Source organism: Quercus robur, chromosome 1 (genome assembly GCF_932294415.1).
Source record: "Quercus robur chromosome 1, dhQueRobu3.1, whole genome shotgun sequence".
Classification (NCBI taxonomy): domain Eukaryota; kingdom Viridiplantae; phylum Streptophyta; class Magnoliopsida; order Fagales; family Fagaceae; genus Quercus; species Quercus robur.
The window spans coordinates 42,604,279-42,748,457 of NC_065534.1; the positions used below are offsets into that span (position 1 = coordinate 42,604,279).

The window sequence follows — 144,179 nt, forward strand, 5'->3', positions numbered from 1 at the left end:
TGGTCATCTCTACACGGAGTAAGCTTGCTTCGAAGCCATAAATCACAGTCTCGTTCATCATAAGTTACTCGACCGCACCAATAACAGAAGTTTGGTAGTCTTTCATATTTCAAGGCAACCCATCCTATCACTCTACCATCTGACCAAATTTTCCTCACTCGACTGAGTGGTTTTGAGATATCCATACGTATATGCACACGTAGGTAGTTGCCTTTTCCACCCTCCTCTTCGATATCTGTCATATGAAGAATCGTACCCATAGAGTTTTCAATGGAATCACGGGTTGCCTGAGTCGTGCAGTGCACTGGTAGATCGTGAATTTGAACCTAAAATGCAGTGAACTTGAAAGATATGGCAGTGATTGGAACATTCTCTAATACTCTCTCAAAGATCACTAGGTGTTTATCGTATGTCCATGGTTCATGTTCAAGCACTCGCTCAAGATCGTACTCATCCTCAAATTCGAAAAATATCGTATTTTCCCCCATGTATTTTATCTTGAAATCGCTGTGTTTGCCATAGAGGTTTGAATGTGTGAGCCACAGATTCGATGTTCATCAGCCTCATTGTTAGGAACTTTGTAGCAAGCAAGAAAGGGGGAGTTAGAGAGTCTTTTGGACATTGAACACAATCTTACTCTGAATCCAGAGTGTAAGTTTTTTCCACCAACTCTCAAGAGTATCCATTGTATTCATGTATAGTGCTATGGATTAAGATTCAACCAAGGGAGACAAAAACTTGCACAGATACAAGGATAGAAAAACTCCATTGATTTAGGAAATAGCATAGCTACACCTAGAGCAGAGAGCAACCCACGGTTCTTGACTTGACTTGTGTTGTTGCTGTAGACTGTACTAGTCCACTACTTTTTTTTTCTATATCATGGAAATGGGAAAAATACAATTGTCTTGTTGGTACGAATATATGGAAGAGAGCTTATTGTCATTATTGTCAAACCTATAAAATATGCAGTATCATCAATAGGAATTCTTTCCTTAGAGCATCCACAGCAGTGGAGCTAAAAATTTAACTTTTTAGCTCCACCAAAAGTTACTTTATCTATTATACCTATACATATGCTATAGCAGTGGATCTATTTTAGCTTTCAACACAATAAAATAATATAAATATCACAATAAAATAATATATCTTCTACAATAAAATAACATATCCTCTACAATAAAATAATATATTACACTACCCAAAAAACACCCACAACCATTAGCCACAGCCACCGCCACCGCCACCGGCCACAACCATCACTCTATTTTGGCAACCACAACACAACATAGAAGAAAAAACCAAAAACAAAAACAAAAACAAAACCACAACCACAATCACAACCCCATTACCATCGGTCACCACAAACCACCAGCCATGACAACCACAACCCACTGCCACTGCCACAACCACCACCACCACTATCATAGCCAAAATCAACCACCACCACCACAGCTACCAAACCCATATGAAAATACATTAAAAAAAAAAAAAAAGCCTCAATCATAGCAAAGAGAATAGAGAGATGGGCGGCAGCGGTGGATCGGAGGCTTGGGAGGCGTGGGCCGATGGATCGGAGACGTGGATCGTGGTGACCTTGAGGCCGGCGGAGGCGTGGGTTGGAGGCAGGGGGCTTGGGTCGGCTTGGGCCGGTGACAGGGTGATTGAGGCCGGTGACGTTGGGCCTGTGACGGAGTGACTAAGGCAGTGACGTTGGGCCTGTGACGGAGTGACTGAGGCCGGTGACGGAATGACTGAGTCCGGTGACGGAGTGACAGAGAGAGAGAGTGACTGAGAGAGAGAGAGAGGCGAGAGTTGCTGAGAAAAAAGAGAGAGCTTTTTATTATTTTAAGTCCAGCCGAATAAAATAATAGTTTTTTTTTTTAGCTCTCATGAACAGTACACATCTATTTATAGATGTGTACTGTAGCAGTGGAGCTAAAAAAAATAGATTTAGCTCCACTGCTGGAGCATCATTTTAAAGTTTGTGGAGCTAAAATTTAGTATTATAGCTTTATACCACCTCTGCTGCAAATGCTCTTAATAATTATATATTCCTGTTGTTCTTAATTATAATTGTCTTGTTGGAATGAAAATAAAAGGCAGGGGATGTGTTAATGTAGCTTATGTAATGAATTATATGAATGAAATGGTGATAATTTATTATTCATTTGAGCATTGTTTTTTGTTTTTTTTTTTTTTGTTACTAGGAATGGATTCGAGTATTCTAGGAGGCACATCTTTCACTAATCTTATAGAAGATAGTTATAATGAATATATGCTAGGATCTTCATAAATAAGTGGTGAAGATAGTATTTCACAAGCTCAAGCATTTAGGCAAATGTCTCCACCCCAAATTGAATCCATAGCTAAGAAATTACAACGTTGCAGCAACTTCTCCATACAAGAAGACATGCTTCTTATGTTTGCAACATATTGGTCAAGAATTTGGGAGTACTACCACAAGTGGAAGACCTTCACTTTGGAGCGTATGGTGGGTTCTCTAATGAACCGATAGTCAACGATTCAACTTTGCACCAATAAGTTTTATGGGTTTTTGTCACAAATTGAATCAAAGAATGAAAGTGGTAAGACTGACAAAGACAAGGTACAACTTATAAAGAAATTTGTGTTAATTTGCTAATTTGTTCCAACTATTTCAAGATAGCAACTATAAACCATGTGTTAATTTTTAAGCTTGATGCGGCAAAACAGCTCTATCAAGTATTCCAGGGTTCCAAATTTCAATATGAACATTGCTGGAATTTATTAATGCACACACCAAAATGGTTGGTTATTGTTAACAATCAACAACCCAAAAAAAAGATAGAGATTTAAGGCATCTTCACCTTCTAATCTATAGTCAATAAGTTTAGAGGATGATTATATTCCACAAGTTCCAATTGTAAACTTAGAGAGACCACCAAGGGTGAAGGCCGAAAAAAAAAAAAAAAAAAGATTGAAGAAACAAAAGTTCAAAGAAGGTATAACTTCACATATGGAAGACATATCGAATGTCAAGATGAAAGAAATAATAAAAATGAGTGAGATGAAAATAACTTGTATTGAGAAAGGACGTCTTGCAGACCATGAACATGAAATGGTGCGAATTCAACTTAAGGATAAAAAACTTGAAATGACAAAAATGAAAATGTAACTGGATATGAAAAAATTGAAAGAGGAATATGAAATGGAAAAATTGAGAATGGAAAAGCTGAAGGAGGACAATGAAATGGAGAAATTGAGAATGAATCAGATGAAGGAAGAAAAAGAGATTATGATGATGGATGCAAGTACTTTGTCTTCAGTGCAGCAAGAATATATTCGTCAATGCCAAATGGAAATCCTTGAAAAATGAAGGTCTCATTCTCAGACTATTATAATCATTGAAAGCTCGAAAATGTGTTGAAAACACAAGAGCTTATTTAGACCCCCAATTCAAATTACGGCTTGATTAATTTTACACTAACCTAATACTAAGTGCGGAATAGTGTAAATGCAAGTAAACAAACAAGTGAGTTACTCTAATTCATATTTAAAGCAACACAACAGTAAAATGAAATGAACAAGAGTAGGGAAGAGAGATGCAAACACAAATAACACCAAGACATGTTATCGAAGAGGAAACCAAAAAACTCGGCGAAAAACCTCTCCGCCGCCCTTCAAGCAGTAATCGATTCACTAGTCAATCAGTTGGGATACATGGATGAGCAAGAGACCTTCCAAGCCTAATCTACCTTTTCTACCTAAGCCCTCCAAGCTCCTACTCCAACAAGGCTTCTCGGAACCGTGTCTTGTCTAGCTCTCCGGATCTCGCAACAAGCTCTATGTTGCATCTGTCATCCTTGGCTTCTTCCAATACTTCCCAGCAACTCCAAAAACACTCACTACACTTTGAAAATGTGTGGATTGTGTTTTGGTACAAATATCCTCTCAATGTATGATAATGGGAGAGGGAAGGAGAAGAGGCTACAATGAATTCTCACTAAGGATGAGTTGCTCTCTCTCTAAAAGATGGGTGTGTGTTGTAGAAAACCTATCTAGGGTTTTTCTCTTTGAATAGCCTTTCTTACATTTGTGGGTAATGAGGGTATATATAGTATGGGTGAAGGGTAAGGAATTCACACATAAAAATCCTCCAGGCAGAATGTTTCGCGACTGTCTCGCGGGAAGGCCTTACCCGCGAGACACTCGTGAAAACGACAGCCTGGCACGACTCTTTAACTTCCAGTCATGTGCTCCTCACATGCTCTTTCGCGACTTAGCTTCTCGCAAGCTTCTCGCGAAATCCACTGATTCTTCATTTAAGCTTGAGTCTTCACCAACTTAATACTAAACCCAATACAATAAAATCTCACAAAATACAAGGAACAAAATTAGAGCAATTACAACATTTTTTGTCATGGAATAAAGCTAACATAAAACATAGTTGTAAATCACAACTTTACAATCTCCCCCTTTGGCTATTCCGTGACAAAACACCCTATAACAGACTCTAGACTTAAACGTGAGTTTGGGAACAATGACAAAACTCACTCACACCTAAATCTAGAAGCTGTGTTGCACTTGGAACACATATACTTGTAACCTGAAACACTTGCACAAAACACATTAGACCCTTAAGGTAAATCAAGTGATAAAAGGGCAAGTATAATGTAACAAGTAAAATGCGATCAAGTAAATATGTTGTGAAACATATGAATAACTTGATCAAACACATGATAGTCATATGGAAATGACCACAATGATCATATAGCAAAGCAAATGATCATCTGAACATGCAATCAATAAAGCACAATAGCATAAGGATAAATGCATGTCCAACACTCGACCAATGCAAAATACATGAAGTATATGCATCTAGGAACAAGATCCTACTAGGCCACAAGAGCATGATGCGATGAGAGCAGCAAAACATAGATGATACTAAACAAACCTCAAAGCACCATAAAGCAACGAAAAAACAAGTATAAAGTAAAACAAGGTTTTCTCATAAAAGAATGTCTTCTCCCCCTTGGTATATGCATCTCCCCTATGATTTTCTCCCCCTACGAATGTGCACGAGGTAGAATTACTCCCCCTAAGAGTGTGCACATGAGTCATATAGAAATAACGAAAGTATACTTTCCCCCTTTTTGTCACGAATAGACAAATGAATCAAAAGGAAGGTGGGAAAGAAAAGAAGATATGACAAAAATGATGCATGAAGGGTGCAAGATGAATGAGAAAATGAAGCTAAAAAAAAAAAAAAAAAAACAAAGACAACTTTAAACATGCTACAAAGCATAAAAAACATGACATGCTAAGGACGATGGAACATGATGTAAACCTAGGCATGACATAGACACAAGAACATGTTATGTGTGCTAAAAGGTCTAAAAAGACTTAACTAGCATGAGTGAAGTGTAAAATATGTCAAGTGTTATAGTGTGTGCAGCAAGGTGCATCTAGTGTGCATGTGAGATGCATGACCGATGCATGAATAAGCACTCACGGGGCAAAGTGCATAAAACACACCACCAATGATCAAAACATGAATAATTATGGTGATTTCCAAAGTTTGGTACTCATTGGAGTCCAAAACAACGAGAAAATGCCATTTGCGTATTTTATCAAACACTTAGAGTGCACACATTACACATGTATGATAAATAATGCAAGAACATATGAAAATCTTGCCTTAATACATGTTATTTTTGCCACAATGGGCCAACATCCAAAGCAAATTATCATTTAAAACAAAACCCAATCAAAAAGATTGACAAAAAATAAGTTTTCCAACTCCCATTTGAGAAAATCCCAACTATGAACATAAAACCCCAAAAAACATAATCTAAGGATCAAAATCAATGAAAAGTGTTAAAGATTACCTTAGAGATGTTAATGGAATGAAAAACACTTGAATTTAGTTGGGTTTTGCTGTAAAAACATTAAAACAGAGGTTTGGGAGAAGATGAGAGACGTTTAAAACAAATGACCTACGAAATGACCTTTAAAAAGCTGATCTGGAAATTTTCGCTGGTAGCTCGCTGGTATTTTGCTGGTAAGCCTTACTCTCGAAACAGCCGCAAAACAGTCACGAAACTCTCTGTGTAAAGCTGAAAAACTTGAGAATTGGACCATTTAACTTCCAGCTGAGCTTAAACGTGAAATGGGTCACGAAAACACCTAGAAAACATGTTTTTCACACAAAAACATTTTTAAAAACTTTAAAAAACATGGGTGATACAAATCACTTCCAAAAGCAAACAAAAAGAACAAAAATCTTTTTCGTTTGATCCACATATGGTTGAGCACACACACATCACATTTGAACATGTACAATCACACAAATAAAATAAACATTCATAGAACATTAGACTTGTGTGTTGTGTGTGTGGATCAAGTGTGGAATAGTCCTTAGACTAGAGTGAAGTTTCAATGATCAATTCAATCAAGTCATACACAACTAGTACTAAATCAAATAGTCTATCTCGATTATAGAAATGAATATATATGCCCTCCCACAAAAATGATTACAAAATCTTTGAAGCTTTTCATTTGACTTCTTTACAAATTATAACATTTGATCATTTTTGAACAATACATCTCATTTTGAGATTGGTGCTTGAAATTTTTTGATATTTTAATATTGAGAATAAGCGTTTTGCTTTTTGAACACCATACATTTCAATACAAGAGTCGCTTTCCCTTTTTCCTAGTCAAATACTAGTATGTGCGACAGGCTTTTGCAGCTCATTATCTCTTTTCATTTTGAGATTTACATTTGATGAGCTCTTTTGTAAAAACATAAAAATAAAGTGGGAAGAGATATAGGTACAAGTCTATGCAAGTATCAAGACCATCAAGACTATTGACCAATCATTCATGACAAGCTTGAAGATCTATTTACAACAATCACACATAGTTTTCAAGATTTCTTCCACAAAGATATATGTGCATATATAACAAGCTAAGCTCATAAATGCACTATGCCATTAGTACGAAGGTACTAGGCCAAACTCACCCCTTATTTTGTATGATTAAGAGAGCGCTTTAAACTTGTTTTGTTGCAATGTGATCCTACTAACTAAGAATATATTTTGGGTCACTCCTTTTTTCTTTTTCTTTTTTTGCTGCAATATGATCCTTGTACAAACACCAGCCAAGGCATGTGTAAATGCTGACATGGTTGAATCGAAACCCTACACGTGGGCTAGTTGTGAGGAAAGAAAGGGGAAAGTTGGCTGAAAAAAAGGATCTTTGGCCCGTGCCAATGGTGTAACCATCTTAGGGAAGAGTGAGATTTGCACCTAGCATGGACATCCAACACTAGCGTAAAAGGGAGATAGCGATCCCCTATAGTCAGATGCTAAAAAACACCCTTTATTAGTTGAGCTTGTGTTGGACCACTGCTAAGGACATATGCATCACTCCTAGTATCCCTAATGTCCCTTTCCTTGTCTATGGCTTTCTTTCCACGTTGTAGTAGAGCCGCCTTTCATCCATTACCCTGACATTAGCGTGTTTTCTCTCTCCTCCAGCCTTAACATAGTACAATAGCTGTATTTGGATTTAAATAGAGGAATCATGGTTTGACACCTATCCTTATGTACCTAACAACATTCCTCGTACTATAAGAAAAACATGTTGCTGAACAATTAGGGCAAGAACCTAGAAAGATAGAGAGAAAGAGGTAGAAGCTTGGGTAGGAAAAGTAAGGTAGAAATAAAGGCTTTCTTTGGGAAGAACATCACCGTTGTATGAAAACCTTGACTTTCTCGTAATAGAGAGATCTAAGAGTGAGGGACATTCTCCCCTTTGCTCACCCATGGTTTTTCATCCCTTTCAAAGGGTTTTCCATGTATTTTCCCGCGCCTTCATTACTTTCTTTGTTTAGCATATGCATTTCTCTAGACATTAAAGTTTTAAAGTTTCCATTTTTATTGTTCGCAAGCTTTTTCACTTAAATGAACTATTAGATTCATTATTCATTCTCTTACATTGTTTTGATAATCTAACTTGCATGTACATTTTTGGCGACTTCACTAGGGAGAATCTCTAGTTATTTTCGCTTTAGTTATAGGCGGAAATGCATTTTTCGTCCCTACATTTTGGCCTCATTCTCATTTTGGTCCCTACTTTTTAACTTTACTACTTTTAGTTCCTCAAATGAAAAACGCATTCTATTTTGGTCCCTACCATCATCTCACTAACAAAAATTATTTACGTGGCAGACGGAGTGTACTGTTGGCACACTAAATGCTGACGTGATCATTAAAACAATAATAGAAAATTTTATTTAGCATTAAAAAAATGTCATGCCAGCATCTAAATTAAAAAAATTAATTTATCAATTTAAACTAAATAAAAAAAAAAAACCAAAAATCACATGAGTTGAGATATAAGTTTATCTTGAACAAGAACTACAAGAACACAAACACAGATTTAAGAATAGAAAATTAAAAACCAAAAATCACAAATCTAGAAAATAAGAACACAAAATTAAACACAAAAATAATTCTCCAACTCCAATCTCTGCGCAAGCTATCTTTGGCCAAAAACAATCTCACCAGAACCATAACTCCCAACATTGCACGGCTGGATAGTCTTCGAGTGCTTGATTTGAGTGAGAATGGCCTATTTGGAGCAATACCAGGGGATTTCTTTAGGCAATGTGGATCTCTACGAGTCATTTCATTGGCCAAGAACATGCTTTATGGGAAAATACCAGACAGTTTGAGCTCGTGTTCAACTCTTGCGTCTATTAACTTTTGTCGAATAAGTTTTTAGGGTCTTTACCACTAGGGATTTGGTCTTTGAAAGGGCTTAGATCCCTAGATTTATTGGATAACACCTTGGAGGGTGAGATTCCAAAGGGGATTGAAGGTTCGAATAATTTGAGAGCCATTAACTTGGGTAAGAACTAATTCTCTAGGAAGGTTTGATGACATTGGAAGTTGTTTGCTTTTGAGGTTCATTGATCTTAGTGAGAATTCATTTTCCGAGACCCTTCCAAAGACATTGCAGAAGCTTTCTTTGTGTAATTTTGTGTTTTTATTTTCAGGGTTTGTGATTTTTGGTTTTTAATTTTGTATTCTTAAATCTGGGTTTGTGTTTTTGTTGTTCTTATTTAAAATAAACTTAGATCTCAATTCATGTGATTTTTGGTTTTTAATGCTGTTTTTAATTTATTTATTTTAGTTAAAATTGATAATTTTTTTAAAAAAAAAATTTAGATGCTGACATGGTATTTTTTTAATGCCACATAAAAAATTTTATTATTATTTTAATGGCCACGTCAACATTTAGTGTGCCAACAGTCCACTCCATCTACCACGTAGACAATTTCCTTTAGTAAGATGATGGTAGGGACCAAAATAGAACGAGTTTTTCATTTTAGGGACTAAAAGCGGCAAATTAAAAAGTAGAGACCTAAATGAGAATGAGGCCAAAATATAGGGACGAAAAATGCATTTCTACCGTAGTTATATTTCTAGTTGTTCTCTCTTTTGTCATATATTTGGTTGTCTTTCTCTTTGGCTATTCAATGCCTCCGAGAAAGAAGAATGCAGTGGCCCAAGCAGGTTCAGATGGGGAACAGCAGGTTGAAGCAAGCATTAACCATGTTTCCATGCACATTGAGGGTAGAGAGTCCTCCAAAGAGGTTAGACAACCCAGCAACAGGGACGTCGTGGCAACCATTAAGGACCTTCAACGTTCTCAGGCCATTATGTGGGTAAAGTTCCAGTCCTTGCGCCAAAAGATATCCACCCCTCAGACCCCAGAAGAAGGCTAAGCACCTTAGGGAGAGACCAAATGGTCGAACCTTGTTCCACCTCAGAACCAAGATCCGCTTCTCAATTAGGAGCACAAGGCACCCCCACAACCCAAGGGATCTCAAGCATCTCCCTACCTAACTAAGGAGGATGTTGCAGCCATTCTACTTGAGGCTAGAAAGGTGGAGAGTTCTGCTTCCATTGAAACGAGACCTCCTTACCCTGAGGAGGTGGCTAGGAAACCCTATCCTCGCTAACTACACATCTCCTATATTTACTAAGTTTGATGGTATGACTGGGAATGCTAGAGAGCATATTAGGAGGTATATGGATGCTTTGATAGCGCACTCTTATGACCATGAGTTGAGTCTTAGGGAGTTTTCCAAGTCCCTGAAAGGTCGAGCCTTTACTTGGTATACCATCCTTTTACTAGGGTCGGTCTTAAGCTGGAATGATATGGCTACCCAACTCATGAAAAATTTCTTTGCTTTGGATGAAAAGCTTACTTTATCAAATCTGTAATAGGAGAGGCAGAGGATCTCTGAGGTGTTACTGGACTACATTCGTAGGTTCAGGGACCTCTCTTTGATATGTTATGATCCTGTGGAGGAATAAAGATTGGTGGACATTTGTATTGCTAGTATGTTATATGAATACCACCCTTAGTTGGAGAACTTACAGATCCTAAGTTTCACAAGGCTGGTTGAAGCATCCTGGAGAATAAGCATGTTGGCGAGAAAACCTTCCAAGAGCTCAACTTTACAAGCCACAAGCGCTCTTAAGAAATCTTGGAAATGGGAGAGCAAAAAGACAGAAGTAGCTATGGTAGAGGAGACAAAGAAGGTTACTAAAGGCAGGAAGAGGGAGAGAAATGGTATTCCTCCCCCTTTTACTGTCTCAGTAGAAAAGCTATATAGCACCGTAGAGGCTTGGGTGAAGGATGACATAGTGGTCTTACTTAAATGCAAACATGAGCCAATAGAGGAGTAAAAGTGAGTTGTGCTTTACTGTAGATATCACAAAAGGAGTGACCATCACACCATGGATTGCTACGCTCTGAGAAACATCTTCCATGAAAAGATGGCAAAGGGTGATTTGGTTATCAAGAATGGGAAGTGCACAAACCAAAGGATACACAAACATGAGGTAGCGATGGCATTTTTCATAAGTTGTGAGGACCCTATGGAAGAAGAGGCTAGAAGCATGGCCAGCAATAATGCTACACCCCCATCATTGCAAGATGAAGAAATGGCGTTGACAATCTAGCAGGATAATAAAGTTTGTTCCTTTCTTGAAGGAATAGGTCTCAGACCATTGGTTTGAAGAAAGGCAGCACAAGCCTTAACCTGAGTGGTGGAAAGAAGCTAGGGAGTGGTTGCTTCTGAGGGAAGCTTATTGCAGGTATAATGTCAAGAAACCAGGGAATTGATGACTTTCTCTGTCAGGAACTTAGCCAACCAAGCAGTTGATAGTGAAAGGCCCTTGTATGTCACCAGCTTTCTTGGGAGCCTCTCAAATCAAGAGGGCCTTGGTGGATACTGGTGCTTCCACCAATATCTTCCCCTCTTGACATTGGATGTCTTAGGTATCCCGCGAGAAAGGATCATTCGAAAACCACTTCAAGTGGCAGGGATATGGGCATTACAGCAATGTACTTTGGGGTATGTGTCCTTAGATTTAAGGGTAGGGCCTATTAGGGAACGTACTCTTATGCATGTAATGGGTGGTGATACTTCATACCACATTATTTTAGGCTGCCCTTGGTGCAAAGCGGACAAAGTTGTGGCTTCTGTGTATCACTAATGTGTAAACACCGTTTGGAAAGGCAGACCTGTGACCATTGAAGCCACCAGAATGCCTTATGACAGAGCAGAACTCCACTACGTAGTGGCAACTTTGTATCAGGAGTTTGAACCTAAGGGAGAAAATAAGATCCTTCCTTTCAATGCCACTGTCTTAGAAAGGGGAGAGGAAGATGATGGAGAAGTTGTAGAGCCTGAGAGGCATCCTAAGATAAGGAGAATCACCAAGCTTGAGTTCTCATGGTCAAAGGAAGATAGTCGAAAGAATGGCGAGCCTAACCCCTTTAGCCTTACTTAACAATCAAAAGGGGTGCACGTAGTTGAAGAACCCTTGAGAGAAGCCCCTGATTGTATGAACGACATTGTCAAGAACGTCCAAGAAGAACTTGTTGAGGTTAATCTCAGCGATAGGATGAGAAGAAAGAATGGTCAAGATAAGTAAATGTTTATCGGAAGAAGAAAAAAGAAGGTTGATATCTTTGTTGAGGAAATACAAAGTTGTTTTTGCCTAGAAATATGAAGAAATGCTAGGCTTGGATCCTAAGTTAGTGACACAAGAGCTAAATGTCGATCCTAAGGCCAAGCTTGTGAAGCAACTAGCCAGGAAGTACTGCTTGGATGTTGAAGAAAAGATTAAGGTTGAAGTGGATAAGCTTTTGAAAGCAGGGTTCATAGAGGAGATCAAGTGTCCAGAATGGTTAGCCAACATAGTTCCCATGAAGAAGAAAGGCAGGTTTATAAGGATATGTGTGGACTTTAGAGATCTTAATAAGTTCTGTCCTAAAGATGAGTTCCCATTGCCCAATGTTGACATTCTGGTGGATGCAAGTACTAGTCACAAATGCTTTTCCCTTATGGATGGCTACAGTGGTTACAACTAGATCTTCATGGAGCCAGCAGATGCTCAAAAAACCGCCTTCAGGACACCCTTTGGGAATTACTCCTACAAGATGATGTCTTTTGGATTGAAGAATGCTGATGCTCCCTATCAGAAAACCATGACCTTGATTTTTGGTGACATGTTACATAAGCAAGTGAAGGATTATGTTGATGATCTAGTGCTAAAAGCATAGAACCAGGTTGAGCATTTATTGCACCTGAGACAAGTTTTTGAAAGATGCAAGTATAACATGAGGATGGACCCTTTGAAGTGTGCCTTTAGGGTATCCTCAGGGAAGTTCCTAGGGTTCCTTGTCCACCAAAGAGGAATTGATTTAGATCCAACAAATGCTAAGGCAATAGCTGCATTCACCCCGTCAATAACCTTGAAAGAGTTAAGGAGCTTTGTGGGAAAAGTGTCCTACCTGAGAAGGTTTATTTTAGGGTTGACTGAGATCTTAAAGCCTTTGGTTGAATAAACCAAGAAAGGGACCTCTTTTATGCGGTGTGATCAATATGAGGGGGCGTTTAAAAAGATACAATCTATTCTGGGGGATCCTTATACCATGGTTGCTCCATCACCCGGTAATCCTTTTTTGTTATACATAGCCAACATAGAGAAATCGTTGGGGGCATTGTTGGCCCAGGATCATGGAGGTGTGGAAAAGCCAGTGTGTTATATTAACAAGCTCGTGAAGGGACTAGAGCTGAGGTACTCCATGGCTGAAAATGTATGTTTATCCTTGGCTTTTACTATGTCAAAATTCAATCTAGGGCATCGTATATGGTCGGTAACCAAGATTAATCCTGTGAAATACCTCATACCCCGCCCTCAATTGTCGGGGAGAATGGCTCAACAGGTCATCCATGCATCGTGCCGTGATATTAAGTACATAAGACCATCCGCCATTAAGGGGCAGACAATGGCTAATTTACTAGCCAACTTCGTTGGGACAAGTGATTTCTCACTCTCTAACAGGAAGTTCTAGTGACAGAGGAGCAAGAATGGTTTATGCACTTTGATGGCTTATCTACATTCTAGGGATGAGGAATAGGAGTGGTGTTGAAGTCAATAGGGGAGGAACACACGTTTGCTTACAAATTGCGTTTCCCCTGTTCAAACAATGAAGTAGAGTATGAAGCCCTAGTAGTGGGATTGAAGGCTACCAAGAGACTTGACATAAAGAAGTTGAAAATATTTGGGGATTCTGAGTTAGTCATTAAGCAGATTTAGGGAACCTATGGAGTAAAGAATCCTAGCTTAGCCGCCTATAGGGCCACAACATAGGAACTCATAAAACACTTCACCTCCATACAAGTTGGCTGATTCACTGGCCACCCTAGCCACCAAGTCTATGCTGAAGAAAGAGAAGATGACACTTCGAGTAGAGAAATAACCTGGCCTGACCAAAAGCAAGTTGTGCCTCCCAGAAGATTAAAGAGAGCCCTTATTAAAGGCAATGATCCAAGCTAGGGACATTGGGTCAAGTTTGCCATCAAATATGAAAGACTTCCTTAAGATCAATGGAGACTTGTTTTCAGAGGAGCAGAAGGTTTGCTAATGAAGTGTGTCTCAAGGCAAGAAAGGCTAACACAGTTGTATAGGTTACACCACAATATATGTGGGGTGAACCTTGATGTCGGAATATACAAAAGATTGCAGAGGTTGGGGGTCTTTTGGCCGGAGATGGCCAATGACGCCAGGGAAGAGTATAGAGACTGTAAAACTTGTTCTATGATACCCCCAGATCAAGCTAAAGTGTTAAATGGTGAAGATCAAGAAGAAGATTGGCAGGATTCATACTTAAGGTACCTTTAAAAGGTGTACTACCTGCTGATCGGTTGAAAAAGGAAAAACTTAAGAGATTTGCAACAAGATTCAAGGTGGTGGATGGGAAGTTATTTAAGAGAAGCTTCCAAGGGAAATGGTTGGTGTGCATTTCCAACAAGGAGATAAAGGGTATTCTTTCGGACTTGCACAAGGGGGAGCCAGCAGGACACCTTGTTGGAAGAAAGCTATGGCAGATGGCTTTGCACTAGGGATACTACTAGCCTACCATGCAAAGAGATTCCTAGAATTTTGCTGAGAAGTGTCAAGAATGTCAAAGGCAAGGAGATGAGATACATACCAGCCACCAAAGCCTCCACCCAACTATAGCTCCATATCCTTTCCATAGTTGGGGGCTAGATTTCATAGATCCTATAAATCCCCCTTTTAAAGGATGCATTTGGATTTTGGTAGCCACTGAATTATTTACCAAGTGGGTAGAAGCTCTGGTCATGAAGAAAGCAACGAGTAGCTTAGTGGCTAATTTTCTAAGGGAAAATATAATATGTCGTTTTGGGGTACTAAGCAGATTTATTTCTGATAATGGCAAGCCATTCCTGAATAAGGATGTGCGTCGTTTAACAGAGTGGTACTCCATTGCTCACACGACATCAACGCCTTATTAACCCAAAGGAAATGGCCAAGCTAAGGCCTCCAACAAAAGGTTGCTAAAGATATTGGGAAAAATGACTAAGGAGAATGAAAAAGGATGGAGAGAGGAACTTCCTACAACTTTGTGGACTCATAGAGCAGTCAAATCATAAGCTATAAGAGCCTCACCTTTTTCCCTAGTCTGAGGCTGTCATCCCAATAGATTTAGTGAGGCTAGTAATGAAGCTAGCAAAGATAGCAAGGACACCCAGAGAAGACCTCTTAGAGATTGATGAAGAAAAGCAAGACAACGCTGGCTCTCATAATCGTCTTTACCAGGCAAGTATGAAGGTGAGGCATGAAGGCTAAGTTAAAGAAAGAAAGTTTCAAGTGGGAGAACTTGTTTGGAAAATAGCCCCTCATGTACTAGGTGTGGCTGGAGCCATTAGACACAAGTTTTCACCAAAATGGGAAGGACCTTACATTGTGGAAAAAGCACACCAAACCAAACATTATTGGCTGAAAGATCAAGCAAGTACAAAGGCGTATAGCCCAGTTAGCAGAGCTCACCTTAAGAAGTATTACGCTTAATTTTGTCACCTGATACTTTCTGTTCTACAAATTTATACTACTATTAAAACCTTTTCCATTTAGTTACTTCATATTTTACCGTTCGTGATAAGCATGTAAAGTTTAATATCCTAACTAAATAAAAACATAATAGAGTTCACAATAATTGGGTTTCCTATGACCATAAAATATTACAACTTGAAAATTAAATAATGTTTCTAAGAACACTAATGTTTTTAAGAGAAAAATCCGAATGGCTCAGAGCTCTTAGCTCACCTTCCAAATTTTCAATTTCTTTGTACAAAGAACCTTGTTCTTCTGCAACACCTTCTAGCTGAGTTTAAAGGGCGAAATTGGCTTCCTGCTTGGATGACAAATCCTCTTGAAGCAAGGACAACAAAAAACCCATGCTCTCAACATCACCTTTGTGGAAAGGAATTCATCAAAGGAAAGAATCAAACTATCCATTTTACCTTTAGACTGCAATTAAGTCATGACAAACCCAATTCGCTCTAAAATAAAGCTCCTAAATGGCAGTGTCCACTTGTCAGTATCTCCCATCATCTCAGGATACTTTGAAAGTAGTTTAGAACACAATACTTTCAAAAAGGGAGAAAGCAAATAGAATAGTGGATTGGGGTCTACCTTGGTGCTTTCACTTTCTCGATCTTTGGAAGTGACTTCTATGAAATCCTCTTTCTCTTGGGGATTGTCAGTGTACATCCAATTAGAATCCCCCCTTTCAGCATCAGATTATGTATCCTCCTCAGAAACCACTTCCTGTACAAAGGCAGCTTGTGCCAAAGGAGTGGCTTTCTCTTTTGTCTAAGTCTAAGGTGCAGCTTCTCCAACCTGCCAAAGGTAAGAAGGAAAGGAAGTCACGAACGCCATTGATCAAGAAGTCATTATAGAAGAATAAAATAGGAAAGGAAGGTACATACTCTTGGTTTATTCACAGCAGGAAACTTGATGTTTTTCCCTTTCCTTTTACTAGTTGAAGGTTTGGCTTTGACAGAGAGTTTCAAAGTCAGATCACCCTAGAAGATAGGTGGAATGTACACATGTTGGGATCCACTTTCTCTAAAGTTTCAAAATCATCTTGGAAACGTGCCTAAAGATGGGAAGTAAAGGCATAAGCAACAAAAGAAAGCTTTTCCTCAGTCCAAGAAGCATCTCTATAACGAGAAACATTTTCATTTTTCAAAGAATGGAATAAGGATGGAAGTCCACCCTCAATAGGGGAATAAAGTCTTGCTGTCCAATCAGTAGGATCATCCAACAACTTGAAAAAGAAGCTATCAAAAGATACCACAATCTTATTCCAACACCATGATTGTGGTAACCCTTGGGGAGATGGCAGACTGGTCTTAAAGGAACTTAAAGCTTTAGGAGTAGGAGCATAATTCCTAAAGTACTCCCACAACCAGATCTATAAGAATGCTATGGGTACAAAAGTTTCTACTTGAAATCAACCCTAAGAGTGTTGCAGGTCGAGGGGAAACAATCTAGATGGGAATACAAAGTCCCTAAGAAGTAAGGGGCAAGGGGGAAAAAGTGTCATTTGGCCAATTTAACAGCTAAGGGGAAATGTCTACCCAGGATCTTCTCATGAGGATGTCCTTCAAATAAATGGCGGGATAGTAAGAAAGCAATAAAAGCCTCAAGTTCATAAGGGCTAGAATTCCCTTCTGTTGCTCGAAAATGTGTTGAAAAAACAAGAGCTTGTTTAGACCCCCAATTTCAAAGTTACGGCTTGGTTGATTTTACACTAACTTAATACTAAGTGCGGAATAGTGTAAACACAAGCATACAAGCAAGAGAGCTACTCTAATCAATATTTAAAGCAACACAGCAGTAAAATGAAATGAACAAGAGTAGGGAAGAGAGATGCAAACACAGATAACACCGAGACGTGTTATCGAAGAGGAAACCGAAGAATTTGGCGAAAAACCTCTCCGCCGCCCTCCAAACGGTAATCGATCCACTAGACAATCAGTTGGGATACATGGGTTAGTAAGAGACCCTCCAAGCCTAATCTACCCGATATACCTAAGCCCTCCAAGCTCCTACTCCAACAAGGCTTCTCGGAATCGTGTCTTGTCTAGCTCTCCGAATCCCGCAACAAGCTCCATGTTGCATCCGCCAACCTTGGCATCTTCCAATGCTTCCCAGCAACACCAAAAACACTCACTACACTCTGAAAATGTGTGGATTATGTTTGGGTACAAATCTCCTCTCAAGGTATGATAATGGGAGAGGGAAGGAGAAGATGCTACAATTAATTCTCACTAAGGATGAGTAGCTCTCTCTAAAAAAGATGGGTGTGTGTGTTGTAGAAAACCTATTTAGGGTTTTTCTCTCTGAATGGCCTCTCTTATATTTGTGGGTAATGAGGGTATATATAGTATGGGTGAAGGGTAAGGAATTCACACATAAAAATCCTCCAAGCAGAATGTTTCGCGACTGTCTCGCGGGAAGGCCTTACCTGCGAGACACTCGCAAAAATGATTCCAATCATGTGCTCCTCACATGCTCTTTTGCGGCTTAGCTTCTCACGAGCTTCTCGCAAAATCCACTGATTCTTCATTTAAGCTTGAGTCTTCACTAACTTAATACTAAACCCAATACAATAAAATCTCACAAAATACAAGGAACAAAATTAGAACAATTACAACACTTTTTGTCATGGAATAAAGCCAACATAAAACATAGTTGTAAATCACAACTTTACACCTTCTCCCACAACGAAATCTATGCCCTATTTTAAAGAATCTGAGCTTCTTTCTTAATCCACGCCATCAGCATACTCCCCCAAAAGTATCTAATTCATCCCCAAAAGTTGGCCCTAAAACCTTTATCACCACCAACACTAGTGTCTTCCAGCACTTCCTCACTAGGGGCTTTTCCTTTCCTTGCCACCTTTAGAATAGGTTTCTTTAAGGTCTTCTTTACTGTATCTTCAAGGAATTTCACAGCTTTGGCCTCATTAGAGGACAGAGATATATTAGCTACATCTCCATCACCAAATAGGGGAAGTCTCAATATCTCATAAACATCTTCAAGGGAAGGAAAGACTTCTTAACATCCTCGAAAGAAAGTATGGGTAGTATAATTCCACCGGTACAAAAGAGAAAGGAGGTTTTCACTATCCTTGTTGATGTTTAGGCCAAAAAACACCAACACAATCTGCATAAGATGCACTATCTACAAGATATCCATAAAAGGGGGATGTGTTAGCGCCCTTCGGCACTAACTTCTCCAACCTTTGGAAACTGAGGTGTGGGATTTGAAGACCACATCAATGGTAGGAGCAAAATCCCCTTTGTAAGAACCGAGCTGAGGAACATGCTTTACTTCCAAATCCATGATCAGGAGATCATCAGGTTCCCCGCATGTTGTGTAGGGAGGATCTACAGAGAAGGGAAAAGGTCCCCAATCAAGACTTTTGTTGAACATATAATCTTCAAATAAAGATGGGATGATCCACTGCTCCATTGTGGAAAGTTTCTCTTCTCCTCCTAACAATGGCCTATTGGTTTTGGGGGTTGAAGGTTTTATGACCTTTGAAGAACTAGATCTCAGATTGTATTTGACACCCATGAGTTTTGTTCTTGTGAAAATTCTAAGATTTGGGTTTGGAAAAGAAGAGGAGAAGAAGAAGATGAGAAAAATGGGGAGAGAGAAGTAGTTTCTCCCTTTTATACCTTGGGCAGTTATTCTTTTCCCTCTAAAAAGAATCATTCAAAGTGAGGCATCTTTTCAAAAAATTGTTGACACATGTCTACGTGGGGAATTGCTAGAATCTCTGACAAGTCAATTTGCAAAAGAAAACTGTTGTTATAGAAATTGTGAAAAGGCGTGACCCATCACCAACAGGTTCCTTTTTACACCTTCACTCTATACTTTGATTAACTGATGTGTCCATGTGTTGTTCCTTTGTACAGGAGCCTCTTTTTCCCAAATTTAGTTTTTTTTTTTCAAGTGTTAAAAAGGAAACATAAAAATAAACATATAATTCGTACTCAAAATTTTGAAACAAAAACTATATTGTATTAATATATTCAAAAGGAAAAGGGGGATTTACATTTGGTTTGGCTCTTATGGCCTATCACCCCTCTTCTATACATTAACAAAATAAACAACGATCTAAGTCCTATAGTATGGCTTGCTTTACATGGACATAAAAACTAAACAAAAAAAGAAACAACAAGACACAAAAGATCGTAGGATTAGAGGCAAGCAACTTAGGGAGAACAGCGCCCGTAAGCATCTGAATCTCCCTCAAAGTCTTCTTGAAGGTAGTCAGGGCTGAGGTCCTCCTTTTCCTTATCACTGGAGTCTGAGTTTGCCAAGGAGTTTGACCCCCTTGAATCAGAATCCAAGCCACTGAAAGAGTCAAAGGTTATCACACTCGAGTCGAAAATGGTTTGAGAGCCCCTATGACTTCTCCTTCGCTTAGGGATGTCCCTTATAAGGGCGTGATATGTCTCATCTTCAGCATCTTCTTTGGCCTTTAACCAAAGTTCATTAGAATCTACTTCTTCTTCCTCTTCTTCATTGACCTCCCAAGATTGGACTTACCTGACTTCGAGAAGAAAAACTTGAGGAGGGAAGGGAAAAATAGGAAGAGGGACAAGAGGAGGAGGAGGAGGAGGAGGAATGCAGTTCAAAATGGTAGAGGATGCATTGTTGACTCTAGGAGAGTCCAAGTCACTATTGAGAGAATCTGGACCACTATGGGGAAAGTTAGAGGTTGCAAATGAAGGGCTGTCCATTTCATTGACAATGTAGGATTTTATGTGTTGAAGAAGGAAAGAGTATGGAAGCAAAATGAATGAAGAATAAAAGGAGATTTCTTTCCTTTTAAATCAACAACCGGGGTCAAGTGAAAAGATACGACATTTATGAAGATTAATGCCTGTCTGCCAGGCATTGGGAACAAAGCGATGCCAAAACGGCTAGGAGCACCTGCGAATGCCACATGTCTCAAACTTTGAATGTCACAAAGCATGATTACAAAGAGCATTGAAGTCTGATATGATGTGACTATCAATGACCTTGGTCATTAACACCATTGATAGTCAAGGGGCTAATGTACATAACACCATCCAAGGCATGTGCGAATGCTTATGTGGCTAGATCCGAACCCTACATGTGGGCTAGTTGTAAGGAAAGGAAGGGGAACATTGGTTGAAAAAGAGGATCTTTGGCCCGTGCTAATAGCATGACTATCTTGGGGAAGAGTGAGATTTGCATCTAGCATGGACACTTGTGAACACAATGGAAAGTGTCAAAGTCGCCTCCTAGTTATATGGTCTAGGAACCAAGAATATAGCGTCCTTTCGAGCAAGGACCATTGATCTTACTATTAGAGTATTGGTTTGGAGTTTAGGTACAGTTTTGGGAAGGTGTTAGGCACAAAGTCGCCCAACTCTAGGGTTGGCCTCCTCTCATTGTGTCTTATATCTTAACCTTATTAAAAGCATGTTTAATACTTGAATTCTAACTCACACACATACTAACATACATCTAAGCATACAATATGGCATCATTCACCCTAAACCCTAACCGTACATCTAATCATGCTTATCAAGCAAACCTAACATACATCTATCATGGCAATAACCTCATCACAAACCCTAGCATACATCTATCATGGAATCTCATCAACCTAGCATTCATCATGTCATGTCAAGGTAGCAACATAAACACAGCAACATTAAAAGATTATATTAGAGCATCAAGAACATCAAGAATATATTATCCAACTAAGCATATTTATACTCATCATCAAACCATGTTATCAAACAATGTGCATGTACATATGAATGTATGACTTACCTTTACTTACCTTACTGCATCAGTGCATGAACATATGAATGCGTGCTCATGGTACTTAGATAAGAAAGAAAGAGAAAACCCTAATCCAATATGTTAGAAGCATACAACATCCACCTAGCATTCATCTAGCAATATATCACATATCTCATCCAAGACAGCAACATGTAAACATCAAAGGACCACATTGGGAACATGAAGATCACCAAACACATTCATGCTCATCATCAAAACATGTTATCAAACAAACATGCATGCACATATGAATGCATGACTTACCTTTACTTACCTCCTTGCATCACAGCACCTATGGCATCAATGAATAGGCATGTGAATGAATGTACATGGCATTAAGACAAAAAAGGAAAAGAAAACCCTAATTTAAACATGTAAACAAATAACCAACATGTGAAAGGTGAAGAAACAACAAACATGTGAAACAGAGACTCAAGATCATAAAAATGTGAAAAAGAATCTAAAACAAAAGCACATTATACGAGATAAAGAACAAAACAGAAGAGCTAGGGTTTTTGGGCAGGATCATGTGTACGCATGAACAAGCTTGCGTACGCATAACTAAGCCTGCATACGTAGAAAGGATTATGCGTACATGGAAACTAGCCCAAAAACTTTAACAGCATAGCAAAACACAAAACGATAAATCTAACATCCTAACATGCTCAAAAACATAAAGAAAGTCTAAAACTAACCTAAACAAACATAAATAAGCATGAACTAAACAAAGAAACATATTAAAGAAAAGATTAAAGGTAGAAATTGAAAAATAAGAGTTTAAAAGAATACCTCAAAAAAAAAAAAAAAAAAAAAAGCTTTCAAGCTTGATTTTGACTATTCTCCTCTGTTAATCTATTCACAAATCAATAGAAACATGATTAGTAATCTTAACTCAAAGGATCAAGGCCAAAAAGGGCCCAATCAAATAAAATTAACTTGATGACGTTTTATGAAAAACTCCCTCTTTGATTGACTATTTCTAGTGAATCTTAGGTTTTCTTTTAGGATTTTCTGTGTGTGTCTTGAAAAGGTATCATGTAAGGCTTTATATAGTTAAAAAAATAGGAGTTTGGAATGGGTCCTAGACGATGTGGGATTCATTCCAAACCTCATTCTTTAATACAGAAAACTTGCCTTTTTTGTCTCTAAAACCCTAGCTGCATACGCAACGTGTGGCCTATGTACGCAGGTTTGTGCTTGCGTACGCAAACTATGGGTTTTCTTTTGCCTTTATTTTCCAAAAATATATTTTTTCTCATTAAAAGTTATATTTTCCATTTTAACACCTCTCAAGTCAATTTAACATCTTATTAGGCTCTAAACCAACCTTGGGCCTTGGAATTCGGGCATCATTGGGGAACAAGGGCCCAAGTCGTAAGAGGTACAAAATGCGGTGTTTACAACACCCAGCACTAGCATAAATGGGAGAAAGCGACCCTCTATAGTTAGATGCTTTAAAACACCCCTTATTGGCTAATCTTGTGTTGGACCACTACTGAGGACACGTGCATCACTCCTAGTATCCCTAATGTCCCTTTCCTTGTTTATGGCTTGCTCCCCACGTTGTAGTAGAGCCGCCTTTCATCCCATTACCCTAAAATCAATGTGTTTTCTCTCTCCTCCAGCCTTAACATAATACAATAGCTGTATCTGGATACAAATGGAGGAATCATGGTTTGAAACCTGCCCTTATGTACCTAACAACATTCCTCGTACTATAAGAGGAACATGTTGCTGAACAATTAGGGAAAGAACCTAGAAAGATAGAGAGAAAGAGGTAGAAGCTTAGGTAGGAAAAGTATGGTAGAAACGAAGGCTTTCTTTGGGAAGAAGAAAACCTTGACTTTCACATAATAGAGAGCTCTAAGAGTGAAAGACATTCTCCCCTTCACTCACTCGTTGTTTTTCATCCCTTTCAAAGGGCTTTTAACGTATTTTCCCATGCCTTCCTTACTTTCTTTGTTTAGCATTTGCATTTCTCTAAACATTAAAGTGTTAAAGTTTCCATTTTAATTGTTTGCAAGTTTTTTCATTTAAATGTATCGTTAGATTTGTTATTCATTTTCTTACATTGTTTTGATAATCTAACTTGCATGTACAATACTATTGCCCTATTCATTTTGTTTTGCTACAATGTGATCCTATTGCACTATATATGTATATCCAAGGTGATGTTCAACCTTACTGTTAATTCCCATTAGCTTTGTACTAGTTTTTAAGCTTTTAAAATGTCATTATTGCTATTTTGCTAATTCCTATTAGTTTTTAAAATGTCAAATTTCTTTTGTATTAGTACAGTGAAATAGGTAGGTGTCCTTGCTAAGAAGGTTGAACTAATTGCATTAAAGCTTTTATTCAGATTCCATGCTTCCCATATATAGGGAACTATAGCAATAAAGATGGTTTCTTAATGTGTGTGTGTGTGTGTGTGACTATTAAAAAAATTGCCCATTGGAAAATATTGTTAGGGTCATATTTTTGTAATTGGTTAATCCTTTGACAAATGCACTTTACTTGTAATTGGGTAGATCTAAGATGAGTTCAGTACTTTAAGAAACATGTTGTTCAAGTCAAGTATTAAAGACATGAAGATTGGTCCAAAAAACAAGTGAAGCAAAGCTATTCATTAAGTCTTGACAGATAGCTCTACAAATGTCTACCATCGTGACTTAATGTGAAGCTCGATAGATAGCTCAACAGAAGCTCGATCTATCGAGAACTATGATTTAAGAATTTCCAGATCTGAAATTCGGCCTTGCCTTATGTATTTGTGTAGAGTTTTTTTCTCACAACCTTAGACATATATAAGACTTATTTTAAAGGTCATCACACACGGATACTAAGACCAAGAGACTTATTTTCTCTGTGTGAATCTACTGCGTTTATACGCCATAGGGTTTTGTAACCGAATACTTCCAGATCTTCATTGTTAATAAGGTGAAGAACTTTGCAGCCAACAATATCTGTTCAAGTTGCTCGAGTTAGTCATGTACTTGTGATTCGTGCAAAGGGTTAGTCATAAATTGAAGGTTTATAAATCAAAGGGAAAGAAAACTACTACAAGATCAAGTCCAATTGGGTATTGGAGCAAAGGTTCGACTGTAAGTTGGTATTTCAAGATAGATCAAGGTAGTTGGTAAGATTCTTTATACTTGTAACCACTTGATTGTTGATTAGTGGATTCTTGGGAGTAGTGACCTTCACCCAGTGGGGTTTTTGCCTTGCGAGGTTTTTCTCATTTGTCAACAAATCACCGTGTTCAATTTATTTTTCGCTGCACTTAGTATTTTTGGTGATTTGTTGGTGCTTTTACTTTTGTTTGCATGCAATTGAACATAATTAATCAACTTGGGTAATTGAATTAATTAATCAGGGTTAAGCTATTTTAACCCAACAAGTGGTATCAAATTAACCCCCGTTGTCATGAAATCAAATTGCATGAAAAAATCTTTTTCTTGTAATATCGCTTGTGTTTCTAACCTTTACGTGCTTAAGTTTCTTAGAACATTCAAGTCTAAAGGTTGTTTGAAAGCTTTTTTAATGATTCTTGAAAAAGGCCTCTTTGTGAGTAGAAGAAGACTAGACTATCTTAAATTGTTTAGCTACAAGGGTATACGCCTTAGAAAGATAAAGGCAAGGGTAAAATCACGTGGTTGTCAAATTAAGGAAAAGACCACACTTGATGACTTAACAAATAAGCACAAAGTATGCTTCATGTTGCACTCAGCCCTTCAAAGCCATGAACACCTGTTTATGGTATCTTGATAGTGGTTGCTTAAGACACATGACTGAAGACTGCACTCTATTCAAAGAATTTAAATGCAAGAAAGGTGGAAATGTCACCTTTGGAGATGGAATCAAATCCCAGATAAAGGGGAAGGGAATCATCTCTTTACCAGGGTTACCGGACATTGCAAATGTGCTATATGTGGAAGGGCTAAAAGTGAATCTATTAAGCATTAGTCAGATTTGTGATCAAGACTTCATGGTGCTGTTCTCAAAAGGGAAGTGTCTGGTGCTAAATGAGTTAGGCAAGCAACTCCTAAGTGGAATTTTCACACTAGACAACTGCTACGGTCTAGTTCCTAATGCTAAAATTGTATGTAATAGCATTCGAATGCCAAATGAGGACTTATGGCACCAAAGGATGGGGCATGCTAGCAAAGTGACTCATGCCACCTTAACCATAGCCATGGCTAGACCTTTTGAGCTTTTTTCATGTTGATCTGATGGATCTAACAAGAACAAAATCTCTTAGAGTAAAGAAATATATCGTGGTAGGAGTTAATGACTTTACCAGATTCATTTGGGTCATCTTGCTGCAATTTAAGTCTGAAGCTCCTCATCATATCAAGTTATTATGCAAAAGGGTGCAGAATGAGAAAGGATTGAAAGTTGATCGAATTAGAACTGATCATGGCAAAGAATTCAAAAATTCTTAATTAGAGTCTTTCTGTATAAGTGCTGGCATAGCTTAAGAATTTTCAGCTCCTATCACCCCTCAACAAAATGGTGTTGTAGAAAGAAAGAATAGAGTCATTCAAGAGATGGTCAGAGCTATGTTGCATAACAAGGATGTGGCAAAAGATTTGTGGGGAGAAGCGGTTAACACTGCATGTCATATTGTGAATCGAGTGTACTTCAGACCAGGTACAAAGAAGACCTCCTATGAACTATGGAAAGGAAGAAAACCAAATGTGAAATACTTCAGAATTTATGGTAGCACTTGTTTCATTCTAAAGGATAGAGAAAATGTGGGAAAGTTTGACACTCGAAGCATTGAAGGAATCTTTCTTCGATACTCCTTTACAAGCAAAGCCTATAGAGTGCTAAACAGAAGGAATAGAAAGGTCATGGAGACTGTCAATGTTGTGATTGATGAAGAGTCAACTTCAAAATCCTCAAAAGCAACAGAGCAAATGTCAAAATCAATTCTCCTTCTACCTTTAGAGAATGAACAAGAAGTAGGTGATCAAGATCCTCCCCCTCCTAACTTACCTAGTGCTATACAAGCCCCAGAAGACTCTTGTACATGTCCTTTGCCTAAAGATCAAGTAGAAAAAGAACCCTCATTGAGAATCAAATTGAATCACCCTTCAAATATGATCGTGGGAAACATGAATGAAGTAACTTTGAGAAAGCGAATAGTTGATAAATTTGTGGCTAACTTTGTTTCTTACTCATGTTATTTGTCACAGGTAGAACCTACCAAGGTTGAAGATGCTCTTCAAGGTGAAAACTAGGTTGAAGCCATGCACGATGAACTTCATTAATTTCAAAGGAATGATGTCTGGACATTGATACCTAGGCCAAAGGGAGTGAACATCATGAAGAAAGAAATGTGATTTGCAACAAAGCCAGACTTGTGGCCCACTTAAGTAGAAGGAGTGGACTTTGATGAAACATTTACTGTTGTTGCTTGCATTGAATCCATAAGAGTCCTACTTGCATTGGCATGTCACTTGAAGTTCAAGTTATACCAAATGGATGTGAAGAGTGCCTTCCTGAATGGTTTTCTCAAAGAGGAGGTTTATGTAGCTTAACCCAAAGGGTTCATTGACCCACACTTTCCAAATCATGTGCTTTATCTTAACAAGGCACTGTACCGATTGATATAGGCACCTAGAGCATGATATGATCATTTCATTGAATATTTGGTGTCAAATGGCTTCACAAGAGGACAAACAGATCAAACATTGTTCATCAAGAAAGTGGATGAAGAACTAGTTGTAGCTCAAATTTATGTAGATGACATTATCTTTGGATCTACAAAAGATGACTTGGCTCACTCATTCTCAAGCATGATGTAAACTGAATTCGAGATGAGCATGATTGGAAAACTGAACTACTTCCTTGGACCACAGATTCGTCAAAGTGACTAAGGTATTTTCATCTCTCAATCTAAATATGTTAAAATCCTTATGAAGAAATTTGGTTTAGAGTTTGCTAGCTCTGTCAAAACACCTATAAGTCCAAATGTTAAATTCATTGTTGACTTGTTAGGAAAGAGTGTTGATCCTTCTTTATATAGAAGCATGATAGGTAGTCTTATTTACCTTACTGCTAGTAGGCCTGACATTAGCTACAGTGTTGTAGTATGTGCTAGATATTAGGCTAATCCCAAAGAATCACACATCATTGCAGTAAAATGTATCATTAAATATGTTAAAACCACTAGTAACTTTAGGGTACGGTTTGACAAATACTAATGATGTTTTAGCTAGATATTATAATGCGGATTGGGCTGGGAATGTTGATGACCTAAAAAGTACTTCTGATGGGTGTTTTTACTTGGGTAATAACCTTGTCTCCTAGATAAGAAAGAAGCAGAACTCTATCTCTCTCTCCACTGCTAAGGCTGAATACATTGTTGTTGGTAACTGTTGCACCCAACTTCTTTGGATGCAAAAACTCCTTCTTAATTATGGTATTTGTAAAAAACATCTCACTATCTATTGTGACAATACTAGTACCATCAATATCTCTAAAAATCCTATTTAACACTCTCAGACCAAACACATTGAGATCCGACATCACTTCATTCGTGAGTTGGTTAAAGATGATACTCTCGCTTTTGAGTTCATTCACACTGATGATCAAAAGGCTGCTTTGTTCACCAAGCCTCTAGATGATCGACATTTTGAATTCTTGCGCCAGAATATTGGTGTTATATCCATGGACTGATCTTTCTCCTCTTCTTCATGCATATGCATTTAATTTTGATGCTTTGTTTGTTTGTTTGTTTTCACTTTGTTTTAAGTTTTTTTTAATAAAAAAATGAAAAAATCAGAAAAATACAAAAACAGTGTGTGTTTGTGTATGCTAGTACTTGTGTACCTTGGATGGCCATTGAAACAAGGTTTCTCAACTTTGTATCTCTTGTAGCTTAGATGAGCATCTTCATGCACAACTAGGCAATGTGAGCTTTGTGACTCTTTTATGTAATTTGAATGATTTGATTGATCTCTTATCTTTCATATCTTAAATCACTCTTTTTGACGGGAAAGACTAGAAAATCCTAAGAGAAAGGTATAAATAACCATCTCACCAATAAAACTCATCAATCATATAATATCTATGTGCAATTCATAAAAGTTGTGCTCGGTAAGGTGTAACACTTGCACAACAAAACTAGGATGTTCAAGCTTACATAATTGGGTACTTTCTTTTCTCTCTTATATTGCCTTGCATGATATGCTTTAAAGAAAAATATGCAAAGATCATGAAAAGCAAAAAAGAAACAAAATACTTTTAATATGATGGCAACCGTGTTTTTAGGAGAAGTGGGAGTTATATATGTACCTCGAAGGTGATAGTCCCCATCAAACAATTATGATTGTGTATGATTGTATTTAATCATCCTATATCATTACTTGTTATATAATGATATACTTGCTCTCTTGAAAAAGTTTCACAACACAACACGCATAATCTTTGCTACCTTTGATACTATTGTACAGGTACAATGTGTTTTGGTCATCACAAGGAGTACATGTGATAGTATATGCTCTCTAAAGTGTCCAAACTTGTTTTGAAATAAAATTTGGTTAGACATGTTCAGTGTATTTTGATTTAGGAATGTTTTGCATCTAGAGTTGAGGCTGTGTTTTTATGTTTAACATGCTCTTTGAATGCTTGCTTTAATGGTTTTCTTGACTGCATTCATCTCGTGCTGTTTCTCTTTCTTGAAATCTCTTCTTTAAGACTCTTGACAAATAACTCGATACCTTCTCGATACTTGCTCGACAAATCCTCGATACAAGCCTCTTCTACCAAGATTTTTGGGTTTCTCTCGATACCTCTCGATAGATAACCTGATCCATTGAGCCAAATTCTTTGTGGTCTCTGTCTGCTTGATAGCTTCTCGATACATTCCACAATCTATTGAGATTTTTTGTAGTCAATACCTCCTCAATACCTCTCAATCTATCCAGCTTTTGTTCTCGATAGAAGCTCGATTCCTCCTCAATCTATCGAGTTGCATTATCTATATATATATTCTCAGGTCCAACCCAGTTTTGAGCCTTTTCAAATATCTCGATCTCTCTCTCTTCTCTCTTGACCTAAAAACCTCATTTCACCAAAATCAATCTTCCCTCTTCAATTTCGGTCTTATCCAAACTTCATTGTGTTGGTAAGTATCTTAATCTCTTTTACTCTTCATTCTACTTGCATTCATGCATTTTCTATCCTAGGTTTTTAATTTTTGGGAAATTTTGTGGAGGGGTTGGTTTTTGTTAAAATGGACTCATATGATCATGCATTGCATTCTAAGTTCATTATAACTCTGTTTCATGCATTCTAGGATTGTGTGACTAATTATATCTTGTGAGTGCTGTTAGGTTGGATTGGGTTTTTGCCCATGATGCAATTTATTTTTGCACGTCACATGTTCATGCATTTTCATGCACTACACGTTCCTTTTTCCTTCTTTCCTATGCCTTATAGTTTCCATTGTGTTTCCATTCCTCTTTCTCTCTCATTTAGTCTTCTTATCATGGCACCCAAAAATATTGTTCATTCTAAAAACTCGATTCGTCTTGGTTCCTCTTCATCTTCTTTTCCCTCTAATTTTGTTTGGTTCCATGATGAGAAGACATGTAATGACTTCTTTGAGAACTTTTATGACCGGGCGATTCATTCGGAATGCCAGGTCATTCTGTCTGATTTCCCGGACACTCCTCTACCCGGTGCTATTAGCTCTTGGGGATGAGCTCCTCTTTGTGAGAAACCCTCGAGGTGTCCTAACGTGTTCATATAGGAGTTTTACTCCAATATGCACACCATCGATACCTTTGTACCTCAGTTTACTACGGTATTTCGTGGTACATGTATTGTAGTCACCCCAGACTTCATTTCCGAGGTGCTACAGGTTCTTAAGGTGGATTGTCTGGATTGTCCTAGTCATTGTCATCTCTCTTCCATCTCTAGAGACAAGTTGGCCTCACTTTTCTATGAAAGGCCATGTTGTGGGGAGGTACCCTTAATTTCTCCACAACCGAGTTCACTAAGGGTCTAGGGATCCTTAATATGGTGATGACCATTGTACTCACTCCACAATCTCAGTATAACACTATCACTGAGCCTCGTGCTCATTTCCTTCTTTCCCTCATGGAAGGTCTCTCTATAGACTTTTCCATCACACATGATAGAGTTTATTATAGATTGCTATTGCAACACGGCTACACGTGATAAACTCCTTTTTCCTTTGGCTATCACATATATCCTCACCTACATGTATGTCATTATCCTTCCCACTCCTCACTTCTATGTTATGGGTGCTATCAGTAAGGAGTCTATTTGGCAGAGTGTGGCGCAGCTTGCTGCAAAGTGACCATGTATGAAGCCTACAGATGCAACCCCAACAGATTCTGCAGCCTCAACAGACTTTGCAGCCTCTTCCTCTCGACCCTCTTCCTCCTCTATCCCTTCTTCCTCATCTTGGGCCGCTATCTCCCTTGTTAACATCATGGAGCAGCTTCAGCACATGTGTGTTGATTTTGGTAGTCATTTGGACCATCATCCGATGAGATGTGTTAGATGAACACCAGAATCGGTCGCATCGCTCACCGCCAGTTTCGACTTGGTGGTTTTGTGCCCTCACCTTCACTGAAGCATGTTGAGGAGTCTTCTTCTTCGGATGGTGGAGATGATGATGATGCTTCTGGCTTTGGCTTTGAGTATGATAATGAGATGACGACCTCTCAGTGATACACCACTCGTGACAAAAAGGGGGAGTAGTTTTTGTAGATGAGAGTAGTCTCAGTGTTAGAGGAAGAGCTAGCATAGGATTTACTAGATAGGGGGAGAGTGTTTTTAAGGGATGTAGTGAGGTTTTGATGTATTTTTTGTTACATGTACCATGGTCTTGTGACCACTTTTATTACATACATTGTACTTCTTTAATATATATATATATATATATGAGATGATGTATGTTTTTTTTCACATGTGTTATTTCTTTTCTATCTTTATACATATGTTTCTTCTTGTATACAACTTGTTTATATTTCACACTTGATGCCTTGATGAATCTTGTTTAAGTGTTTTAGTTAAGATAGGTTGCAAGTCTACCATGCCATGATCTCTCTTCTTGCAAAGTTTTTCAAGAGTTTGTGTTAGGGTTAGACTTATGTACTTTTGTATATTATGGGATAGTTGTGTTAGCCTTCTCTCAAAATTGCTTTTTGTGATTTTGTCGCGGATTGCCAAAGGGGGAGATTATTAGGGTCATATTTTTGTAATCGGTTAATCCTTTGACAAAATGCACTTTACTTATAATTGGGTAGATCTAAAATGGGTTTAGTACTTCAAGAAACATGTTGTTCAAGTCAAGTATTAAAGACATGAAGATTGGTCCAAAAAACAAGTGAATAAAAGTTGTTCATTAAGTCTCGATAGATGCCTGCTATTGAGACTTAATATGAAACTTGATAGATAACTCGACAAAAGCTCGATCTATTAAGAACTACGATTTCAGAACTTCCAGATCTGAAATTCGGCTTGTCTTATGTATTTATGTAGAGTTTCTTTTCTCACAACTCTAGACATATATAAAACTTATTTTAAAGGCCGTTATACATAGATACAAAGACCAAAAGACTTATTTTCTCTGTGTGAAGCTATTGCATTTGTACGCCATAGGGTTTTGTAATTAAGTGCTTCTAGATCTTCATTGTTGATGAAGTGAAGAACTTTGTAGCTAACAACATTTGTTCGAGTTGCTGGAGTTAGTCGCGTACTTGGGATCCATGCAAAGGGTTAATCATAAATTGGGGGTTTGTGCATCAAAGGGAAAGAAAGCTACTACAAGATCAAGTTCAATTGGGTATTGGAGCAAAGGTTTAACTGTAGGTTGATATTTCGAGATAGGCTAGGGAAGTTGGTAAAATTCCTTATACTTGTAACTGCTTGATTGTTGATTAGTGGATTCTTGGAAGTGGTGACCTTAAAATCACCTGGTAGAGATTTTTGCCTTGCAAGGTTTTCCCCATTTGTCAACAAATTATTGTGTTCAATTTATTTTCCGCTGAACTTAGTATTTTTGGTGATTTGTTGGTGCTTTCAATTTTGTTTGCATACAATTGAACCTAATTAATCAACTTGGGTAATTAAATTAATTAACCAGAGTCAAGCTATCTTAACACAACAAATATGACTATTAGAAATTTTGAAAATATTATTGTTGGGAGATTTAAAAATATAGCCGTTGGAAATTTGAAAAATATAGCCATTGGGAATGAATAGAGAAAGAATAAAGAAATATTAAGAAAAGAATAAAGAAATATTAAAGAAAGAATGAAGAAATAATATTTAAATGAGATAGAGAACCTATTGAAAAGTGTATTTAAAATAGTAGGTAGGTAAAAGGTAAAAACAATTGTTCACACTCCAAAATGTACAAAAATTTGAAAAAACTGCTGGAAATGCTCTAAGCCTTTTCTTCAATTGGATAAAAACCATGGTCATCAACAAAAACATGGAAATCCTTTTCTTACAAATCCAACCCCTTTTCTCACAAAGAATGCTTTTCAATCTTTTTTAATCAACTTTTTCTTCACATTTTTATCAAGGAAAACTTCCCTTTTTTTACAAAAACCAAGAAAACCCTTTTTAAGTCTTTTACTAAAAAAATGCGTAAACTTTGGTTTTTTAAACAATCTTGGTCTTTTCTTAAAATAAATGGTTCACTCTTTTTAAGTAAGTTTTCAAAGTTTCCTTACATATTTGTGCATCACTCATTTTAAGCTCTTTTAGAATTTCATCTTTTAGAGGTTTGTGCCTATGGTTCAATTTCATTGAACCAATAGGCACCAATCAAGCTAACACATTCCCCCCTCCCCTTTGGCACTAATGTTTTGGTCCATTGTATTTTGTATATGATAAATGAGAAAAATGGAAGATAAATTTGCTAAAAGGTGCTATCTTTATTACCCTCTCTTTTATTTTTATGTTGCAAATATTCACATGCTAAATATGTAATAAATAAATAATCACATGTTAAATTATATGTATTATTTTTTGGAACGCAGTAATCTTCACATGCTATGTACATATATTCAACATCCTTTGTTTGTAAATAATTCTTTGAAATAAATATTCCCATACTATGTTATAAATAAATAAATACTCACATGTGTGTGTGTGTGTGTATTGTTTGTACAAAACATTTTTAAAAACAAAATGCCAAGTATCTAATTTTTTCACCAAAAAGATAACCTTAGAATTAAAATTAAAATGGGATACTTTCCTTTGGATAGGTGGTGTGGGGTACCTAACACCTTTCCCACACGTAACCAAACTTCAAAGTCCAAAATCTTTGGTTGAGACTTTTGGTTTGCCTTAATTAATTAACAACCCTTAAAATTGGTTTTAGTTAATTAGGTAACTTTAAAAGAATTAGACAAATAGGTAACCAATCACACCTAACACAAAACCAATGATCGGTGGCGACTCCTAAAATAAAAATAGGAAAAAGACTCTCTCTCTCTCTCTCTCTCTCTCTCACACACACACACACACCCACCTCACTAAGACTCTCAGTTTTGCCAAATTCAAAATCGATATTGACCGATACAACAACAAAATCGCAAGTAACCGATTGTGAAAGCAACAATCAGTGTGGTCAACTTTTTCGGTTCCTTACATCATTTATTTTATAAGAATCAAGAAATAAACTAGGGCAAAGAAACAGAGAACAAACCTAAAATATAAACCCAACCAAACTAAATCCAAGCAAAAGGAGTGGGAAGCATTGATGAGTATTCTGAACTCCAATGGACTCTCATCTAAGAGATGAAGTTTGGCAAAAGAAATAGCTAAGAGATGAGTGGAGAGGGAGAGAGGGAGGGGAGGGGGCGACTGAATGAGAAAGAAATGTTAGTGTTTAGACGTTTAGTTTTAAATAAAACTCACAAGCCCAAAACGTCGTTTTGATAATAGAAACTTAAAAAAAATGAAAACTGCTCTTCAAAAGGTTAGAATATATGGAAGACACGCGCGATAACTGATAATTCCTTGGAAATCAGTAGGTTGAAAGTCTTGGGCATTGATGATCTTAGGGTTTGATCTTGAAAAAACAAATACTAAGTCAGAGGAGACCGGCCAAAAGTCCTCCGATGATAAAGTCAGTGAATTTGTGATTCCAAGTAAAAAGGAAGTGTTTTCTGAAAAAAAAAAAAAAGTATCTGAATGATCCTTACCTTCTCATCAATGAATGCTTATATAGCATATGTGAAACGGTTATCTATTTAATAACCGTTCCTATTGTCGAGGAGTCCGGAGGATTCGGAGATAACTTCCATAACTGCCATGGAAGTTACCTTATTTGGACTTGTGTTCCGTAATGGTTAATGGAGAACTTGGCACATAGTAGTTCAACTCGTCCCTTACGCTCGGTGGAGATCAAAGTCGTCCAGAGTCCAACATGTTCAACCTAATGAACTCGTCCATCCTTTATTAAGGACGGACGAGGCTATTAAGGATGACTTTTCCTCCTACATTCACTTTTTCCTAATTTCCTGTAGAGCTCGTCTGTCCAAACGTTTCTAAGGACGGACAAGCTTCTTATGGGACCTCGTCTGTCTTCAGACGGACGAGGTCATCAAGGATGCTTGAGACGATCACTTCATGTGCTTGGTTCGCCCTAGTTGGTCTTTCATTGGATGAGTCATATGGACGAGTTCAGGAGTTGGTGTTTTTTGTAACACCATTAATAACCACTAAGGCAATACACATTTATGTAATATAATTTCACTATAGTAATATATATTGGTCGGTTTTGGTTTGGTTTGGTACAATTTTCACTAAAATTACCAAACTTACCAATTTTAGTTTTAAAAAAATTTGAATCGAACTGATAAAAAACTGAAAATTTGGATTCGGTTTGGGTGATTTTGGTTGGTCCATTCGATTTGTTTGTTTTTTTTATTTATTTATTTTTTAGCCCTATTTTGACCTATGCCCTCTTGTGGCCATTCTATTCAATATTCTTATATTACATGTAATCCTAATTTGTAGTCCTAATTAAAATATCATTACAATGCACTATATGTACCCTTAATTTTTCTAGGTTTTGGCTTGGGTTGAGTGCATTGTGTTGTACATTGAACGGATGTTGTCATATGTCAGCATTCTATTATTTATTTATTTATTTTTAATCTCTCTCAACAAAATAAATTTTATCTCACACTTATTTAATAAAGATTTTTTCGTTCCAAAAAAAATAAAAACAAAATAAAATAACATAGGTACTTGGACTAGTCTACTATTAGATACAGATAAATCCTCTCAAAAGGTCATCAAAAAAGGAAAACCAACACGGTAGCCGACTCTCTCTACCGAGGCCCCGACATTATTGATAGTAATTGAAATTCACATCTCTCGTTGCTCTCCATCTCTCCGAAACGCCAACAAAGACTAAACCCAAAAAGAAAAAAAAAACCTAACCCTAGATTTTGAGCACCACGACCTCAATGGCCAGCGATTCCCATGACTCGCGTCGCAAGCACCGTCGTTCTTCTTCAGACGATGACGAAGCCGAGAAGTCATCGAAGCGCCACAAGCATCGTCACCACCACCACCGTCACCGCCACCGTAGCAAGAAACACGACGAGGAATCCAAACCCGAGGGTGAGGATACCAATCCCACTCCTCTTCCTCTTCCTACTGTGGCTAACAATTCTCGGCTCGAGGACGATGTGGAGGAGGGTGAGATTCTCGAAGACGAGGGTTTCGGTGGTGGCGAGATTGCGAAGAAGAAATTCGAGTCCGACGATGAGGCTGGGGAAATCGCGGCCGTTCATGTTCGCGATGAATCTGATAAGCTAAATCTGGTGTGTTCTTGCTGATTGCCCCTATCCTTGTTTTAGTTTTCTTTAATATTATTTTGCTTTCTGTTTGGTTGCTGAGAAAATTATGGATTTTCAAATTATAATTAGTTTTTTTGTTTTGGTTTTTCAATTCAAAAAACCAAACTTTTTTAAGATTCCGAAAACAAAGTGGTATTTGAGTTGTTTAATTATGTTTCAGACAGTGGAATTTGAAAAAATGGAAGAAAATTTGATTGATATTTCTTCTCAGTGACCAAACAGGGGATTGTGCTATTTTGTGAATTTTGGATTTCATAATGAATTTGTTTTTATGAGAGGTTGTTAGAGTGACTGAGTCAGTGTCTCATACATTATGTAAAGAACCTGCTTGCACTAGACGAACATGAGTGAATTGCAAAAGAAGTTTCCCCTAGGCGTTTCAGTGAAGACTCATGGCTTACATTTAAATTTGTAAGAGCTAGTTACATGTTTTTACTTATTTTGCATATAGCCTAATTCTGATATTGTTTTTATTTTTATAATTCTTTTGGGTATTAATTGGGTGATATGCTCTGCTAGTTTGTGCACTCAGTTTGTTATGTTCATTGCTTGCCAGGGACATTGTGCTGAGCATCGATCATCTGATCGTGAAGCTAGTCTCCACATGGAAGAGAGTGTGGGGAACAAGGGTACAAATTCAAAGACTTTTGGAGATGACAAGAGTGAAGATGATTTAATGATTAATTCCAAATTAGATAAGGAAGACAAAACATACCACCAGCACCATGAGGTTGGCTTTTTAAGAAATACATGTGTTGAGCCTCAAGATGAATCTAGAGTTAGCTCAAAGGGTCACGTCAATGGGGATTTGGGTCACGAGTCTAGAAAAGAGGAAAAGAAGCGGCTGAGGGAATCTGGGTCCCCTTCTAAAGGAATTGGTAAGCTGAAGAGTTACTATGATGATGAAAAGATTGAGGTTGAAGAAAGCATATTGAGCAATCATAGAAAGTCTTCTTCTCATAGCACAGAGGACCGTGGCGAAGTCCATACTAGGAGCAGATCTAGATCAATTGGTGCTAGGGAGAGATCTCGTTCCCGTAGCATGAGAGAAGAGGAGGCTCATTCAAAAAGAAGACGTTATCATGATTCTGATGCCTCATTATATGTTGATAAGGGCAAGTTTGAGTATGACTCTGACTATGAAAGAAAGGTTCGACGGAGTAGGGATGGACGACATGGTAGTAGAGATTTGGTAAGAGATGAGGAAAGGGACCGTAGTATTAGTCATAGTAGATATATTGGAGGAGAGGATTGGTATCGTAATCGGGCTGCACATGACAGGGAGAGGAGCATGGACAGGGATATGGATAAGGACTGGAGACGGGAAAAGGAAAGGGTTAGGGATAGTGAGATAGACAGGGCTCAGAGAAGGGACAGGGACAGTGACAGAGGTGGGAGTAGGGACAGGGCCAGAGATATGGACAGGAAAAGGGATATGGAGCGAGATAGGAACAAGGAAAGAGAGGTGGGCAGGGATAGGAGAAGGGAGAAGGAAAGAGATAAAAACTGGGATAAAGAGGTGGATAGAGATGGGAAAAGGGAGAAGGAAAGTGATAGGAGCAGGGCTAGTGAAAGAGATAGAGATAGGGATAGAGAAAGGGAGAAGGATAGGGACAAAGGGAGGGAGAATGAGAGGGAGAGGAGAGATGATAGAAGTAGGAATAAGGATAGAGGTATTGTAAATGATTGGGAGAAGTATGAAAATCTTGAAGATGGCTATGACAATGGAAGATATAAACATTCTAGGCGCTCGAGACATGATGAAAAAGAATACAACCAGGATAGAACAAGAAAAAGTGATCCAGAAAAGGTTCCTAGTTTTAAGAGCAATCCATTGGAAGGATATAGAGACAAACAAAAAAGGTATTTTGAAAGAGGCTCTTCTGGCCAATCTGAACCCCCACCCCCCTATTTTTTTCCCCCTTGGTTTAATTTTTTTCCCCTTTCCCCCCATTATATATTGATGCATATGCTTTATTTATTGGATGCAGAGATGAAGATGATCATGGAGACTATGAAGAAGCGACTGCATTGCAATTTGCTGAGCAGGAAGAGGAGGATCTCAACAGAATCAAGGAGGAGAGTCGAAGGCGAAGGCAAGCCATCCTAGAAAAATATAAGAGTCAGCAGCCACAGCAACCAAATGAACCACAGTCAGAAGATGTTAAGAAAGGTACATTGAATTTTTTTTTAGTGTCATACTGATATTTTGATAATTGATATTACATTTATGTAGTTTGAAGCTCTGTTATAGGATCTTGACCCCTTACGAGTGCTCTTCTTGCTCAGATCAATTTAAGTTTGAGTTGATCTTGTGTATTGAACTTAGACTTGTTTAACTTAATGGATCTGACCTAATCTGGGCCAGCCCAGCTTGTTTCTCACCTTGCCTAAAAAATGCCACTTTCAAAATTGTCATTCATGTCATGTGCCATATCATACTTGTTCCTATAATTTGGAAACTTCTATATTAATGTGATTATATCAGTAGTATTCTCATTATGTGCGTAATCTGTTTGTCCCTTCTTATTATTATTAATTTGGGGGTTATTGCAATTGTAACTGTATTAGCCGAATAAATTTGGAATTAACAGTTCAACTGATGGTCCATGACAGAATGTTGTGGTTTGATTGATCTGGAAATGCCATGGTCTTTTTCTCTGTATTTGGCTTGGAGTCCTTGGCCTATGATTGTTGTTGTTAGAGTCCAAGATATTTGGAAAGAAGTTGGCAGTGTTTAGATTACTTAGCTGGAGCAAATCCAGGCGAAGAATGGCTTCTTAATGTGCCTAGCATATTTCTTTCTTTATATATTCTTACTGAAACTTTATTTGTCATGTAGATTCAAATGTTTTACTTGCTAATTGCTCAAATTTTGTTTTCTGACTAGATAAGGAGCCTGCACATGATCCTGATCAATCAATAGCTGCTAATAATGTTGTTCCAGAAGTTGGTGATGGTCGGAATGATGTTGTAGATGACTATGTTGCTGAACCATCATTTTCTGTTGGGAAATCACCCCCACAGAATGGAGTTGCTGCTTTCGAGAAGACTTCTGGTGCTGGAGGCCTTGGCGAGGGTACTCCTAAGGTGTCTCCACTTTCTCTGAATTTTTTTTGTATATCTTAAAAAAACTTGCATCCATCTATCAAAAAAAAAAAAAAAAAAAAAAAAACTAAAATATAAAAACAAAAAACTTGCATCCATCTGTTCCTTGAATTTTATTTCTGACTTATTCTTAACGTGATTGGTATTATTGAGCACCTTAAATGCTTTTGGTAAGTGTATTGCAAACATTTTTAGACTTGAATTTTGAGTTCTTGGGGTTGTTTGAGTAATATAAATTTTATATATTTGTGCAGAGTGAGAGGTCAGATGACAAGTTCTGTGATGATATTTTTGGTGAGACCCCAACAGGAGTCCGCAAATCTGTAAGTTACTTCCATGATTATTTGTTCCTTGTTATCTGTTTATTGTCCTGTTGTTGCTCATTAAGTTGGATACATTTTGGTCTGCCACTTAGTTGCGAGTTTAGGATACTGTACCATTCAGCCTGTATTACATAATCATTTACATTGAATTTTCTGTGCATTGAATTTAGTTTTGATTTAATCAATTACTTGTTTCTTATTAAAATAAAGTTGCGAGTTTAGTGAAGTAGTGTTCTGTCCATCTTTTGTTGATTATTAATTTTTTTCTCCTGATTACATATCATTATGGTTCCAATGGCTATTAGATGCATTCGAGAATATCATGTCTTTATAAAGAGAATGAACAAATTAACCTTTGTGGTAACTGTTTATCATTGTGTTTTCCCTTTGGCCTTGTTTCATAATTTCTGTTATTGTCTATGCTAAATTTTTATTTTTACAATGTTGGTTTTTCCTTTATCTGATTGGCCTGCTTCATGTCATATAACACAATTTATATTATCTTTTGTACTTTCTCAAATATGATAAAATGATGTAGTGTGTGTTTGGGTATAGCTTATAAGCTAGCCTTTGCATCATCTTTTTTAAAACCTCATTTTTTTTTCCTCTTTTTTTCGAAGTACAAGTATACTTTTGCATACTTTCAGCAAAAAACTAAATAAATTGTTCCCAAACAAACACATAATGTTGTTATATTCGGAGCAGTAAGATTTTATTACTATCAAAGTTTAACCATTTATGTCCGGTGCTTATACACTAAGTTTTTTTTGTTCTTTTTTATGCAGGGAAAAGGTGATGGTTTACGAATAGAAAGGAGTGGTCTTCATGACAACTGGGATGATGCAGAAGGGTATTATAGTAAGTATTATATCACTATTTGGTCATCTCTCTGTATTTATGTTGTTTTTTCTTTGTATTTTTGTCTGAGACTTTTTGTCCATTGTTGTTTGCATCTAATGGGTGCATTCAGAGATATTCACTGTCGCTTCCCCTCTTCCTTTATGCTTTGTTTGTAAATCACGAGTTTGTCCTTAGCCTATCTGAATCTTTATTCCTTGGTATCCATGTTTGGTTGAACTAAATAACATTTTCAATTGTAGAACTACGTTCCAGCAGTTTCTCTATTCTGTTATTTGTTTTGCCAAAATGAAGGCAACTGCACTTAAAATCAACACCTTAAGCCATTGGCATCTATAATCAAGTATCAAAATATCCTTTACCTTTCGGATACAATATCATCTAATGCCAATTTACGTGTTCTTTCTAATGGGGCAACATAGAGTACATTTTACTATTAAATGAAAACATAAATGGTGGATTTCTAATCACCCCTTTCCTTGGTTTAAGTTTAAATACCTTTTCGAATCAGAACTCCTATTGTGTCATTGCATGAAGCAATTGTTTTCATTTTATACTCTCTACTGATCAATATTTTGGAAGTTGACATTGTAAGAGAATTACATATCTACTGAAGCTTTCCTAGAGGAAAACCTTGAAACTCTTGGAAGTGATTGCTGTGTTGCTTGTTTATATATGCATCAATCTTATGCCTTTTTTCTCCTACTATATATATTTTGCTTTTCTCATGTAATTATGATATTCATTTGCAGGCTACCGGTTCGGTGAAACACTTGATGGGCGATATGAAGTTATTGCTGCTCATGGGAAAGGTGTCTTTTCTACTGTAGTTCGTGCAAAGAATCTTAAGGCTGGTAATGGTGAACCAGAGGAAGTAGCCATAAAAATTATACGCAGTAATGATACAATGTGAGTCACCATTGTCCCACCCACTTGCCTCGGTTCTAATGTTGATTATTATTTTTTCGCTTATTCAATTTCTAGCCTTGTTGTCTTAATACATGCCATTGCCTCTTATGGACTAGGTACAAGACTGGTTTGGAGGAGCTGGTCATATTAAAGAAACTAGTTGGTGCAGATCCAGATGACAAGCGCCATTGTGTTCGGTTTCTTTCAAGTTTCAAGTACCGGAATCATCTTTGTTTAGTTTTTGAATCTCTTCATATGAATTTGCGAGAGGTTTTAAAGAAGTTTGGACGCAATATTGGCCTGAAGCTAACTGCTGTGAGAGCATATGCAAAGCAACTTTTTATTGCACTGAAACATCTTAGAAATTGTGGTGTTCTTCATTGTGATATAAAGCCGGATAATATGCTTGTAGGTTTTTGGCACCCTTTGATGATTTTACTTATAAAAAATTATTTATCTTTATAATCTGATATTTGTTTATATTTTCCAGGTAAATGAGGCAAAAAATGTGCTGAAGCTTTGTGACTTTGGCAATGCGATGTTTGCTGGTAAAAATGAAATTACACCATACCTTGTAAGCCGCTTTTATCGTGCCCCTGAAATAAGTAAGTTTTATGCATGAGCTATTATATTTAATTTATAAATGATGGAAAGGGATGTTTATGGTTGTTGAATGTGTTGTGTATGACTATTGTTCATTAAACTGTGTCTGAAACTGGCTATTTGTTTTGTAACGTTTCTGTTGCAGTTCTTGGTTTGACTTATGATCATCCAATGGATATGTGGTCTGTGGGTTGCTGTTTGTATGAGCTATATACAGGAAAGGTTCTCTTTCCAGGTCCTACAAACAATGACATGCTACGACTTCACATGGAATTGAAAGGCCCTTTCCCAAAGAAGATGCTCCGGAAGGCAAGTATTTGATTTTATCAGAGTTATAGCCCCAAATGTTAAGTTTTGAAGTTTGAATCCTTTTATTTTGCGATTTAGTAATGTGACTTTTTGTTTGGCATTTTTGTCAATGTAAGATATAATTGTCTAGTCCTTAATTGTACATATGTTCTATATCAATGCCTTGGTATGTGACTTTTTATGTTGCTTATTGCTTATGTGTGGGTTTTCTTCTTATAGGGAGCATTTACTGATCAGCATTTTGATCATGACCTGAATTTTCATGCTACGGAAGAGGATCCTGTCACAAAAAAGGTATGAGAATTGCATTTCTAATGTGTATTTATCTATTTCTAGTCGATCATGGTCCCTTTGTTTGTGCAGAGATATGAGAGATTATGTATACCTTTAATGCTGACTGAGCTTTTGGTATCACTGTTGTAGACTATAAAGCGGATGATTTTTAACATAAAGCCAAAAGATATTGGATCTATTGTTGTGGGCTCTCCTGGTGAGGATCCAAAGATGTTAGCCAATTTTAAAGATCTTCTAGAAAAAGTTTTTGTGTTGGATCCAGACAAGAGGATGACAGTGTCACAAGCATTGACCCATCCGTTCATCACGGGCAAGTGAACCATGTTGCTGATTTTATGACTCCAGAAATGCTGTTCCGCTAGATATTTGTACATTATGATCTAATTCATTTTCAGTTTCTAATTACTGGGCATTATCTGTCTTCTCTGTGATGGCCTAAGAGCTTTCAACACAGTTTTGGCATGGTTGAAGTCAAAAGGGGGTGATGTTTGGTCTGGAGGACTCTTTACTGGCGGGTTCTTTCAGTGGATTGTACTGTTTCTATCGTAAGACAACTTGCCGAAGGCGTTTTATTTTCCCTTGTAATCATTCTTGATCATGGCCATTTCGAAAAATCATTTATCTTTTTTCATTTCCCCGACTATGATTATATTTGTACTCCAAACTTGGTGGCTTCTATGGAATTTGTTGGAAAATCAATGATATTAAAATATCAATTCCTATGAGTTGGCAGAATGTACTTTTTTTGCTGCTGGAATAGTAAACTTCTCTCTTTTATATTCCCACTTCTCTTTCATAACGGTTGGGATAGTAATTTTAAATTGATTTAAGGCTTGCTCTACCTTCTTTCCATTCATATTATTATTGTATTTTATTACTTTTTGTGGCACCTTATTTTAGTTTTTTGGGTTCTGGAGAGTCTAATTTAGTTTTTCATTCAGGATGCCTGCCACTGCTTTGAGGCAACCCTCCAGTGCTTAGATGCTTAAAAGGCACCCAGGAGAAGGTATCTTGGTTTGTTTATGGGTGATTATTGTGACAGCATTAGAAGTCGATATTGTGATTTCTCTTTCAAATATTGTGTTTCTGTTGTCTTTAGAAATAGTTACTGGATTTTAATGGAATTCTGTTAAAAATTATTTGATTGCTTGTTTGTGTGTGTTATGGAGTGCATATGAGAAACATCAATTAGTACTTGGTATGTGTGACATAGTATTGTGTCAGTGACCCGAAAAGTTCGTGAGTACTATGATAGATAAAACTTGCATCAAAATTTAAAATGTACTCTGCTACCGAACTGGTGTCTGACCTGTATGAGCCATTTTCAGTGATGTGCATCTGTAGATTTTAGAGATAGTTTGTCTAGGCAGGTTGCATTTTTGGTGTAACAACCCTGTGTTGAGCACTTCTATTCTTAATTTTTTAGATTGGTTGTCTTTGCTTTAAATTTATGCTTATTTTAATGAAATTGCATTACATCTGATCCATGGTCTGGTCATTCTGGAGGCAATTGCACTGGAGTCTACGGCTGCAGGCTTGATGAACACAAATATATCAGGTTAGTAATGCATATAATTTCTTAATTTTTTCCTTGTACAATACCTATCAAAAAAAAAAAAAAAAGTTTTCCTTGTACAATAGAAGGTTAAAGACAATCTGATTTTTTATTTTGCTGAAAAGATTCAATGTCCTGATTTTACTTTCTGTGTTTTCAGGTTATGACTCCCATGCTCATGCAATTCTTGTATGTATTTTCTAATCCACTTTCTTGTTCATCTTTGTTCGTTTTGATACCATGATTGGTTTCTGATGTTTGTTTTAATGTGATATTAAAGTTTTGGTTTATGGCATGTCCCCTTCTAGATATTTGGCAAGCTCTGTAGATTATATTTTATGTGGGTTTAGATGTGGTTTATGGCATGTTCCTTTTGATCCTTGACTCATTCTTAAAATATATAATAGTGAATTTGTAAAAGAAGATTAATAATGAATAAGAAATTGCTAAAAGTGATTTTTTTTTTTAAAAATAGTTACTCAAAAAATATTGTGCAAAACGGTTTTTTTAAAACTCCAAAAATGATGTTTTCAAGAAGTTTATAAGAAAATCTGGTAGCGAATTTGTAAATTAGTGAAAGTCACTCTTCAACACCTGATAACCACATTTCTTCTTTTCTTCTTTTTCTTCACGCTGTAAGACATGCACTCTTCCCTTCAATTCCCTTTTGGAAAGGCTGCGATTGTTAGTGGGGAAAGCCCAGGGCAAGGTTTTTATTTTTATTTATTTATTTTTTTTGTGGGGGAGGGGGGGCAATGAGGAGCACAAAAGTGATTGGGAACAATGGTTCCTCCAGGCCCAAACTAGCCACATAACGGTGGACTTGGGAGTGACAAGAGGAGCTAGACTTTTGAGGCAAAAGTGACAAAGACTGATACTGTGGACTGTGAGTTTGAGATTGGTGAGTAGACTTTGAATTTGGCATCATTGGAGGATTTATTGGCTTCTCTGGAAGTGTTGGCCAAGATTTCTTGCTTGCAAGGGCCTTGGGGTTGCCTCAACTTCTTTCCGTGCAACGCCTTGGAAATCTATTTTGATCTCTTCCTGATCTGAGGATGAGGACTTGGATGATGATTTGAGCGGCCCCAGTTTTGGTCCATTGGGCTTCTACAATGGCAGAGAACCTCATTAGTAATCACAAACCAAATTCACCCCAAATTGAAAAAAGAAATAAAAAAAATTAAAGAGGAAGAAATGAAAGATTGGAATGCAAGACTCAACCATCTTCCGCACTGTTTCATGGAAAAAAAACAGCAAGGTTGGTGTTGTCGCCATTGACACAAGGTTGGTTCTCACTGGCAATGTCAAAACTGAGACTCGCCAACTTCACCCAAATTATTCTTGGTGTTAATTGTACAAATCCACCCTAAACTATGGGGTTCTTGCACTTAACATCCCAAACTATGAAAACTTGCATTCACTGCAATTATAACAAAGCTTGCAAATTGCACCCCGTAGTCAAATTTACTATTAAACAGTCACGTGCAAGTAACATGATTGTAAAAAAATTAGGCTCTGGCTGCTCTGTTGCCTCCTTCTAGTTCCTGTTCACCTACATCCTCTGTCACGTTAATGGTTCTGGCCACACCGTTTGGATTTCCTCCACTGCTGCTCTTGACATCTCCTCTGCCTCCCTTGATGATTTCTACATCCTCATCCTTAATGATCTTTATCAATAACAGTTTGTCCAGTGGGGCTATCCTGGCATATAGTAATGATTACCTTGAAAAGAATGATGTACTGAGGAATTTTTGAGCTTAGATAATGATAGGAATTCGAGGATTTATAGCTTGGGAGTGGGGCTTAAACTTCCAGATGCTCTCAATATCTCTATGCATGCTGTTCTGCTATCAGGAGCCAGTCAGGAAGTTAGTTTGGTCCACTGTCACCAGGCCCGTGCCACTTGGTCCCTAATTGGGTTTAGAAAGTCAGGATTTTTTTTTAAGGGAGTTGAGGTCTAATTTCTGAAAGAGATGGCTGGGTAATTTGGTTTGTTTGGGAAATTAGTAAGTGTTATTTAGTAATTTAAAAAATGTTTTATGGCAAAAGGGAGAAGTCAATTCTTTTAGACTTACCCCATCTGCACATGACTGTTAGTTATAATATTAAATCTGACGATGGGGTGCAATTTGCAAGCTTTATAATAATTGTGGTGGTGATTGCAACTTTTCATAGTTAGGGATGCAAAGTGCAACTACCACAGAGTATGGTGGATTTGTAAAATTAACCCTTATTTTCAGGGTTTTTTTTTTTTTGGCAAAACTAATTTTTATTTTTTTAAATAAATTTTTATCAAAATGATTTTGACTTATATCCACGTTTTGTATTTTAAAAATGACAAAAAAAGCTTTTGGTTTCAATTTCCAAACAAGCAAAGATTCCTCAAACCTTTTTCTTCTGATGCATTTTGATATTTACAATCTCAACCAAGACCTTTTGAAGGTATTCAGTGTGAGGAAGACTAATATGTACTATAGGATAATTTTCCTTGTGAAGCTAATCCTATTATTTTCTGTTATATGATTGATATTAGTCTTGGAATGTTGTTTGTTGATATTATAACGAATTCCCTGAATTTAATTAGCCTAAAATATCTCAAACCGAGTCTAGCATAAAGTCGACATGTCTGTTGGTATTAAAACCAAGTTCCAGAGTTGCATTAGGTTAAACTAGCAGCCCATTATTCAACCAGTATTGAACACAAGATTGAGTACCCAAGATGCATGAATCATGTTTGGTATCTATAGTATGCTCAACTGAATTCAGCGAATAGTTAATATCATAAGCATGTGATTGGCGTCTTTTGCTAAAAAAATGTGATCAATATAACAATAAATGTCCTAGTTGTAATATAATGTAAGTTTCAGTGATGTCCAATATGATTTAGCATTTTATGTTTCCCATTACTTAGTTTTGTATGTTCTTAAAAGTAGTTTTTCCTTAGTTTCTAAGTTTATTATGTCTGTTCCGTTTTGTAATGATTCTTTATATTATATATATATTTTGGTGTGTTCCTTTTCTCCTTAGTGGTTCTTTTTTTTTTCATTCTTATTGGGTGTTAAATATTTCGAACTCTTTGTGATCAATAAAAGAGTATTTGTCCTTGTTATAATGATAATGTGAGTTTTAGTGATATACAATATGGTTTAGCATTTTATGGTTGCCATTACTTAGTTTTGTATGTTCTTAAAAAATATTTTTTCTTTAGTTGCTTAGTTTCCTATATCATTTCCATTTTGTCATAATTTTTTATATTATACATTTTTTTGGTGTGTTCCTTACTTTTTTTTTATTTTTTATTTCCTTCGAGGTTCTTTTATTCTCTCTTATTCTTGTTGGGAGTTAAATATGTCTAATGCTACACTATGGAGAACTACTTTCCCCCTTATTGTGTTCCTTCATTTATTATTATTATTTTTATATAAATAATTTGCTAGTGTTAAGGAATTTACCTATATTTTTTGAATGTGGTTTCCTTTACTAATTTGTGGCCGATCTACCATGCTGAACCCTCTCTTTTTGGTAATTATTTTACTGAACTTCATCACTCTTTAACTCTATCTAAAAGCAAGCTGTTATGAAGAAAGTGATTTAGACCTTGGAAATATGCTCGGTTGACCGTTGAGGTTTCAGAGCTTTTGATTTAGGGTTTGTTGTGGTAGTGGAAACTGGAAAGACTATACTATTGGATAATTGATTAGTTAGGCTTGTAGGTAAAAGGGTTTATTGTATAAAGAACTTAAATCTGGCAGCAGCTGGTGTAGAGGCTTTAAGGTAGGTTTAATTGGTTGGATGTGAGATATAAGGTATGATTTAGATCTGAAAATAGGTGAAGGGAGAGCAAAGTGTAATGGGCTGTTCTGGGCCTTTCTGGCTCTGTGAACAGTATCACTAAATGTCATAAAAAAATTAGATTGGCTAGACCATGTGCTCAGTCACAAAATGTGTTTATATACCATTAAACATGCCCAATGTGCGATGGAGGCTTGTTTGGTCACTGGATTACTGCTGGGCTCAGGAGCTCTCGTTCAGAAAATATCATTTTCTTCCCTTACATGCGGTTTTTTTTTTTTAATGGGGAAACAGGAGTCTATTCCAAATTGAGACATGAAGTTGTAAGGGTTGATTTGGCAATTTCCAACATGGAGATGTCTACTTGCCCAAGTCGAGTTCTTGTTTTGGGTTGGTGAGTTTCCCGAAGTAGCTCAGGTTGGTTCTCATGTCTCACCCTAGATTGTTTTAAGATAGATCTTTCTATGAGGTTTTAGAGAATAACCGCTGAGATACTTAGGGTTTTTATTGTATTTGGGGTTCAAGAATGAAAGAGGAGAGAAATTAAAGACAGCTGCGAAGTGAATCTTTTTTTTTGGGGGGGTCTCATGCTCTCTCCTGTTGGTCACATTGATGACATTTTAGCTTTTTGTTCCCTTCTTATAATTGCGTTCAGTGTTAACACAAATTTCCATTATAACACTGCGTTTGGAAGAATATATGGGCTCTTAGTGTTTGATAACTTCTAGGTGCTACATGAGTTTGGAAGAATATATTATCAGGACTACTAAACAACTTTTAGGCACTGCCTTCTCTCTGATTCAGCAAATTTCTGGGTGTCAAATAACACAGGACATTTGCGTTTGTTTATCTATAATCCTTTGTGATATGAATATCGATAAATGTGTTTTAGTGCCAGGACTATAATTCCTTGTGATATTATTTTCACAGTTCAGCATAACAACTTTTGGTTTTGTGGCCGAAGATCATTTTTGTTTTTGTACACATCTGTGTGCACTGTGAATTCTGTTTTACTTATTTTTAAATCGAGGTTTTGGTGGCTGAAGTAACTTGATAAGTTGTATGCAACACTGTTCTGTTTGATGCCTTTGATAAATGTTAATTCTTGTTTTTTGTGGGAAAGTGATAAAAAGAATTCCTTGAACCATCTATTTTCAATTCTGATGTTGGATCTTCACTGTTGATGTTTTATAAAGGTGTTTTCTCCCACAAATCTTAGTTTTGCTTCCTCTTTTTCTACATGTGTGGAAATGTTCCATACACCATGTTATATAAGTTGGAATTTACTTTTCTTACCATTAATTATCGGTTTGTCTATATGGGGTAGATATCTAAATCATCATTTAATACTTTTGATGATCATTATTTGATCTTCCTGTTTTGAAAATATGGTCTGCAAAGTCTTACCTTGGTGTACTATGTCCCGGACATATGTACACCAATTTACACTATGGTTTTTATCCTTCCTTTAACCTGGTTATCTTTTTCTATCATCTAAAATCATCCTGTTACTGCTTGTTTGTAGGTTTTGTTCTGTTCAGGTTTTACTTTTATTGTTAATTTTTAGACTATGCTAATTTTGGCTCTTGTTAAAATCCCATTCTCTAAGATTGACTTCTGCAGATTCTAGCTTGTTTCTGTAGTGCCCTGAATTTGTTAAATGTTATTTTGATTTGAAGTGCGTCCCCAATTATTACATAGCTTATTGTTTAATTGTCTGTGATTCGCTGTAACATGTGATCTATATCTCATTGCTATAATCAACATTCCAATATTGTGCTCTCTTTTGCCTTGGTCGTCTCTGGTAACATATTGGATAAGCATTGTTCAATCCAATGGCTTCACAATTCCCAGCTGCCTCTTGCTACAGTGAACATGTGAGCACTAATGGTGATGTGTTGCCTCTGCTTTTTGCTTTCTCTGGCTGATTATTTCCTACTAATTTATTAGAATCCATTTTGTCTGCACAGACTGCATTTGTAGCCTTTATTTTTATTTTTATTAATGTTGAGAGAAGGGGGGGGGGGGGGGGGGGGGGAGGCCGTTTATACTGTAGTAGTATGCATGTGATGCAGTCTATGTATTAAGTTTAAATATGTTTTGGTGAGGGTGGTGGTATTTGAACTTGAGCTAAATATAATTTATTGTACTTGTGTTTGCATCTGGCTAGAATACAGTTTGGTGTTCTGAGGATCACGGTTCCATTTTAGGTTTGTGCACTGCCTTCTCTGTGTTTATGCTCGTCATAGTAATTCTTGAACTGGCTACGTAAATATACCCTTGATAATCATTAGAGGGGGGAAAAAGGTTTGGTCACTTTGGTTCATGACTTTTAAGGAGTCTCTACAATTGACAATATCGAAGATTTTTAAACTCTAGAATCGTAGAGCAACTTTAAAGCATAGTATATATCATTTATAAACTATGTTTTAGCTTCTGTGGCCCTTTAAATTGATCTCAGTTTTAATGTTATAATCATTCCAGTAACCTGATTATGCCTACTCAATACCATATAGTATTGCACTTTAGTAGTGGCTGTGCTTTGAAGATTTCAGTAGTGATCTGTAGAATAATAAGTTGTGTTTATTGCCAAATATCTATTTTAAAATTCCTGTTGGTCCCCAAAGCATTTTGAGATCGGTCTACAAGTAAACACATCTAGGAAGCTGGTTGTTTTCTGACAACCGATTTTATTTACGTAAAGTAATTGCAGGCCAGACTATGCAGAAGATTATTAAAGTAATAAAAACTAAGAATTGCAGTGTCGGTTGGGTGAACAAATTAGTTATTAGTGGTGTAGGGGTGCAACGTTTGTGTTACAATGCATCATTATTGGTTAGAGCAGCAAGCAAAGTAGGCATACACCTATTAATACTTTTGGTTCCGTTCCAATTCCTCGAAAAGAATATAAACTGCCGACTAAGTACATAACCATATTGGATATGTAATTGTCCATTTTGCGTATTTATCAGGAAAAGTACCCTATTCTTTCTTTATTTAAAAAAAAAAAAAAAATTTGAGAACATAACCATACTACCAAAAAAGAGAAGATAGATTTGATTTTTTTACTTTTTAAATTTCATCCTTGGACTAAGCTTCATTTTAGTGTTTTATTTTATTTTAATATGGGGTGTTAAGAGTCTTTAAACTTAATGTGCTGTTAAATCTAACATGGAAAATTTAATTTTTTACATATCTAGTAATTTTTTTTTTTTTTTTTTTTTTTATGAGAGATTACATGCTGTTAATTCCGCAATTTAAACTCTCATTTCCTTAGATCCTCGAACGCTTTGTACATGGAGAAGGGTCAATTCAAGCTCGAAATGGATTTATAGAATAATGTTCTCAGGCACTTTGTACATGGGAAAGTGTCGATTCAGCCCGAAATGGTTTTATAGAATAATGTTCACATGTATGCATTTTGCAGCAAAAGACAAAAAGTTGCATTGTTTTCCTAAAAAACCCAGCTTAAAAACCCATATGATGATCCAAAACTGTGAGAAGGAAAAAAACTCAATTGAAAGAGAGAGAGAGGTAAAGAACTAAGTTTAAAATGTGATCCTATTATTTTTTAGGTGAATTACCTTGGCAACATCAATTTTCTAAATTTTTTTTTTTTTTTTTTTTTTTTGTAGCAAAAATATTTCGAGACCGAGAGTGAGACTGTAAGAGACTTCAAAGTTAAAACAAAAGAGGAAAGAATGGCTTTAGTTTCCGAAGTGACAAGTTTGAAAGAAGAATGGGTGGGTGAAGTATTAATGAAGGAGAATGAGCATGTTAGTGTGTGTGTCTATATGTATATGTCTATATATATATATATATATATATATATATATATATATAAGTATTAAGTGTATAATAATAATAAATATATATTAAATATTGTTAATTTGATTCTCAATAGTTATAAACTTTTTATATATGGGTTGGGGGTTTTGTTATTTTTATTTCCTAAATTTAATACATGGAAGCTAAACTCACATTATTTTTAAATTTTTCTTTATATATTTTTAACTGAATATTTTTAGTTAAGAAACTAAATTTTATTATTATTTTATTTTATAATTATTAATTAATTATTTATGATATCACTAGTTTGATCATTGGTTCAACTCCTGCTGAATCAGAAAACCAAGAATCACTCTCTCTTTTGGTTTTTTGAGTATCAGGAATAATTATTGGGGGTATAAAGAGGCATATTTATGGAATTTCACATGAGAAGTATGCTAGGACCAAACAAAGCAGGTGATTGGTAGAGACATCTGTCTTCTTCCTGGCCACCTCTTGGATTTAGCGTATACGGGGAAATATTTGGCACATCAGAGGGGAATTGCATATAAAAATTGTTTGAGGATTCCAGGATTTGCCTTTTTCTATGTTAAGAGGCTCATAGGTCATAACAATAACCTTTTCAATCATGTAAAAAATTTATTTCCTAAAACTTTCCAATTTCAAGCAGAGCAGTTTCCTTCTAGGAGTAAACCACAATTTTCGCTATTCTGAATCTCATGATTGTTTTGGTATATATAAAATATCAACCACCCTCCTTCCTCAGCAATGTTGGGCTTATCTGAAGAGACCCTTTAGTTAACGAAGCTGTCATTTTGAAAGATTTGGAGTTTAGCCTTTTGTCATGTTGTTGAAACTTATGCTCCCTGCTCTTACAACTTCTTCATGAGAAAGATCTTATTATTACAAAAACAATATTGATAACATTGTTTATCTGTACACACTGCGGTGCTAGAAAAAAAAAATCTTTAACTTCTAAATAGTCTTACCAATTCCCCTGTGGCAGGAGAAGTACCATACAATATACGTTACTCTAGAATAGACTAGAATCTTGTTCAATTAATTGAATGTAAAGTACACGAAGTCAGGTGGTTGGTACTTGGTACTCTTCATTATATGAACCGTTTCAGTGTGTATATTTATTTCTTCGGTTCATGATAAACCACAATACCTACCTTTGACTAGTAATGATTAGTACTAAAAGTGTAGTATATTTTGGTAATTGGCTGGTAACTTGGTAGGGATCTTTTTCAGAATTGTGGGCTATGTAGGGATTGTTTTCAGAATCCTATGGGAGATAGGTTCCAAATGAATATTTTATCTACAATTCAAAGCAGAGAGGTGTGTCGAAGTTTCTTGTATGCAATTTACAATCAATAAAAGTATTTTAGTTAGGGCCCATTGTAGACTTATGTGCTCGTTTCTGTGGTTTAAAGAAAAGGTCTCTGTTTTTAGCCGAAAAGATTGAAAAACAAAATGGTATTGTTTTCTTGATTTCTTGTAATATTAGAGTTAAGAAACTATTAAGAAACCTCCCGCTTGTACAGGCCTCACTGGAAAGAGAATTCAACTAGTGAAGGTGCCACTATTTACGAAGCGCAGGGTGCACGCTTACATTAAAGATGGGAATTGGGGAAATTAACTAGTGATTAATTTGTTAGATGAGTTGGAAAAATTAGGGGCAGTTTGGTATAGTAGTTTAAGTAATATTTTTTAGTTTTTAAACAACATTACACATATTTTTACACATTTTTTTACCCACACGTATTTCCAAAAAATATCAACAATGTTACTAGAACAATGTTATCAAATGGTTCCTAAATGATAAGAGCCTCATCTTCTTGCTTTCCAAAAAAAAAAAAAATTCTATTCATTTTCTAATATTTTAATACGTATTTTATCCTCATATATTATATTGATTATCCAGCAGCGAAATTTGGTAATGGATTGGAGTCATGGTCCCTTCTTCTTCTTTTTTTTTTTTTTTTTTTTTTTTTTTTTTTTTTTAAGTCACTAATCTTTTATAAATAAAAATAAATTTTTTGTGCTTGGATCCCAAAAATTATGAACTCCCTTAAAATAAAAATTTTAGATCTCTTAAATTCAAGTAATTTACGTGGGTGTGATTTTGTTTTTGTGTGTTGGTCTATGTTGCAAGGTTCTCTTAACATAGGAGTTGTGGGAGGTAGAAAATATGCATGAAGGTATGATTGGAAACTCATCATGACAAGACCAGCAACGGTAGGTTAGCCCTGTAGGACCTAGGTACCGTTCTTAACTATAAGACTTAGGTATTGTTCTCAAATACCAATCTATAATGTCCAGTCAATTGGTGTCCCTTCAGTCAGGGGTAGCCTCATAAGGCAATGATCTCCCCCCACCCCCCAAAAAAAAAAAAAAAAAAAAAACTAGACTGCATGTGCGAGTAAGGGTGTAAATACCCCCTTCATCAACTGGATGTGGGGGGTTCAAAACTCAAAGTCTCTCTCTCTATTGTTAAGAATGAAATTGATTTAAGTACCAGAGTGCTTATCGCCGCCTAGCATGGTATTGCTCATTCTCCTTGCAAGACCTAAGTTGTGCTAAACTTCAGCAAAGCTTCATTTTCCCCACCAAACAGAGTTACAACTCCGATAATTAATATGTGCGAGTGCCAAACTCATTTGCATTTTAGTGGAGAAGCACCAATACCAAACTAGCTCCAGTTTCAGACTCAATTCATGGAGTTACTACCAAATCATCCTCCCTAAATTTTCACCACTTACGATCATGAACCCATATTTTCTTTTGTAATCCAGGATCATACATCAGACTACTACTAATTTCACTTTCATCGGTGATGATTGTGGTGCGCCTTTTATGTTGTTTGGCTTTGATCCATTCTGTTGTACCATGGCCCGTGATTCTGGGGTAGGAGAGCTGGGGCTGACCTAAGTGAAACACGCCTTAGGTTAGTTTGCACACAAGTTGGGCCATCCTAATACAGACGTGCCTTGGTTGGAGTATTGAGTGTACAACATGCCCACGGTAGGAACAATTGTTATAGATATTATTACAGAAAATACAACACGGCAGAATAACTATAACATTTGACAAATAATATAAACGCCTAAATAAAGGGAAAAAGAAACCTAATGAGGTTATGGCAGAATAATACAACAATGGGAAATAAGATTGCAGTAAGTAGCTCAATGACAAGGTAAAAAGTTAATCGTTCATCAATCATAAAAGTAAAACTTGTTTGCCAAAGAAATGAACTTAGTTTCTTAGCAAATGCAAGTCCAAAAAGGAAACTAATCTCAAAGAAGGCTTCTGCCACAAAAATTATGCATTTTGGAAAAAGGACTTAGGTGGCTTAAACTTTAATTCTTAATTTCTCAGAAAGTGGGTCTGTCAAGAGGGAGAGAAATGGGTAGTCTATTGATGTATGCTTTTATTTCTATCACTTATGCTTTTATTTTTTTTTCTCTGGTTTGTTGTGTTTTCTTTCTTTTCTCTCTTCTTCTTCCTTGTTCTACCTCTACTTCTCCCTATGATGATAATACTCCTTTTTCTGATGATTCCTACTGTTCGCAGCTACCACCCTTTATATTGTCTGTTGTTTGGGATTTACCATTTTTACCCCTCAACTACTTTTGGCCCCTTATGGGTGTCCTTCCAAGATTGCCACTGGCCTGCCGGTTACCTAGCCACTACCATTGCATTGAATATGTTGGTTGCGCCACTCCTCATTCCAGGACAAAAATGGTTTGTCTTGTCTCTTGCGTCCCTCTGTTCTCACTACTTTCATATGGATAAGGATTAAGCCTTTCCCTCACCTACCTCTATGGCATGCATCAATTGGTCCTAACTCATTTTTACTTCTTTTGGGTGAGATGTCATCCTAGCAGGATATTTCTCCCAAAAAAAAGTTTAAGTGGGAACCCCAAAATAGATCCGCCTCTTTCTCCCCACGCTAGACCATATCCTTTGATACCTTTGACCCGTGGCCCACCTCCTATGTATTGACTGGAGTGGTGGTCAACTACGCTATGAAGCGAGCTATGTAATTGACCTTGCCTAAGAAGTTGCGAATCTGTTTCTCAGTTTGTGGTGTCGACATATCCTGGATGGGTTGGACTTTTGCTGGGTCCACTTTGATCCCTTTTTGGCTAACTATAAAGCCAAGTAGTTTCCCTGAACTAGCTCCAAAGACGCACTTGTTAGGGTTTAGTCTCAATCTGTACTTGATAAGGCACTTGAATAGCTTTCTCAAATCCACCAAATGGTCCCTGGTAGTGTGGGTTTTGGCAATCATGTCATCTACATAGACTTCGATCTCTTTATGCATCATATCATGGAACAAGGTTACCATGGCTCACTAATAGGTAGCATCGGCATTCTTCAAGCCAAATGGCATGACATCATATGCATAAGTTCCCCAATGAGAGGTAAATGCTATCTTGGCTTTGTCCTCCTCGACCATCTTGATCTGATTATAACCTGAGAAACCGTCCATGAAGGAGAAGAACCTGTTGGTGGCGGTATTATTGACCAGGGTATCGATATGTGGCAATGGGAAGTTATCCTTGGGGCTGGCCCGATTCAAATCCTTGTAATCGACGCACATGCATACTTTCCCATCTTTCTTAGGCTCAAGAACAATGTTGGCAACCCAATTTGAGTAGGTTATTGTAGTAAGGAAATCGGCTTTCAACTGCTTTTCTACTTCTTCTTTGATCTTTAAATGATCTTAGATTTCATTCTTTGAAGGGTCTGCCGTACTCGAGGGCATTTAGGTTTAATTGGAATTCTATGCATGACAATCTCAGTATCTAACCCTGGCATATCCTGGTAGGACCAAGCAAAGATCTCTTTGAATTCCTTGAGTAGCGCTATAAGCTCAAGCTTCATGTCTTTAGGAAAGTTTACCCCAATCTTGACGGGTTTTTCATTCTCGCCTTTGTCAGCAAGGTTAACCACTTCTGTCTCTTCTATGTTGGACTTGGACACTTCGCTCTCTTTGTTTAGAGCTTCCAAAATATCACGAGGCAGACTCGAAATTTCCTTTAATCCTTCAATGTCGTGTTCCAACTCTATTGTCTCATTCATGTCATCAATATCCTCTCGTTATAGCAACAGGACGATGTACCCGCTTGGGAATTAGAATAGATCCTACAGAATAGAACATATACAAGGAAACATAAGACAATTTGCACACACATATTCATAAGAAAGCGAGTAAAGAGATAAATGCAAAGATTTTCTGAATAATACGCTGGATGATTTCATTAGTGGATTATAGATAGGGGGATAACAAAGTTCATGCCTGATAATGATAAAAGGGAAATGCAAAGATTTTTTTTTCTTAGAAAATAAACTAGGAAATGCAAACAAGGAATGCAGGAAATGAGAAATAAACATGCAAAATAAACTAGATATGTTATTCCAACTCTCTCAAGCAATTGGAGGACCCAACCACACGATAATGGAATACTTCTTACTCAACCAGTGCAACCACAAAGTAGGGCTTGGCGATTCAATGGCCTACTGTCTCACCTGGCACATAGGGCCTAATAGTAGAAGTTAGATCATCCTCTAGGGATATGATGGCATTCACTGAGAATTCTTCTAGGCAAAGGTGGATAAGACACACTAGATCTGACTCTTCCTCGCATGATTCCTGTGTTGCTTCTGATCTGATGACCTCGACCAGAGCCAGAAAAGTGATCCTGATGTGGGGAATAGACATCCCTTGGCCCATGCACTTCATTTTCTTCCCTCTGGAAGCCTGAAAGAGTTCTTCATTGGAGGGGTCGTAACCTAAACCGAAACCTTCTTTGTTGTTCGGGAGTTCAACCAAAGAAGCCTTCTCATGTCCTACGACACCGAGGCCTTGACCTAACTGATAACCAAACTTGAGCATCTCCTTGGCGGCCATTAAAGTAGCTGAGGGCCATGCTGGCTTGAGTTCCAAAGCTCTAGAAATCATGGAGACTAGCTCGAAACTGTAAAAAGTTGCCTCCGGAAAGGTGTTAGCACCAATGTAAGGAACAAAAGTCTCTTTGAAGAAAGGGGTTCTTCAGCCATAATAGCGACCATCAGATCCTTGGATGGGAACTTGAGTCTCTGATGAAGGGTAGAAGCAACTACGCTTGCGACATGTAGCCAAGGCCTTCCGAGGAGCATATTATAAAGGGAATCCACCTTGATGACTTGGAAGTTGACCATGAAAGACATGGGGCCAACTCCAATGGCTAACTCGATCTTGCCTTACGCCTCCCGAGGAGTGCCATCAAAAGCTTTAATGATCATGGTGGTAGGGTGGATAAGAGAAGTATCCACATCCAAACGCTCCAAAGTGGACATTAGGCAAACATTCAGGGCTAACCCATTGCCAATTAGTATTTTGGCGATGATCATATCCTCACACTTTACTATAATGTGCATGGGCAAAGTGTGGTCTCTACCTTCCAGTGGTAGTTCATCATCCGTAAAGGAAATCTAGTTGGTGGCCAACATTTTTGAGACCATACCCTTAAAGGCGGATTCTATAGCACTTATAGGAACACGTGTCTCTTTCAGGACCATCAAGAGAGCATTGCGGTGAACCTTAGAGGATAGCAATAACGCCAAGATGGAAATCTGAGCCGGCAACTTGTTTAGCTGTTGAATCACACTGTACTTTGAGTTTCTAATAACTTTCAAGAATTCCTCGGCTTCTTTGGTTGTGACCTTGCTCCTGACAAGTTTGGCGGTACCTTTACCAATCTCTTTCCTTCTCTTTTCTAGCTCCTCAAAAGTATAGCAACGGCCACTCCTAGTAAGCCCAGATAGACCTAAAGAGATATTGGAGCTGATCTTCTCTTTTTCGGTTCGAGTGCAGATCAAGGACACATTGTATTTCTAGGGGACACGATGACTATCTTTAGAAGGGAACAACTTCGGCACGTGAATGATAACACATTCCTAAGTCTGCAAATTGGGCATTATAGAGAACGTCTTCGGATTAATGATCACTAGACTTGGCAGAATGGCTTTAATGGCCTTTGAGTCGGACACCTCAGAGATTCCTAAGGCAGGCTTTGGCAAAATAAGAGATCAAAACCTTGGATAGTAGGAACAATAGCAGTTCCCTCCTAAACTGATGGTGAAGCTGGCCCTGTGACCGTAGGCAATGCAAGAACTAGAGGATCAAATCCTCCAATGGTAGGCGGGGTTTGCCCTTTCCCTGAATCTCATGACCTTGAATCCACAGGCGATTCTATGATCTCCTCAATGACTACTAAAGAGGACGGTGCTGGAGTAACCTAGCCAATGCATTTCAATAAATATTCGTCCCAATCTTTCCTTGACCCAACTGATATAGCATTGCAATTGGCTTCCGACTATGTAAGTAGAGGACACAGGTTGATGGCCATACAATCGCCTCTTCACACAATTTCTCTTTCAATCCAGATGATAATGTGCTCAGCTAGACTCTGCAATTGTGTTCGAAGCACTTTACAATCAAACAAGACATGATTGTCTTCACTATTACAGAATGAGCAGATTCCTCAATCAAATCCTGGGGTCCCCATGCCTCTAAGGTCAAGATGGCTCTCTTGGACCAAGGCTTGAAGCATAGCCTTCCATGGGAATGATGGGGAGGAGAAATTCGGAGTCCTCTCTTCCACGGTAATGATGGCATTCACATTTCCTTCCTGATGGGGAGGCAAAGGGTTGGTGATGATATTCGAAGCGGCTGCATTATCGAATTGTATCAACTTGTTATCAATAAGGTCCTAAACACGATCTCTTAGCTAGTGACACTCTTCTAGGGTATGCCTTTTGGCCTTAAAATGGTGTTCGCACTTCTTGGACAAATCAAATCCTGGTAGAAGAGGACCTTCTCTGGGCCTCTAAAACATTGGCATCACCAGCTTCCTTTCTAGTAGGTAAGCATAGAGATCTGCCATGAGCATGGGTAACGGAGTGTACTTCTGGTTTTTCCTCTTAAAGGGACCAGGTTGGTCCAGCCTCTTTCTCTGATTAAAGGCTCAGCTAGGTGCTTGAGCAAACTGATTCTTGTTGCTGATAGGGTCTAGCAGCTGGGGTAGCATAGGCAGGAGTAACACCCCTAGGCCTTTCTGATGCATTATCAACCATATGAACATCAGCTTCCTTAGTCTTGTGGCCGGTCATTCTCTTGACTTGTTATTCAACCATGGAACTCAGATACTTAGCGTCCATGATCTTCTTACTCCTAATACCCTCATCAATGTGCTCCCTAATAAGGATGAGGCTAGCAAAATGAGGGACTTGGGTGCTAATCATCTTCTCATAGTAAAAAGGCTTGAGGTTATCAATGAACCACTTGATCATCTCATTCTCCATCATGGGGGGTTACACTTGTGTGGCTAGCTCATGCCACCTCTAGGCATACTCACGGAAGGATTCCCCACTCTTCTTTTCTATCCTCTGAAGAACTGTGCGGTCGGGGGCTATCTTGGTGTTGAATCGGTAGTATTCCAGGAAAGAGTTGGCCATTTCCCTCTAGCTCGAGGTCTTTTCCGATCTCACATACCATGTGGTCGCAGGGTTGGTCAAACTATCAGGGAAAATCTGGCAAAGCAGAGGGTGATTATCCCCGTAAGGAGCCATCTTCCTATAGAACATGCGCAAGTGAGCGCAGGGGTCTCCTGTACCATTATACTTGACGAACTCTGGTGCCTTGAACTCTGGTGCCTTGAACTTGACGAACTCTGGTGCCTTGAACTTGAGGGGCATAATAACCTAAAGGAAGTTGGTCAGATTGCCTAGATCAACGCTTCCATGGACGCTGGAGCCCTCTATGATACAAAACTTCTCGGCTAGAGTTTCCATTTGGCTCTTGACTTGGCCATACCTAGATTCGGGGTTTTTGTCCTTAGAAGGATCTGTTTTCTGGTTATTTCCCTGGGGCGGTACATTGTGGCCTTGATCTTGTACTGGCGGAAGTTGATTTTCATTCTCGGTTTGGGGACCCCTTTGACTGTAACCAGAAAAGTTTAGTCCTCCTCCTACAACCAGTTGTTGCATCATACGCATCATTTTTACCATTTGCCCTTTCAGAAAAGCAATCTCCTAAGCATTTTCCTCATAGGGAGAAGTACCACTAGTAGACAACTCTCTTGCACAAGATATAGTGACAATGGGATCACGGCGTGGTAGTAGCTTAGCTTTGTTTCTTTTTAACAATCTTTTGATCCTTGGAAAGTGGGAAGTGAAAGAAATGGGGTGCGTTTGACGAAGTGGAAACACAACACCAAAATCAAGCTAGTTTATGCTCTTGCTATTTAACACGCACTTATCATTTTCAGAAAAATTTGGCTTTGCACCCTTGCTCGGGTATTTATTATGGTGAGTTTCTACTATGATGCGAGATTAATGCACAAGATTGGCAAGTAACCGAAACTTTCATGACATGCTCAACAATGCGGGATGGACCCTCTTTTGATTTCATGCTTGTACAAAATTTGCTTTTACAATACTAGGCTTATCAGCTCCAATAGTGGGCCTTTTTACATGAAATATAACTGCAAGAAAGAACTCGGCTTTTGACATTGTGGACTTCTCAGGGAAGCCCTTGGACACTTGGATCTCTTGATAATTTGGACAGCATGGATCTCTCGGACCTTTGGATTTATTGGGGAAGCCCTTGGCCTCCTAGCAATCTTTCTTGGATCTTCCTTGGATGAAATCTTGGACTCATGATGTCTTGGGATTCTTAACAGTTTTCCAGTAGCACCTCCCCCTTGAACAGAGTTTCGGTCACCTACCACAAATTTTATCTTTGCATAATTAGGTGATGGAACCAATTAGTGTATGCGTGAGTGCCCTTGTAGGGTTGTAAACCCTTAGGGATAGGGTGTGACGTACAAGCAATGGGGTTGCTTTTCCTAGGGTTTGATCATGGATGTTATGCAAACAGGATAGAAGGAACCTGGAGTAGAGCACAATCTCTTTGGCGCAAGCAAAAAGGGCGCACCTATTACAAGACACTTTCCCCTAACCTCCAGCCCTATAAGGGTATCCTTTCCTAGGCATGGATGTTCACTATTTAGGTTTCACCTAGTCCTGATAGGCTCTGGGCTTGATCTAGTCCTCTCGGGTTTGACATAACTAGGCCAACTGTATGCAAAGGCTTAACTGGTAGGTGGCTCTTGTCTTAGGGTACTCAATCGCCATACCCTCCCTTCATGGAAGTTATGGGGTAGGAAGGTTCAAGGGGGCCTTTTCAGCAACTCCTGTCCACCTATGGACCCAGAAGTGCCTACAACATCAGCCCCGAATCTAACTATGGGTAACACTACCGATGTGTGTGTCTGGGCATCTGCGGATGGGGTGATGAAATCCCCAAAGAGATGTGACTACGCCAGCAGTGCGGAGCCTGGGTTTGGCTTAAAAAGGGTGTATATGTCATGCATTCCTTAATGAAGGGGAAAGACTTTTTCAAAGCACAGCAAATGTATATATATATATATATATATATATATATATATAGAAAATAGATAAAGGTTTAGTGGAAATTAAATTTTGCTACCATATGTTTGCATGTGAAGGAAAAATGTAAAGCATGTGAGGAAAGTGATAAAGCCCCATGTTGAAAATACCTTAAAGCCTCCCTTTTGGAAAAAGATTTTTGCTCTTTTGAAAATATTCTACTAGGATATAGTAGAAGTCTTTTTCAAAAGGAAAGCCCTAGAGGCCAATGCCAAGTTTTGTGTTTTTGAAAGCCAATGTCCAAAGATTATGGTTTTATCAAAAGCTCTAGAGGATAAAGTCTTATCGATCCCCAGTGGAGTCGCCAGTTTGTCGTCGCCCAGCCTCAATTGGGAACTGCAGCGGAAAGACCACCGCCACCATCATGGGCCCTCGTTCGACCACCCGCCGTGGCGATAGATCCTACGCACGCAGGGCCCCATTGGAGGGCCCCTCTCGATAGTGATGGTATGCGTGTGTTCGTTGGGTGCTCTCTCTCTCGGTGGGGGAAGGTAGGTCTACCTTTGGCGTGATGGCAGGAATTTGGGCTAAATTTTAGGTGATTACCAAAGGTAAGTGGAGTCGCCACCAATCATTGGATTTTTCTAAGGTGTGATTGGTCGCCTGTTTCTAGTTGATTTTATTACCGATCCTAGGCCAATAAAAAGATCATTTTTCCTAATCTAATGTGGATGGAAAAAAATCTTGATTCTTAGGTCTGAAAGTTTAGTTATGTGTGGGGAAGGTGTTAGGCAGCCCACAATGCCTGTCCAAGGATAGTCTTTTGTTTTAATAAAACCTTAATTTTCGGAAAGTGGCAGTAAAAATAGGATTTTGGCATTGGCTTTTGGGGCTTTGCATGCATGGGGGCTTTAAGGTTTGGCTTTTGATTGGGTTTAGTCCCAATCTATGCTTTCCTAAGGCATTCGGCAAAGTACCAGATTTCCACAGCGAAAACCCGATGACATGTCACCTTACTTTCACAGCGGAAATTAGGCATCGCTTTCCTTAGGTGACACGGACTGTGAAAATCATACCGAAAGGGGGCGAGCAGGTATATATATACATAAGTCATGCATAATGCAAGCTCATAGAGTAGGAAAGTAAATGCCTACATGCCTAGAGCATGACCCAAAATATAAGCGCAGGAAAATAAACAGGGGTCGCCATACTCTAGAGATGAGGATGAATGGTACACGGCATGATATACCTAATACAAACCATCTAGGAGAGAAAAGGAGGAGGAAGGAAGGGGTTTAAAAGAGTACATAACCAACGGGAAAGGCTAAACTCCTAGATCTACTGACTGCAGCCGCTTGGCTCATATCGACATGCTCACATCCTTGCCCTTTTGCTTGTGCTTGGGAGACCGTGCCCTAGCTCCAGGTGTCCTTGCTCCATATGTGTACATGCAATGGCAAAGACAAGAAATCAGCAGACAAGCAATGGAAGGAAAAAGTGCAAAGAGCATATGAAAGAGGCATAAAGCAGATAAACGTGATAGACATGGCAAGCATAGCAAGAAAGTAAGCGAACAAGTTAAAAGGCACACAAGCAAGAAAACGAACAAAAGGTGGTGTCTGCGGGAGGACAAATGTAGGTTTAGATCGGATGTCCATAACTTCATTGTGTTGAAGTATGGATGATACACTAGCAAGCAAGACTTATGCATGGACATGAAAGCAAGCGTGTAAAGATGCCTAGAAAGCCAACGGGTGGCACAAACAAGCATGGTAAGCATATCATCGCATGGAACGGAAAAGGGGAAAGGTATGCCTGAAGCAACTGGCATCGTGGTGATGCATTCTAAATGGTTACATCTAGACAAGGCCTCGTGGGTGTCGAATGTAACCACACAACTGCAAACCCACTGAGGATGTCAAACATGACAAAGCCTAGAACAAGAGAGGCTAACACAAGCGTAAAGCATAGAAACAAGCAAGCATAGACTTGTAGATAAAGATGATCCAAACCCTTTGATGTAGGCCAAGGGGTATGGACAATGACAAAGACCATAGGGTCTAGATCAGGTCTGAACCAATAGGCCAAAATATAAGAAAGAAAGATAAAGCGACAAAAGGGCTACAATAGCACATGGCATGACAAACATATCCTAGGTCTAGGCATACAAACATGGCATGGAGCGCACAAGCACATGGAATATAGCAAAAAGCATGTAGAGAACGTAGATCCAAGCACATAGGCATGTGAAAACATAGATGTAGACATATAGGCATAGAAACATGCACGTAAACATATAGAAATTTAGTGCAAAGACATGGTAGAACATGGATCCAAGCATATAGACTTGTATGGATACGGATCTAAGCACAAAACATGGCAAAAATCACATAAACACAGATTCGAGAAAAGCATAGCCAACAACACTATACAAGCATGTGAGAAAATAACCCTAATCATCAACCTAGAACAAAAAAAAAAAGGATAAAACTTGGGAAAACATGGCATAAAACCCTAAGCATGTAGATTTAAAAAAATAAGCATGTAAAAATGTAGATCTAAGCATGAAACATGGCATAAGACATAAAAAGCATGGAGATTTAAGCTAGAGACACAAACAAAGCAAGAAACATGCTAAAAAAGCAATAAATCGTATTATTAAGGCATAAAAGCAAAATAAAAGCTTGAAAAAAGATTTAGAAGGTTAGGGGTGTGGATGATGGCTAGAAAAGCTACATCCACACCCCTAAACCTCAAATCCAAAGTGTAGAAGCAAGGAAATGAAGATTGGGTATAAGAACAATACCTTGTGTTTTCGGTGAAGAGAGAAGAATCAAGAAACTTTGATGTGTATTTTGGGTTTTTTTTGGTGTTTGGAAGAGAGAGAAAAAAAAAACGTGTAGAGAGGCTAGGCAGAGGGCGAATTTCAAAAAAAAAGTGTGTCCTCTCTTTCTGTGGGGTGCCTAGGGCTATTTATAGCCCTAGGCGCGTTTTTCAAGGTGGCAGCCCTCCTCAAAATGTGTGGATCTGCACACCCCTGGAAATATGTTGATTTTTAGTTTCTAAAAAGGTGTGGAACTCAAAAATCCAACGGCTGGATTATAAGTTATGGCTTTGGGAAGTTAGCGGTGCATCAATCGGTGCGTTAACCTGGTTTTTGTGATATCTCGGCCGTTCTAACTCCGATTTTGACCCATGAATAGTTGTTGGAATGAGAATTTGATAATATTCATAATGGCATTGGTTTCAACTTGTTCCGACGGCCGGATCAAAATTAGGGTTTTTATGCCCACCCAAAGTCAACTTCGTGTCAAACTTGGTCAAAGTGGCTAAAAATCTCTGAGAAGCTCGGGTTTGATGAAAAAATATGAAAGGTGTTATTTCGTGTGGATTTTGACCTTGTTTGACTTTCAGCCTAGGTTGACTAGGGGCATTTTGGACATTTTAGTTAAAAAAAGAACTTTGGGTACTCCGGTGTCCGAACGGGTTGCGCCACGTCATTCTGGATGTTCTCTTGGCCCCATGGGTGGAAACTAATATTTTTAGATTTTTCAGTGTTTGGCACGAAAATCGAAGGCGAACAAAATACAGTATTAACACCCATCAACCCACTTGCCCTTCTTACTGCTTGACCATCCTTAGGCTCCTTGGCATCCTCGAGCATGGCCCATGGCCTAATACTCTTACTCAGTTTTTTTACTCCCACCATAGCCCCTCAAAACTCCAATTTTTCTCTCCTTTGAGGAAAGTGGGGTTCTGATTTTAGGTTTTTTGAATTTCCCATGCTCAATGAACCTCCCCACGTGGGAACGTCTTTTCACTTGCTATGAACACATTCTTGTCGCTTTAGCATCTGTGACGTCCCATTAATTGCTTCGCATGACACCCTGTCCCTCATGTTCTTTGGTGCAATGAGAATCCTACGGTAGAGGTTTTTCATAGGGACTTGAGTGGGAACTTTCCCGCTCATTCTCTCTTCCAATATAAAGTGTACGAAGAATCAAGATCCTCCATTTTCTAAATCTTCAAACTCTCAAGAAGCGGTCTGAGGTGCTCCTTCCTTATACTTTTGTACGTACTCTTTAGCTCGCATATTGACTTTTAGGACCCTTTCCTCCTCTGCCTCTTGTTCTTCACCTCATTCTTTTAACAGTCCTTTCTTACTTCTTGGATAGGTAGGTTTGCTAGTTTAGTGAATACTCCCGAGGGTATAGAAAATTTAAGGCCCAATACAATATACCACCTAGGGTCTCTATACGGCATTGCCTTCAAGGAGAATGGCAAGCTCTATGGTCAGAGGGGGGGGGGGGGGAAGTGGTGATCCCTATGATTGCCTTTATAAAGGGAGGGATGAGGATCCCCACGGGGAGAGTGACTAGGGATTTTTTGATTACCCATAGACTCTGCCCGACTCAATGTTCCCAAAACCTATTTAGGATACTAGGTAGTGTGGATGCCCTTAATGACAAGATGGGAGTAAATCTTACCCATCACGATGTCAATTGGGTGTATAATTGCCAACACCTTAAAAGTATGGGATATTACCTTAAGACTAGGGTTCCCGAAGTTAGGCTCATCTCGTGTCTCCCGAATCTAATAAGGACATGGGCCAAGATTTTTTGATTATCTCGGGTGAGTGGCATGATGATCTTCATTGTTCGACACGAGAAGGGAAACCAGGTGGGGTATTTCAGGCTTAGGCTCCTTGTATTAACATTGAACACTTTAATTTCATAGTTTCTTGCTTCTTTTCTCATAGTTCAAAAATTTATTTCTCTTTGTCTAATGAACCCTTTCTCTAATTACACCTTTGTTTCTTGGATTTTTCCAGATAAGAACTTCACAGCCCCCAATTTCAACTTCGTTAATGAGCCCGACCTTACCAGGATACTCAAGTCCGAGATTTTCCTCCATACGGACAGACAGCTGCGAGCCACCCTCGTCATCTTCGGATACAAGCCGATATCGACGAGCTTTCAATCTTAGAAGTACGTAATAAAGGAGAAGGACCCCCGATTGCAACAGATTAACATCGCAGTGCCCAGGTTCCTCGTCAGCCCCTCCACTTGAAGGTACTCAACAAGTTGAGTTGCCCAATCAGCGAGTTACCAAAGAAAAAACAACCTCTTCAGATCCCGCTCTCGAGGAAGAGACAACTAAAGTGATAGAGGTTGTAGACTCTAAAGAGGAATTTGAGGTTTTTAATTAGCCTTCTCTCGCTTACCCTCTACTCAAGTAAGTAGTAGTCAAGAGCCATCTGACGTTTTAGAAGCCATGGTGCTCCAAAGGAAAAAGAACACCAGCCTCCTCGAGCTGCTAGAGTCACACTCTAGAGGATCTACTCCTGAAGTAGCTATCCAAACCTGGCCTCCAACTCCCTCCTTACCCATACCTCCCTTCTTGAACAAGCAGACAAGAAGAGGAAGAGGGATAAAAAAGGGAAGGAAGTATCCAAAGAAGGCGAAGTTATTCTTTCCAAAGATTTTGAACCCCAAAAATGGGCAAAAATTGCCAAAAGGGCGCTCGCAAAGGAAGTCCTCGGCTGAGGGTACCGTTGCTGAGATGATATCTGAACATCGTCCTAGGATTTTGACCTGGAACCCCCCTTTCGAGCTGGATGAGGCCCCTCTCCCAATGGACTCTTCCATTAGGGACTTCCAAAAAGGCAAAGCCGGCTACGTGGCTAATGTCTTGGAACAGCCTTTACTCCTTCCTCAAGACATGGCTAACTTAGGGACTCTAAAAAAGCTCGAGGTGTTCCTTATGCTGAAGAGGGATTTGGCCATGGTATGTTTTTCAGACCATCCATTGTATTGTTTTATATATATATATATATATATATATATTTTTAATACTTTAGAAATTCACTTTACTACTTTTTCCTAGGCTATCCAAACAACAAATATTGCTGAAGAGTGGGTGGATGATGCCCATGCTCAGTTAAAGGAGGAGGAGGCATGCCAGATAGCTGTTGTCAAGACACTAGACATGGCCGAGAAGAAGATCAAAGACCTTCGCGCGAAGTTGATTGAGGCAGATAGGGAATGAAAAAGCACCGAATTTGCCATGGCTGGTGCTGAGAAACAGGCCGAGGATCAACGTCTACAGCTACGTAGGGCCGAGGAGTAGCTAACCATTGCCCGCGAATAGATCGAGGCTCAAAAGAAAGAGTTGGAGAAGAAGGAGGAGGCACTCGCTCAGACTAAGCAGTCTGGCTATGACACTGGGGTAAAGGAAATAGAAGATATTCTCAAGGCCCAAGTTACAGGAGTTTGCCGAAGCTATTGTCTCCAAGTGTGGACCGAGGCGTTGAACTTGGCTGGAGTAGGAGCTTCCTCGGATTTAAGTAAAACAGAGAATGTTTTCTACCCTCCAACATTGTGAATAGCAACCCCTCCAACCTCTCAGGCAACCACAACCCCCAAGGTTCCCCCAACTGCCCAGCTTGTTGACAAGACCCTTGCCACTGCTTCATCCACTGCCAAAGTCTCTACAGCCACTCAACCTACCAGCATGGGTACCATAAAAGCTACCTCTGAACCCACACAAGCCTCAAAAGAGAAAGAAGCTTCCCAAGGAAAAGAGGTTACTTCCAAAACCACCTCAGGGCCTCCAAAAGCACCAAAAGAGAAAGAGGCTTCCCAAGGGAAAGAAGTTGAGCATTCAAGTCCACCACCCACAACCAATGCTGACCCTTCTCCATCCACAGGTAGGTAGAACTCTACTATTCCTCATCATCCTTGTTAGCCTAGCACTTTTGTCAACTTCAACCTTTTTTTGTTGTTTGTTATTTGTTTGTTTGTTTGTTTTTTTTTTTTTTTTTTTTTTGGGGGGGGGGGGGGGGGGCGGGGGGAGGGTAAGAGAATGCCCTACGGTGTAATGTACTCCCCTTGTTTTTGCAAGGAAAAACTCTATGACTCAATGAAAAATCTCAGTTCTTACTTAATGAAAATTTTCAATTCCTTTGAGGCATGTGCTACTATTCTATTTTTTTTAAAGCATAGTACACATTGTTATCGACCTTATCTTAACCATGGCTACATTTGAATGTATAAAAATGACTTGTAGGTCCCCCAAAGATTGTTAATTGGCACAAAACTATTCTAGTATATTCACAAATACCCAAGCAACAAAGCAAAGGAAATACTTAATAAAATACTTATGTTCCCGAGATTGAATCAAACGAATGGTGTTAATGCACTCGAGGTGTGTAATCCGAGGAGCAATGCATAATGAAATTATGCTTATCACCAAAGAATATTTCATGGATATTCTTTCAAATTCTTTAAGTGATGGTTATGGAGATTTCTTCAATTTGGGTGCTATACTAAGAGTCTCTATTATCCATTACTGGTAAATTAGGTGCTAATTTACCCAAGGTAGGTGATCCGTGGAATCGAACCTCACCGAGGTTCTGTTTAACACTTAGAAAAGTAAGAAGCATTAATTTACCCAAGGTTGGTGGTCCAAGGAATCAGGCATAACCGAGGTTCTGTTTAACACTTAGAAAAGTAAAAAACATTAATTTACCCAAGGTGTATGGTCTGAGGAACCAGGCATAACCGAGGTTCTGTTTAACACTTAGAAAAGTAAGAAGCATTAATTTACACAAGGGATGTGGTCCGAGGAACCAGTATAACCGAGGTTCTGTTTAACACTTAGAAAAGTAAAAAGTATTAATTTACCCAAGGTATGTGGTCCGAGGAATCAGGTATAACTGAGATTATGTTTAACACTTAGAAAAATAAAAGGTATTAATTTACCCACGGTATGTGGTCCGAGGAACCAAGCATAACCGAGGTACTGTTTAATACTAAGAAAAGTAAAAATCAAATTGAGCAACAATAATGGAAATAAAGGATGGCAAGAGTGCCCTTCATTAATAATAGTACCTTCGAAGGTTATTTACATTCCACGATCGTGGTACAACATTTTCATCTAAATCTTCCAAAAAATAAGCTCCTATCCCGACCATCGAATTCATGCAATATAGCCCCTCCCAATTAGGTCCTAGTTTCCCCCAAGATGGGTTCTTTGCAGCCCCCACCACTCTTTTCAACACTAAATCCCTTGGTGCTAATGGTCGAACCTTCACACCCACATAATATCCCTACTTGAGCTTTTGTTGATAATGTTGCAACTAGACCATGGCCATCTCTCTTCGTTCGTCGATTAGGTCCAAGCTTTTCTCTAGTAATTGATTGTTATTGTCAAGGGAGAACAAGCTGGTCCTTAACGTTGGAAATCCAATCTCTAAAGGGATCACTGCCTCGAACCCATACGTCATGGAAAAAGGCGTTTTCCCCAGTTGACTGACGAGGAGTCGTCCAATGTCCAAAGAACATATGGGAGCTCTTCGACCCGTCTACCCTTTACTTCATCCAACCTCTTCTTGAGCCCACTAATGATAACTTTGTTGACTGCTTTAGCTTGTCCATTCCCTTACAGATAGGCCAGGGTTGAATATCTGTTCCTAATGCCCAACTCATAACAATATCCCCTGAAGGCCTTACTATCAAACTGAAGCCCATTATCCGAGATGAGCATATAAGGAAATAGTCAATTCCTCTAAGTAGCCACCTTCAGTTTCCCACAGCCTTGGGAAATAGCCCTACAATATCCAGGCCCCACTGTGCAAATGGCCACAGACTAGACAAAGGATTCAGCACACCCCCAGGCTGGTGAATGATTGAAGCAAATCTCTGGCACTTATCACACTTTTTAACATATTCTTGCGCTTCTTTTTGCATGCTTGGCTACTAGTAACCTTGAGTAAGAGCTCTGTGTGACAATGATCTGCCCCCTGTATGACTTCCACATATTCTTTCATGCAATTCCTCCAAAAGTGGCTCCATCGCCTCGGGATGGACACAAAGCAAGTATGGCCTTGAGAAAGAGTATTTATACAACTTTTGTTTCTCGGACAGCTAGAAGCGAGGAGCTTTTCTTCGTATCTTTTCTGCCTCCCTGTTCTCGAGAGGTAATACACCCTCTTTCAAGAATAGAACTGGGGTCCATCCAACTAGGACCAACCCTAATCTGGAGTACCCCAACTTTCCTCACCTCCTCCTCGGTAGGCCTCACTAGATCTTCAACGAGGATAATTCAAGGAAGGTCTTGTCTTGAAGAGGTTGCCAAAGTTACCAAAGAGTCTACATGTGCATTTCTACTTCTCGAGACCTATTGTATGGAGAAAGACTCAAAGCTAGATTGTAACTGCCAAGCTTTATCCAGATATCCCTGCATCCTCAGGTCCCTGGCCTCCAGCTTTCCTTTTACTTGCCCAATGACTAGCCTTGAGTCTGAGAAGAGCTCAACTGCCTTTCCACCCAACTTCCTGACCATAGCTACCCCAATTAGCAAGGCTTCATACTCTGCCTCATTATTAGTAGCCGATAAGCCCAACCTCAAGGACTTTTCAATAGTGATTCTATCTGGAGACACTATCATTATTTCCACTCCAAATCCTTTTTGATTAGCCACACCACCAACATATAGCTTCCAAGGTGAATGTCCATGTAGAGAAACTGTTGAAACTTGTTCTCCCCCAAACTCTTGCTCCGGCCCTGATCACTATTGGAGGCTCAGTAAACTTTGCCACCAGATTTGCAAGAACTTTCCCTTTAACCACATTACGAGGCATGTACTTTATATCAAATGCTCCCAAAGTCATCCCCCATTTGGCAATTCTCCCCATATAATTGGATTTTCGAAGCAATGACTACAAAGAGAGTTGAGTGCGAACTACAACTGTATATGCTTGGAAATAATGGGAGAGTTTTCGCGTAGCATGCACTATAGCCAAAATGGCTTCTTCCAAGGGTAGGTAATGAACTTCTGCCTCTTGCAATGACTTACTCACATAATAGATTGGCCTTTGTACCCCATTATCCATCCTTACTAAAATCAAACTAATTGTATGAGGCCACAGCAATGTAGGCGAAGAGGACTTTTTCCTTCTCAGGTCTGGACATAATGGGTGGTCGAGATAGATACTCCTTCAATTGTTGGAAGGAAAGGGTGCATTCTTCATTCCATTCAAACTCTTTCCACTTGTGTAAAAGTTGAACTGTCTGCTGATTGGAAGATAAATCTATTCTAGGCTGCAGTCAGCCCAGTCAACTTCTGCACCTCCTTAGGATTCCGAGAATGTTGTAAATCATTGATCGCTTTAATCTGATCAGGATTAACTTCAATTCCATGATGGGTGACCATGTAGCCCAAAACCTTACCAGAACTAACATCAAAAGAACACTTGGAAGTATTGAGACGCAACTTATGTCTCCTGAGCACCTCAAATATACTTCTGAGATCACTCAAATGCTCGGCCACCACCTTGCTCTTCACGACCATATCGTCAATGTAAACTTCGATATTTTTGCCAAGCTGAGATTTAAATATTCTAGTCATCATCCGTTGGTAGGTAGACCCAGCATTTTTCAATCCAAAAGGCATTACTTGGTAATGGTAATTCCCAGTGGGCATCACAAAAGTTGTCTTCTCCTGGTCAACCAAGGCTAATGGTATTTGATAATACCCCTGGAAGGCATCCAAAATACTCATCCAAGGATGACCGACCGTAGCATCCACAAATTGGTCTATCCTAGGAATTAAGAAAGGATTCTTAGGGCAAGCTTTATTCAAGTTAGTAAAATCCACGCAAACTCTCCACTTCCTTAATTTCTTCTTCACCACAACTATATTGGCCAACCATTCTGGGTAAAAAAACATCATTAATTGCCCCTACGTGCTTAAGCTTCATCACTTTTTCTTTTATAGCCTTGGCGTGTTCTTTAGAAGAGTGTCAATGTGGTTGCTTCCTCGGGGTAATGGCTGGGTTGACATTCAAATGATGACAAATGAAATTCGGATCTACCCTAGGAGCTTTATAGGCACTCCAAGCAAAAACGTCTACATTCCTTCTAAGGAAAGCTAGCAATTCCTCCTTTTCCTGATGAGGCAATTGGACTCCAATTTGGAAGTATCTCTCTGCATCAGTATCAATAATGACATTCTCTAATTCCTCGAACTTCATCCTTTTATCTGTAACATTCGAGGACACTTCTACCTCCATTAATTGCTACAAGGCCTTCTTAGGGATTCCCAAGGATTCACCCTCGGACTAGTATTTGATAGCAGCAACCAAGCACTGCCTTGCCATGGCCTGACTTCCAATCAACTCTTCAACATGGTCCTCAAAGGGATAATTCACCTTCAAATGTAAAGTTGAAGATATGGCTTCCATGGCATGAAGCCATGGTATTGCCAAGATGGCAGTATAAGGGGAATAAGTATCCACCACAATGAAATTTACCTCTACTACTCTTTGGCCCACCTGAAGAAGCAGTTTAATCATGCCCCTTGGGACAACAGTCTTCCCATCAAACCCTACCAGAGGGGAATCATAGCTGACTAGATCCTCGGGTTTTAACTTAAGTCCCTTGTAAAGATCTGGATACATAATCTCTACACCATTGCCTTGGTCTACCAAGACTCTCCTTACATCATAGCCTCCTATCTGAAGGGTAACCACTAAAGCATCATCATGTGGCTGATAAGTTCCAACTTTATCTTCGTTAGATAAGCTCAAAGCGAGTTGGGCTTGCATCTTTCCCTGTTTAGGTTCAGGGAATGGATCCTCGGTATGTGAACTTGATACGGACATGATCTTAGACGAATACGTGCCAATCCGACCTGGGGCCACCAGGATTACATTGATTGTTCCCAGGGATGGTCTTAAGGGATTCTCTCGTTGATGTACTGATCCAGCTTGACTTCCTTGCACAGATGGTTGGTACAGGAACTACTTCAGCTTCCTGACCTTGACCAATTGCTCAAGATAATCTCGAAGAGTTCTGTAATCTTCCGTAGTGTGCCCACGGTCCTAATGATATTGGCAATAAAGACCTTGGTTATGCTTAGTAGGGTCTCCTCCCATCTTATTCAGCCACTTGAAATATGGTTTATTCTTTATCTTATCAATGATTTGGTGTACAAGTTCCCTAAAAACTATGTAACTGTTTGAGCGGTAGATTGCCCCACAAGTCTTGGAAAATCTATCCTGGGTCTGTTGTTATTATACCTTTTCGACCTGAAATTCCTTCGGTCAGGGGGGGTCACTTTAGCTTTTCCCTTCCCTTGTTGCTGATCCTTCCTCGACCCGTTTGTACTCGTCAATTCGGTCCATCAACTGATGCATGCTCCACGCAGGCTTCCTGATCAAGATTTTTCTCAAATCATGCTCAGTAGGGAGACCAACCTTAAATGTCCTTATAGCCACGTCCTCGAAATCTCCATCTATCTCTTTGAACATTTCCCAATATCTGTCAGAGTAAGTGTTTAAAGTCTCACCGTCTCTCATTGCCATTGACAACAAGGAATCTAGGGGACGAGGAACTCTACTACATGTAACAAATCAAGCCCCAAAGGCCCTAGTAAGCTCTTGTAATGAGCTGATAGAGCCATCCTCCAACCCATCAAACCATCTCATCGCAATAGGTCCCAAGCTAGACATGAATACTTTGCACATGAGGGCCTCGTTCCTCGAATGCACAACCATCCTCTAATTAAAATGGCTAACGTGTTCCACCGAGTCTGTCCTCCCATTATAAATGGTAAAAGTAGGTTGTGTGAACCGACGACGAAGTTTTGATCTTTCAATCCTCCGTGTAAATGGTGACTTTGAGATTTGGTGTAAGGCTCTACTCATTGCATCATTTCCCAAGCCCCTATAGGCTAGACTTCTACTCCTTTGCCTATGATAACGTTCCTCCCTATAGGAAAAAGATTCACTAGGAGGAGTTCTTAATTCTGGTCTGTAGCTGTCATCATTTGCTAACTCGGATCCTGAGCTTGAAAGAGACTCCCTCCTTTGCTTGCGACATAGTTTTCTACTCAAATGATCAATTTCCACTTGTAGGTTTCTAGTCTCTTCCCCCAATGCGATACATGGCTCCCAATTTTAGAATGACTCCTACTGGTGTGAGTTGTGTGCACACTTACTTCACGATCTCTCCTCCGTTCCAGGTTAAGAAAATGGTCCTGGTGTTGAGATCCCATAGACTCTTCTCGATTTGGTCCCGAACCCACCATGACTACACGAGACTATGAGCGTCTTCCCAGTATTTCCCACAGACGGTACCGATTGTAAATGCTAGATTTGACCCTCAGCCTAAGAAGCGTGAGTGATAGCCTAACAAGCCCACAACAATAAATTTGTTAGAGAGTGGATTTTATAGGTGAAGACTTTATGAATCAAGTATGGGCTACAGTAGATTGGTTTAATGCTAAAATGATTGAGAAATATACTTTGAAGAGAAAAACACTCCTCAGTCAAATCCGAGGAAAACAAGTTCTTATATTTATTCCAACTGTTTCTAAGTACGAGTTCTTTCCATGTATTTTTTTGTAGGTGAGATGCCCCATCCTTCATGGAGGCCCTCCCCTTATATAGTCTTTCCCTCTCCTTTCATCCTAGCCTTCCACTTGTTGATTAGGTAGATGATCTCTTGGATGCTTGTCCCATCAGAACCTTCCTAGAGCCTTTATGTGTAGCTGTAAGGTTGAATATCACTGTTCAGGCATCACTTCCACATAAATGCTACTAGTTGGTTAGGTGCAGAGCATTTAATGTAGTGGTAGTAGTCTTCTTCTCAGATATTTCTTAGTTCACTATTGACTCCTCTCTCTGTCCTTTTGCACGATATTTGCTAGGTGGTCGGGCTCCAGACTCTCACAACGCTTCCCGAGGAAGTTTGGATCCTCTAGAGACATCACTTGTTTGTTGTTATTGGCCCTTATCTTCTGCCCATCAACCCACTTGACCTTCTTACTGCTTGACCATCCTTGGGCTCCATGGCATCCTCAGGCATGGCCCATGGCCCAATACTCTTACTCAGTTCTTTTACCCCCATAGTGTAGTTTTTCATAGTGAAATTGAGTTCATAATAAAAGCCTTCTAGTATTATCAACAATTCTAAATTAAATCAACAGTACCTAAATAATATTTATCATAATATTAGACTAAATCATCATAATATTTTCAAAATTAACTAGTTTTTGTTTTCATTAGAAGGGGGAAACATTTTCATTGTCCCTTAAAGGGGAAAATAACAAGAGTCACTACCAAAATAAAATCCTTCATTGCTTCTTATAGATCTAAAAATTTTCAATTTTTTTTTTACTTCAAATTTACAACAACAAATAGCCAATATAACCCCAATGTATTCACATAATGCTTATTCAACCAAATACCAAAGCACAAACAATACAACATACAAATGAAAATATTTCCCCAATATGAAAATACATCTTGGCTGATAAACCTTTGCAATATCTAAAACTATTCCTCACCTACATCAGAAATTTTTCTATGTGCATTAAATTATGATATGGGTTTTGTACCTAAGATGATAGAGAGATGATCGCTTGAGAGATAACACCAAATCCAAATATGTATAGTTGTGGATCTGCGAGGAACACTGAAGTTAAGGAGGCCAAAAATGCTGATTCTGAACAACCTGTTTTGGATATAGCATTAGTGAAACTCAATAATGACAAAATCGAGTTCACTTTTTAAAAAATCCCAATATAACTCGATACTTTAAAATCGAGTTGCAGACACGAAAAAAAATTCGTAATATTGAATATTATTTCAAATTCGCATAAAACTCGGTCTTACAAATATCAAGTTCAACTTTGAAATTTTTTTTGAGGAACTCGATTTTACTAAAATCAAGTTCCAATTGGATTTCTTTAATTGGGAAAAGCCACTGTTGCTTGTCCAGTGTGGCAAAAACTTATCTAGAACTCCATAATCATAAAATAAAGTTACATTGAAACTTGATTTTCTAAAAATCAAGTTTCAAAACAGGGACATGGTGCTTAATAGTTTCAAAATAGGAACAATTTGTTGGATATTTTAAAAAATAAGGGCAAAAACCCATTTTTCCTGAGATTTATATAGACATGGGGTGTTAATATTTTGGACAATTTATACCCATCAATTATTATAAAAGGATTCATTTTCATTCTTGATTATTTAACTCTCAAATGATGTTTTCATTAAAAAAAAAAAAAAAAAAAAAAAAAAAAAACACTCACCAATAATGTTAGTTTTCATTCTATTACTTTCCTTTAAAATATCCAAGTATTTTTTTTTTTCTTTTTGAGAGAAAAAAATCCAAGTAATAGAAAGAAAAATATTTATTTTCTTTTCATTCTCTTCCATTTTTGTTTCAATTGTATTAATGTAATTTTTTATTTATTTATGATTTGGACGGAGGATTCTCCTCCTTTCGTAGTAGACATTGTTGAATGTATCGCATTGATCGTGATTTACCTTAATAAGATTTCTCTATTTCTTCTCAAAATATATAATACTAATATTGCCGATTTTCCAATTTCGTAACTATGATTCACCGCCAATTTTTATCATAATTTATGTTATTTTTTCCCCCTGCCAACTCAGACAGATTTGGTCCATTTTGGAGACGAAATTCTTTTGCATTTTACTATTTTAGCCCTGTACGAGGACCCATATGAATAGAATCGTTCTCACGTGCTCAAGCCTCAAACGCGTGTGGCGGTCGATTAAATGGGCCCCATGTGGAGCCCACCAGCCCCTAATAGTAATATGAATACGTATATATCTATCTTTCCTTCCTCGAAATCGACTAAAAATATCATTATCAACCGCGTTTTCTACAACACCTCGTTCGTTCCCATTAAGCTCTCAAGCTCAGGGCCTCTTCTTAATTTGAAAACTTAACTCGTAAGGCAAAAGTCCCATACACACTAAAATACCAACCAGCTCATAAATGGTCACAAGGTCAAGGACTCTCTCTCTCTCTCTTTCTCTATCTCTCTCGTCATAACATAAAGGTCCAAGCGAGCCAAGTCTCGTTTGTTACCTTGTGCATTTCAACTACTCCACATATATTCTGTGTTGTTTGGTCTGCTAATTAATTAAGACTCTGCTTTCTTTTGCTCCTTTGAGAGGGCACTGATCAAACAACACTCTTAAGAAATGGGAAAGAAGCTTGATGCTCTACTTGGTAGAACCTTTAAGCCCTCCAAATTTAAGCCTCTTGTCAATCTTGCTCTCTCTCGTCTCGTTGTCTTGAAGAGCCAGCGCCAAGTCCGCTGCACCCAAGCCCGGTCTGATGTTGTTCAGCTCCTTGACCTTGGTCACCATGAACGTGCTCTTATTCGTGTATGCTTTAATTTCTTTGCTTTTGGTTTACTAATGAAATCGAAAACGATCATCTTCATTTCATTTCATGGTTCATTTTAAATTTATAAAGGTGTGCAGTCTATCATAGTACGTACTACTGTTAGATCCAGAAAATAATATATATGTTCATAGATATGAACCATGGAATTGACGAATTAATGGAGGGTATGACTAATATATCTTCTTTACTAGCTATGGTTTTTTCTTTGGGCACTGTATAAAGTTTTTATGGTTTTCTTACAGGTTGAGCATGTGATCAAGGAACAAAACATGTTGGATGTGTTTGTTATGATAGAGAGCTATTGCAATCTTTTGATTGAAAGGATCAACCTCATTGAACAAGAAAGGTTGGTTACTTTTCCATTTTGACCGTTGAAAACATTATGTTTCTTTTCTTTTTCTTTGGCTATTTTTTTACCTTTTGGTTTTTGATGGTCATGCTTCTGTATGTTTTGTATAGAGTGTGCCCCGATGAACTGAGGGAGGCAATATCAAGCTTGCTCTATGCAGCTTCGAGATGCGGGGAGTTTCCTGAGCTTCAAGAGATTCGTGCTGTTATGACAACTCGTTTTGGCAAAGAGTTTGCTGCTTCTGCTGTTGAATTACGCAACAATTGTGGAGTCAACCGTAAGGTATATTATGATTTGGAAAATTTTCAAGATGTAAAAATCTGTCTACTTGGCTCGATCATATAGTGAAAATTTGTATATTTGTCCAAAAGAGCATCCATTAGAATAGGATCTTTTTAAAGTACCCATAAATATGCCAAAAACTGAAAATAGACCCAAAATGCTGATCTTTTTATGGTAAAAAAACAATAATTAAAGTGAATAGCATTTGGTACATACTGAATGAATCATAGACAGATGAGGAAATTACTTGAGGACATATTTGGTTTGTGGTAATAAATCCCTTAATAGAATGATTATTCATGTGTAATAAATATTTAGAAATTTGGTTGCATCTTTATTACATAGAATAGTTAGAGAAAATCTGAGTAGTTCCAAAAATTGTCGAACTTTGATAATCTGATTATTAGGTATGTTTATCATTGTTTATGACATATGATACATTTGTATTTGTATTGGGTTCCTGTAGATGATACAAAAGCTATCAACCAGGCAACCAAGCTTGGAGAACAGAATGGAAGTGGTCAAAGAAATTGCTTCCGAGCACAACATTGTTTTGCAATTTGATGAAGCTTTTATTTCAACTGAGGTATGCAAGTTTATGGTCCGTTTAAATTGAAGGAGAGTAGAGTAGAATTGATCCAAAATTAGCTTATTTTTAGCCAATTCTACTCTTCTCTACTCTACTCTCCTTCCCTCCTCCTCAATCTAAACAAGCCCTTAAAGAGATAGGAATTGCAATAAAAATAGTACTCTACTCTACTCCCCCTCCCTCCCCCTCAATCCAAACCAGCCTTTAAAGAGATAGGAATTGCAAAAAAAATAGTACACTAATTCACCCAAAATGTTGACAACTGTTCATGACGTGTGGCTTGCTATGTGGTGTGTACAGGAAAGTTTGGATGTGAACAAGAAGCAAAACCATCTTGAGGCCAATTCAGGTAGTACCAAGCTTGGGGATGATTCAAAAATTTTGCCTCAGGAGGTGGAAAAAGATTATGGGTTCTCCGATTCAATGAAGGGAAAGAAAAAATACAGGGATGTAGCTGATGCAGCTCAAGCAGCTTTTGAGTCGGCAGCTTATGCAGCAGCAGCTGCAAGAGCAGCAGTGGAGCTCTCTCGATCTGAACCACATGATCCTGACGATCAGGATAGTCCCAATAATGGACGAGGCAAAGTGTTGAAGAAGCATGAAATCATGACACACGAATCTGAATTGGTAAACAAAGAAACGCACAATGAAAATCAAGCTGAAAAAATGAAACAGAAAAATGCATCAGAATTGAAGAGGTCAATGTCTGCTTCAAGTTCAGATTCAGCAGAAGACATTTCAAAGGTGACCACAAAATCATCATTTTTTATAGGTCAGGCTGATCCTTTGGAAAAAGAAATGCATTTTGATGAGAGTGACAATGAGACTGCGCATGAAGAAAGCATCATCCTACCTCATAAGCAAATTCCTTCAGGGTTTCGAGCTGGCCTAAAGGTGGGCTCAGGCCTTGGACACCCAACAGGACTTGCTGCAGAACGATCTGGGACTGGGATACACATTGCACAAAATTTAAAAATGGAGAAGGCACCAATATCTGTCAGGACTAGACAAGTGCGCGGATACTGAAAAAGCACTTTAGCATATTTGATATCTATTTGTAAGTTTTGTTGATTTGTGGTAACATCATAGGCTGAGTCTCTATTAGCTTGTTTCTTTAATTTTTTTTTCTTCCATATAATTGCAGAAAATGTTAACTAGTGTCATCGTTTGAATTGTGAGTGCTTTTTTTTTTTCCCGTGAGTTGAAATTTACCATTGCAAATAGTTAAAACTTGTAAGTTTATTTTTCCTTTTTATTTGTTAATTATGTATATTCTATCATTGTTTTATGTTGGATTGAAAGCAATGTTCTTAAAATATATATATTTGAATGTGTTCATCTAGACATACTCTTCAATAAGCAAGTCAGCCACACTAGGTATCTCATGAGGCAAAGAACTATCAATTGTCTTATATTAGTGTATAAAAGGCAGAAAAAAATTGGTCATGGCATTCCCAATCCCTGTCAATAGGCCTCCTTATGGTCTTAGAAGCAATTACATATTTTACCAAGATACATTCACACCACAGTCCAAATGGCATAGCTGGTCTCAGTTACAAGGCTTTTAAATTTAACCTGTGCTCATCGCATTTTACAAGGGTACTTATTGTGTTGTGTTGTGTGCCACAATATGAAAACCCTGGGACCCCTGAGAACCAGAATTTACACCTTTCATATGATTCTTATAAATTTAACAAACGCTGTAAACAAAAGAACATAACAGATCCAATCACAGCAGGTGCCTTCATGAGCGTCAATGCACACAGCAAATTCACTTCGGGGTAGAGCAATTGTTCATCCATTTACACCACAGCATCCTCATTTACGGCTATATTTATGTAATTGTCAAGCAACATCACAGGCTATGTTAAGGTTCTATTCACATTAGTTATCATGAGCTTAATAAAGTTTTAACTCACTAATCACTTCTTAACCAAAAAATTACAGAAAATGCATTAGGGCTTATGCTTGGCATTCTGACCAATTTTTGTGCCCGTTTCAACGACATTAGCCTAACATGTGATATCTATACAATACGTTTGCCGTGTAAAGTTTCTGAAGGGTAAACTAGCTGATTGGGATTCCAGAAGCACAAATCTAGATCTTAAAAAGGCTTGGAATCCTATATGTATTGCAATTCACACAAATGTCATAAAGTCACTGGCCTAACAACATGGGTTGTGTTGTTACTGTCACTGCAGTCGCTGCTTAGGGATAAGGGATGCGAAGTGCAAAGCCTTTAAACTAAGAAAAGTGGAGGCCTATGACAGGGATTGGGAAGCCGTACAGTTATACATAAATAAGTAATAATGAAGATTTTGGTCCACTTACAATTGTGGTGCGTGATGGTCACCTGCAATGATTCACGAAAGAGAGAACTGGTTAGCAATAGTGTGTATGTGTATCAAGATCTGACACACTTGTCCTATCCTATGGTTCAACCCCATATGAACTTTATGAGACAGCTTTCGTAGCATGTATGAATTGTACATAACAGCATCTCATGTTCTCTCGTTATTCATCCGAGAGTCAATCAGGACCACTTACCTTTTTTTATTTTTGAGTAAATTCCATTAACATTATGAGCAGACAAATTTGTTGGTACTAAGGAATATGAGTATTAGATATGTTTTTGGGGTTTTTTGTGAGCTTCCCGAATAGGCTAGGCTGAAGTTATAATTAAATTACTTTCTTCCCCACGTTTTCTGCAAATACAACCTTAAAAAGGACAATGATTTTGTTTGTCCAAGTTCGAAAATTATCAAACAAATAATTCAGGTTTCTAAATTTAGTTTAGTACTTCTTCTCAGGAGGTGAAGGGCCACATTTTCATTAAAGACTACCTGTAGCTGTACATCTAGACGTATCTACACTCAGCATCTCTGGTCTCCAAAATTCCACAAAAAAAACTATCAATAGTATTACATGTATAAAAAGGCAGGAAAAAAACGAAAAATGCTGTCACAGCATTAATCTTCCTATACCAATGCTTGTACATACAAGATCTAAAGCACTGAGCAATCTGCACAATCTCCTTCACAAGCTTTCCTTACATTGAGGGATTAATGGGGTAAGAATCCTTAGATTTTCTAAGTTTAATATGTACTCCACTGTGCGAGGTGGGTACCCAACATATCGCGGGTACACAAAACTTCCCCAATATGAAAATCCTAGGACTCTCTAGAACTAGAAATGAAGCCATTGAAATAAACCCAAGTTTTACCATAAAAGGATAAGGATTTTTTTTGGGGATTTTGGGGGGGGTGTGGGGGGGTGGGGAGGTTAAATAAATTTTGAGGAATGTGCTACAAAGGCCCAGATTCAATGGTTACAAGTTCAGCCTTCTATACATTACAAGTCATGTTGCAGTTCTGTTCTTGAAAAATGTTACACATCATTAGTCATCACAGGATACGAGAAAGGAATTGCTCATAATTGATCATTTTTCTTCAATGAAACATAACAGTAAGTACACGTTGTCTTATGCTTAAAATTGTGACTAATTTCTGTGCTCCTCTTAATTACATAAACTGTCATATCATGCATCCTTGTGAAACAAACAGTCAACATGTAACAACTATGACAATTTCTAGATCTTAAAAAGCATTCAAAATTCACATGTATTTTCCTTTTGCAACAGATTTACCTCTAGGAGAACACTATCTAATATGCTTAAATCCTTGACTGAGGATTAAACACTTCATAAACATCAGTAGCCTCTTGGACGCTTCTTATCACGCTGCATCAGGTCACTATATGGCTGCAAACTCACACCAACATCTTCATCATATTCAATTCCAAGTTCCTCCTGAAAAAGTGTGTACAAACATTAGTAACTTCAGCAATCACAAATATGTATGCTTACAAGACATAAACCATAAATATATATTACCTTAAACTCCTTGAGATCCTTGGGTGAGTTCTCAGTAATAGCATCCCATAGATCTTTGAACATCCTTTTACGCCTTCTCCACTGAGTAAGTTTCTCCGAGACCATGTCCTCAACTGCCTTACGATCCTCTGGCCTCACCAGTGTAACTCCTCCACGCAATTTATCCAGTTTTTCCTCCATCTCCTTAACCTGATACAGAATAAAAAGCCACTAAGTATGTTCCAAACTTCTTCAAAGATATCTCTAACCCAGTTCAATATTATGATTCACCTCCTTTCTCAGTTTGGCATCTTTGTCGCGTATCTGTTCCAGGGTCAAATTTGATTGCAAAGTTTTAATCTCTGCAAAAAAAAAAATGCTTATTTAAATTGTCACATTACATGATTTGATAGACTTGTCCTCCAATATCTTTTTTTTTTTTTTTGTTGGCATCCAAGACGAAATCTAAATATACAAAGCTAACATGTTCAAATAATTAAGACTACCAAGACGGATCACATTTTACAAAAAACAATCAATAAAAAGGGTGTATAGGAATTACCTCCCTCGACCTCGCTGATTGCTTTCTTTTGTTCTTGGAGCTGTTGCTGAAGTTTTGCATTTTCTTCTTTCATCTGATTAAGCTCGTCATTGTTCGGAATGTTGAATTGGTCTTGGCGAGCAAGGTATATCTTCTGCTTACCATACTCTTTGAACGAAATCCGCCCATTATCAGCCAGATTATCCAGTGCCTTCTGAATGGCCGCCTTCTTGAGGTTGAACTTTTGCAATGAATCGGCCACATTTTGAGAATTTAACGGCCTGTTTTGCTGAATAAAGGAAAATCGAAAAACACGAGCCACAATGTAAGATACAAATTAAGCATTAATTCATAGAGCCATACTATACATAGTTCTCAGTGAATCATACTAAAACTTATTAGATATAAATACTATTTAATATTACAACAAGTAGATCCTTAAGGTAAATTTTTTTTTTTTTATTTCTCTTTGTTTTTACTTCGATTTTGTGTAATTGAAGTTACTAATTTCAATTACTAATGTTTATGAAATAATTTATCTCATTCAAGTATGATACTGAATTTTTGAGATATGCGTCCCAATCCCAATCCCATAACCATAATATAAAGTATTTCCAGCTGAATTATTGAAGCAAATAATACAGTTTAGCATATGAGTTACAGTTTTAAACCCAGAGAACGAAACGATTAATAGGAGGCTGAAAATTGCTTTACCTCATTCACGAAGTTGAGCACGATTGCTGATAACAAAAAAGCAAAAAAGTTTTACAAAATGTGAAAAACTTGAAAAATCAATTAATCGGGACTTGGAATATAGAAAAATTAAAACGAAATGGTTTCACAGAGAGAGAGAGAGAGAGAGGTACCTTCGGCGCTATCTGATTTGGGAGCCATTGATCGGGAAATAGGCGGGAAAATGTCTGTCTGAATCTGAAACCTTTGGTTTTTGGGTTTCCCAAAAATACAAAACAAAGCCTGCTTTATGCCTTTTATATTTAACACTAGTAAGGACAGCATCAGCAAGGCAGTGGATGACGTGGAAAAAGAGTAGGGGTTGTAATTATTTAACATATAAATATCTATTTTGTTTAGGAAAAATATATATATACCTATTTTATTATTACAGTTTTTAGTATCTATTTACTAAAGACAATATATCCACTCACTAAAAACTTCTAAGAATAATAACCAATATCATCATCTTTCAATAATAAATAATTGAGTTTTGCTAAGAAAATTAAAATAATAATAATAATAATGATAAAAGGCATGTGTCATCAAATTTTTCATTAGATAAATTATAAGTTTTGAAATTTTAAACCTAAAAAATCAATATTTTTTGGATGACAAATAAAACATATTATATCATCATTCCAACTTTTCAAGAATTACTACAATCTAAAACTCAAAATACATGAAGAAAAATTGGAATGTTAAAATTTAGTGGAAGTAATTTAGACATTACACAATAAAATATTTTAAGAATCATAAGTTTTCATTAGGGTTTAACTTAGAGAATAACAATATGATATATTTGCTATTTTTCAAAATATTAAGGGAAAATTGCTTGATTTTAAAGTTTAAGGAGGAATTGTAAACTACCCCAAACAAAAATGATAAAAAGTGTTTTTCCTAAGTTTTTGTTTTTGTTTTTTAGTGTAAAACTATGTGTTTTAACTTAAAATGGTGTGCAAAGAAAAAAAATATACAAAAGGTCAACCCAAAAAAATTGTATGCAAAATAATGAATTTTGGCTCAAAAAAATGACTAAACCAAAAAAAAATTTATAAAAACACAAAAAATGGCTCAACATTTTCAAAATACCTTTATAATTTTGTTATATTTTATTTTGATTTGCAAAGAATTGACAACTCAGTAGTTTTAAAAATATTGTGACGACAATAAGATATCATAACATTTTCACCAAAAAAATATTATATTCACGATATTTTTACAATAAATTATAAGTAGTAGATTGTTATTGGTGGGCAAAAAAATAGTTTCATTCATAAGTTTAAATTAGAACCAATAACAATTTACCACCTATGATTTGTTATGAAAGTGTTGTGAAAAATATTGTGAATGTAGTACTTCAATACCTTTATTTTTACTTGTGGTTAGTTCTAATATGATATTTTATTATTTTATTTTGACTTATAAGGAATTAACACCTCAACAATTGTGAATTGTGCCAATTTGTTGTGTTAATATTTTATTATAATGTGAAACAATGCGAATTGGACAAACCAAAAATAATGTAGCACATCTATTGTAGCTCTATGCATTCACAAAAAAGAAAAAAAAGAAAATGAAAGCTTGGCCAGTGAAACAGTGAAAATTGAACAAACCAAAACTACTGTAGTGAAACTACTGTAACTTTTCTCATTTACTCTTTTTATATATAGAAATTTACATTGTACTTACAATGTAAATTTATATTGTAAACACATAAAAATTGGCAAATGTTGTACACATTCAAAAAAATTTGTACAATATTTATCATTTTTTTTTTTGAAAATGTATAAAATATTTGCCACTTTTTGTGTGTATAAAATATAAGCTTAAATCACAAGTACAAAGTAAACATATAAAGATCCTTAAAAAAATAAAAAACAAAAACAAGCTCAAGCCAAACTGGTGAACTTGAAGAAAAAATAAAAAGGAAAAGTGTAGTTCACTAAACCAAAATTGTTGTTCATCAGCCTATTGGCTCTTTGTTGTACACATTTACAAAATTTGTACAATATTTATCATTTTTTTTGGCAAATGTATATAATATTGGCCATTTTTTGTGTGTATAAAATATAAGCTTATATTACAAGTACAAAGTAAACATGTAATGATTTTTTTTTTTTTTGGATACAAGATAGAATTTCTACTCTAGCCTAATTTAAGTGTATATGTATGTGAAACTCCCTTCTAAAGACTTGAACCTCAACCCTTTCCCCCACACCCTACAAGCATTTATACTTGTGGAGTGACCACCACACTAAGGGTGCACAGTGGTAACATGTAATGATTCTTAAAAAGAATAAAATACAAAAACAAACTCCAACCAAACTGGCGAACTTGAAGTAAAAAAAAAAAAAAAAAAAAAAAAAAAAAGGAAAAATGGCAGCTTACTAAACCAAAATTACTGTTCATGAGCCTATTGGCTCTTTATATATATACTAGTAAAAGTTGCACGTGCTGCCTCTTGAGTGAGAAAATTTAAGATAGAAAATTTTTTTGTTTTTGGAAGTAGTATCAAACCATGTATTTAAATTTAGAATAGCTATTTAACGTATGACTATCTATTTAGTATGATAATTTCTTAGGAGAAGATATTTGGTATCAAATGATATCATGTCAGCTGTAGGGACACGATTTTTAACAACCCAAGGACGACATTGAGCTCGTATGTAAAGGGCCCGAACAATATGATTTGTAGAGAGTGGGTTTGTAAAGGCCTGCCTTTGGGCGCTGGGTTTCGGTCTGGTCCCGGTTTCATGAGCGATCATGCAAAGATGAGTTTGGACTGTGTAGCTGAGCCTTGCATCAATGTAGTTTGAAAGGTTTGACTCCTCGGAATTAGTCCGAGGAGAATTACATTCTCACCATTCCTCCTTTTTCTTCCTTCTTTTTTCGGGGGCCTCTCGCCCCCTCCTCCTTTTTTCCCTTTTATACTAGTATTCGATTTCCCTTCTTCATCTACGTGTCAGTTTCTCCTTGTTTGGGGCAATTACTCGTCCTATCAATCTTCACGTCAGAGTGGTTGGGAAAAACTGGATAGCATGGTATGGGGTATGGGCTTGTCAGGTGCTGGGCTCCACGTTATGGTGTTGGCAGCTTTCTAGCTTGTACTGCTTTTGTACTGAGTTTGTCCTTTTCTTCAGGCGTTTTGTGTGGCGTTGAGCGTGAGGTTGTCCTCGGCTATATTATTGGGCCATCAAGGGGTTCTTCTCATACCTACTCTGCAATAGGGCTCCTCGGCTTGGGCTTTGGGCCCTTAATGTGAAGTGGGCCGGGATTTCAAATTTCAGGCCCCACAATAGCCCCTCGAAATCCTGCTTCCCGACTTTTTAGTTGGGAAGGAGGGTTTTGGTGATGCTGAGCCCACCTCGTGACTTGTTCAAGTTCCGTACCTTACTGCTGCTTGTGTTTTTCCATTTGCATGGGAGATGTGCCGAATTAAGAGGCATTATTTTATTCTTCATCCGCACAGTGCCCTTTGTCATTTCAGTATTTGAGGCGCGCCTTCACGAGGACCTTTAAATCTTGTGGTGGCGGATAGCGTTGGAAATTGTGCCAGAGCTGCCTTGTCTGCAGCGTTTCTTGGGAATCTGCTCAAATTAAATTAAATGACACCTCCTTACCCTTTATATAAGTAGGACAGGTGGTTATTCTCTTGGCATATAAACCCTTCTGCTCTCTTCAGAATCATAACCCTTTATCCATAACCAGTTCCCACCTCCGGTGTCGTCTTCCTTTAGTGCCATATGTTTGAGGTTGGCGTGAAGGTGAAGGAACCTTACCCGCCACAGAGGCACCGGATCCTTCCAAGGCTTAAGGTGCTATGGTCTAGGCAGGGGAGGCACAGATTTAAGGTGACCTCTCGCTTGGATAAGGTGGGAATGGTACCCCCACCTCTTTCAGTCAAAATCTGAAGCAGGTTCTGGTCACATCAGATTTTTGGTGTGTCAGAAGAAAGAATTTCCGCCATCAGCGCCGTCTGCTTTGTCGCAGGCAAATTTTTGTGGAGGCTCCTCAACTTCCGGTTCCCGACACCTTTTCTTCAACGGTGCGGGCCTCAAGTTGGGTTCCCTGCACCTTTTCTTCAGCTGCGCTAGCCCGAAGCCGGGCTCTCTGCACCTTTTCTTCAATGGTGCAGGCCCCACGTTGGGTTCTTTGGCTGCCTGAGTTATAGGCATGTAAAAGTATTGAGGAATGGCTTCCTTAGACGAAATTTTGAAGCGGCAGCGCGGCTCTTCTCTGCACCTCTTCTTCAGCTTTTCTTTCATTCCTTTGTATCTTTACTTTTCGCTTGTGTAGTTAGCTTTAATATGAGCTTATTTAAGCTCCTTCATTGTACACTGTACTGTTCTTTTGTCTTAATAAGAAATGAATTTGCTTAATCTCAAATACTTTTCTTTTCTGCAACAACTACTTTGTGCATGAATGTTAAATATACACTTTCCTTTAATGATACTTAGAGCAGGAAAAAACCTTAAAACAAATTCCTACTAGTTTGAACTTACTGACATTATCAAGTATAACAATGGTAATTCTCAATAAATTAAACTCTTTGAACTAACCGAGATAACGGCCGAGCGCTGTGCGATGCATGCAAGACAAATGTCCGAGAACGGTAAACTCTGAATAATTCATCCGAGAGGGTAGCCGAGCAGTGAGGGACTTCGATTGTGTTTTTGGGTAACATATTGCTCCATATTGCATCAATCCCTTTGGTACTGAGGATCCGAGAGTAGACTGGGGAATCCATGCAGTTTAAGGATTAACCCGACTGTTAATGGGGAGTTCTCCTCGGATAGATTCTAAGGTCCATGTAACGTAGTTTTTCTTGAGTCAGAGGACCATGCAAGGCCTTGGTTCTGTCCAAAACTTGTAGTTTTTCTTTTAAGTACTTGGCTTCCCCATAGGCTTGAGTTCGAGGACCATGCAAGGCCTTGGTTCTGTCCAAAACTTGTAGTTTTTCTTTTGAGTATTTGGTTTCTCCATAGGCTTGAGTCCGAGGACCATGCAAGGCCTTGGTTCTGTCCAAAACTTGTGATTTTTCTTTTGAGTACTTGGTTTCCCCATAGGCTTCAGTCCGAGGACCATGCAAGGCCTTGGTTCTGTCCAAAACTTGTGATTTTTCTTTTGAGTACTTGGTTTCCCCATAGGCTTGAGTCCGAGGACCATGCAAGGCCTTGGTTCTGTCCAAAACTTATAGTTTTTCTTTTGAGTACTTGGTTTCCCCATAGGCTTGAGTCCGAGGACCATGCAAGGCCTTGGTTCTGTCCAAAACTTATAGTTTTTCTTTTGAGTACTTGGTTTCCCCATAGGCTTGAGTCCGAGGACCATGCAAGGCCTTAGTTCTGTCTAAAACTTATAGTTTTTCTTTTGAGTACTTGGTTTCCCCATAGGCTTGAGTTTGAGGACCATGCAAGGCCTTGGTTCTGTCCAAAACTTATAATTTTTCTTTTGAGTACTTGGTTTCCCCATAGGCTTGAGTCTGAGGACCATGCAAGGCCTTAGTTCTGTCCAAAACTTATAGTTTTTCTTTTGAGTACTTGGTTTCCCCATAGGCTTGAGTCCGAGGACTATGCAAGGCCTTGGTTTTGTCCAAAACTTATAGTTTTTCTTTTGAGTACTTGGTTTCCCCATAGGCTTGAGTCCGAGGACCATGCAAGGCCTTGGTTCTGTCCAAAACTTATAGTTTTTCTTTTGAGTACTTGGTTTCCCCATAGGCTTGAGTCCGAGGACCATGCAAGGCCTTGGTTCTGTCCAAAACTTGTGATTTTTCTTTTGAGTACTTGGTTTCTCCATAGGCTTGAGTCCGAGGACCATGCAAGGCCTTGGTTCTGTCCAAAACTTGTGATTTTTCTTTTGAGTACTTGGTTTCCCCATAGGCTTGAGTCCGAGGACCATGCAAGGCCTTGGTTCTGTCCAAAACTTGTGATTTTTCTTTTGTATTTATTTATTTTTCGAACGTAAGCCCCTAGAGCAAGACGGGGAGAGCTGGCTTGAGGCTAGAATCCCCTAGAGCTGCCCGCGCCATTGGCACTGCAAGGCGTAGCCCCTAGCAGAAGTTTATGTCGGAGCAACAACCGCATGCCGCCGGGGATGAAGGAAACCCCGCGAACCTCTGCTTGCTAGAGAGTTGACTCAACCGCCACCTGCGCCAACGCGCAAGCCTTCCCACAAACGGCGCCAATTGTAGGGACACGATTTTTAATGACCCAAGGACGACATTGGGCTCGTATGTAAAGGGCCCGAACAATATGATTTGTAGAGAGTGGGTTTGGAAAGGCCTGCCTTTGGGCGCTGGGTTTCGGTCTGGTCTCGGTTTCATGAGCGATCATGCAAAGATGAGTTTGGACTGCGTAGCTAAACCTTGCATCAATGTAGTTTGAAAGGTTTGACTCCTCGGAATTAGTCCGAGGAGAATTACATTCTCACCATTCCTCCTTTTTCTTCCTTCTTTTTTCAGGGGCCTCTCCCCCCCTCCTCCTTTTTTCCCTTTTATACTAGTATTCGATTTTCCTTCTTCATCTACGTGTCAGTTTCTCCTTGTTTGGGGCAATTACTCGTCCTGTCAATCTTCACGTCAGAGTGGTTGGGAAAAGCTGGATAGCATGGTATGGGGTATGGGCTTGTCAGGTGCTGGACTCCACGTTATGGTGTTGGCAGCTTTCTAGCTTGTACTGCTTTTGTACTGAGTTTGTCCTTTTCTTCAGGCGTTTTGTGAGGCGTTGAGCGTGAGGTTGTCCTCGGCTATATTATTGGGCCATCAAGGGGTTCTCCTCATACCTCCTCGGCAGTAGGGCTCTTCGGTTTGGGCTTTGGGCCCTTAATGTGAAGTGGGCCGGGATTCCAAATTTCAGGCCCCACATCAACAGTATCAAAATCCAATAAGTGTGAGACATGTCAGCAAAAAATAACTAACCCACTAACAATTGAAAGGCATGTGTTAGTGGGTAGTTATTTTTGTATGCATGTCTCTCATTTGTTGGATTTTGAAACAGATGACGTGTTATCATTTAATAGAAAATATATTTTTTTTCATTTCGTAGAACCTATTTACTAAAGATAGTATAAATCTATTCACAAAAAAAATCTACTAAGAATGATAACAAATGCCGTCATCTTTTAACAATAAACAAATAAGGTTTGATAAAACATTGTCACAATATTTAAATTTTCACAATAAATGATGACATATGCTAAAATTGAAACTCTTCATCAAATTAAATACCTACAACCATTTGCAATGAATATTTTGTTATTCATACTTCCTTCTTTATTATTTTATTTTATAAGCCTAACTACAATGCTTATTTTACTTAATTTTTAATGAACATTTTTTTAAGAAAGAAAACAAATAATAAAATAACAAGAAATATATGTCATTGAAGTTTCTATTAGATAAAATTATAAATTTAAAATATTTAAACCACTGATAAATTAGTATTCTCTAGGTAACAAATAGAATACCATCCATCACCATTTTTACTTTCTAAGTATGACTAACACATAAACTCAAAATATATGAAGTAAATTTTTGGGACATTAAAATTTTGTGAGGCATTTTAGATATTGCACAATGAAATATTCTAGGAATCATAAGTATGTGGGGTTTGAGGACCGATGAGTCTCAACAAAGAAAAAATCTTCACAATCTAGGTTAATGACGGGTAAGCAAGCTCCAAAAGTTCCACCTACCTGAAGAAAGAAAGGGAATTAGGACAACTGATATCCCTTAAAGACCTGAGGAGAGGAGAGGGTATGGCAACCCGAACAAGGATGATGGGAGGAAGCTTCCTAAAGGATATACTATCTACATCTGCATTTAATGCCTTCCACCAACCTTATCAACTGCATTAATGTGGAAATGACCTCTAAACAGTAACTTCACAGCTAGCATCTCCTTCTATCACTTTCATCAGAGTCTTGATGGGACAAGTATCCGAAGAAATGCTTGGAGATGTCTAAGTGGAGGGCTAAGTTGCATGGAAAAAGGCTATAAAAGGAAGGGGATCCACCTGAGAGAAGAGGATGAACATTTTTTACACTGTTGATAGAACACGAAAGAGAATAGTGAGGGACCAGGTGTAAACTTGAACTATATTTGTAATCAAGAAACTGATCCTTGGACTTACTTGAGGAAGCCATTAATCCCAATTGTTGTTTGAATCACACTTATCTTTTGTTTTGGACTTCTTTTCCTTAAGCTTAGACTTAGGCTAAAATTGCACTTGGATTCATTTCCCACTCTCTTTAAAAATTCTATTGTTTAGGCTAGATTCGAAGGATAGGATATCACTGATCTAAGTGGGCTTGGGCCTTTATTTTTTCATTCCTTACAATTGACACCGTCTGTGGGAAATTCATCTAGAATTCACTTTTTCCAAGTTATGGCTAACTCTAGACAAAATAGAGAGGAATCTATTGGCTCGCAGCGTGTGGACCATTTTGTTAGTCTAGAGCGAAGGAGAAATTGAGAGCATGATCGAACTCCTAGCGCTAGGGTGGAAACGCAGCACACAGGACATACTAGTAGGAGCCACTCCAGGACTGGAGGTCATGTTTCCCATGAGCAAGAGACACGAAATCTCAAGTTAGAGATTGATTATCTATGCAAAAAGTTGCAACGAAAGGCGCATGATAGGGGAAATCGGACACCCCCATCAAGTTTAGGATCTGAAGATGGTAACTATAGACCTAGGTCTAGGACTCCCCCTAGTGAATCTTTCTCCACATCTTCACGCTTGGATAAGGTGGAGAGGCATAGTAAATGGCATGGAGAGAACTCATTCCCTTAAGAGCATGGGAAATGATGCAATGAGTAAAGCTCTACGACAAATTGCTAAGTCACCTTTTACGCGAAGAATAATGGCCAAGCTCCCTCATCGTTTCACCTAGCCCACTTTTACTATTTACAATGGGAGGACAAACCCTGTGGAGCATATGAGTCACTTTAATAAAAGGATGGCCATTCATTCAAGGAATGAGGTCCTTATGTGTAAGGTTTTTCCATCTAGCCTCAGGCCTATTGCCATGAGATGGTTTGATGGGTTGGAAGAGGGTTCTATAGGCCCTTATGAAGAGTTGACAAGGGCCTTTAGAGCTAGGTTCGTGATGTGCAGCATGGTCCCTAGGCCTTTAGACTCTTTATTATCCATGGCGATGAGAGAGGGGGAGACGCTCAAAACCTACTCTAACAGATACTGGGAGATGTTTAATGAAATTGATGGGGATTTTGAGGACATGGCCATCAGAACCTTCACGGTTGGGCTCCTAAAAGAACACGACTTGAGAAAGTCCTTGACTATGAAGCCCGTCAAAAGTATGCATCAGCTTATGGACCGCATTAACAAGCATAAGCAGGTTGAGGAAGATCAAACCCAAGGAAAAGGAAAAACCAAAATTTTCCCCCCTGAAAATTAAGGTCCTCAGGTTGAGGGGTATAATCATAGCTAACCCAGAAGAGAGTTCACTAACCAATCATTAAGGGATAACACACAGATAGTCAACTCGGTATTTAAGGAGCCGGTATATCAAATCCTTGAGAAGATAAAAAATGAGTCTTATTTCAAATGACTCAATAAGATGAGAGGAGACCTGTCCAAGCCTAATCAAAGTTTGTATTGCCAGTATCATCAAGATAGAGGACACATGATAGAAGACTATAGATCTCTGCATGATCATTTGGACCAACTGGTGAAATCCGGGAAATTGAAGCAGTTTATGCATCAGCCTTCAAGGCAAACAAATCAGACCGGAGTAGGGTATCAAAGAGAAATGGCTCCTCGGCCACCCTTGGGAACAATCAATGTGATTTTTACCACTCCCAGCCATGATGCAGATTCACTTTCAAGCATTATGTCAGTATTTTTGACTTCGGAGCTTGAGGAGTAAGTCTAAGAATTTAAAAGAGTTAGGCATGGAGCATCGCCCATTTTAGGTTTTTCGGAGGAGGATACAGTTGGGACTTTTCAACCCCATGATGATGCCCTGGTTGTGACCCTAAGGATCGGGGGCTATGATGTAGAGAGGGTCCTTGTGGACCAAGGAAGTGGAGCTGAGATTATGTACCTATCCCTGTAAAAGGGGTTGAATTTCAAGCTCGAGGATTTAAGCAAGTATGATTTCCCGTTGGTTGGATTTGATGGGATAACTATAATTCCCCGATGACTGATTAGGCTACCTGTGCAAGCAGGGAATGAAGTCGTGCAAGTAAACTTTATTGTGGTTGAAGCTTACTCCTCCTATATGGCTATTTTGGCTAGGCCTTAGCTTCATGCCATGGGAGTGGTATCATCCACCCTGCACCTTAAAGAAATACCCCATTGAGGGCTGAGTTGGGGAACTTGTTGGAAGTCAGGCAATGGTCAGGCAGTGCCTAGTGGCTACTATCAAACAACAATCATTGGATAAGGCTTATTCTATCTCAGAAAAGGCCCCGTAGTAATTAACGAACCCCGAGGTCAAACTTGAGACTAAGCAGCAGGGTTTGCTCTATGAGGAGTTGGACAAAGTGATGATCGGATCGAATGTGAATAGGTATTTTCAAGTTGGGGCTCAACTACCCCCCGTGGAAAAAGAGGAGCTTATAGCCTTTTTGAATGATAACGTGGATGTTTTTGCTTGGAGTTCTTATGAGGCACCAAGAATCGACCCAAACTTTATATGCCATCACTTGAATGTGAATCCTAGAGCTGTACCAAAAAGGCAACCACCTCGGCACTCTTTAGAGGAGCACATTGAGGCAATGAAGGAAAAGGTGATCAAACTCAAGCAAGCAGAGGCAATCAAGGAGGCTTTTTACCCTAAGTGGCTAGCTAATATTGTGGTGGTAAAAAAGAAGAATGGGAAGTAGCGAATGTGTGTTGATTTCATGGATCTGAATAAAGCATGTCCAAAGGATCCTTTTCCTGTACCTCGGATTGACCAACTAGTCGATGCGACTACTGGACATCTTCGGATGAGTTTTCTGGACACCTTCTAGTGGTATCATCAAATACCTTTAGCCCTTCCTAACCAAGAGAAGTCATCTTTTCGAACCCTTACCGAGAATTACCATTATCGTGTAATGCCTTTTGGCTTAAAGAATGCTAGATCTACGTATCAAAGGATGGAAACCCGAATGTTTGTGTTTCAAATTGGGAAGAGTGTGAAGGCATATATTGATGATATGGTTGTAAAACTTCGGAGCATTTGAACGACTTGGGAAGTGTGTTTGCGGTGCTTAGGGAGCATAAGTTGCGCCTTAAAACTTCCAAGTGCTCTTTTAGTGTTAGTTCGGGCAAGTTTTTTGGTTATATGATCACTCATTGGGGAATAGAGGTTAATCCCGATTAGATTAAAGCCATAAATAACCTGCATCCACCTTGGAATCCCAAAGAAGTACAGAAGCTAACAGGAATGATGGTTGCCTTAAATAGGTTCATATCTTGATTAGCAAACTGTTGTTGGCCATTCTTTCAACTCCTCCACAAATGGAAGAATTTTGAGTAGACAAAGGAATGTATTGATGCCTTTAAGGAATTAAAGAGGTACTTGTCTCATCCTCCTATTCTCTTCTAACTCGAGAAGGAGGAGGTCTTATACATTTATATAATAGTTACTAACCACGCAGTGAGTCTAGTTTTGGTTAGAATAGATGGTGGGGTGTAAAGGCCTGTTTACTACGTCAGCAAATCCTTACAAGAAGTAGAAATTCGCTACCTACCCTTGGAAAAGGTTGTTTTGGCCATTATACATGCAATAAGGAAACTCCCTCATTATTTCCAAGCACATACCGTGGTGGTTCTTACCCAACTCCCTTTGCAGGCATTGCTTCAGAAATCTGATTACATGGGGAGGATTGCCAAATGGGGGACAATGCTCGGTGCTTTTGATATAAAATATATGTCCCATATGGCTATAAAAGGACAAGTCCTGGCTGACCTGGTTGCTGAGTTTACCGAAGAGCTTGTGGAAGGTGAGATGTTGGGCTTCAAGATCATGGTAGTTTCCATTCCTTGTTTTCCAACTTGGGAAGTTTATACTAATGGTGTAGTTAATCAAAAAGGATCCGGTGTGGGAATTGTCTTAATATCCTAGGAGAAGATAACTGTGGAAAAAACCTTGAGATTGGGATTTCCAGCCACAAATAATGAAGTAGAATATAAAGCTTTATTGGTTGGAATGATAACGGTTAGCAAGATGGGAGGAAAGGTTGTAGAGGTTTTCTCGAATTCAAGGCTAGTGGTTGGCAAGTTAATGAAGAATTTGAGACCAGGGACCAATGAATGCAAGGATATCTCAATAAAGTTAGACAAGCTCAATCCTACTTTAAAGTTTTTTACATAAGGCAGATCCCAAGAGGCTAGAACTCCCATGTGGATTTGTTGGCTAAGTTGGCCACCTCTTCGAGATTAGGCCTTCCTCGGGTTATAATCGACGAGGATATGATGGTTTTCGACCATAGTGATCAGACATCGAACAGAGTACATAGCATACAAGTTGGTCCAAGTTGGATGGATCCATTAGTTTCATTCTTAAGGAATGGGTCACTACCTGAAGACAAAGGTGAGGTCGAGAAGTTTCAAAGAAAAGCTCCACGATATTAGCAAAAATTGTATAAACGCTCATACTTGAGACCATATTTGCTATGCGTCCATCCTGAAACTGTGGAACCCTTGTTGGAAGAGTTACATGAAGGAATTTGTGGAAGTCATACCGGGAGAAGGTCCTTGTCACATAGAGCTCTCACCCAAGGGTATTGGTGGCCTAGTATGCAAAAGGCTGCTCAAGATTATGTTAAGAAGTGTGACAAGTATCAAAGATACACCCCAAGTATCCACCAACCTGGAGGAGTCTTGAATCCACTCTCCTGTCCTTGGCCATTTGCTCAGTAGAGCTTAGACATAGTGGGGCTATTCCCAAGGGCAGCAGGAAACCGAAGATGGCTTCTCATCGGGACCAACTACTTCACAAAATGGGTTGAAGCTGAGCCATTATCTAATATTAGAGATGTGGATGCAAAGAAGTTTGTTTGGAGGAATATTGTAACCAGATTCAGAATCCCCCATACATTAATCTCAAAAAATTGGCTCCAATTTGACAATAAGGCCTTTAGAAGATATTATGGGGAGTTAGGTATTAGAAACAGATATTCCACTCCGTCTTATCCACAAGGAAACGGGCAAGTAGAAGTAGTCAATAAAGAAGAGGCTGGGTGAAGCGAAAGGGAAATAGGTGGACAAGTTACCATATGTATTATGGGTATATCGCACCACACCACAAAGATCAACTGGGGAAACTCTGTTCTCAATGACCTATGGGTTCGAAGTGGTCATACCTCTCGACTGGGTTCCCGACCCTAAAAACTAACCAATTCAGTGTGGAAGAAAATAACCATTTGCTCTTAACAAGCTTGGAGTTAGTTAACGAAAGAAGAGAGGTGGCCATGGTCAAAACGGCACATTATTAGCAGAAACTTAGGTAAGGATATGACAAATAAGTTAAGGTAAGGCCACTAGCTCCTGGAGACCTGGTTTTAAGGAAAGTAGTAGGAATTGCGAAGAATCCATCATGGGGAAAATTAGGACCTAATTGGGAAGGTCCATATCGTATCACATCAGTAGCTATCAGGGCCTGTTACTTAGAAGATTTGGACAAGAATGTTGTTCCATACCCATGGAATGTAAATAATCTACATAGATATTATTATTAATAATACTTTGGATTCCATTTAGTTCTTTCCGTTTGCTATTTGGTGCACGGTTTTCTTAAGTTGTTCATTAAAATTAACTCTAATGTGAAATTGGTTAAGTGTTAAATAGAACCTCGGCCTTGTTCGACTCCTCAGGTCACAAGCCTTGGGTAAATTGAGTTTTATGTGAAATTGGTTAAGTGTTAAACAGAATCTCGGCCTTGTTCGACTCCTCGGGTCGCAAGCCTTGGGTAAATTAACTCTTATGTGAAATTGGTTAAGTGTTAAACAGAACCTAGGCCTTATTCGATTCCTCAAGTCACAAGCCTTGGGTAAATTAAGTCTTATGTGAAATTGGTTAAGTGTTAAACAGAACTTCGACCTGGTTCGACTCCTCGGGTCACAAGCCTTGGGTAAATTAACTCTTACGTGAGAATGGTTAAATCTCAAACAAAACCTCAGCCTTTTTTGACTCCTCAAGTCATAAGCCTCAGGTAAATTTACTCTTGTAAGAAATTAGTTAAGGACTGAGAAAAATTAACCTTTAGGTAAATAGGGTTCAATTCAGAAGCTTGACTATAAATCTGTCCAGATTATTGGATCATACTGTTAGGTTTAAGGTGACTTAATATACTTAAGGCCATACATTTTAATCAATAGAACGTGTGTTATATATGGTGAAGTAAGAAAATTAGTAGTTATGCAAAACAAGAATGCAGTAAAACTTGGATATATTCATTTAAGTCCAAAAAGTGACTACAAAAAAAAAGGAAGAAAAAAAAAGGGGGATGTCTACTAAACCTAGCCCATTACAAAAACTGCCTAAGTGCTAAAGTTGAGGGAACTAGGCCACAACCTCCTTCTCTTTCTCTTTTTTCTTCTTTTTCAATTGCTCAACTTCTGCAACTTCTTTTGACTCCAACTCCATCACTGGAGTTGGGGTCTGTTTTTCTTTTTCTTTTCTAGCAAAAGGCACAGAAGTTGGGGCTATTGTGGACTTGGGTATCAAGGAGGTATAGCACAGATCTGGTGGAGGAAGGGCAGAGTTGGGAGCGACACGGAGAGATGGGGGGTAATAAACCTTGTCGGTCCCCCTGAGATCAGAGTCAGCACCAACTCCAGCAGCATTAAGGGCTTCACCCTAAACTTCAAGACAAAGGGCCCAAGCCACATCTTTGAGTTGAGCAATTAAGCTTTGGGCAGTTTTAGTCATGCCAACGTCATACATGGCTTGTTCAGCTTTCGCTTTTTTAGCATCCTTGCCCTTAAGTTCTTTCTGTTGAAGTTTGATTTGCTCTTTGGCTGAGGCTAGTTGCATTTCAATCTTCTTCAGAGAAACCCGCAACTCCTCGGCTTGCTTCTCAAACCCTCCCAGAGCAGCTTCAGCATTCTTATGCCCTCTCTCAGCCTTAGCTAGATGGAAGAGTGAATCCTTCTACTTTTTCTCTACCTAAGCGAGAGCCTTATCCGAATGGGCCAATTTACTTTCCGCCTCTCAGGATTTTGACAGAGCGTGGTCGACCTATTCCTCAGCCACGAAAGACACTTGCACAACTTGTGTTCAGGGAAAAATGCACACACATGTTACCATTTTAATGTAAAGGATATGAGGAAGTGGTATTAAAGTGGAGGTATAAAAACTAACCTTTGCAAGGTCCCTCTTTAATGAGAGGAACACCTCACGTTTCCTCAGCCCCTTTAGTTCTTGCATGTCATCAGGAAGAAGTAAGGCCTTTTCTAGGCACTTGGACACCAACTCGGACCTGCCCTTCTGGGCATCCCTAAGTAATGCCTCAGATGTGACAAGGTCTCCCGTACTGAGCACGAAGGATGGATTCCATATAGTAGCCTTGTAGCACTATTTCCCTTTAGTGCTTTTACCAGCCCTGGTGGAAGTACCTTTCTATTGTTGCGCCCTTGTAATTCTGGGCTCTTTGGTGGGCGGCTGTTGAGTAGGTTGGAGTATCTCCCCCTCTTCAGAGCTCTCAGTCTGCTTCCCCCTTTTTCTTTATTTCTCGGGGGCATTTGCAGTAGAGATATGAGATAGGGCAGGAGAAGGTGGCTGGGGTACGATAGGGACCTCGGGAGCATTTCCCCGGCGTGGACAGCGAGTAGGGCTAGTTGGTTGGACATTTTCTCCTCGAGTACCATGGCTTCAGGAATGTCGGCTGCTTCTTGACTGGTACTAACTTGTGCAACAACGAGGCGATGGTGAATAGGTTCTGGAGGATCTTCAGAGTCTGTTCAATAAAAGACTTTAAAGTCTTTCTCTACATCCTCCTGAGTAGGTTCAGACACTGGCTCTTCCCGTTCTTCGTTGAAGGAAAGAGGTTGTTCATGGGAGTAAAGGAGCTTGGTCACAAGTGAAGCGGGAAGTTAAGTGTCCTGAGTATTGGGGGGGGGGTGGTTTGGTCAGAAATTTAGGGACAGCTACGTCAACCAACGCGAGCTCGGGTCTTTGGCTTTAATCACGTACTTGGAAGACTAGAAATGCGTGGAGATAGGCTTGAATTCGAGAATTACGTGCATCGCCCGAAGCTGTCTGTCTCAGTGGAGGAAATTTTTGGATTGTAGAATACGGTTGAGGTCCGCAAAATTCACTAAGTTTTTGTTCAAGGCAATATGAAATTTGTTTGTAAAGAAAACAAGAAGATGAGGTTAGTCAGATTAGGCAAAAGAATGATCAAAGATTATACAAGTTGAAAAAGGTGGTCTAAGTCATTCTAGTTCCTCGGGCACCCTACATGGTTCCCTATGTTGGGTAGGACAATGCAAACCATCGTGCCATTCACCCAAGACAATAAGGAAGTCTTCGTCCATACCCTTATTAGAATTAGGGATACAGGAAATCAACCTAATTGTGGGGACCTTACACCTAAAGTAATAACCCTTTTCCTTACCTTTTTGACAATTATAAACCTAATTTACATCATGGCAAGTAAGGTTGGTCCCTATTTTTTGGTTTAACATGTCTATGCTACCAAGGACCCTAAAGAGGTTGGGTGAGCACTGAGTGCAGCAAATCCTAAAATTAATGAGGAAATCCTTAGTAACTCTACCCATGGGAATTCGCATTCCACCTTCAATAAAGGCAATTATGGGGATGACAACTACCTCAGGTGGTTTACTAACTAACCACTCTCCTAACTCGCAGTGTTTGAGTTCTACATTGTCAGGGATCCTATACTTTTCCCTTAATACGGCCATGCCTTCGGGAGTATCAAATAGTTTGGCAAATCTACCCATATATTCCTATCTGGAAAGAGTAAGAAGAAAAAGAAAAAGAAAAACCGCTTCCTTTAGGACAATGGATGAAAGGCCAAAGGCACTTACGAGCACTAAGAGAAGATCTCTTCGGACTGCTGCTTCAAAGAAGATATATGGAGTGTGTGTAAATGGGAAATTTACTCCCATTCTCCCTTTATATAGAGGTGGGAAATGAGCGGTAAATTTCCCACTCATTAACCCCAGGAAATCTGGGCCGTTGGATCATCATCGCACCGTACAATGTGGGGGGACAATAACTGCTTGATGCAATAACTGTAGTGACATGGATACCGATGCGTTAGGAACATTCACAAGGCAGGTGAAATGAAATACCCAGGTGGGAACACGATGGCAAGCACCGACCTCTCATTGTTACTAAAACCTCACTCTTAGGGTGACACCTAAAGGTAGGGTTTTAGGGGGATATTGTGTGGGGTCTGAGGACTGAGGAGTCTCAACAAAGGAACAATCTTCACAATCCAGGTTAATGAAGGGTAAGCAAGCCCCTAAAGTTCCACCTACCTGAGGAGAGGAAAGGGTATGGCAACTTGAACAAGGATGATGGGAGGAAGCTTCTTGGAGGATATACCATCCACCTCCGCATTTAATACCCATCACCAACCTTATCATCTGCATTAATGTGGAAATAACCCCTTGAATAGTAACTTCACAACTAGCATCTCCTTCTACCATCTTCATTAGAGCCTTGATGGGACAAGTATCCGGAGAAATGCTTGGAGTTGTCCAAGTGGAGGGCTAAGATGCATGGAAAAGAGCTATAAAAGGAAGGGGATCCACCTAAGAAAAGAGGATGAACATTTTTTACACTGTTGATAGAACAAGAAAGAGAATAGTGAGGGACCAAGTGTAAACTTGAACTATATTTGTAAACAAGAAACTGATCCTCAGACTTACCCGAGGAAGCCATTAATTCCAATTGTTGTTTGAATCACACTTATCTTTTATTCTGGACTTCTTTGCCTCAAGCTTAGACTTAGGCTAGGATTGCACTTGGATCCATTTCCCACTCTCTTTAAAAATTCTATTTTTTGGGCTAGATTTGAAGGACAGGATATCACAGATCTAAGTGGGCTTGGGCATTTATTTTTTTTAGTCCTTACAAATAAGATTTTGTTAAGGTTTAACTAAAAGATTAACAACATGGACTATATACTTGTCTACAAAATATAAAAGAGAAAATTATTCAACTTTAAGGTTGGGGGATGAAACTATCTCAAACATAAAGGTGGAAAGTACTTTTTTCCATAATTCTTTTTTGTTAGTAAAACTATGTGTTTTTTACTTTAACCAATGTGTTAAAAAAAAAAAAAAAGTTAGCCCAAGAAATCTATTCGTAAAATTATGAATTTTAGCTCAACAAATGGCTAAAAAAAAAAGTTAGGAACACAATAAATGTCATGATATTTTCTCAATACCTTTATTTTAGCTATGGTGGGCCTTGGTATGATCTTTTATAATTTTATTTTAGAGAAATACTACAACCACAACATTTTCACAAGAAATCCTTCGTGATAAATTGTTATTAGTTTTTAATTGGAACAACCACTTTAAACTATGCATTAAAAGAAACAACAAACAAAAATTTAACAGAAGAAAATTGTGCATGAAATAGTGAATTTTTGCTCACCAAATTTGACTAAACCAAAAAAGAAGCCTAAGAACACAACAAAATGTCACAATATTTTCACAATAACTTTATTTTCAGCCGTGGTAAGTTTCAGTCTGATATATTATTATTTATTTTATAGAAATGTTATCTTCATAATATTTTTATAAAAAATTCTAGATGATAAGTTGTTACTGTTTTTAAAATAGACCCACGACTGATATCACTTTTTTATCCATCAATAGTACCTATGACTTGTTGTGAAATTAATGTGAAAATATTGTGGACTTAGTATTTTTTATTTGATCTATAAGAAACTAAGATCTTAACGATTGTGAAAATATTGTGATAACAACAAGTGTTACAACATTTTCACAAAATATATATTTTTAGTCATGGTTGGTCACAGTCTCATACTTTATTATTATTTTTTTCAACCTATAAAAAATTGACACCTCAATAATTATAAAAATATTGTAAAATTTGTATGCCAACTCATATAAATATTTAAAAGACACAAACCGATGACAGAAGAAAAAAAAAAAAAAAGAGAAGCTACTGTAGCTATAGTGTCAATAGCACAGACCAAAAAAACACTCTCCGTCTCACTCTCGGGCTTGGTATGTGAAAGTACCGTACATAATGGCAGGTTTGTAAATTTCACTAGTATTTTATTATATTATACTCCATATTATTAAGCGCAGAGGCAGTGCAGAAAACTGTAGGTCGTTTTCTCTTAAAAAAAAAAAAAAAAAACTGTAGGTCGTTTTCCTTTAGTCATTTATTAATACGACATGACGATTAAGCACCTGACAATTACTATAACAAATTAACCTCGGCTAAGCTTCAACCCCAGATTAACGAAGAAAATAGTAGTAGTTGTAGTTGACTTGTCTATCCATCTATCTATTTCCTAGGAAAATAATAATAGTATATATGGGTGGTGTTCATAGGTATAGCTGAACAACCACACTCTCTTCCCAGAACCAGAAATAGAAATAGAAACAGAAACAGAAAAATAATAATGTGGCAACAAGCTCTGGTCTGCAACTGCAACTGCAACTACTTCAGCTCATCATCAAAACCTTCTTCACTTCCAGTTCCACTACTATTATTATGTCAGTCTCATTCCCAAATATTGGCCAAACCACCAAGGAGGAGTTTGAACACAACGCCACTCATCGTCTCCAATGATGATTATGTTGTTAGGACCAGTACTGTGTGCCACGCGTCACGCCGCAAGACTAACGTTACTGCCACGTCATCCTCCGAAGACGACAATCTAAGGCGCGTGCTGCAATTCCTTCTGTGGGTTGCTGAGGGAGTTTACATTCTCTACCTCTTCTTGCTCCCTTACGCCCCGGTAGCTATGCTCTTAATTCACTTTCGCTTTTTTTTTTCTTTTTCTTTTTCTTTTTCTAAGTTTGTTTTTTCTCAACCCAATTGCTTGGTTATTTTGAAATGTGATTCTTGTCCTTAATTAATAAGCATATTTATTTCGTCTTTTTACGGATTTTTGGGAATTGAAAACATTTGTCCAAAACTCCAAATTAATGCACTAATGTAATTCTTTAGCCGGTGTTTGATACTACTTTCCTCTTTTTTTTTTTTTTTGGCTTGTATGATTACTATTTTTTATTTTTAGAAACTACTTTTTAGTATGTTGTTCAACATACTACCAAGCACTACTTCTCATGATAATTTATTTTACCAGAATTCATTCTCTACTGGCGCTAGAGTTACCAAGCATTACCTTAGTGGGTTTGAAACTTAGAATGAGCTGCATAAAGTAGAATTACACTTCTTCTTTTTTAAGAAGAAAAAAAAAATTATATGTGGAATTTGCGTTCATAACCATTGATGGGAAAATAAATTGAGATCATTTCATTGTCACACGACATCCGAAGCTTATTTTTGGCCTGATAATTGAGTTAAATTTATCGAGAAAGAAAAGTGTAGGTCAAGTTCTGAGCTTGATGAGTGGCAAAGAGGAAAGGAATCATGGCACTTTTCAGCTACCACGGATCTTTTTGAATTGACACGAGTTTAGGATCCTATTCCAGAAATTAGAAGGAATCATATATAGCAATGAAACTATGCTTTGGAATTTCCCTGTAATACCAAATAAAGTGAAACCAGACCTCCTGTGGTAGCTTCCTACAAATGCCATTAATCATTATAAACTTAACAACTTATTAGTATCTCAATTTTGGATTTCCTTGCAGTACAGTACAGCGTTATCTGTTCAAGTTTAACTTGGCAATACTGCAAAATAAATCCTTTGATGAAGCATGGCTGTCTAAAAGCTTTTTGATTAGTTATATATTGCATATGGTTCTTTTTCAACAACTTTTTTCTATTGCTCCCTCTTTGTTTTAAATCTGATAAAAGTAGCATTTCATTCACTACAATATTATTACCCAAAGGAAATGGATCAAAGTTCAAATTTGAATAAATTAAGTTTTCTTGCGTTATAACAGGGAGATCCTGTATGGGCCATCAGTTCAGACACAATAAACTCTCTTGTTGGACTTTCTCTCAATTTCTTCTTTATCTTGCCTCTTATGAACTCTGGTATGTTCAATGTTTGTTTGTTATGCTTCATTTGTGATGTTAAACTTCTCAATTATGAGTCTCCCTCTCAATTCTGATAGATTCGTGATGCTTCTATTTTGAAATCTTTTCACCTAGTTATTATGGATGGTATCTCATCCTTGATGTTATTTGTTTCTTATCATATATATATATATATATATATAAATGAATTTCTTATCTAAGGTATTCATCCCTACTGTATAGATGATATTTCACTATGTTAATATAAACAGCAATATTTCATTGTTTTTTTGGCAGAACTTATTACCTCAATATTCCAGGGCATTTGAAACAGGTCATTTTTTATTTATATCTTTATATCAACAAGTGATAACAGTTTTCATCATTAGTTGAGAGGATATCTCCATCTTTTTTCCTTATCCATTTGGGATGAGAAACAACAGAAGGGAGGGGGGAGGGAAAGCAAAATTTATGTTTTCTTAATATTTAAAAGAATTGTAAGCATATGTTGTACTGGTTCTCTAGGGATTTTCAAAAGGTGGCTGTTTTGATAGAATTATAGGAAAACAACATTTTTTTTTTATAAGTTTCATAGGCAAACAACATATGCTTTGGTCTTCTTCTTCTTCTTCTGCTTCTTCTTCCTATTTCCCCCCCTTCGCATGGGATGCTGTTATTTGATTTACTTTTATTAACTCTATGCAGTACTAGTAGTTGATTACTTTGCTTTCTGGTTTATGGAGCAAATTCTTATTATGTTCAATCCTTGATAATTTCTGCAATAAACCTTTTGGCAGAGCAGTTGGCATTCGTCTAATTGATGCCCCAGTTCTTCATCCGGTAAGGATCATTATGCTATGTCAATTTGCTTGGCACCTCACCATTTTCCACCATGCTTTTTGATCTAAACATCTTTATGATGCTGCACCATTACTGCATCAGATATCTGAAGGATTATTCAATTTTGTCATTGGGTGGACGTTCATGTTTGCTCCTTTGCTTTTCACGGATCGTAAGAGGGACAGATACAAGGGGTCTCTGGATGTCCTATGGGGCCTGCAGATGTTCCTCACAAACAGTATGCTATTCTCAAACTCTCATGCTTCATGAGTGGTTATATCAGTTGACCATGTAGCTCAAAAGTACATATCATTCGCTTGAATTTAAATGTGTGGCGGCCAGGCTTGACTAACCATTGTAATTGGGGTTGAATTTAAACTCTCAAACTCTCATGCTTCATGAGGTTGCTTACTGAGGTTCCATTGACCAATTTGTCACTTGTTCTTTTGATGCCAGCATTCTTAATACCTTACATGGCTATCCGGCTGAATGAGGCAGATTCAGACTACCCTCCAAGAGAGCGCTCACAACTTGGATCTGTGATGACCAACGGTGCACCCATTGTTGGACTAATTGGTGGGGCCATGTGTCTCATATCTGGATTGTGGGCACTTTTTGGTAGAATGGATGGAAATTTTGGGAGCATAGGAGAGAGATGGAACTTCTTGATCAGCTATCTAGGATCTGAGAGGCTGGCTTATGCGTTCATTTGGGATATATGCTTTTACATAATTTTCCAGCCTTGGTTGATAGGTGACAACCTTCAAAATGTTCAGAAAAGCAAGGCTGAGATAGTAAACTATCTTAGATTTGTCCCTGTGGTTGGCTTAATAGCTTACCTTCTCTGTTTGAATGTTGATGATGAACTGTAGCTAATGTAAATATTGAATCAGTCTGAATATCAGTGAGCTATATCACAGATCGATTAAATTTTGTTGACACGTGAAAAACAGTAGAGCTACTCTGTGAAATAACGAAACTGTTTCGGCCTGATTTGATTCATCAGTCGATTCCTCGACTGAGATATGTATATTTACAATACAATTGATTATGATTGAGCTTGGAAATGAGATGGGATGAGCCTCACATTTGCGTGGCCTCTTTAACCATTCAGAATAGCAAACACCAGATATGATATCTCGAGAGCGTGTGGAAAGAAAAAGAATGATATGTGGAACACGCTCTTGTGGAAAGGTAGGGTATTGCTAAATGATATGTACAAGCACTTGATGGTGTGCTACATTCTGAAAGGTAGGGTATTGCTAAATGCTAGCTTATATGTATACAACGAAGAAACAATATTAATAGAAGCACTTAGTAATCAATTCACGCTTCCATAAACAGATAAAGTTTGGCAAAATTACAGGAATTGCAACCTGAACAAGCCTGGACATTGACATAATTCAGAATGAAATAACACTTGGAAAGAAAAATATCAAATCAGCCTCTCAGATCCTAGATAACTGCACCCCTCAAAAAAGCAAGGTCTTCCCTACACTGTGTTTATGATGTAGGATTGCCAGCACTCTGCTGCCACAGATTGATAATATCAGTGGCCTGGTTAAGAAGTATAATCATTTTCTTCTGGGATATCCATGGTTTACTTTCTAGAGTGGTCTTGAGCTCCTCCCATGCATCCTTCCTCGGCCAAAAGTAGTAAGGGCTCAGAGGAATTGTGCCATGCCCTGGTATCACCTGATCAAGAGCTAGACCAATGTTCTTCTCCATCCATATGAACTTCAACACCAGCCTTGGCGTCTCCACTGGCTTCACCACCACCTCAGTTTTCTACAAATTCAAGAACCCACCAAAATAAAACAATAATACATGCACAAAGACACACATACACATACACGAACACGCTCTTGTGGAAAGAAAAAGAATTGAACCTCAATTTCTTTAGTGGGATTCGGTTCTTCTGAGCTTGTGGAGGTTGAACTCTCAGTTTCAGAAGGTGTTTCAGCTGTGAGTGCTTCTGGGGCCGCTGAAACAGAGACATTTTGATTTCTTCTAAAGGGTTTGTTCCTCTGGTCAATAATGGTACACGGATGCAGAGAAAATGCATTAGGCGTCACAAAAGGTGAGGTTTTGAAGGGTCTGAGACTGGGTATCTGAGAAGAGAAGGAAGAAGAGAAGAAAGCAGTGTTAACACCAGGTTGAACTGCCATGGATGGTAACATTTTTGTATTATTGAATGAGAGATTTTGTGCAGAGAGAAAATTAAGGTCCTGTACACTATACAGGTCCATGGATGAGTTTTTTTCTTTTCGGATAAGGCGTTTGGGGTTCGAAATTCAGAACAGCACTTGACGGGCCAGGCAACTTTGTAGTTTGTAGTACTTCGTAAACATTTTCAAAAGAGGCCAGTCCAATATTCATGTCTTTTTTCTTTTTTTTATGAGACCAAACTTCCATATCCACCTTCAAAGCCCAATCGGGGTGGGTGCAAGCGCACAACTGTTTTTTCTTTTTAACTTATTTGTTTATGTACATTTTTTAAAAATAAATAATTATGTACATTTTTGTATAATCTCACCTTTCAACTTTTTTAGTTTTTATAGTCTCCCTCACTTTTTATAGGTAGAATTATATTTTAACAAATGCACAAATAAATTTCTAAAAAAAAAAAAAAAAAGCACAAATAGGTTCGAGTACAAAACTGCCAAAAAAAGAAAAAGAAAAGAAAAGCGGACACTAGTTGATGTAGCAATTCGAAAATTAGACCGATAGAGAGAGAGAGAGAGGGAGAGAATAAGTGAATTGCATTCTCATACATTTTTCTTTGATAATGTTAGGAGTAAAGTATAGAAAATAATCAAATGTCATCATGTCATCTAGATTGATTGTTTTGGATTTTCATTTCAACTTTTTGTTAAATTGGACCCCTTTTTCCAAACTACCAAAGCCATTCTATTGAACATAAGGATGGTGTAACTAGATCCAATAGGCTTTTTTTTTTTTTTTGGTTCCTTCTAAATAGTGGTACCCTTAATTTGTATGAATAATTTGTGATGATGCACAAAATCGTCAGTGAGTTGATCGTCCACATGCGCTGCGATTAAAGTACCTGAAGAATAAAAAGAATGAAGAACCTATAAAGAGCACCAATGGGGTGCCGGTCAAAGACCCTCCAAAAGTTAAATCAATGTTAGAAGAATTTCCAATAACTTGAAAGTGTAAGATGAAAGCTTGATTAGTGTGAAAACACTAATCCTTGTTTAGACCCCCCCAATTTTAAAAACATGGCTTGATTGCTTTTACTCTACTTATCTAAGTGCGGAATAAGAGTAAATGAAGCGCAATAAATCGAAACTACTCTAGTGCATGAACATAAGCAATAAACAATAAATGTAAAGCACAAAGAGTAAGGGAAGAGAGATGCAAACATAAGATAACACGACGATGTGTTATTGAAGAGGAAACTGAAGAACTCGGCAAAAAACCTCTCCATGACCCTCCAAGTCAAAATCGATCCACTAGTGAATAAGTTGGAGTACACGAATATCAAAAAGACTCTCTAAGCCTAATCTACCCAATATGCTTGAGTCCTCCAAGCTCCGGCTACCAACGGACTTCTCGGAGTCTTGTCTTCGCTAGTTATTCGGATCTCGCAATATCGCCTGATTGCGTCCGTCAAGCCCCACCGGCTTCTTTTGGCAAATCCCAAATGCTTCTTAAGCTCCAAAACACTACACTTTGAATGGGTGTAGGTTATGTTTGAGTACAAATCTCCTCTCAAGGTATAACAATGGGAGAGGGGAAGGAGAAGAGACTACAAGGATTTCTCTATTGAGGATGAGTAGCTCTCTCTAACAAGGGTGGGTGTGTTGTAGAAACCTCTCTAGAGTTTTCTTCTAAATACCATGCTTATAATTTTGTGGGTAATGAGGATATATATAGTATGGGTGAAGAGTATAATAGTCACATTTAAAATCCTCCAGGCAGTGAGTTTCGCGAGTCACTTTGTGACTTGGTCTGAGTAGCGAAATGACTCATGAAATGCAACCGGGCACTTGACTCTTTAGCTTCCAGCACATGCTTCTCATGTGACTTTCGCGGGTTGCACCACTCGCGAGCTGAGTTGCGAGATCAACTTCTTGACCAATCTTCACCAATTTAATACTAAATCCAATACAATAAAATCTCACAAGATACAAGGAAATAAATTAATGCAATTACAACACTTTTTGTCTCGGAATAAGCCAACATAAATGTTATGTTAAAAACCATAACGGATGGAGTAGCTATCTAGTTATATGGTCTAGGAACCATGAATATAGCGTCCTTTCAAGGAAGGACCTTTGATCTTACTACTAGAGTTTAGGTACATTCTTGGGAAGGTATTAGGCACCTTAGATAGCCCAACCCTAAGGTTGGCCTCCCATCATTGTGTCTTATACCTTAACCTCATTAAAAGCACTTTTAACACTTGCATCTATACTCACGCACACACTAACATACCTCTACGGATACAATCATGGTATCCTTCATCCCAAAACACACATAGTTATCAATCTAAAACAAAAGGGAGCCAAGGCGCAAAAGAAAATCCTAGCATTCATCTAACATGTGAAAACCTATCATGCATCTACAACAAGGCAGTAAGCAAACATATTACAAAACCCTAGTCTTACATCTAAGCATGTTCTATCATATCATCAAAGTGAAACCCTAATACAATGCATGAACATTGCTAATGCATGGCTTATCCTTTACTTACCTTTCGGCAGCATAGCACCTATGACATCAATGCACGAACATATGAATGAATGGTATTAACATTAAGAAACCCAAATCTAAACCCTAATCTACACATTTGATAACAAACAAACATGTTAAAAGGTAAACAAATAGTTATGGGGCTTGAAACACTTGAAAAGGAGGCTACACAGAATACACATGTGAGTGTAGAAACAAAACAAACAAAAATTAGGGTTTCTGGGTAATGGCATCAGGCACGCATGAACAGGTCTGCGTACGCATGAGTTTAGCCTACGTGCGTAGGCTAGATCATGCGTATGCAGATCCTTACCTAAAAAACCTAATTTACACAGAAACAGAGCAGAAGCCAAACAAAACATAAAACGTAAAATCTAACAACCTAAAATGCTTAAAGACATAAAGAAAACATAAACTAACCTAAACAAACATGTGTAAACATAAACTAAACAAAACACAGATTACAATAAAAATTAAAGGCAGAAAAGAAAATGAAAAGTTTAAAAGGATACCTTAAAGCAAAAGCTCCTAGGTTTGATTTTTTACCATTCCCCTTAATCAAATCTATCACAATTTAATAAAATAGTGATTAGTAATCTTAAACTCAAAGTGGGGCTAGAAAAGGTCCCAATCAAATAAAAATGACTTGAGGGTGTTTTATGAAAAACTCCCTTTTGATTCACTATTTTCTAGTGAATCTTAGGTTTTTCCCGTGGGATTTCTGTGTGTTCTGAAAATGTACCATGTAAGGCTTTTTATAGTTGAAAAAATGGGGTTTGGAATAGCTCCCAGACGATGTGGGATTCATTCCAAACCTCAGCCATTATTGCAGAAAACTTGCCTTTCTTATACTTCTAAAACCCTAGCTGTGTACACAAGAATGTGCCCGCGTATGCATGCTTTATCTTGCGTACGTAGGCCGCGACTTACATACGTAGGCCAAGGGTCACTTTGGTCATTTAATTTTCCAAAAGTAGATTTTTACTCATTTAAAAGGTTATATCTTCCATTTTAACTTTCCTCAAGTCATTTTAATATTTGATTGGGTTCTAAACTGGCCTTAGGCCTTAGAGTTCGAGCATCATTGGAGAACGGGGGCTTGAGTCGTAAGGGGTACAAAATGCGGTCTCTACAGATGCCCTACTTTTGATTCGTAAGCTTCGCTAATGGAATCAAAAGAATAAGAGACAAAACATTTTGTTTCGACGTATGGCTCGGGTCCAACCCATGCATACGACACACATCACGCATACATGGGGCGGGGTACAACTCCAAAGAGCTGCATGGGATTCGTATGTCCGAAGTCCCACCTTTGTTGCTTGGGAAATGAGCAACGACAGGTTCACTATTCCAGAACTTGTTTTGCCATTTGCAAGGAAATGGTAAATGACTTACTATCTTAGAGTCACTAAAAGAAAAAAAGAAAACAAACAAGGGTGCTCTTATGAGCTAACCCATCACACAACAAAAGGATATAGTCTCTATAGTGTCCATCCGAGGCTCTTGCCTTAAACTTCTTCGGGTGACTTGTTCCTCTTGTCTTCTTCACTTCTTTCTCTACCTTTTCGTGTGAGGCTCTTGCCTCGGGTTGAGGAGTAATATGGATGGACTCACTAAGGAGTAGCATATATGTGTGATCCACTAGGGAAGAATCTTCTACTTCCTATATGGTTCACTAACGATTTTGAGGGAGAATCTACTTCCTCACTGGGGATTTTTTTTTTTTTGGTGTATGGGACTTATTGGGGAAGAATCTTCTGCTTCCTTATTGGGGATGTTTTGGGGAAGAATCTTTTACCTCCTTACTGAGGATTTGCTTTAATGTGCTTGGGTCCATTGGGGAAGACTCTTCTGCCTCCTCCGTGGGGATGACGCTCGATATGCCTAAACTATTGAGGAAGAGTCTTCTGCTTCCATGGGGATGATATTTGATAGGTTTGATCCTTTTAAGGAAAATTTTTTTGCTTTCGTATTGGGTACGATGCTTTATTTGCTTGAAATATTGAGGAAGAGTCTTCTACTTCCTTACTAAGAATGATGTTTAACATGCTTGACCCGTTGGGGAAGGTCCTTGAGGCACTTGAACCACTGGGAATGGTTCTTGATGTGCTCAATTCTTTGGGAAATTTTTTTTTGATGTACTTGATCCACTGGGGAATTCTTTTTGATAATTCATGTCTAATTGTGGAAATCTTTGAGATATCCTTCCCTTTTTTGAAAGAAAGAAAATAGATTTTTTTTTTTTTTTTTTACTATTCATGACTGAACTACACGTAGTTTAATGGTGAGGTCTAAACTACACGTAGTTTAGCCATCAAGTGTGTTCCCGCCTTTTCATTTTCTCAAACTGTTGCCAACCATTTCTTTTCTTCTTCTTCATTCTCTTCATCTCCCTCACTTCTTCACATTCTTCACAACTCCTCTCTCTTTTCTCTCTACAAAAACCTCCCTCCCCTCTTTCTTTTTCCTCACCTTCTAATTCTCTCATTCTCTCAAACTCTCTCATTTTCTCATTTTCTCTCTTTCTCTCATCATCTTCTTAAATGGCACCCAAGGCCAAAAAATCCTCTTACGTCCTATCTTTTGGTGCCTTCCATCTCACCTGCTGGAGTAAAGCCACAAGGTTGGTGGGACCTCCACCATTGACATACCGGCCAAATAATCACATTCCCAAGGGTGAATTTGTAAATTTTTCATTTTTTTTCTTCTCATTTTCAGGTTTCCCTCAGATCTTTGGTATAAATGTGTTTTTGACTATGTGAATGCTTGGGTTTTGCTATGAGATGGGTTTAGATGAAAAAATGATGTCTTAGGAGGGGTAAGAACATGTCTAGGATTGATTTTGGATGATGCATCTTTGAAAATGTCGAAGAACTACTTCTGTTTGTGTTCTTGCATGCGTGGGCTCGGGCCTGCATATGCAGCTTGTATTTATGCGTACACGGCTCTGTTCTTGTGTACGTAAGTATGTTCTTGAGGTTCTGTGTATGTGGGAATGGACCTACATACGCGGGGTCTTGCCCGCGTATGTGAGACGCTTGATAGAAGCCCTACTTTGCCCATTTTCACTCATTTTTCAACTGTTTCACCTCCATATGCAATTCTAACACCCTTTTTTGTCATTCTTGTATTCAAATGTCACTGTATCATCCGTTTTATATCCACTCATGCGTCATGACACTATATTCCTCGAATTTCACTTGAATCATGAATCTAATGACATCTTTTTTTGTAGTCATCATCCCCTTATGCTGGTAGGGGAAGCACCAATAAGGTGGTGGAGTGGTTCAAGTTACTTGTCCCCAAAACCAAGGATTATATCCAGGAGGCATGTCATTAGTATTCTTCCTGAAAAGACTGCGAGTGCTACCTTGGCACAGTGCCTCATTAAGAGGTGGTGGGATACTACCCATACCTTTTATATTACTGAGTGGGAGATGACAGTAACTCCCTATGAATTTTATCGCATGATCGGCCTTAGCTTTGAGGGGGCCATCATCAGTTTGGATGGCGCGTCGGGTGTGCAACTGAGCATTGACATGCTAGGGAGGAAGTACTCCACTGAGACCATCCACTACTTCGACTTGGTATCAGATTACATGTTCCTCCCATAAAAGACCATGGAGGAGTGCATCTGTATGGCAAGGGCTTTCCTTCTCCACTTGCTAGGAGCCTACCTCTTTGCCAATGGTGGGCAAACGGTGTCTTTGAGGTGGCTAACCTTCTTCCAGGATTTTGGGGAGGCACGGAGGGCCAACTGGGGGTAAGCATGTCTTGCTTATCTTTACTCCACCTTTAACACTCTCAGCTAGGGCACTTTGTGGCAGCTTGTGGGGCCTTGGGGGCTCCTTAAGGTTAGTTCTCTTTTCATCTTTTGCACTATTATTTGTAGCTTGTAGTCATGCGAACTGTATTGTCTTGAAAACTATCATCTCGCATCTAACCTGTGGCTTGTGCTTCTTTCTTGCAGCGGTGGGTTGTTAGGTACGACCTCATAACTCCAGGCATCGACCTAGTTCTGAGGGATTTTCACCAAGTGAGGGCATATCTTACAAGATTGACTTCAGATGAGGTAATTTTAAGAGTTTTAGTTGTTCATGCTTCTTCCTTTATTACCTTTAGGATACTTTCTTCCTATCCTTGTGCCTTTATAGGTAAACTAGGTCCTATGGGTTGGCCGACTCTTTCCTGCCACTTGAAACTTAGAGCCTGCCACTCTTGTTGCCTTAGAGATTACTTGACCTGTTGAAGGAGTAGGTTTGAGGGCTTTATATTTGGCGGAGAGGGTGAGGTACCAATTGGTGAGTATGGATGACCCACAAATTCAAAGGGACCCTCTTGAGTTTATACTTGCCCTACACTCCATGACTGATGCTGAGTACAACTTGTGGGGGAGTGTTATTTCCTATGCTGAGTGGCTTCTTAAGGGGTTGGACTATAAGGAGTTCAACCTTACTTTCCTCATGCCTTCTCTCACTGTCTAAGTATATGCTCAAACTCTTGTACTTCTCTCTCTTTTTTCTTTGTTTGTCATGACCCTTAATGTGGGAAATTGTAATAGGAGGGACCTGCTGTAGGTGAGTCCATTGATCCTCCACATATCCCTTAGACGATCTATGCTTATGGCCCGGATGGCTTTGCTAGGGAGCGTGTTTGTGCCCCGCAATCCTAATGTCATGGGCTATCCTTTCCCTCCCAACACTCGAGGGATGAGTTCTTTCTTCCCCTTGTCCTCTCTCTTTACCAAATTTCTCTTCTTGTCTTAGTCACTAACCTCTCTTTCTTCAAATTGCAGCCCATTATCCAAGAGCATGAGGAGTTGGTATGGCTGGTCGGGAATCTCAAGTTGGAGGTGACCAACTACTTAAGGGAGTTATACGGTCCTAGAGGAGAGGCCTACCCAGGCAGCGGTGATGATGATGATGATTATTATGGTGGTGGCGAGGAGGAGGATTCGGAGGTGACTCCTAGTTACCAGCCAAGGAAGAGGCGGCACCATTGATCACCTGTAGTCACATCATATATACAACAAACAATACACAACTTTTCCTTTTCTTTTTTGCTTTTAAAGTCCTTTTTTTTTTTTTTCAATTCCCTTTAGCAGACATTTGAGTTTGGTTTGAGACAAAGGATTTTATGTAAGAACATCTTTTACATTTATGTTTTTAATTGGAATCTAGCACTTAATTTACAAGATAATGATAAATTGTATGTTTCTATACAACTTTGCTTCTTTAATGCTTGCAATCTTGTGCTTGGAACACATCTTGAATTGTTCTTTATGTTATAGGGACACTAGGAATGTTTGGGAGTAGGAAAAAATCTACTCAAAATAGGGGAACATGGGCTTCTGCCAAGCGCCGTACGTACGTAGAAATTAGTATGCGTACACATGGTTAATCCTACATACGTGAGCCACGAATTTGAAAAACCCTAGCTGACTTACTTAGATATAAAAGTAACCGTTTGAGTCTAAAACCCTTATCAACGTATTTCCAACCCAGAGAACACTTTTTTGAGGTCTCCCAATGGTAGAAAATTCTCCTCTTGATGTCTCCACTTGGTCTCGATTTCCCTATGGCCTTTCTTGCATCTTCCCTTACCATCAATTAGGGTAGATGAGTCTCTTCTTCGTACTGTTGCCAACTATTGGGTTCCTTCTCGGCATTTATTTCACCTTAATAGAATAGAATTATGCCCCACTATTGAGGAATTTGTTGCTATCATGGGTGAACCGGAGATTGATGATCTTATCTTTCCTACCATAGGTGGGGATCTTCCTTCCTTGCTGCGAGTTTTGTTGGGTGTCCCTAAAACCACAACTAATAGGAGGTGAGTCTTTGGTAAACTCAATCTTAGGTTGGTCTTTGATTACTTTTCTGGTTTGGGCCTTCTTGAGGGTGAGAGACCACAATCGTACTACCTTCATGCATTTTGTTTGTGTGCTCTTGCAAGGTATTTCTTAGTTCAACAGTCATATTGTGTGGACCTTCGGATGTGTATGGTGGCTTTTAAGCTAAAGAGGGGCAATCTAGTGGGTTTGATCTTGGCGGAAACTCGTAATGGTTTGGATGCCTTTCAAAGGAGGGAAGCAAGTTTCTTTGCGGGAAGTCCCCTTCTTCTTCAGGTATGATCCCTAACTTTTGCCTAAGTTTTAAACCTAGCAGGATCCCTCTAATTTTGCATGGATTGCCTTGCGGTTTTCAACCCATCGAGGGACCTTATATCGTCTTTCATCTTTGTCTCTTTATTATTATTATTTTTTCACTCATGCTCTCCATTTTTTTTTCTTTTTCTTTCTTTTCTCCCTTTTTTTTCCTCTTCCCTTCTCCTCTTTTGTCAGATATGGCTACAAGAGAGGCTTCAGTTGCTTCATCCTCCTATTGTACCCTTCAGTACCTACCTTCCTAGGCATCTTAGGGACTGCCGGGTTCGAGATATCCTAGGTTTTGAGGCATACATGGAGGTTATGGGTCGCCTAGAGGAGACTGACATTCAATGGGTTGTGGAATGGTGGCATATCTTAAGCGTGGTCTAGAGTTGCTGCAAGGATCATTGTGTGACTTCAGTTGGGCTTCATTGCTGCTCTTACTACTCCACTTGTCGTATCTCAAGGCAATTTGGAGAGCATCAAGGAGCTCCTAATGATGAGGGTGCCTTCCATACTACGGTGTTCACCAATAGGATCTTGGGCAGGATTAGTGAAGCTTGGCCACACCATAGCGTGACAAAAGACATTGTTCCTCCTAAATATATCTACCTTACTGCAAGCTACAAACAATGGTTGGAGGATGACATTAAGTGGATTTTGAAGGATGAGAAAGCTCACATAAAGACTAGCAAGAAGATAAGAACTGAGTGACTGCCTTGATATGCCCCATGTTTTACTTTCCTGCACTTTTATGATTCTCATATTTTTTTTTTGAATTTAACAAAGGATTGGAATGTTCCAAATCCCCTATGAAAAGAAACTTATTATCTTTTAATTTGAGTAAGGAAAGAATTTCCCTTTTTATTATCTTTGCTTATTGTCATCTCATTTATTCATTTTTTTTCTTTTCTTTTCTTTTTCCTTTGCCATGTAATTTTTGCCCATGACATCCTTTGAGGAATTTTGGCCATGCCCATGTTCTTTTCTCCTAACTTTTGCCTAGACTGTCCTTTCGGTTTTTCAATCTAGCGGGGTTCTTTTGCCCTAATTTTTGCCTAAGCCGCCCTTTTGGGTTTTCAACCTAGTAAGCTTTTTTCTTTTAAATATGTTATTTCCAGAGTCTATCCATGTTAATGGGTCGAAGCATCTCTTCCCCATCCAAATCTGTGATTCTTGTAGCACCTACAACATGATCTTTTTAATGATAAAAGGTCCAAACCACCTAGGCTTCATTTTTCCTCTTGGATCAAAAGTCTCATCTCTGAGTACCGTTAGGACCAAGTCTCCTTCCTTAAGGTTTCTTGGTTTCACTTTCTTGTTGAATGCTCTAGCAATCCTTTGTTGGTATCCTTGTGCATGGTATTGTGCCCTAACTCTCTTCTTATCTATCAAAGCCAATTGTTCATATCTCACCTTAGCTCAATCCTCTTCTAGGACCTTAGTCTCCACCAATACCCTTAAAGATTGTATCTCCACCTCAATAGGAAGCACCGCCTCACTGCCATACACCAAGGAGTAAGCTGTTACCCTAGTCGATGCTTGGATAGAAGTTCTATAACCCCATAGGGCAAACTGAAAGTTTCTCGGCTCAATCTTTGTATGTCACTACCATCTTGGCTAGGATATTCTTCACATTCTTATTGGTTGCTTCTATAGCCCGATTAGCTTGCGGTCAATATGGTGAAAACTTGTGATGCTTAATGCCATATTCTTCCATGACCTTTCAGACTTCGCTTCAAAATGGGAACCATTATCAGAAATGATCTCTTGGGGCACCCCAAACTGACATATGATGTTGTTTTCTAAAAACTGAGCCACATGCTTAGCCTTCAACATAGAGTAGGAGGCTGCTTCCCACCCATTTAGTGAAGTAGTCAATTGCCACTAAAATGTACTTATGCCCATTTGAAGCCTTGGGAGCTATTCATCCAATCACATCTATGCCCTAAACCTAGAATAGCCATGGAGAGGTCATGCTATACAACTCACTAGGTGGAACATGATTTAAGTTGGCATGTGTCTGACAATCATGGCAGCTTTTCACATAGTCCACACAATCAGTCTCCATCGTATTCTAGTAGTACCCTACCTTTAGAATTTTCTTGGCTAACATTCTTCTATTCTTATGTGGGCCATAAATTCCTTGATAAAATTCTTCCATTACCCTCTCGGCTTCTTCTTTCTTCAAGTAATGAAGGTGTACATTGTCATAGGACCTTTTGTAGAGTTTTCCTACAAATAGGATGTATTGGGTTACCATCATCCTAATGGAACAACGTTCTCTCTTGTCGGCACCATCTGGATATGCCTTTAGTTCCAAGAATTTCATGATGTCATAGTACCACGGAACTTCCTCTTCCTCTATGGCCATTACTAAAGCTTCGGTCTTCATTTTGTGCACTTCCTCATAACTTTGTTCGATCTCTAAGGGTTGTGTCCATACCCCCTCGGGCATTTCAACCATGGACGCTAAAGTAGCTAAGGCATCCGTAAATTGATTCTAAGCTCTAGGGATGATTGTGTACTCAATCTTGTCAAAGTTCTTGGTCAAGTCCTCTAGGTATTGTTGATAGGGCTTTAGATAGTTTCCTTCACTTTCCACAACCTTTGCGATTGGGCTATAACCAAAATTGAATCCCCAAGGACTTTGGCTTCTTTTACCCCCAATTCTTGAAGAGCTTCCATTCCGGCGATGCAAGCTTCATATTCAGCCATTTTGTTAGTCACTTCAAAGTTTAATTTGTTTGCCAAAAGTATATGAGATCCCTCGGGAGTGATCAAGAGTATCCCTATCCCATTTCCATATTGGTTTGTGGCTCTATCAAAGTACATTTTCCATGTCCCTAATTCAACACCCAAAAGGTCCTTATCCAAAAAATCTTCTTTACCATCCTCCCTCTCTATAGGATTCTCGGCACAAAAATCTTACATGACGCTTCCTTTGATAGCTCTCCTAGCCACATACTTCAAGTCAAATTCTGCCAGCAAATTCAACCATCTTGACAATCTTCCACTCAAAGTGGGTTTCTCAAAGAGGTACTTCAATGGGTCCATTCTTGCCACCACCCATATTTGGAAGGGTAAAACGATATGCCTCAATTTTTCTATAGGAGTGTACCTAGTCTCGTAATCATGGAATCTCTTACTTAAGTAATATATTGCCCTCTCATTCTTCTCATTATCTTCTTGTGCAAGCATACTTCCAACTGCATCCCCTATGATGGAAAGGTATAGGAGTAAGGGTTTTCCATGTTGTGGAGGCACTAGGATAGGTGGGTGGAGGAGATATTCCTTGATAAGTTCAAAAGTTTTTTGGCACTCATCGTTCCATGTGTGTGGTTCATTCTTCCTTAGGAGTTTAAAGATGGGCTCACAAGTGGAGGTGAGCTTGGCGATGAATCGACTAATGTATTGTAGTCGACCCAAGAAACCTTAATCTTTTTCTCATTTTCGGGTGGAGGCATCTTCAGTATGGCTTTGATCTTGGATGGGTCAACTTCTATTCCTCTATCACTCATTAGGAACCCTAACAACTTTCCAATGGTTACTCCAAAGGTGCATTTTTGTGGGTTTAATCTCAATCTATACTCTTTAATCCTCTCGAAGAACTTCCTTAAGTTCGTGGTGTGGTTTTCTCTATCCTTAGATTTCACTATCATATCATCAACATACACCTCTACCTCATTATGCATCATATCATGTAGTAAGGCCGTAGCCATCCTTTGGTAGGTTGCCCCAGCATTCTTGAGGCCAAATGGCATTACCATGTAACAATAGATTCCCCATTTGCTAGTGAAAATATTTTGGTCTTATCTTTAGGAGCCATCTTGATTTGGTTGTATCCTGAAAAACCATCCATGAAGGACATCAAGGCACTTCCTGCTGTGTTATCTACCAAGACATCAATATGGGGCAGGGGGAAGTCATCCTTAGGGCATGCCTTATTCAAGTCCCTAAAATCCACACACATCCTCACCTTTCCATCCTTCTTCGGCATAGGCATGACATTGGCTATCCATTCGGCTTGGTTTACAGGTTTGATGAACCCCACCTTTAGTTCTTAGTGACTTCCCCTTGATCTTTAAAAGCCATTCGGTCCTCATTCTTCTCAATTTTTGCTTGACAGGCACCATATGGTCATGAATATCAATGTGATGTTGAGTTATCTCAGGGTCAATTCCAGGCATATCCTCATAGGACCATGCAAACACCTTTTGAAATTCTATGAGGAGTTCTTGAAGATCTTTCTTTTCTTTTTCATTTAAAGTTGAGCCAATTTTAATTAAGTGTGGATTTTCATCATTGCCCAAATTAATAGTTTCAAGAGTTGGTTCTGTGGGTTCAATTTTCCTTTCCGATTTTTTATTAATTTCATTTTTAAATTCATTTGAATCATTTAAGCGCAAAATTTCAATGTTATAGGAAACATCAAAGGAAGCCAAATCAGAATTCATCTTACTGAAAATATTGAAAAGTACATTGGAACTAGCATTACAAAACTTTTTCCCTATATTCTTAGAAAACCCAACCCAAGTCCAATTATTAATGAGCCCTGTAGTAGGCATGATGAATTCCTTCTTCTTTCTTTCTCAAGGCTTGCCATTCCTCCCTTTGTCTTTCTTCAGCTAGTCTTCTTTCTTCAAGGGCTCCCACACATGCGTGGCCTCGGTCATGTCATATAGATCCTTGCCCTCGTTGGGGAAGTCTCTCCTCACCTCGTCAAGGAACAGTCACCATCATCCCCACTCCAACAGCTAATCATTTCATCATCTCCTTCCTCTTCCTTGTTCATCACGAGGTATTGGTCATCATCAGAAAAAGGGTCCATGTTGCGTTCAAGCATGAAGCGAGTTGGGATGACTTGGGTTATCCCCACCTTCGAGGTCCATTTTGGCCAATAATGATCTTCCCATGGTCTCGCTTCTCCCAATTTGGAAAATTCGTTGACATGGGCCCTTTTGAAAGTCCATGGTCCCGAAGCACCCTTTAGTTGTGGCTTGAAGTTGGGTAGAGGTAAGTGGACTTTCCCTTCTGCCATAACACGATTGATGCCTTCTTGAGTTAGCCCACTTGATTCATGCTCAGTCTTGTGCTTCTCAGCTTCCTCTTTCTCAATTTCGGAAATATGACCTAGTATCTTCTTGAGGACCTCAGCTTGCATCTCTACACACTCGAGCATCTTTTGCGAAAAAACCTTCTCACTTGGAGCATCCATCCTTCCCTTTCAATAAGCCTTCAATTTGGAGCAATGTCTGAAAAGAAGCCCCGTTTTCATTAAGCTCATATCCCAATTACAAGGTTCGTTTTACCCTTTAGATGTTCTTGGAAAATTCTTAAGTTCATTTTAATGAAGGCCCAATTACAATGTCACTCCCTTTCCTCTCATGGATCCTTGCCCTTTGTTTCCTTAAGCTTTGGTCCATTTACAATAAAGCTCTCATCTTACTCTCATGGGCTTTCGTTAAAATGTAATTAGGAATCTTCAACCCTGTCTCAAACTTGGGCCTACAATGTATTCATCACCTATGGGCTTTTCATTTTTATTCATTATTTCATCATTGTTTTTGAAATAGCCCTCTAGCTAGAATATTTGTAGCCTTCCTCTCAAAGTCTATGAAATTCTTATTATTTTTGGCCTAGGCATACAACAAAGAGGCCCAAGGTTAGGGAAGTTCATTTTGGCTTTGAAGGATATTGGATGCTAAATCCATAGCACATTTGTTATCTTAGGCCCAAAGTCCTCTATTTCAAAAGGGCTTTTTCCATTTAGGCCTACGATAGCAATTAAGCTATGGTCTTATGAACCTTTCAAGTTAAGATATGCCTTTGGATTTAGGGACAAGCCTTTTATATGTGAGAACTTCTTTTCTTTTGTCCCACAACATCTTAGGGTATACCATAACTTTATGGCCATCTCTTCCATTTTTATATCTTTTATTTGTCTTTTAGAATTAGGTGAACACATGATATATCATTGAATAAATAAGAGATATATAAATGGTACCCTTTATGATAGGATTTAGGATCTCTTTAGTGTGGGTAGGCTTCCTAAGGCTAAAGGGATAGAAAAGTAGGTCACTCATAACTAGGTGGACTTTGATTCCAACCGAGGGCCTAAGTGGACCCTATAGTTGATTGGTAGCAAACCTTTAACGTACTCAAGGCCCATTATAGGTGATGGCATCGATTCTGAGTTGGTGGGATGAACTTCAAAAAATTTGGGCTTGAATGGAGTCTTCCATCTTCCCACTCATCACTAACCAAGGTTAAGGGATAAAAGAACAAGTGAAAGTGTGTGCAACAAGTATTCAAAATATTTTTATCAAGGTTAAGAAATAATACACATAGGAATTAAATTCACCATCCCCAGTGGAGTCGCCACTGTTGGCATAATAGATGGAGTTGCCACCTAGTTAAATGGTCTAGGAACCATGCATACAACGTCCTTTCGAGGAAGGACCTTTGATCTTACTACCAGAGTTTGGGTTCGAAGTTTAGGTACGTTCTTGGGAAGGTGTTAGGCACCCATGATCGCCCAACCCTAAGGTTGGCCTCCCATCATTGTGTCTTATACCTTAACCTCATTGAAATCACTTTTAACACTTGCATCTATGCATACAATCATGGTATCCTTCATCCCAAAACACACATAGTTATCAATCTAAAACAAAAGGGAGCTAAGGCGCAAAAGAAAACCCTAGCATTCATCTAACATGTGAAAACCTATCGTGCATCTATAACAAGACAACAAGCAAACATATTACAAAATGCTGGTCTTACATCTAAGCATGTTCTATCATATCATCAAAGTGAAACCCTAATACAATGCATGAACATTGCTAATGCATGGCTTATCATTTACTTACCTCTCAGTAGCACAACACTTATGGCATCAATGCATGAACATGTGAATGAATTGTATTAACATTATGAAACCCTAATCTAAATCCTAATCAACACATGTGATAACAAACAAACATGTTAAAAGGTAAACAAGCATTTATGGGGCTTGAAACACATGAAAATGAGGCTACACGAACACATGTGAGTGTAGAAACAAAGCAAACAAAAATTAGGGTTTTTGGGTAACGGCATCATGCATGCTAGAACAAGTCTGCGTACGCATGAGTTCAACCTGCGTGCGTAGGCTATATCATGTGTACGCAAATCCTTACCCAGAAAACCTAATTTACACAAAAACAGAGAAGAAGCCAAACAAAACATAAAACGTAAAATCTAACAACCTAACATGCTTAAGGACGTAAAGAAAACCTAAAACTAACCTAAAAAAACATGTATAAACATAAACTAAACAAAACACAGATTGAAATAAAGATTAAAGGCAGAAAAAAAAAAAAAGAGGAAAAGTTTAAAAGGATACCTTAAAGCAAAAGCTCCTAGGCTTGATTTTTGACTGTTCCCCTTAATCAAATTTATCACAATTCAATAAAATAGTGATTAGCAATCTTAAACTCAAAGGATTGGGGCCAGAAAAGATCCTAATCAAATAAAATGACTTGAGGGTGTTTTATGAAAAACTCCCTTTTGATTCACTATTTTCTAGTGAATCTTAGGTTTTTCCCAGGGGATTTTTGTGTGTTTTGAAAATCTACCATGTAAGGCTTGTTATAGTTGGAAAAATGGGGTTTGGAATGGCTCCCAAAGGATATGGGGTTTGTTCCAAACCTCAACCATTATTGCAAAAAACTTGCTTGCGTATGTATGCTTTAGCTTGTGTATGCAAGCTACGACTCATGTACGAAGGCCGAAGACCACTTTGGTCATTTAATTTTCTAAAAATAGATTTTTTCTCATTTAAAAGGTTATATTCTCCATTTTAACACTCCTCGAGTCATTTTAATATATGATTGGGATCTAAATTGGCCTTGGGCCTTAGAGTTCAAGCATTATTGGGGAACGGGGGCCCAAGTCGTAAGGGGTACAAACTACGGTGTCTCCACCCCTTGTAGGCAACTTTGGTTTTCCATCCATCTGTAGGCAAGTTTGGTCATTATCCTTCCTTTTTGGGGATGATTTTACTTTGGACTGTCTACCCGTAGGTGACTTTGGTCATCCGTCCACCCGTAGGCGACTTTGGTTATTGTCCTTCTCTCTTGGGGATGACTTTACACCATCCACCCATAGGCGACTTTGGTTTTTCGTCCATTTGTTGGCTAGTTTGGTCATTGTCCTTCCCTCTTGGGAATGACTTTAGTTTGGACCATCTGTAGTGACCCAAAAAGGGGGGTCTTGCATTTCAATGAATCCCACATCGCCTAGGGAAGCACATGGGAATGTGTTTATAAGGAATGATCTCCCTTCAATGTGTAGAGGCCTTTTCCCTAGCACAACCTGGGGAAGAACAAAACCATGAGGGGTATGGGCCCCAAAGTGGACAATATCTACACAGTTGGGGCGAGGTCGTTACAGATGGTATCAGAGCCATGCCCTAACCGGAAGTGTGGGCCCCACACGCGAGGACGCGTGTGCCCGTAAGGGGGGTGGATTGTAGTGACCCAAAAGGGGAGGTCTTGCATTCCATGGAATCCCACATCGCCTAGGGAAGCACATGAGAATGTGTTTATAAGGAATGACCTCCCTTCAATGTGTAGAGGCCTTTTCCCCAGCGCAACCTGGGGAAGAACAAAACCATGAGGGGTATGGGCCCCAAAGTGGACAATTAGGGAAAATATATGGATTAATAGATTAGGTGTCAGACGGACACTCTATAGTTTACTTAGAAAAATTGAAAAAGAAACTTAAAACATAGTTTGTAGTTGATGAACAACTGGTAATACTTCCTCAGGTGCTCGGAGCTCCAAGGGTGATGTAGCCTTTGTCTTCCTTTGTTGTGAACTCAGCAACGAAGTCAACCAAGGGTTGGGCTTTGATGGCTGTTCTTAGATGGTATTGTATGTCAAACTCACTTAATTCTATCCCCCGTAAGACTAGTCTTCCGATTGCTTTTAGATGGTTCATTGTCTTTTGCAAGAGCTTATCCGTCTGGACCACTATTGTCTTCTGCAAGGGCTTGTTCATCCGGAAGGGGGTCATCCTATCTTTCCCTTTTCTTTGTCTTCCCCCTTCGGGCTATCATGGTGTCATCAGCATTCATGTGCTTGGTGGCTCTGTATAGCATGTCTGTCATCATCTTCATGTCATTCTTATAGACGGAGAAGAAGAATTCTCCAGAGCTTAGCCCGTTGCTGAAGGTTGTGACTAACACCTTGTCATCGGCTTCATCAATCAAGAGGGCTTCCCTATTAAATCAAGCCACAGAGGACCTCATGCTCTCATCTTCTCACTACTTGATGTTTAGGAGATTTGTCGAGGACCTCTTGTATCTTTTTCCAGCCAATGAAGTGCATGACGAAGTGCCCACTTAGTTCCTTAAAAGTTGAGATGGAGTTTAGAGTAATCTTGCGGAACCATGCTCTAGCTGGTCCTTTGAGCGTGGTTGGGAATGCTCTATACATTATCTTGTTAGGCACACCCTGTAAGTGCATGAGAGTTTTGAATGGCTCTAGGTGATTGAGGATCTTTTGACTCGTCATATATCTCAACCTGTGGCATCTGGAACTTGGGTGGAAGGGGACAAAATGTGACCTGTGTCGTGAAGGGGGAGTTAGTATGGTGGACCAATTCATCCAAGTTAATGGACACTCATCCTTTCATAGCGTTCATCATTATGTGTGACAAATACTAAAATTATGGGATTGTCCAAGCAACGAACGAGTATTACATCTACAGGATTGTCATAACAAATGACGAGCATCCCATCCACGGGCTATCATATGAGAAGAAGACCATTTAGCATTAATGGCCTAGTCATTAATGGTTTTGTAATCGACAGGTTCCAGCGGTTAGAAAGCCCAATCATAAGCCAGTCAAACCTCCATTTAAGCTCAGGCAAATGTTACTCAAAATAGCCAAGAGAGCCATTAAGAGGCCATCGACAGTTACACTCCTAATGATGATCCCAATAGCTATACTAAGGCTATAAATCAACCACCAAGCACCAAAAGAAAGGTACACAAATTCAAACATAAAGAATTACATTCTTATTCCCTGAGAGATATTGAGAAATCTACTGACTTTAAAGGGAACGTGACCTCGCTATAAGCTCTAATGAGTTTATCAATTGACGACCATTTTTGGCTTCATCAGTTTGACATCGTTTGTGGGAAGCGTAGATCTGAATCATACAGATTTTCGTAGCTCTACCAATTAAACAACGCAATGGATCCAAGTTCAATAGGCCCACTTGATCCAATGCAAATGAACCAGCAGCCTTGTTAGATCACATAAAGTATTTCAAGACATTGCTGAACCTTCAGAAGACACCTGATGAGGTGATGTGTAGATCTTTCTCAATAACTCTTAAAAAGGAGCTGCTAGGGTTTGGTTCAATGAGCTAGAATTATCCTTGATAGCAAACTTCGATTAGTCAAGTGATTCATTTGTTCATCATTTCATCGAGGCTTAAAGGCACAAAAGGCCGACTTTCTCATTTGTTGACGGTGAAACAACAAGAAGGAGAAATTCTAAGGGCTTATGTGAAACGTTTCAATTGAGCAATCCTGGAAGTAGATGAAGTGGAAGACCAAGTCTAATTGATGGCCTTCCAAGCTGGCTTGATGACTAAATATTTTATCTTCTCCTGGCCAAGACTCCACCAAAAGCAATGACGGATCTCCTGTTCAAAGCTTAAAAATATACGAATAGAGAAGACACGTTGACAGCAAAGGGGATGGATGGTAAGCAAAAGATAGATGACACTGACGAGCCTCGACACAAAAAGAAAGATAAGAAGGATCGCTCCCCTAATCAAAAGAATGAAAAGGGAAGCTCAAGCCTCTTGAAGAAAATGGTAAATTTCACCCCTTTGAATATGCTAGTGGTGGAAGTTTTGTTGCAGATCAAGGAGAATCCAATAGACGAGATCAAAAGAAGTATTGCCGGTTCCACAAAGATCACGACCATACTATTGAAGGGTGTAGAGATCTAAAGGGGAAAATCGAAGAATTGATACAGAATGGGAGATTATAGAAGTTCATGAAAAAGGACCATCATTGTCATCGAGCAGAAGAAAAGCCCAAGCAAGCTAATGTTAGGAAAGATGACGAGCAAGATGCTAAAGCTACTGTTGGTGAAATAAGAATGATTACTGGAGGACCAGTCACTAAAGGATCATTCAAATCTTTACCAAGAACCCACAGAAGACAGGTTAATAGTGTTCATGCAAGACACCCAATGGCGAAGTGTAGAAATATTGGTGCAGAGGACATTGTGTTTTTGGAATACGATGCCACAGGAGTAGCCTCATGACAACCCATTGGTGATTATGCTTGCAGTAGAGGGATATAGCACTCGCCAAGTGTTGGTTGACAACGAGAGCTCAGCAGACATCATGTATATGATGGCCTTCTAACAAATGAAGATTGACCTAAAAAGGCTCTGTCCTTTTGAATCTCCCTTGGTCAGTTTTAGTGGAGATCGAGTTTATCCAAAAGGGATCGTTTCTGTATCTGTTACAGCTGGAACCTACCTTGCACAAGTAACTAGAAATATTGATTTTCTCATAGTTAATTACCCATCATCCTATAATGTCATTTTAGGATGACTAACTCTCAATCACATGAAAGCTACCACTTCAACGTACTATCTAAAAGTCAAGTTTCTAACTGACCATGGGATAGGAGAGATTCGTGGAGATCAGGTGTTAGCCTGAGAATGCTATCAAGTAGTGCTTGCAAGGAAAGAAAACCACACCTGAATTATTGAAGAAAAGCAAAAAAGAGTCGAAGATTTTGGAGTTGGTAGAAGGAGATGCATCCTTAACCACCATGATAGGGACGACTCTACCTTCAGCAATAGTGGACAACCTTATCTCCTTCTTGAAAGAGAGTTTGGATGTATTTGCCTGGACTCATGAAGACATGCCAGGTATAGACGGAAGTGTCATAGAACACCGTCTAAATGTTGATCTAAAGAAGAAGCCCGTCCAACAGAGACGACGAGTATTCGCCCTCGAGTGAAACAAAACCATTATGGAAAAAGTAGACAAGCTCCTAGCAACTGGTTTCATTTGAGAAGTTTATTACCTATACTGGTTGGCTAATGTCGTCATGGTGAAAAAGTCAAATAGGAAATGGAGGATGTGTGTTGATTTCACTGATCTCAACCAAGCATGCCCAAAAGACAACTTTCCTCTGCCAAGGATCGACCAGTTAGTTGATTCAACGATACGACATGAACTACTAATGTTTATGGATGCCTTTTCAAGATACAATTAGATTTGCATGAGTGAAGAAGACCAAAAGAAAACAATGTTTGTCACAAGCCATTGACTTTATTACTACAAGGTAATGCCCTTTAGACTAAAGGACACTGGGGCCACGTATCAAAGGTTGGTGAACTAGATGTTTAGCAAGAAAATCGGGTGCAATGTAGAAGTCTATGTTAATGACATGCTTGTCAAAAGCAAGGCAAACATTTAACATTTGGACGACCTAAGAGAAACCTTTGACACACTCTGAAAGTATAAGATGAAGCTCAATCCAACAAAATGTGCCTTTGGAGTGTCATTAGGAAAGTTTCTTAGTTTCATTGTATCCCAAAAAGGAATAAAAGCCAATCTTGAGAAAGTGAAGGTTATCTTGGAAATGATGTTGCCCAAGATTGTGAAAGAAGTTCAAAGATTGACGCGATGGGTTGTAGCTTTGAATAGGATTGTGTCAAAAGCTACAGAAAAGTGCTTGCCCTTCTTTGAAACACTCAAACAGGCTTTCAAGTGGACTAAAGAATGCGAAACAGCTTTCAAAAACTTGAAGGAGTACTTGACGAGACCACCACTCCCGAGCCCATCAGTAAAAGGAGAAGACCTTTTTCTATATCTTGTAATCTCTTAGAAAAAGCAGTGAGTTCAACCTTGATTAGGGAAGAAAACAGGGTGCAAAGGCCAGTGTATTACACAAGCCAAGCCTTCTAAGGCGTAGAAGCAAATTAACCTCGTCTAGAGAAGGTATCATTTGCATTGATTGTAGCATCGAGGAAGCTTCCTCCATACTTCCAGACACATCTGATCATTGTAACGATGGAACAACCCATCAAGAAGGCCATGAATAAACCCGACGCAGCTAGACACCTGGTGCAATGGGCCATCGAGCTCAATTAGTTTGAAATCGATTACAAACCTTGGTCAACGATTAAAGCATAGGTATTGGTAGATTTTATTGCCGAATTCACTTTTTTAGGTGACAACCAAATGCAATTTTAGACGGTTCACGTTGATGGATCATCCGTCAAAGAACTGGGTGGCACAAGAGTTGTCATGATATCTCCTGACAAGGGCGTCCTCAAATATGGAGTACAGCTTCAATTTCCAGCCACAAATAATGAAGTAGAATATAAGGCAATTCTCACTAGCTTAAGACTAGCTAAAGCTTTGAGTGTCAAAAGCTTAGTGGTCAAAAGCAACTCCAAGCTTATCTTCGGACAAGTGAACCGTGGGTATGAAGCAAAAGAGGAACGAATGCAAAAATACCAAAGGTTAGCAATCCAGATGGCTAATCATTTTGATGAAATTAAGTCCGTTCAACTACCAAGGGAGGAGAATTCAAAAGCATATGAGGTTGCTTGGATAGCCTTGTCAAAACAGTAAGCTCATGATGAAGGCTTGATGATTGAAGTACAAACAAAGCCCAATAATGAAGAGATCCAAGCTCAGCAGGTAGAGCCCAAAGGCATTTGACGAAGCTAGAAGAACTAGGATTTTTTCAACGAGATTCACCATTCTCAATGGCCATGTATACAAATGAGGGTATGCACTGTCGTACCTCAAGTGCTTAAACCCGCAAGAAGCGAACTATGCACTCAGAGAAATTCACGAAGGAATCTACAGAAACCACTCAGGTTCAAGGTCGTTGGTAAACAAGGTCGTCAAAGCTGGGTATTTTTGGCCAACAATGCAAAAAGATGCATACTCCTTGGTCCAAAAATGTGACAAATGCCAACGCTTTGGAAGTATTTTGAGAATTCCTGCAGAGAATATGACGAGCATTGCCTCATCTTAGACATTTTCAACATAAGGAATAGGCATCATCAGACCACTCCCACAAGGTAAAAAGCAAACTCGATTTTTACTTGTTGCAATTGATTACTTCACCAAGTGGGTTGAGGTAGCACCCTTTGCCAGGATCATGGAGGTAAAAATCCAGAGCTTCGTCTAGAAAAACATCGTTTGTAGATTCAACATTCTAAGGATCATCATTTCGGATAACAGACGTCAATTTGATAACTCCAAATTTAAATATTTTTGCCACGAGTTGGGAATCAAGAACCACTTCTCCTCCCTTAGATACCCCCAGGCCAAAAAAAAGATAGAGGTAACAAATTGGACCTTACTAAAGATCGTCAAAGTCCGACCTGAAGGGGTAAAAGGGGCATGACCAGAAGAACTCCTTGGTGTGTTGTGAGTATACTAGACGACAGCAAGAACTCCTATAGGAGAAATCCCATTCAAACTAGCTTTTGGCACAGAAGCACTCATTCCCATGGAAGTTAGTCTGTCTAGCCTCAGAAGAGAACCTTTTGACGAGAAGACTAATGATGAAAGTCGAAGGTTAGACCTTGATTGTCTTGACGAGGTTAGAGAAGACGCCCTATGGAGAGTGACGAAGTACAAGCAGAAGATGATAAGGTATCATGACCAAAGGGTCAAGTTCAAAAGGTTCAATATTGGAGATTTAGTACTGCACGGAGTAACAGAATCCACGAAAGACCCAACACAAGGAAAGCTAAACCCAACCTAGGAAGACCCATACAAGATCGTCAAGTATTCCAAAAGGGGAACTTATTACCTCGAATCACTAGATGAAAAATAGTTACCTTGTCCATGGAATGTAGAACACCTTAAGAGATTCATCGAAATCCAAATGAGTAAAACCATGTAGATGATAAAAATCCTTAACAAAGGACAAAAGTCATTACATAAGGTTAAATTCAAATGAGTACAATCACAATGACGAGCAAATTCTCAAAGTGAGAGTAAGTTATTTGATTAAATTCATAAGGTTAAAAACCGATGAATACAATCATATTTACAATCAAATTCTCAAAGCAAGAGTATGTCATATGATTAAATTCATAAGGATAAAAACTGACGAGTATAGTCATAATGACGATCAAATTCTCAAAGCAAGAGTTGTTCATATGATTAAATTCATAAGGTTAAAAACTGACGAGAATAGTCAAAATGACGATCAAATTTTTAAATCAAGAATAAGTCATATGATTAAAATTCACAAGCTTAAATACCAACTGATTAACTCATATTGACGGTCAAATTCTCATCACAAGAGTAAAAGTCATGTGATCAGATCCAAAAGGTTAAAATCAGCGAGTAAGATCATGTTGATGATGAAAAATCCTCGAAGCAAGAATATGTCATACAATCAAGTTCACAAGATTAAAACCAAGGAGTAAAATCATGTTGACAATCTGATCCTCAAAGTGAGGGTAAGACACATGAATAAAATCCCAAGTATAAGAACTGACGAGGATGCAATAACAACAATATCAACAAAGCTAGGTCTTCCTAGTTATCAGAAGCATGCAAAGCTCCAAATTGTTCATAAAAACAAAAATAAAAAGTGAAGTTGTTTTAAACAAACTTGTCAAAACATGGACGAGAACCAACCCGAAAATAAGGGCAAACCAAAGTAAAGCAAAATAAAAATAAAGTTTAAACAGCAGGATAAACGACGGGATCAATAGGGGGATCAACTGGTGCATCCACAAGGCCTTCTCCTTCATCCCCTCCTTCTACTCCAGCTTTCTCATTGGCCCTAGCTCTTTCATTAGCCATTATCTCCTTGTCAATGGCCTCGAAGTCTAGGTCAAAGTAGTCGATGGCTGTAGAGAGGTGCTTCAGTGTCCATCATTGCCAAAGCTCAAAGCCTTTGAAGAACTGATCAAAGGTAATGATACCAAAGGCCTCTGACTCTTGGAAGTCTGCCACAGACTTCTTACGCTCGTCGCCAATCTTTGGCATTGCTAATTGAATTTGCTCGTCCTTTTGAATTTCAAGCATTTTCTCTATCCTTAGCTATTCAGAAACTTCCTTTAGTTGGGTCTCAGCTTTATTCGTCTGGCTCATTGCTTCAATCAAGTCATTCCTTAGCCTCAAGCTCTTGGCCTCAATTGCCTCTGCCCTCGAATTGACCATCACGACCTTCTCCTCTTTTAAGAGATAGTCTGTGGTTAGGCACAACGATTCCATGGACTTGAAGAAAGTAACTATATGTAAAGACAAACAAATACGTATGTACGAGAAGAAACTATTTAAGGAAAAATCACCTACACAAGCTTATGAACATGACAACTAACGAGCTCGTGGGAAGGAATAGAAGATAATGCTTTAAACTTGTCATTAGAGATGACATTGTGAGTCTGTCCAAGGGCTGTAGCAGGGTCCGTCCAAATGCTCTCACCTTTCTTCTCCTTTCCTTTTTGAGTTAGAGGAGGAGAAGGTAGCTCTTCAATTGACCCCGCGGGAGAGGACGATAGAGGGGTACGAACAAGGCTAGATATGATGATGCCACTACTACCCTCGAACTTCTACTTCTTCAAGGGAGGTGAAGAAATCTTCGACAAATACTGATTCTTCTTCTCCTTGGCACGAGCATACCTATCCTAGCTGAGGCGAGTGGCCACGTCTACAAAACAGAATAGGTCATTCATATGGAAATGACGAAGTAAGGTTATAAAGCCGAAAACTTACTCCACTCTGCCCTAAGAAGCAACCTATGGACATTGGCTGAAGGTTCAGGTCCCAAACAATGGTCGTATAAAGATTGAGGATTCATAAGCTCGTCATAATCCTCGATACCAAGAGAGAAGTCCAAAGTAGCTCGAACCCATTCCTGATATCGTCTCTTCAATCTTTGACGAGCTTTCACTGCAAAAAGAAGAGGGTTAGGATGAGCTAATACTCAAACGACAAAGGGAATCAAAAGAAGGGAAAATGCACCAGGTGTGGGAGCCTCCCGCGTACATGGCAATGGGGGCACCTCACTCTAAACTTCGTCAGAAGCAGTTTCCTATTCCTTTCCATAAACAAAGAAGTACCTAGACTTCCAGTCACGAAAAGAAGAAGGGAGAACATGGACGACCCTATAATTCCTATCTCAAGGATGAAGTTCAAAATACCCATAGTGGGTCGAAGGCTTTAAATAATAAAGATATAGGAACTTATTCAGACTGACTATACTATCCTCATGGACAGACATTAGATCGACATAACACTCACAATCATCTACCATGCATTTGGGATAAGCTAACCAGTGGAATTCTTGAAGTGACCAAGCAACTCTTGAATAAAGGGGTGGATTGGAAAATGAACACCACAAAGAAAATCGGCTTCGTAGAAACAAACATGGTCATGAGCAAAGGCACAAGCCTTTTTGCCTAGATGAGGGAGACATATCTTCGTCTTAGCAGGTAATTGGAAACATTTCCTAAAAATTTTCAAGTGTCACTCCATGATCAGAGCTTGAAATGGTTTGGACAAAGAAGATGTAGATGGTTTAGACATCACCATGTCTACCTCTGTACCCACAAGGTCATCGCTAGACGACAACCCCGTACCTAGCTCGCCCAACCTCACCTCGGAACTTACAACCCTCTCCTTGACCATCTTACTCACCAAATGGTATTGAATTAAAGGGTAAAGTTTCAAGCAAGACCAGCCTAAAGGCAAAGTCTCGAACCACAAAGAAACCCACCTGGGGATGCCAACCACTCGAGTACTTAAGAAAAACCCCTAACCTAGTAAAGAAAAAGGACACAAGAGGGATTCTAACCTAATGGTAGTATAATCAACCATGAATCAAGGGAGGAAAGAGAGAACTCACAGAGAGACGCAAAGAAAGTAAGCTCAAAAACTTGAAGAAGATAAAATGAAAAAGGGAGACTGACAGTTTTTTAAGAAAAAACGTGAAATCAACGCAAGAAAACCAAGACTCAGCCCCCGCATGTCTAACCAATCGAAAAACGACACATGGCCACGACCAAACGTGTAATATAAAGCGCATTTAATGCGATGTGAATGACATTAAAAGAGGGAAATCCTCGTCATACGAGATATAAATTGTTAATATTCCCACAGCCATCCAAAAGACCAACAAATGAATAAGGAGGCAACTGACATATACTAAAATTATGAAATCGTCCAAGCAACAGACGAGTATTACATTTACAAGATCGTCATAACAGATGACAAGCATCCCATCCACAGACCGTCATATGAGAAGATGGCCATTTAGCATTAATTGCGTAGCCATTAATAGTTTTGTAACTGATGGGCTCCAACGATGAGAAAGGCCAATCATGAACCAATCAAACCTCCATTTAAGCTTAAGCATACATTACTCAAAATAGCCAAGAGAGCCATTAAGATGCCACCGACAATTACACTCATAATGATGATCCCAACAGCTGTACTAAGGCTATAAATAAGCCCCCAAGCACCTGAAGAAAGGTACACAATTTCAAACATATTACATTCTTATTCTCTAAGAGATATTGAGAACTCTATTGACTTTAACATTGGAGAACCGTTGGCTAACACCACTTCGGTGTCTTTCTCTCTCATCTTTGTAGGGAGCACGACCTCGTCATAAGCTCCAACAAGTTTATCAACTAATGACTATTTTTGGCTTCATCAATGTACATCTTGTCTTTCATAATCTAAATATCTTGTGTTGTGGGCATTATGCTGCTCTCCAACTTTGACTAATAGTCAGTATCCTCCCGTCGGTTATGCCTGTTGGTGACATTGCTTTCTTTCTGATCTTCTCTTTCACATTGGTCACTCGTCAGGAGATGATTGTTGTCGTGCTCATCGTTATGATGATCTTTGGTTTGGGCGTGACGTTCATTCATCAGGTTCATCCATTGTTCGAGATCCTAATTTCACTGGGTAAGCCACTTGACGACTGCGAATAGGGTTTGTACTTGCCTCTCCAAGGAATTGGAGGGGTTTCCGGTCTTTAGGTTGGTGGTAGTCATTGATCGCGTCTGGACCATGCAACTATTTGTCTTAGAAGCAGTGATATGGTCAATCACTTAGTTCCCACAAACGGTGCCAACTAATGATACACAAAATCGTCATTGAGTTGATCATCCACACGGGCTGCAATTGAAGTACTTGAAGAACAAAAAGAATGAAGAACTTATAGAGAGCATCGGTGGGGTGCCAACTAAAGACCCTCCAAAAGTTAAGCAAGTGATAGAAGAATCTCCAATAACTTGAAAGTGTAAGATTTAGGAAATTTCACATACCTTGGAGAAGAGGAGACTTGGTGCTTATATAGTGGTGTAGAGCTGACCAAGATCCCATGGACGTAAGACCTTTCCTTGTAGGGAAGATATGGAGTTAATGTTCCAAGATTTTAGGGCTTTATTTCCCATATTGAAAGGATATGAATATTTAGAGGGATCCTTGGACGTGGTGTGCAAGTTCTTTTCATATAGGGAATCATGAGTGGATAGTACAAAAATTGAGTGGGACTAAGTATATTCCACCATTGGTATTGACTAACCTGACAGGTAGATTCATACCTGATGATGAATGTAGATAAAGGGTATAGACAATGTCACGTGGCCATCAGACTCGAAGGAGACATTTTATCCTAAAGGACACCTTTGTCCCGAAGGATATATTGATCTCGAAGGGTATATTTATCCTAACAGGTATATTGATCCCGAAGGGTATATTTGGCCAAAAGGTTGATTCAAGCCTAAAGGGTCTAAGATACTCGAAGGGCATTGCCAACCTGGCAGCCAAAAGGAGTTAGAAAATTTTCCTAGTTTAAATATCCTTATCAGTTTGTTTCACTTGAAAAAAAAAAAAAATAGAATGCAAATATAGTTATACTTTTTAAAAAATATATATATAAATCATGTACTATATAATAAAAATTGGATAATAAAAATCATGTTTATCCTACATAACTATCTTGATATTTGTTAAAAATATTCACACTCTCATTAATTATTAAGATAGTTTACTTTATATTAAACTGTATTACCAAAATATTACATGACTTATTAGTTATTAATAGTTCTAATTTTAATAAAAATAATACTTCAACTAAAATTTAGTACTAAAATTTTCAAATAATTTAAAATAAAAATTAATATTTCTTTTAATTATATATCATAATTTATGTTTTAATATAGTAAAACTTATATATTATATACCATACTTGGATCAAATGGCTTATTATAAGTTCTTCTAGGACTACAATTAGGGGTGTGCAATGAATCCGCGAACCCACCAAAACTAATCCAACCCAACCCAACCCACCGGGTTAGGTAAGATTTTAAGGGTTACTGGGTTGGGTTGGGTCATGAATTTTTTTTTTTTAATTTTTTTTTTTTTTACAGTAGGTCGAGTTGGGTTCAAGTCATGAGATTTACAAATCTGCCTAACCCAACCTGACCCACCTATATTTAATATATTTTTAAATTTAAAAAAATATATTAAAACAATATATTATATAATTTTATTATTTACTTTTTTGCCCCTCTTCCTAAACAAAACCCAAACCCTAAGTTTTTCTCATATATTTTGTGTTTGTTTGGTGTTATGCTCATGATTATTTGGTTATAAATTTGCTCTTATTTGTGGTGATATTGTTCTAATGCTCAATTTAATAATAATAATAATAATAATAATAATAATAATAATAATAATAATAATAATAATAATAATAATAATAATAATAATAATAATAATTGTAGGGGCGTTTTTTGGGGCCCAGGCCCAGCAAATAAGTGGTTCTGGCCCAAAAGACCCTAGACAATGAATTTGTAGAGAGCGGGTTACAGAACTAGGGCTGGACGAAGTGAACGTTAATTAGTTGTATGCCATGCAACAGTCTGAACGTAAGAATATTTCATTTATGTCCACAGGATACCGGTCCGAGGAGACGTACGAGTGCACCTCTTGCTCTGATTAAAGACTACAGAATTCTTTAATCTCTCTCTCTCTCTTTTCCCTCTAAATTTTCCGATCCCCTTTTCATGGGGATTTCCTTCTCTTATATAGCCTCCTTAGATTAATAAGAACCTTACACTTGTTAACCATCTGAACCCTCACTTGAGTTCCTGTCCCATCGGACATCCACCTTATCTTTCTGTGAGTTGCATTGGCCAATGTAACACTGTTCGCCTATCTTCTCCACATTAATGCGGCTGGGAAAGTAGCGTCCCTGCATTTAATGAGGCAGTTGTGCCTGCCCCCTGGACATCTCATCTTTTCTTCCTCCTTCCTGCTTTTTGGGACTTATCCTCATTACCAATATTTGTTTGGAATGACTCCTTATTATGGATAGGGTGCACGTTGGGCTTGTATTTGGCGCGTCCGAGGAGGCACTCCTCCTCGGACGTCTCCTTTAAATAAATTTGGACTTATTTGGGTTGGGCTAGCATTTGTTTTGACGGCCCATTTCTCCCTTTGGTCGTAGTTGGACTCTGTATAGGGCCCAAGGCCCATTGTTTGACTTGAGAATTTTACCCCTACAATAGCCCCTCAAAATTCCGGCTCTTTCTTTCTTATCCGAAGAGGAAAGGCGGGATTTTGACATTCATAGGATCATTTATTGTGGATTCCTGCTTCACCCGTGCGGAGATATGCTTCTCACGTGCCTCATTAATGATGGAGGCGTTTAATGACCCATAAGGCGCTAATTATTGCTTTTAGCGGTTTTATATTTTTTCAATCCGACGGTTGGATGCTAGATCAACGATCGATATCATTTCCATTTCTCTAGGCGGGAGTATGTCTATCTAGCTTCTCCCGGATATATAAGATTTTTTAAAGGCATTTCCTCCCCATTTTTTGAACAAACACTCAAGCACTCAGAGCACTCCAGTACTTTCCCTTTCAAAGCGTTCAAGCCTTCATAGTCGTCCCCTTGAAGATTTCCTGCAAGTTCCTCACCCGTAAGTGCACATTTCTTTTCCGTTGCCTTTTCCGGCGTTATTCCTTAAGTAAATCGTCTTCGCGTCACCTAGGATTAGGGGGATGGGTAAGCTTGAGAAAATGGTAGATTCCCCGGCCGGTATGGAAGGCTTCAGGGCTAAGTACCGTATTCTGCCGGAAGTAGGTCTAGAGTATTGTTCTTTGGAGGAAGTCTTAATCAAGAGAAGGACGGGGCAGGTTGCCATTCTAGTGATAGCCTTTGTGGAAGGAGGAATGACCATCCCTATGGGGAGGATAACTAGGGATTATTTGCGTGGTCATAGGTTGGCCCCTCACTAATGCATCGCGAATATGTTCCGGATTTTGGGGTGCATAGACGTCTTGAACGATCAGATGAATCTCGGCCTTTCATGGCATGACATGGTTCATCTATATGAATGCCATAGCCTCGGCGACTCATATTACTTGAAGTCCAGGTCCAATGAGGTGAGGTTGATATCCTGCCTTCCCAAGTCCAACAAAGGCTTGAAGGACGACCTTTTGATCGTCTCCGGACCATGGCACGACGGTATTCACTGTCCAGTCAGGGCAGGAAAACCAGGTGGGGCACCATAGAGTTAGATCCCTTGGAAGGGATCTTAGTTTTGATCTTTCTTTTTCGTCGTTTCAATTTTGATTTCGCTTGTTTGCCTCCTCGGACTAACGTAACCCTTTCTTTGGGCTTTGCAGACAAGGCGCATACGACTCCTCGGCTAAGTTTGGTCAACGTCCCAGCACTCAATTTCCTTCTAAGGTCTGAAATTTACGTGAGTGCAGACGGGCAATTACGGGCTGCACCTCTGATCTTGGACTACGAGCCCTTTTCACGTGCTTTAGTGGACGTCGGTCAAGCAATCAGGGCTGGTAATCCACGATTAGCACAAATTGACGTCTCCATACCAGGATTTCTCGCTTCGAGCGATTTACCTCCCCTCCAGCTGCCTGTTCAGCGTGCTCTTCCCGCAGCAGTTGTCCCAGGGGAAGAAGCCGATTCCTCACACTCGTCTTTGGAAGATCAGATAGACCAGTTCCATTTCGCCGAGGAGGGAGAGGTGTCGGCCAAGCCAGTAGAGCTCTCGGACTCTGATTCAGATTTAGACCGCGCCTCGACCGCCACTGATCTTGGTTTGGTAATTGCACAAGTTGATACCAGCCAAGAGATCAAGGAAGAAGGAATGGATCTGAAACCAAGGTCTGGTCTCAAGGGCCTCCTTTCCAACAGGAACAAGGGGTAGTCCTCCAAGGATGTCCCGAAGGAACAGCCTACCTCCAAGGCTCCTCCTTCTCCTCCTCCCACATCGGATGCGACACTGTAGCCTATGTCCAATTTGAGGCGGAAAAGGCCTGTGGAAGAATTGGAGGAGGGCGAGGTTGGCCACGAAAAGGCCAAGCCTCAGAAGAAAGGCAAAGAGACTAAAGAGCCTAAGGAGAAGAGGACCAGGTCCATTGATAGCCGAGACGAGGCGGCTATTCGGAGGGAACAGCGGATATGGTCGCCACGGCTCGAATTGGACGGCGCCCTAATTTCCTGGGATGCGACCCTGTGGGAATCCCAACGAGGGCAGGCGTCATTCTTGGCTGAGGCCCTGCAACAGCCTCTTCTTTTGCCTCGTGATATGAAGGGTCTCCGGGATACTCGGCAACCAGACCTTTTCATGTCGCTGAAGAGGGACATGGCTATGGTAAGTGAAAGCTTCTCCTATCTTGTTTTCTTATTACGTATCTATTTATTCGTCATTCTCTTTTAATTAGGCCTTTACTTTTCTGGCGCAGGTCACTCAACAAATCTTTGTTGCTGAGGAATGGGCCAAGAAGGCTCGTGAGGACCTTCACAGTGAGGCTCAGTCCCGCTGCGCTGCCGAGAAGACTGCTGGCGACCTCAGGCAAGAAAATGATCGCCTGAGTAATGAAGTAAAGGAGGCAAAAAAGGGTCATGCGAGCGCGGAGGCCAGCCTTAAAAACGCCACTAAGCAGGCTGAGGATCTGCGCGAACAGCTCCGCCAGTCCGAGGAAAAACTCGTGACAGAGAAGCAGGCGGTTTTAGATCTCAAGGCCGAGCTTGCGAAGGTCAAGGAGGAGGCCCGCCAGGCCAGGGAGGCGGCCGAGAAATCAGTGGCAATCTCATATGATCGCGGAGTCAGGGACATTGAGATCAGGCTGACCGAGGAGGTGGCCACTGTATGCAGGGATTACATCACCATGTCTTGGGGTGTAGCCTTGGATCGGGCAGCAGTCCCAGCGGACTCCGATCTCCGGAAAGTCGAGAATATCTTTTTTCCGGAGGATGTTCATGAGATTCCCGACGTGGTTGACCCTGAAAAGCCTCTCCCAACGAAGGCCTTAGCCTCGGACTCCCCTTTGCCTAAAGCTGAGGATGCGCAGCCGGCCGTGAAGGACAAGTTGCCCGAGGACAGCCTTTCAATCAGGGAGGTGGTTGCACAGGCTAAGAAGGCTGTTCCGGGACCCCGGGCAGCAGATGATCAACCCGGGCCTACTCAGGGTTCAGACTTAGGAAAGTAGTGTAGGACTTTATTTGTTTTACCCTTCATATTTTGTTCTATTAATGTTTGTAAAAAGATCGCTTTTGGATTTTAATGAAAGGTGTCGTTTTCCTTTAAATCTTGTTGTTTTACTTTTTCTTCTGTTTTCATCATGAATGGATGTCTATTCTGCCATTAACTGTTGAAAACCAAGCATGAGTGAATGAATATGTAGAAAATGATAGTCGATAATTAGACAAGATGGTTTCGAGGTTAATTTCCCCCAAGTTTGTGGTCCGAGGAGCCAGGCAGGACTTGGGTTCTATTTAACACTTAGTGAAAATAGCTTCGAGGTTAATTTCCACCAAGTCTGTGGTCCGAGGAGCCAGGCAGGACTTGGGTTCTGTTTAACACCTAGTGAAAGTAACTTCGAGGTTAATTTCCCCCAAGTCTGTGGTCCGAGGAGCCAGGCAAGACTTGGGTTCTGTTTAACACTTAGTGAAAGTAGCTTCGAGGTTAATTTCCCCCAAGTCAGTGGTCCGAGGAGCCAGGCAGGACTTGGGTTCTATTTAACACTTAGTGAGAATTGCTTCGAGGTTAATTTCCCCCAAGTCTGTGGTTCGAGGAGCCAGGCAGGACTTGGGTTCTGTTTAACACTTAGTGAAAATGGCTGTGAGGTTAATTTCCCCCAAGTCTGTGGTCCGAGGAGCCAGGCAAGACTTGGGTTTTGTTTAACACTTAGTGAAAATAGCTTCGAGGTTAATTTCCCCTAAGTCTGTGGTCCGAGGAGCCAGGCAGGACTTGGGTTTTGTTTAACACTTAGTGAAAGTAGCTTCGAGGTTAATTTCCCCCAAGTCTGTGGTCCGAGGAGCCAGGCAGGACTTGGGTTCTATTTAACACTTAGTGAAAATAGCTTCGAGGTTAATTTCCCCCAAGTCTGTGATCCGAGGAGCCAAGCAGGACTTGGGTTCTGTTTAACACTTAGTGAAAGTAGTTTCGAGGTTAATTTCCCCTAAGTCTGTGGTCCTAGGAGTTAGGCAGGACTTGGGTTCTGTTTAACACTTAGTGAAATTGGCTGCGAGGTTAATTTCCCCCAAGTCTGTGGTCCGAGGAGTCAGGCAGGACTTGGGTTCTGTTTAACACTTAGTGAAAATAGTTTCGAGGTTAATTTCCCCTAAGTCTGTGGTTCGAGGAGCCAGGCATGACTTAGGTTCTGTTTAACACTTAGCCTAAGTAGCTGTACGGTAATGCGGCGTCAAGAATTATGTCTTTCATTAATAACAGTACCTTTTCAGGTTATTTACATTCCAAGGGCGTGGCACTACATGTTCATCCAAATCTTCCAAAAAGTAGGCTCCTATGCCGGCTACGGAAGTGATACGGTATGGGCCTTCCCAGTTTGGTCTGAGTTTTCCCCATGCAGGGTTCCTCGCGGTGCCCAGGACCTTCCTCAGTACTAGATCCCCGGGCGCCAATGGCCTTGACTTCACCTTGGCGTCGTAACCCTGCTTGAGCTTTTGCTGATAGTATGCTAGGTGGACCATTGCACTTTCCCTTCTTTCTTCGATAAGGTCCAAGCTTTTTTCCAAAAGTTTGTTATTAGCAATGGGGCTGAAGGCAGTAGTCCTCTGTGTTGGAAGTTTATCTCCAATGGGATGACAGCCTCGGCTCTGTAGGTCATTGAAAAGGGGATTTCTCCCGGGGACCTGCGAGGTGTGGTGCGGTATGTCCACAAGACATGGGCTAACTCTTCAACCCACCTCCCTTTCGTGTCGTCCAACCTCTTTTTCAGCCCATTCACTATGGTTTTATTGATGGCTTCTGCCTGTCCATTACCCTGTGGGTAAGCCGGTGTGGAGTATCGATTGATAATTTCCAGCTCATTACAGTATCTTTTGAAGGTTTTGCTGTCAAACTAGAGGCCGTTGTCCGAGATTAGGGTGTGCGGGGTCCCGAACCTAGTGATAATATTTTTCCAAACAAACTTCTTAACATCGACATCCCTAATGTTTGCCAGTGCCTCAACTTCGACCCACTTTGTGAAGTAATCAGTGCCGATGAGAAGAAATTTCTTGTTCCCTGCCGCTTTGGGGAATGGTCCTAGTAT

General features: G+C 38.9%; 6 protein-coding genes across 11 annotated transcripts; 3 read left to right on the forward strand and 3 right to left on the reverse strand.

The window, feature by feature from the left end:
• The first annotated feature begins 35,570 nt into the window (after window positions 1-35,570).
• On the forward strand, window positions 35,571-50,111 carry LOC126690139 (serine/threonine-protein kinase prp4). Of its 6 annotated transcripts, XR_007644617.1 has the most exons (16): window positions 35,571-36,115; window positions 36,708-38,014; window positions 38,143-38,324; window positions 39,042-39,241; window positions 39,514-39,582; window positions 40,368-40,440; window positions 41,193-41,349; window positions 41,466-41,757; window positions 41,840-41,954; window positions 42,098-42,265; window positions 42,485-42,555; window positions 42,685-43,100; window positions 43,497-43,561; window positions 44,062-44,113; window positions 44,271-44,299; window positions 49,724-50,111. XR_007644617.1 is itself a non-coding variant. In XM_050385272.1 (12 exons), exons 1-12 carry the CDS (start codon window positions 35,756-35,758, stop codon window positions 42,871-42,873), a joined length of 3,183 nt encoding a protein of 1,060 aa, XP_050241229.1. In that variant the 5' UTR covers window positions 35,571-35,755; the 3' UTR covers window positions 42,874-43,280. The 6 variants fall into 6 exon arrangements, 2 of the variants coding, with proteins under 2 accessions (XP_050241229.1, XP_050241244.1); XR_007644616.1 differs by having other exon boundaries at window positions 43,497-44,113; XR_007644615.1 differs by lacking the exon at window positions 49,724-50,111 and having other exon boundaries at window positions 44,271-44,572.
• A 23,145-nt stretch (window positions 50,112-73,256) lies between these two features.
• Window positions 73,257-73,799, reverse strand: LOC126712324 (uncharacterized). Its single transcript, XM_050411622.1, has one exon. It carries the CDS (start codon window positions 73,797-73,799, stop codon window positions 73,257-73,259), a length of 543 nt encoding a protein of 180 aa, XP_050267579.1.
• A 4,044-nt stretch (window positions 73,800-77,843) lies between these two features.
• On the forward strand, window positions 77,844-80,890 carry LOC126690159 (uncharacterized). Its single transcript, XM_050385292.1, has 5 exons — window positions 77,844-78,347; window positions 78,612-78,715; window positions 78,829-79,000; window positions 79,467-79,586; window positions 79,890-80,890. The coding sequence occupies exons 1-5, from the start codon at window positions 78,162-78,164 to the stop codon at window positions 80,613-80,615; spliced, it is 1,308 nt and encodes a 435-aa protein (XP_050241249.1). The 5' UTR covers window positions 77,844-78,161; the 3' UTR covers window positions 80,616-80,890.
• A 2,124-nt stretch (window positions 80,891-83,014) lies between these two features.
• On the reverse strand, window positions 83,015-85,002 carry LOC126690166 (homologous-pairing protein 2 homolog). The gene is made up of 6 exons (XM_050385297.1): window positions 84,868-85,002; window positions 84,716-84,741; window positions 84,023-84,290; window positions 83,752-83,822; window positions 83,482-83,670; window positions 83,015-83,397 (listed from the first exon to the last, which is right to left on the reverse strand). The coding sequence occupies exons 1-6, from the start codon at window positions 84,893-84,895 to the stop codon at window positions 83,299-83,301; spliced, it is 681 nt and encodes a 226-aa protein (XP_050241254.1). The 5' UTR covers window positions 84,896-85,002; the 3' UTR covers window positions 83,015-83,298.
• Window positions 85,003-104,260: 19,258 nt separating this feature from the next.
• LOC126690174 (uncharacterized) lies at window positions 104,261-107,801 on the forward strand. Its single transcript, XM_050385305.1, has 5 exons — window positions 104,261-104,659; window positions 105,777-105,870; window positions 106,655-106,692; window positions 106,795-106,930; window positions 107,149-107,801. Exons 1-5 carry the CDS (start codon window positions 104,321-104,323, stop codon window positions 107,562-107,564), a joined length of 1,023 nt encoding a protein of 340 aa, XP_050241262.1. The 5' UTR covers window positions 104,261-104,320; the 3' UTR covers window positions 107,565-107,801.
• Window positions 107,802-107,993: 192 nt separating this feature from the next.
• Window positions 107,994-109,011, reverse strand: LOC126690184 (30S ribosomal protein 3-1, chloroplastic-like). The gene is made up of 2 exons (XM_050385313.1): window positions 108,582-109,011; window positions 107,994-108,480 (listed from the first exon to the last, which is right to left on the reverse strand). The coding sequence occupies exons 1-2, from the start codon at window positions 108,939-108,941 to the stop codon at window positions 108,196-108,198; spliced, it is 645 nt and encodes a 214-aa protein (XP_050241270.1). The 5' UTR covers window positions 108,942-109,011; the 3' UTR covers window positions 107,994-108,195.
• Window positions 109,012-144,179: the final 35,168 nt, after the last annotated feature.

Bases quoted from the DNA above. Each gene is read 5' to 3' on its own strand.
- LOC126690139 (XM_050385272.1), top strand. From the start codon at position 35,756: ATGGCCAGCGATTCCCATGACTCGCGTCGCAAGCACCGTCGTTCTTCT. The intron at 38,015-38,142 runs GTATTTTGAAAG...TATTGGATGCAG, and splicing joins TATAGAGACAAACAAAAAAG to AGATGAAGATGATCATGGAG. The intron at 39,583-40,367 runs GTAAGTTACTTC...TTTTTTATGCAG, and splicing joins CAACAGGAGTCCGCAAATCT to GGAAAAGGTGATGGTTTACG.
- LOC126712324 (XM_050411622.1), bottom strand. From the start codon at position 73,799: ATGTCCGTATCAAGTTCACATACCGAGGATCCATTCCCTGAACCTAAA.
- LOC126690159 (XM_050385292.1), top strand. From the start codon at position 78,162: ATGGGAAAGAAGCTTGATGCTCTACTTGGTAGAACCTTTAAGCCCTCC. The intron at 78,348-78,611 runs GTATGCTTTAAT...GTTTTCTTACAG, and splicing joins ATGAACGTGCTCTTATTCGT to GTTGAGCATGTGATCAAGGA. The intron at 79,587-79,889 runs GTATGCAAGTTT...TGGTGTGTACAG, and splicing joins AAGCTTTTATTTCAACTGAG to GAAAGTTTGGATGTGAACAA.
- LOC126690166 (XM_050385297.1), bottom strand. From the start codon at position 84,895: ATGGCTCCCAAATCAGATAGCGCCGAAG. The intron at 84,742-84,867 runs GTACCTCTCTCT...TTTTGTTATCAG, and splicing joins CAAATCAGATAGCGCCGAAG to CAATCGTGCTCAACTTCGTG. The intron at 84,291-84,715 runs GTAAAGCAATTT...TCCTTTATTCAG, and splicing joins TGCTCAACTTCGTGAATGAG to CAAAACAGGCCGTTAAATTC.
- LOC126690174 (XM_050385305.1), top strand. From the start codon at position 104,321: ATGTGGCAACAAGCTCTGGTCTGCAACTGCAACTGCAACTACTTCAGC. The intron at 104,660-105,776 runs GTAGCTATGCTC...GCGTTATAACAG, and splicing joins TCTTGCTCCCTTACGCCCCG to GGAGATCCTGTATGGGCCAT. The intron at 106,693-106,794 runs GTAAGGATCATT...TTACTGCATCAG, and splicing joins ATGCCCCAGTTCTTCATCCG to ATATCTGAAGGATTATTCAA.
- LOC126690184 (XM_050385313.1), bottom strand. From the start codon at position 108,941: ATGGACCTGTATAGTGTACAGGACCTTAATTTTCTCTCTGCACAAAAT. The intron at 108,481-108,581 runs GTTCAATTCTTT...TTGAATTTGTAG, and splicing joins ATCCCACTAAAGAAATTGAG to AAAACTGAGGTGGTGGTGAA.